At 42.7% G+C, this 141,390-nt stretch overlaps 11 protein-coding genes and 1 non-coding gene across 17 annotated transcripts; 7 read left to right on the top strand and 5 right to left on the bottom strand.

The window, feature by feature from the left end:
• The first annotated feature begins 40,175 nt into the window (after positions 1-40,175).
• Positions 40,176-53,718, top strand: st14a (ST14 transmembrane serine protease matriptase a). Its single transcript, XM_034096784.1, has 19 exons — positions 40,176-40,612; positions 43,462-43,621; positions 45,130-45,260; positions 45,374-45,444; positions 46,311-46,477; positions 46,641-46,676; positions 47,048-47,282; positions 47,907-48,049; positions 48,665-48,768; positions 48,863-48,975; positions 49,060-49,193; positions 49,276-49,380; positions 49,469-49,576; positions 49,676-49,792; positions 50,281-50,403; positions 50,573-50,756; positions 51,700-51,971; positions 52,374-52,510; positions 52,853-53,718. Exons 1-19 carry the CDS (start codon positions 40,571-40,573, stop codon positions 53,009-53,011), a joined length of 2,541 nt encoding a protein of 846 aa, XP_033952675.1. The 5' UTR covers positions 40,176-40,570; the 3' UTR covers positions 53,012-53,718.
• Positions 53,719-54,294: 576 nt separating this feature from the next.
• On the top strand, positions 54,295-68,766 carry dhx34 (DEAH (Asp-Glu-Ala-His) box polypeptide 34). The gene is made up of 16 exons (XM_034098094.1): positions 54,295-55,308; positions 55,881-56,192; positions 56,712-56,966; positions 57,062-57,164; positions 57,749-57,966; positions 58,054-58,228; positions 60,210-60,403; positions 60,724-60,825; positions 60,916-61,173; positions 61,889-62,062; positions 62,144-62,246; positions 63,137-63,243; positions 64,196-64,456; positions 65,945-66,121; positions 68,200-68,344; positions 68,464-68,766. Exons 1-16 carry the CDS (start codon positions 54,625-54,627, stop codon positions 68,613-68,615), a joined length of 3,420 nt encoding a protein of 1,139 aa, XP_033953985.1. The 5' UTR covers positions 54,295-54,624; the 3' UTR covers positions 68,616-68,766.
• Positions 68,767-72,264: 3,498 nt separating this feature from the next.
• Positions 72,265-76,835, bottom strand: spred3 (sprouty related EVH1 domain containing 3). Of its 2 annotated transcripts, none has more exons than XM_034096950.2 (6): positions 76,747-76,835; positions 74,628-74,793; positions 74,333-74,501; positions 74,174-74,235; positions 73,914-74,072; positions 72,265-73,260 (listed from the first exon to the last, which is right to left on the bottom strand). In XM_034096950.2, exons 1-6 carry the CDS (start codon positions 76,755-76,757, stop codon positions 72,265-72,267), a joined length of 1,563 nt encoding a protein of 520 aa, XP_033952841.1. In that variant the 5' UTR covers positions 76,758-76,835. The 2 variants fall into 2 exon arrangements, with proteins under 2 accessions (XP_033952841.1, XP_071061340.1); XM_071205239.1 differs by having other exon boundaries at positions 74,628-74,825; positions 76,747-76,790.
• A 2,381-nt stretch (positions 76,836-79,216) lies between these two features.
• Positions 79,217-79,288, top strand: trnap-agg (transfer RNA proline (anticodon AGG)). Its single transcript has one exon. It is a non-coding gene; the product is annotated as a tRNA-Pro (tRNA).
• A 965-nt stretch (positions 79,289-80,253) lies between these two features.
• Positions 80,254-83,603, top strand: LOC117457080 (uncharacterized). The gene is made up of 4 exons (XM_034096947.2): positions 80,254-80,309; positions 81,566-82,245; positions 82,438-83,370; positions 83,486-83,603. The coding sequence occupies exons 2-4, from the start codon at positions 81,629-81,631 to the stop codon at positions 83,601-83,603; spliced, it is 1,668 nt and encodes a 555-aa protein (XP_033952838.1). The 5' UTR covers positions 80,254-80,309; positions 81,566-81,628.
• An 82-nt stretch (positions 83,604-83,685) lies between these two features.
• Positions 83,686-87,544, bottom strand: psmd8 (proteasome 26S subunit, non-ATPase 8). Its single transcript, XM_034096951.2, has 7 exons — positions 87,365-87,544; positions 86,390-86,462; positions 86,155-86,257; positions 85,892-86,057; positions 85,148-85,248; positions 84,626-84,737; positions 83,686-84,375 (listed from the first exon to the last, which is right to left on the bottom strand). Exons 1-7 carry the CDS (start codon positions 87,542-87,544, stop codon positions 84,238-84,240), a joined length of 873 nt encoding a protein of 290 aa, XP_033952842.1. The 3' UTR covers positions 83,686-84,237.
• On the top strand, positions 87,515-90,150 carry nup88 (nucleoporin 88). The gene has a single exon (XM_034096945.2). The coding sequence runs from the start codon at positions 87,515-87,517 to the stop codon at positions 89,729-89,731; it is 2,217 nt and encodes a 738-aa protein (XP_033952836.1). The 3' UTR covers positions 89,732-90,150.
• Positions 90,151-92,306: 2,156 nt separating this feature from the next.
• ehd2b (EH-domain containing 2b) lies at positions 92,307-99,766 on the bottom strand. 2 transcript variants are annotated; one of them, XM_034096948.2, is made up of 7 exons: positions 99,385-99,766; positions 97,973-98,419; positions 97,702-97,878; positions 96,623-96,738; positions 94,511-94,923; positions 94,258-94,422; positions 92,307-93,647 (listed from the first exon to the last, which is right to left on the bottom strand). In XM_034096948.2, the coding sequence occupies exons 2-7, from the start codon at positions 98,191-98,193 to the stop codon at positions 93,099-93,101; spliced, it is 1,641 nt and encodes a 546-aa protein (XP_033952839.1). In that variant the 5' UTR covers positions 98,194-98,419; positions 99,385-99,766; the 3' UTR covers positions 92,307-93,098. The 2 variants fall into 2 exon arrangements, with proteins under 2 accessions (XP_033952839.1, XP_033952840.1); XM_034096949.2 differs by having other exon boundaries at positions 96,641-96,738.
• A 647-nt stretch (positions 99,767-100,413) lies between these two features.
• bicra (BRD4 interacting chromatin remodeling complex associated protein) lies at positions 100,414-113,526 on the bottom strand. 4 transcript variants are annotated; one of them, XM_034096941.1, is made up of 15 exons: positions 113,444-113,526; positions 111,039-111,084; positions 110,896-110,941; positions 110,310-110,375; positions 108,011-110,062; positions 107,623-107,811; positions 105,912-106,517; positions 105,398-105,584; positions 105,207-105,304; positions 104,296-104,430; positions 104,143-104,192; positions 103,900-104,048; positions 103,716-103,810; positions 103,516-103,621; positions 100,414-103,422 (listed from the first exon to the last, which is right to left on the bottom strand). In XM_034096941.1, exons 2-15 carry the CDS (start codon positions 111,077-111,079, stop codon positions 101,636-101,638), a joined length of 5,607 nt encoding a protein of 1,868 aa, XP_033952832.1. In that variant the 5' UTR covers positions 111,080-111,084; positions 113,444-113,526; the 3' UTR covers positions 100,414-101,635. The 4 variants fall into 4 exon arrangements, with proteins under 4 accessions (XP_033952832.1, XP_033952833.1, XP_033952835.1 ...); XM_034096942.1 differs by having other exon boundaries at positions 103,516-103,618; XM_034096944.1 differs by lacking the exon at positions 107,623-107,811.
• Positions 113,527-114,889: 1,363 nt separating this feature from the next.
• On the top strand, positions 114,890-123,592 carry napab (N-ethylmaleimide-sensitive factor attachment protein, alpha b). Its single transcript, XM_034097485.2, has 11 exons — positions 114,890-115,122; positions 116,497-116,579; positions 116,687-116,803; positions 117,136-117,182; positions 117,289-117,366; positions 118,448-118,503; positions 120,836-120,920; positions 121,017-121,121; positions 121,201-121,269; positions 121,682-121,732; positions 122,412-123,592. Exons 1-11 carry the CDS (start codon positions 115,025-115,027, stop codon positions 122,511-122,513), a joined length of 891 nt encoding a protein of 296 aa, XP_033953376.1. The 5' UTR covers positions 114,890-115,024; the 3' UTR covers positions 122,514-123,592.
• An 88-nt stretch (positions 123,593-123,680) lies between these two features.
• On the top strand, positions 123,681-127,351 carry b3gnt2l (UDP-GlcNAc:betaGal beta-1,3-N-acetylglucosaminyltransferase 2, like). The gene is made up of 2 exons (XM_034097484.2): positions 123,681-123,904; positions 125,789-127,351. The coding sequence occupies exon 2, from the start codon at positions 125,904-125,906 to the stop codon at positions 127,158-127,160; it is 1,257 nt and encodes a 418-aa protein (XP_033953375.1). The 5' UTR covers positions 123,681-123,904; positions 125,789-125,903; the 3' UTR covers positions 127,161-127,351.
• Positions 127,352-127,359: 8 nt separating this feature from the next.
• On the bottom strand, positions 127,360-132,438 carry bckdha (branched chain keto acid dehydrogenase E1 subunit alpha). Its single transcript, XM_034097752.2, has 8 exons — positions 132,140-132,438; positions 130,919-131,095; positions 130,735-130,821; positions 130,555-130,663; positions 130,191-130,352; positions 129,893-130,099; positions 129,659-129,800; positions 127,360-128,610 (listed from the first exon to the last, which is right to left on the bottom strand). Exons 1-8 carry the CDS (start codon positions 132,251-132,253, stop codon positions 128,253-128,255), a joined length of 1,356 nt encoding a protein of 451 aa, XP_033953643.1. The 5' UTR covers positions 132,254-132,438; the 3' UTR covers positions 127,360-128,252.
• Positions 132,439-141,390: the final 8,952 nt, after the last annotated feature.

Below are 141,390 nucleotides of genomic sequence, written 5' to 3'. Positions count from 1 at the left end.
TCTACCCCTTGGTCTCTTCCCAGCTGGACGTGCCTGGAACACCTCCCTAGGGAGGCGCCCAGGTGGCATCCTAACTAGGTGCCCGAACCACCTCAACTGGCTTCTTTCGACGCGAAGGAGGAGCGGCTCAACTCCGAGTCCCTCCCTGATGACCGAACTTCTCACCTTATCTCTAAGGGAGACACCAGCCACCCGGCGGAGGAAACCCATCTCGGCCGCTTGTATCCGCGATCTCGTTCTTTCGGTCATGACCCATCCTTCATGACCATAGGTGAGGGTAGGAACGAAAATGGCCCGGTAGACAGAGAGCTTTGCCTTCCGGCTCAGCTCCCTTTTCGTCACAACGGTGCGGTAAAGCGACTGCAATACCGCTCCCGCTGCTCCGATTCTCCGGCCCATCTCACGCTCCATTGATCCCTCACTCGAGAACAAGACCCCGAGATACTTGAACTCCTTCACTTGGGGTAAGGACTCATTCCCTACTTGGAGTGGACAGTCCATCGGTTTCCTGCTGAGAACCATGGCCTCAGATTTGGAGGTGCTGATCCTCATCCCAGCCGCTTCACACTCGGTTGCGAACCGATCCAGTGAGTGCTGAAGGTCGCAGACCGATGAAGCCATCAGAACCACATCATCTGCAAAAAGCAGTGGTGCAATCCTTAGTCCACCGAACTGCAGACCCCCCCCCCCACGACTACGCCTCGAAATCCGATCCATGTATATTACAAACAGGATTGGTGACAAAGCGCAGCCCTGGCGGAGGCCAACCCTCACCGGAAATGGGTCCGACTTACTGCCGAGGACCCGGACACAGCTCTCGCTTTGGGAGTACAGAGATTGGATGGCCCTGAGTAGAGACCCCCTCACCCCATACTCCCGCAGCACCTCCCACAGTAACTCCCTGGGAACCCGGTCATACGCCTTCTCCAAGTCTACAAAACACATGTAGACCGGATAAGCGTACTCCCAGGCCCCCTCCAGGATCCTTGCGAGAAGCTGATCCGTCGTTCCACGACCAGGACGGAATCCGCATTGTTCCTCCTCAATCTGAGGTTCGACAATCGGCCTGACCCTCCTTTCGAGTACCTTGGAGTAAACTTTCCCGGGGAGGCTGAGTAGTGTGATGCCTCTGTAATTGGCACACACCCTCTGATCCCCCTTTTTGAAAAGGGGGACCACCACCCCGGTCTGCCACTCCTTCGGTACCGTTTCCGACTTCCACGCAACGTTGATGAGACGTGTCAACCATGACAGTCCCTCAACACCCAGAGCCTTCAGCATTTCCGGGCGGATCTCATCCACCCCCGGGGCTTTGCCACTGTGGAGTTGTTTGACGACCTCAGTGACCTCCCCCCGGGAGATTGGCGTTGATCCCCCGTCATACTCCAGCTCTGCCTCTAACATAGAGGGCGGAGTTGTCGGGTTCAGGAGTTCCTCAAAGTGTTCCTTCCAACGTCCCAACACTCCATCAGTTGAGGTCAACAACGTCCCATCCTTACTGTACACAGCTTGGATGGTTCCCTGCTTCCCCCTCCTGAGGTGTCGGACAGTTTTCCAGAACAACTTTGGTGCCGCCCGAAAGTCCTTCTCCATGTCTTCTCCGAACTTCTCCCACACCCGCTGCTTTGCCTCGGCCACGGATGAGGCTGCTGCCCTTCGGGCCTGTCGGTACCTTGCAACTGCTTCGGGAGTCCCCCGGGATAACAAATCCCTGAAGGCCTCCTTCTTCAGTCGGACGGCTTCCCTGACCACCGGTGTCCACCAGGAGGTTCGAGGGTTACCGCCCCTTGAGGCACCTAAGACCTTGAGACCACAGCTCCCCACCGCGGCTTCGGCAATAGAGGCTTTGAACACCGACCACTCTGGTTCAATGTCCCCAACCTCCACAGGAATGCCCGAAAAGCTCCGCCGGAGGTGTGAGTTGAAGGCCTCCTGAACTTGGGCCTCCTCCAGACGTTCCCAGTTCACCCGAACTACACGTTTGGGCTTACCAGGTCTATCCAGAGGCTTCCCCCGCCACTCGACCCAACTCACCACCAGATGGTGATCAGTTGACAACTCCGCCCCTCTCTTTACCCGAGTGTCCAAAACATACGGCCTCAGGTCCGATGATACGATAACGAAATCGATCATGGACCTTCTGCCTAGGGTGCTCTGGTACCACGTACACTTATGAGCATCCTTATGTTCGAACATGGTGTTTGTTATGGCCAATCCATGACTAGCACAGAAGTCCAGTAACAAACCACCACTCCGGTTCAGATCAGGGGGGCCGTTCCTCCCAATCACGCCCCTCCAAGTGTCTCCATCATTGCCCACATGTGCGTTGAAGTCTCCCAGCAAGACTAAGGAGTCCCCTTCAGGAGCCCCATACAGGACTCTTTCCAGGGTCTCCAAGAAGGCCGAATACTCTGAACTGCTGTTGGGTGCATAAGCACACACAACAGTCAGAGTTTTCCCCCCCATAACCCGCAGGCGTAGGGAGGCGACCCTCTCGTCCACTGGGGTAAACTCCAACAACGAAGCACCTAACCGGGGACTTGTGAGTATCCCCACACCCGCCCGGCGCCTCACACCTTGAGCAACTCCGGAGAAGAATAGAGTCCAACCCCTATCCAGAAGTAAGGTTCCAGAGCCGACGCTGTGCGTAGAGGTGAGCCCAACCAGATCCAACTGGTACCGCTCCACCTCCCGCACAAGCTCCGGCTCCTTCCCCCCCAGAGAGGTGACGTTCCACGTCCCCAAAGCCAGCTTCTGCCGCCCGGGTCTGGTCCGTCGAGACCCTCCGCTTTCACTGCCACCCGTCTGGCAGCGCACCCGACCCCATCGATGTTTCCCGTAGGTGGTGGGCCCGCGGGACAGAGAAGCGGAGGTGTTGCCCACGTTGCCTTTTCGGGCTGGGCCCGGCCGGGCTCCGTGGCAAGCCCGGCCACCAGACGCTCGCCGACGAGTCCTCCTTCTGGGCCTGGCTCCAGAAGGGGACCCCGGGCTTCCTCCGGGCCGGGTATCCTCACTTCTTGTTTTTCCTTTCATGAGGTCTTTTGAACCAATCTTAGTCTGGCCCCTTGCCTGAGACCAATTTGCCATGGGAGACCCTACCAGGAACACAAGGTTCCAGACAACACAGCCCCCAGGTTCATCAGGGCACACAAACCTCTCTACCACGGTAAGGTGCTGGTTCTTCAGAGAGGAGACTTTAGTTCCACCTGGAGTAAATCCACCAGCTACCCTGCAGTATACAAAGTCATTCAGACTAGCTGCACCTTCACCAGCTTTGAGAACACTTTCATGATCAATCATTATAAAACATATCAGATATATTATTCTGAAATGGACAAATCTGCACAACGACTACTTGTACTGTCGCTACTTTCACTATATTTTACGGTGGCCCTGAAGTGCAAGACACCACAGCATTTCAGAAAACACCACAGCTTTTCACAAAACGCCACAGCATTTCACAAAACACCACAGCATTTCACAAAACACTACAGCATTTCAGAAAACACCGCAGCATTTCAGAAAACACCACAGCATTTCACAAAACACCACAGCATTTCAGAAAACACCACAGCATTTCACATTGGACGGAAAGGGTATTCCTTTAGGGAGAACACTTCTTGTTTGTGATTGGACAGAGCCAGCCAGAGAAGCACTGCTGTGATTGGTTGTTTTTGCTGCCAGTCAAGAAATGACGCTTCGTGATTGGTCAACACCCGACAGCGAAATATGTCCCAACCATGGTCCCACAACGTATGGTCCCAACACATCAGCCGTTAGCACACACGCAGAGCTCACAGCTCCTCATATCTGTTCAGAAACTGGACAAAAGTTAAACATGTACAAACCACAGACTGTCTGTGTCATGGCGAATACAGTCGCTGCTTTATTTATGTCTGTATGATGTTGTTGTGTGGACGGAGCAGCTACAGGTTAGTTTAGCCTGATGAATCCGATTCAGAAAACACGCATTTTAAAAGCTTTTCGCCTGCCGTCTTGTCTGCAGACTTGTCAAAGCGTTAATTCATGGTTTTTACTAACTGCTATCAGTATGTAGTTACTTCGGCATCACTTTGAAACGTGTATTACAATTAAATCACGGTCAAATATGTTCATTTTGTTGTAGGATTTACATGGAGATACGCCCCGTCCCCTCTCCAGCGCCTCTTGTTTGAATGACAGCATTGACAGGAGCAAACACAGCTGACAGCCGCGGTGAAACTCGAGCGATTAGAGCGATGCGAATATTGGGTGGTCTACCATAGTATTTACATGGAGATAAGCCCCTTAAAAACCATGAGTTAATAAAGCATTAATTCTGTATTTACTCCTGTCATTCAAACAAGACGCTGGAGAGGGGGCGGGCCGTATCTCCATCGGAATCGGATCCATCAGGCTAAACTAACCTGTAGCTGCTCCGTCCACGCTTACAACAACGTCATACAGACATAAATAAAGCAGCGACTGTATTCACCATGACATAGACAGTCTGTGGTTTGTACATGTTTAACTTTTGTCCAGTTTCTGAACAGATATGAGGAGCTGTGAGCTTCTCTGGCTGGCTCTGTCCAATCACAAACAAGAAGTGTTCCCCCTAAAGGAATACCCTTTCCGTCCAATGTGAAATGCTGTGGTGTTTTCTGAAATGCTGTAGTGTTTTCTGAAATGCTGCGGCATTTTCTGAAATGCTGTGGTGTTTTGTGAAATGCTGTAGTGTTTTGTGAAATGCTGTGGTGTTTTCTGAAATGCTGTAGTGTTTTGTGAAATGCTGTGGTGTTTTCTGAAATGCTGTAGTGTTTTGTGAAATGCTGTAGTGTTTTGTGAAATGCTGTAGTGTTTTGTGAAATGCTGTGGCGTTTTCTGTAATGCTGTAGTGTTTTGTGAAATGCTGTGGTGTTTTCTGAAATGCTGTAGTGTTTTGTGAAATGCTGTGGTGTCTTGCACTTCAGGGCCACCGTAATATTTTGATGAGAATACTTTTGTACTTTCACTTGAGGAACGTTTTGAATGCAGTACTTTTACTGTAACAGAGTATTCCTACACTCTGGTGCTTCTAGTACAAGACCAGAGTACTTCTACTTTTACTGTTGCTACTTTAACTATATGTTGATGATAATACTTTTGTACTTTTATTTGAGGAACATTTTGATTGCAGGATTGTTCCTACATTCTGGTACTTCTACTTTAACTCAAGTACAAGACCTGGGTACTTCTACTTTTACTCAAGTACAAGATATATACTTATACCACCTCCGTTTATAGCCTATGAAAAAAACTAATAGAAAACGAAGGCTAAAGCTAACGTTAGCAGATAGTGATGCTAGTTAAGTTTGCTCAACGATAATATTGCGACAGAAAAACGTTTCAGTTCTCAGACCGAAATATGACATAATCTGTGTACACACTACTAACCTGTTGAACAGGAGAAATGAATGAAGCAGAGGGAAAGTTGCTGCCATGTGTCTTCTTCTTCTTCTTCTTCTTTCAGACCATGCGGTTTCTTTAACGCTAAACCGGAAGTGAGGCTAAGAACGGCGAATTTAAAGATAACAATACCATTAGCACTCCTAGTGGTGACTTTTTGAACTGCAAACAAATTCTAACATTATAAAATGCCTTTAAGGCAGCACACTGTTTGAAGCGCTGCACATTATATAAACTAACGTTACACACGGCAACGACATTAACTGCAAACAGTCGTGACTTGTGTGAAGTGTAACATTAAACAATATATTAACATATTAAATACAACATTTATGACACCACTCGTTCCACTCATGCGGCTTTCACACCAGCGCTTTTCAGTTTCTAGCTCCGAGCGGGAGCTTTTCTGGTTCAGCTCCGGCTCCACAAAAGTAAATTGCACAGACAGCAGTTAGTAAGATTGATTTCAGTAGCCACTTGTCTGGAAATACCGAAGACTAGAAACGGTTTTGAAAACTTTTGTCCCGTAGTGATTGTCTTCTCAATAGAACATCTTTGATAATGTCTTCTGGCCAATCAGAATCAAGATAACGGCGTGATGTTGTTGCAGGAAGTCCCGACGGAGAATATGTTTGCTGTAGTACATCTATATATACATCGATACAACATTACGTGTTGATAGAAATCAACACGTAATGAAATAAGACCCCACGGTTTGATGATTGATAGGTGTGTGGGCTGTCTTTCATTTTGACAATGTTACAATAAACATACATACGTATGTTAAATGGATATATCCGCCTTCTTTCATTTATCTTTCCATTCCCACAACAATATACATAAATATACACGTGTCCCCTCTTCTTCATGTCTCTTCTACATCAACATGTGTCCCCTCTTCTTCATGTCTCTTCTACATCAACACGTGTCCCCTCTTCTCCATGTCTCTTCTACATCAACACGTGTCCCCCTCTTCTTCATGTCTCTTCTACATCAACATGTGTCCCCTCTTCTCCATGTCTCTTCTACATCAACATGTGTCCCCTCTTCTTCATGTCTCTTCTACATCAACATGTGTCCCCTCTTCTCCATGTCTCTTCTACATCAACATGTGTCCCCTCTTCTTCATGTCTCTTCTACATCAACATGTGTCCCCTCTTCTTCATGTCTCTTCTACATCAACACGTGTCCCCTCTTCTTCATGTCTCTTCTACATCAACATGTGTCCCCTCTTCTCCATCTCTCTTCTACATCAACATGTGTGCCCTCTTCTTCATGTCTCTTCTTAATCAACATGTGTCCCCTCTTCTCCATGTCTCTTCTACATCAACATGTGTCCCCTCATCTTCATGTCTCTTCTACATCAACATGTGTCCCCTCTTCTTCATGTCTCTTCTACATCAACATGTGTCCCCTCTTCTTCATGTCTCTTCTACATCAACATGTGTCCCCTCTTCTTCATGTCTCTTCTTAATCAACATGTGTCCCCTCTTCTTCATGTCTCTTCTACATCAACACGTGTCCCCTCTTCTCCCTCGTTATCCAATGGGAATGGACGCTCACATTGCTCTCCGTAATACAATAAAGCGGACATGATCAAATCAGAATATAATGTTCTTTTAAAAAACGTTAACTAAAGGGAACAATCTATTTGACACAGCTGAAGCTCTGGCCTTCCTTAAAAACTAACTAATTTAATACAAATCACAGTTGTATTACACACAATGCACTGTTTTTTGAGAACAAAAATTCGTAACTAATGCACCATAATACATTCTGTCGAAAAATAAAAATTATTATGAATACAAATAAAATAAAAGAAGCCTCCCGTGAGTTACTACAAGCTATAAAGTAGATTTTAAAAACGTTGTATAGAATAAAAGCTCACTGCGGGACGTTGTAGAAATGCGTGTGTGCACCACGACAAAGGAGCCTCATTCACTTTACATTGGGGTTGTTTGCGTGGTGCAGACACGTAAATGTAACAAAGTTCGTGACACCACCACGCAATGCGGTGTTAAGGGATCATGGTGGAGTCACGCATTCTGGTGAGATCAGGTTGGTTGTGTCCAGTCCGGGCTTTACACACATATATGGACAGATCAAAGGAGCTTCGTCTTAATGACCAACTCTTCGTGTCCTGGGCTAACCCTTACAAGGGCAAGCCTGTTACTAAGCAACGGCTCTCCCACTGGATTGTGGAGGCAATTGCTTTGGCCTATACGAGTCAGAATTTGCAAGCACCTTCGGGTCTGCGGGCTCACTCGACTCGGGGCCTGGCTACATCCTGGGCTTTGTTCAAGGGTGTTTCCATCCAAGACATCTGTGCAGCGGCGAGCTGGTCCTCGCCGCTCACTTTTGTCCGCTTTTACAGGCTAGACGTCTCCGCTCCAAGCATGGCCCAAGCAGTCCTGTGCACCTTGTTGAGTCGGGACTCCACCTGTTAAATTCTGGTTGATCGGTGATTTTCGAGATAAGCTTGTCTGGCAATACGAGAGCTACAATATCCCATAGTGAGACATCGAACGGAGTGTTATGAATGAGAACTATAGGTTACTTGCGTAACCCCAGTCCTCAGAGTAACATGAAGTGAGATGTCTCACCAGACGGCCCTCCTTGCTATGGTGAAGTGAGAAGAGATGCTTATTTTGAATGATGCATGCGTTGTGGCGCAAGCTACTTATAGGGGGTGATTTCCCCTGACGCTGACGTCAAGATCACCAGCCAATCCGGATTGGCGTAATGAGATTGATGCTTCTGTTTGCTCTGCGATGAGGCGCATCCCATAGTGAGACATCTCACTTCATGTTACTCTGAGGCCTGGGGTTACGTAAGTAACCTATAGTTTTCATTGTAGTGCAGGGCTGCCAGGTACAGTCTTTCATTTCCGCCATGAGAAAGAAAAATGTAAATAATAGCAAAGGATGTACAAATTGTCACTAATTAGTAAGTATGTGAGGTGCTGGCCTGTAAAGAAGAAAACATAGTTGGAACAAAATCATCTCAATTTAGTATTCAGGATGAGAAAATACTATTTGGATAAATATAGTCTGAAATCCCAAAAGATGGGGCTTAAAACTCTATTTAGCAAGGCAAGGCAAGTATATTTATATAGCACTTTTCAACGCAAGGCAATTCAAAGTGCTTTACAAAAAATGAAAGACATTAAGCATTAAAAAAGAAAAGCTAATAAAATAAACATTAAGGAAAAATACATGGATAAAAGTTACAGTGCAGTCTAAAATATGAATAGTTCAATTAAACATTACAAGAAAAAGTACATGGATAAAAGTTACAGTGCAGTTTAAGATATGAATAGTTCAATTAAAAGCAGCGACAAAAAGAAAAGTCTTCAGCCTGGATTTAAAAGTAGTAAGAGTTGCAGCGGACCTGCAGGTTTCTGGGAGTTTGTTCCAGATATTTGGAGCATAATAACTGAACGCTGCTTTACCATGTTTAGTTCTGACTCTGGGGACAGAAAGCTGACCAGTCCCTGAAGACCTGAGAGATCTGGATGGTTCATAGTTTAGCAGGAGGTCAGTAATGTATTTTGGGCCTAAACCATTCAGTGCTTTATAAACCAGCAGCAATATTTTGAAATCTATTCTTTGACACACAGGAAGCCAGTGTAGCAAAGCTCTTTGCTTAGCCTTTTCCAATCTGAGTTAGTTTTGAACCGTAACGTGCATGCTGTGTTTCTGACTCAATACAGATGATATGTTGGAGAGGGGCTGAGCTCAGTAGACTGACTGTAATGAGTGCTAGTCACTAATTAGCCTGTTGCTAGAGGTAAGGCCTCGTCAACAACAACAGACCAACGGGGCTTTAGCTCCGTTTTACTCGTGGTGTGTGTGTCCCCTCACATACATACACACAGTGTTGTATCCTAACACACCCCCATTTATATTCATGTGCGCAAACAAGTAAACACACAAAAGCTTTTACATATAACGCTGCAAAAAACAGCATGTCTCATTAGCGTAGCGTAGCTTACAGATCGATGATATCTGATCGTTCTTACAGACTACAATCACAAAAGCTTTTACATATAACGCTAGAAAAAAACGGCACTTACCTACAGAAGATTACGTTTGTTATTATAACTTACTCAATATGATTTTAGAGGATACAAAATACTAATAAATAGGAGAATAAATACTTGTGTTATCGGCTAGGGCGTGGCTTTACAGCCTTCACACAGATCGCCATTACGGCAGTATGTCTGAACATGTTAGCAAATGCCTGATAATTAAAATAAAAGACAAAGCAAAGACTGCGGAGCGTACAAAATAAAATGTTAAAACACCTAACCGATTACTATTTGGGTTTGAGACATTGATACGACGAAGCTACATGCTACATGCTACAAGCTAGAGATAGCTTTATCAGGAAAAACACCGCTAAATAATAACTTACAGCTTCAAAATTGGATGTGTCCTCACTGGCCTGGTCCCGGATGGTTGGTATTGATCCCGGGTTTAGCATTAGTTTGTCAACAGCACAACGTTTAACTGGCTTAGACATCCTGGCAAGAGCAGGCAAAAACACAGATGTGACTGGGGTTGATTTAGCCTGCCGATAGCCTATATGCGAATGAGAGGTTTGGCAATGCACGTGGCCGTGGCTCATTCCCCTGATAGGTGGAGAGTTGAACAATAAGCGGAGCACCTCTTTGTGACGTGGAAAAGTGTTGAAATCTGGATCCGTTTTTTTCAGATCCGTTGCAGCCCCTTTTTTAGAGATTTGGCTAAGGAGGAAAATAGAGAGGGTTGTGTATTCTGACACTTGGTGAGTTCCCTGGAACACCGGGGACACATATTCATGTATAAAAGACGTACAAAGGTGCATTTTGCATGATAGGTCCCCTTTAAACAAGGTTTTTTTCTTTTCTGATAACCTTACATATTTTAGTTATTTTCTGCTATCAAGATACTTTAAGATACACCTTGATGTATGCAACACTTAACAAAGGGTATAATATGAAGTACTTGGTAAGGAATGGGGTTTTCTTTATGGGGTGCAAAACTATAGAACTGGGTAAAATATTCATTATTTTGTAATGATTTTAGTTTTCTTTCTTTTGATTTTCAACATACTATTTGTACACAATGACTTTTCCATATTTCTGACAAACTATACTTTTTGACTTTTTTCTGTAAAATCTTAACAAACTATTACTTATTCTTAAATTTGACCTATTGCTGCTTGGTTGGAGATGATCAATGAAAAAGCTACAACGCTTAAAGAACTTTTTTTAAAACTCTCAATTCTACATAGATGACTCCCCCATTCAACGCAATAAGTCCCACCCTCCACTCAGCAAATCATCTAAAACGAAGGACCCCACTAAAACGACCGTTGTAAACTAGCCATGGATCTGAGAAAAACCAAGACTCCCCCCGCGAGTTGCAGCCAGGAACAGACTCCTGGACTACCATCATCACCACCATTTTGGACACCCGAATCTTGCAATACTACTGCTGCTGATTTTGCTCCTTGGGCCAAAACGTGTGTTTATGGACACAGTGAAATCGGTGTTGGTTGATATTGTGGAGAGGGTGATACATCGGTACAGAGAAGAAATCTGCAACGGGTGCCGAGTCAGTCACCCCAGCCAGAGGCAACACGATTTTCTGAATGACATGCCCGATTTTTTCTTCAGAAACAATTACAACGCGTTAATGAAAAGACTCTGGCTCACGACTTCATTACTGAGATCGACCAGACTCTTATTGATAAAGACATTTTCACGGATGATTGGAGGATCCAAGGCGCTTCAGAGGCTTTACTTCACAATCTCAAAAATTGCAGACGCCTCAAGGAGAGACTTGAAAAGATCCATGCCGAGTTGGATGGAGAAGAAGAAGACTAATAACCAGCAGTTGACTGAAGCCAGGGATTTGTTTGATACATTGACTTTAAAGTAAAATAAAAATGGGAAACTACTTTGCAAAACGCTCTATATATATTGATCATAATGTAGTCAATACCCTTTTAATAAGTGTGGTGATGAGGACGATTGAAAACAGAACGAGTAGTGACCCCTGTGTAAAAAGAATGGCTGACGTTTGTAAACTGGAAGACATTTTGGATATCGTTCGTTCTGGCAGTACTATTCCGGGTCATTGGGAAACGATTGTAAACGAAACATTTAAAGTGGTCCTGGAATCTTCATTTTCCGAAACATTCTGTAACATTACCACAGAAATGAAACAAACATCAAAAGTGTATCATGTGCTCTCATTGTATGCTCTGTTTGTAGATGTAGCATCGCATACACATGAATATTTTTGTAAGCATGTGCAGTTTTACCTTCTTCTGCTTCTCTTTTTGTTTCATGTTTGTTTGTATCTGTCTGTCTTCCTGGCTGGGCGTGGCTGACCTACTGTCAGTTCCCGTCAATTCACCTCCGCAGCTGCTACTCATCTTCCTGATTATCTACTCACCCACACCTGCTTAAATACCCGGATCCAGTATTCACCAGTTCGTCGTGAAAGATACACTGGTAACACGTAGTGATTTCTAGAAAACTAAACCTAGTTTCCAAGTCAAAGTTTTATACTAAAACCTGTATTTCGCTGCCCAGAATCTGTCAACTACTCTGCCTGCCACGTCCAGCCAACACCACCTTGTCAGCGAACCTCGGATTATTATCACTACCAGCTCCAGCCTGCTCACTCTATTGAACTCTGATTCCCCGGCTCATCTCACCCGTGTTCCGCTGCAAATCTCCGAACCCCGGCTCCAGCCTGCTCTCTCCGACATCCTCCGGATCATCTACTACGGACCTCCACTCTCCCCCCTAGTAATTCCCAGATCCGGATTAATAATTCCCCAGCAGTATGGTGTGAGTTTTGAATTGGAAATAAATCATTTTACTTCCATACTCACGTCTCCTCTCTTCCGTGCTTGTATTGAGGGTTCAGCCTGTAAGGGCTCTTTGAGTTTAACAGTACGAACTGGTCAATATGAACCCCTCAAGCACTGGATCGGATCCCTCCGCTGTTTAGCAGGCTCTGTCTCATCAGGGAAATCTTCTTGGCCAACATGAACGGTTAATCCAAGTTTTGGTGGAAAGCAATCTTTCCATGACTGAAAGCATCACAAACCTTACTGCCCAGATCTCAACCCTGACATCTTCTGCTATAATCCCTGTCACCTCAAATCCTCCTCCTGTATCCACTCCATGCCGGGATTTCCACATCACCGACCCAGAGCCTTTTCATGGAGAAGTGGAGAAATGCAAGGGATTCATTTTTCAATGCAATAAGGTATTTCGTCAGCGTTTCTTGTCCTTTCCTTCAGATGTAACCAAGATTAATTATGTTTTGAATTTGCTTCGTGGCAGAGCATTAGACTGGGCTGAAGCACTGAGTTCATCTGTGGATTATGACACCCTTTCCTTTGGAGTTTTTTCTGAACAGTTGTCCATTGTTTTTGATCACCCTGACTACTCCGGCTCTGCTGAGAATCGCCTGCTAACACTACAACAAGGGAATCGAAGTGTGGCGGATTACTCTATCGAGTTCCGCACACTGGCGGGAGAGGCCCGTTGGGATGAGGCGGCTCTAAGGGCAGTTTTTGTTAAGGGGTTGAAGGATCAACTAAAGGATGAGTTGGCTGCACGAGACGTGCCTGCAGACCTCCAAGCCTTAATTACCCTGGTGTCTCGCCTCGACAGCCGGTTGCGGGAGCGCCGTGCGGAGAAAGCTCAACATTCTCCTTTTGCTTTTCCAAGTAAACCAAGCTACTCCCCCAGATTTGCTCCTTCTGTTTCCACACCCTCTGGATTCACCTCTTCACCTCGCGTGCCTCCTTTGGCTAGGGAGGAACCGATGCAGTTGGGACGTACCGGACTATCTCCAGAGGAACGCCTTCGACGTATGAGGTTGGGTGAGTGCCTGTATTGTGGCAAGTTTGGCCATCTCGTTGCTGGTTGTCCTGTTCGCCCAAACGCAGAAGCTCGTCAGTACGTTTGGGAGTCCTGACGAGCTCACTTTCCCCATCTATTGTTGCCCCAACCCTGCGCCGATTTCTCATTCCTGCCAGACTCTGTACAAACTCTCAGACCTTGTCTCTCTCTGCCCTCATTGACTCAGGCGCTGAAGATAGTTTTGTAGACCTAGAACTTGCCAACCAGTTGGGACTTAAGTTGGAATTATTACAGGATCCTTTGACTGCTTATGCCTTAAACGGTCAACGCATCTCTAGAGTAACTCAGCAGTCACAACCCGTTACTCTGATTATTTCAGGAAATCACAGAGAACAAATCCAGCTTAAGGTTATTTCCTCTCCAACTACTCCTTTGGTACTTGGTTACCCTTGGCTTCGCACCCACAATCCTCATATTGATTGGGCTGGAGGAAGGATCATTGAATGGAATCAGAAGTGTCACCTTAACTGTCTACAGTCAGCTGTGCCTCCAGTTCCTGTTAACCCGTTACCGGCTTCATGTGTCTCTCCAGATGTAGATTTATGCGACGTTCCTAACGTTTACCACAACCTGGGTGAGGTCTTCAGCAAGGATAGGGCTCTCTCTCTCCCTCCTCACCGTCCATATGACTGTCCCATTGTTTTGCTTCCTGGGGCTCCGTTACCCACCAGCAAGCTCTATAATCCGTCCCGGCCTGAGAGAGTCCATGGAGAAATACATCAGTGATTCCCTGGCTTCAGGAATAATTCGTCCTTCTTCCTCCCCTCTGGGTGCGGGGTTTTTCTTTGTGGACAAAAAGGATAAAACTCTTCGACCCTGTATTGACTTCCGTGGGTTAAATAACATAACAGTTAAGAATAAGTACCCACTTCCCCTGATCAACTCTGCTTTTGAGCCACTTCAAGGTGCCACCATCTTCTCAAAGCTTGATCTCAGAAATGCCTATCACTTGGTTCGTATCTGCCAAGGTGATGAGTGGAAGACTGCCTTTAACACCCCCCTTGGCCACTTTGAGTATATCGTCATGCCCTTTGGACTCTCCAATGCCCCAGCAGTTTTTCAGTCCCTGGTAAATGATGTCTTGCGTGATTATCTCAACCAGTTTGTCTTTGTGTACATCGATGATATTCTGATCTTCTCCAAGAGCCTGGAGGAACACCAAAGACACGTCAGTCTGGTTCTTCAGAGGCTGCTTGAGAACAAGCTCTATGTCAAGGCAGAGAAGTGTGAGTTTCACCAGGAACGGATCAGTTTTCTTGGATACATCATCCGGCAAGGCAGGTTGGAGGCGGATCCAGGGAAGATTCTCGCAGTCTCTGAGTGGCCAGTCCCCACTTCTCGGAAGGAGTTGCAAAGGTTCCTGGGGTTTGCCAACTTCTATCGCCGGTTCATCAAGGATTATAGCAAGGTTGCTGCTCCACTCTCCAGTCTCACCTCTATCAAGATTAAGTTCTCCTGGACCCCTGAAGCTAACAATGCTTTTCTTAGACTTAAGTCCCTGTTCACTTCAGCCCCCATTCTCATCCAGCCTGACTCAAGCAGACAATTTGTGGTCGAAGTTGACGCCTCTGACATCGGAGTTGGTGCTGTTCTGTCTCAGACTTCCGGGCCAAGCAACAAGCTTCATCCTTGTGCTTTCTTCTCTCGCCGTCTCTCCCCAGCTGAGAGAAACTATGATGTGGGCAACAGGGAGCTGCTGGCAGTTAAGATGGCATTGGATGAGTGGCGGTACTGGCTCGAGGGCAGCGAGCAGCCATTCCTGGTGTGGACTGACCATAAGAACCTTCAGTACATTCAGTCAGCCAAACGGCTAAATTCTCGACAAGCCAGGTGGGCTCTCTTCTTTGGACGCTTCAACTTCTCTCTCACCTATCGCCCAGGTTCCAAGAATACTAAGCCCGATGCCCTGTCCAGATCATTCACGTTTGAGGGTCCAGTCTCTACTTCGGACTCTATTCTTCCCCAGAGATGTGTTGTGGGAGTCGTCACCTGGGAGACCAGTAACGCTATCCAGGCGGCACTGTTGGAACAACCAGACCCTGGTTGTGGTCCGCCTAACCATCTGTTTGTCCCAAACTCAGTCCGTTCCCAAGTCCTGCAGTGGGTTCACAGCTCCCGTTTCTCCAACCATCCCGGTGCTAACCGCACCCTCTCCCTTCTCAAAAGACATTTCTGGTGGCCAACAGTCGACAAGGATACAAGGGAATTCGTCTCAGCCTGTACAATATGTGCCAGGAGTAAGGCCTCTCATCAGAAACCTGCAGGTTTGCTCCAACCCCTTCCAATCCCTAGTCGACCCTGGTCACATATTGCTCTGGACTTTGTCACCGGTCTGCCCCCCTCTCATGGTAATACGACAATCCTAACTGTTGTTGACCGCTTCTCTAAGTGTGCTCATTTTGTTGCTCTACCCAAGCTCCCCTCAGCCCTGGAAACCTCCCAACTTCTCACCCAGCATGTTGTCCGCCTACATGGAATCCCGGCTGACATCGTCTCCGACCGTGAACCTCAGTTCACCTCCCAAGTTTGGAAGACCTTTTGTCGTTCACTAGGTGCGTCGGTCAGTTTAACTTCCGGGTACCACCCCCAGTCTAATGGTCAAACCGAAAGGGCCAATCAGGACCTGGAATCTGCCCTCCGCTGTGTTGTAAACCGGAATCAGAAGATCTGGAGCTCTCATCTGCCTTGGGTGGAATATTCTCACAATTCCCTCACGTCATCAGCTACAGGACTCTCTCCTTTCGAAGCCTCTCTAGGGTACCAGCCACCCTTGTTTCCCGAAGAGTAGATTGAGTTGGCTGTTCCATCTGTCCAGCATCATGTTCGTCGGTGCCGTAAGATCTGGAGAGACACTCGATCTGCCCTCCTCCGAACTTCCGCCAAGACCCAGCAATCAGCCAACCGTCGCAGACTTGTTGCTCCCCTTTACACCCCTGGACAATCGGTTTGGTTGTCCTCCAAGAATATCCCCCTCCTTACCGAGTCCAAGAAGCTGTCTCCCCGGTTTATTGGCCCCTTCCCCATTGAGCGCATAATCAACCCCTCTGCTGTCCGCCTGAAGCTCCCCAGGATCATCAGGATCCATCCCACTTTTCATGTTTCACACATAAAGCCAGTTTACACCAGTGGCTTGTGCCCTCCGGCCATTCCCCCTCCGGCCATTCCCCCTCCGGCCATTCCCCCTCCGGCCATTCCCCCTCCGGCCATTCCCCCTCCGGCCATTCCCCCTCCTCCCCCCCGAGTCATTGATGATCATGCTGCCTATACCGTGCATCGACTCTTGGATGTTAGACGCCGGGGTAGGGGCTTACAGTACTTGGTGGATTGGGAGGGTTACAACCTGGAGGAGCGTTGCTGGGTTCCTCGATCTCGGATAATGGACCCTGTTATGGTGAGGGATTTCCACAGGGCTCATCCCGAAAAGCCTGGTGGTCGCCAGGAGGCTCCCGTTGAGGGGGGTGTACTGTAAGGATGTGCAGTTTTACCTTCTTCTGCTTCTCTTTTTGTTTCATGTTTGTTTGTATCTGTCTGTCTTCCTGGCTGGGCGTGGCTGACCTACTGTCAGTTCCCGTCAATTCACCTCTGCAGCTGCTACTCATCTTCCTGATTATCTACTCACCCACACCTGCTTAAATACCCGGCTTCCTCATCCAGTATTCACCAGTTCGTCGTGAAAGATACACTGGTAACACGTAGTGATTTCTAGAAAACTAAACCTAGTTTCCAAGTCAAAGTTTTATACTAAAACCTGTATTTCTCTGCCAGAATCCGTCAACTACTCTGCCTGCCACGTCCAGCCAACACCACCTCGTCAGCGAACCTCGGATTATTATCACTACCAGCTCCAGCCTGCTCACTCTATTGAACTCTGATTCCCCGGCTCATCTCACCCGTGTTCCGCTGCAAATCTCCGAACCCCGGCTCCAGCCTGCTCTCTCCAACATCCTCCGGATCTACTACGGACCTCCACTCTCCCCCCTAGTAATTCCCAGATCCGGATTAGTAATTCCCCAGCAGTATGGTGTGAGTTTTGAATTGGAAATAAATCATTTTACTTCCATACTCACGTCTCCTCTCTTCCGTGCTTGTATTGAGGGTTCAGCCTGTAAGCACTCTTTGAGCTTAACAATTTTGACTGAAGAGAAAAAACTCCATCAGGATATCTCCAGTAATATGGGGAATTCTAAGCTGGAGACGGTCCTGGGGATGTTACAATCAGTATAACTATTGATTTTGTGTGTGAAAAAATAAAAATGTAAATAGGACATTTTTTTAAAGAAATTAAAAAAGTGGTTTTTTACATTTAAAAACTGTTGTCTTCATTATAGCAAGGGGAGCGTGTCTGATACATGTGTATTATAGTCCTTCACATGCACTGTTGTCTTCATTATAACAAGGGGAGGATAACAGGGAAGATGTAGGATAAATGTGTATTGAAACGTGCGTATTATACACCCACAGAAACGCAGACACACAGAAAACACTAGTATGTTTTTTTTGTGTTTTCAGTGTTTTCTGTGTGTCTGTACACACAAAGCACAAATCCTTTAAAACAAACCCTGAATCAAATTTAGAGAGGACCATTAAGAGTCAGATGCTTGATGAAATCTACTAAAACAAAGTACTTCATTATCTACTTTTCAGCTTTTATACACAAAAGTGTATCTTTCAGTAACTTTCTCAGAGAATTTAAGCATAAATCTGTCAAATCTTCACAACAGCCTTGTTTCACTGAAATAGCCTCAAAATCACAAACTGCCATTAAGAGTCAGAATCCTAATTAAATCTACTAAAACAAAGTACATGGTAGTGGTCAGCTTTTAAACACAAGTGTATCTTTCAGTAACTTTCTGAGAGAATTAAACATAAATCTGTCAAATGGTCAAAACAGCCTTGTTTCACTGAAATAGCCTCAAAAATCACAAACTGCCATTAAGAGTCAGATGCTTTACGAAATCTAATAAAACAGAGTACTTTCATGATAGTGGTCAGCTTTTAAAAAGAAAAGTGTATCTTTCGGTAACTTTTTGAGAGAATTAAGCATAAATCTGTGAAATGTTCAAAAGAGCCTTGTTTCACTGAAATAGCCTCAAAATTACAAACTGCCATTAAGAGTCAGATGTTTTTAATTTATTTGTAATCCTCACACTCGATTTCGCCGATTTTCTTGTGGCTCTAGCTGGTCGAGACCTCTTTCAGCAGAAACAAAGGCTACGATGTTAATCCATTTGTGTTGTTGTGGAAATAACGGACGTGACGTTGTGTGATCTCTTCGCAACTGAAGTCCGTGAAATATAAACACCACTAAGGTTCAAGGGTCAAGGGTTTTTGTTATCAGCATACAGTCTATGGTTATCAGATGCTAGCTACAGTGTAATTTTGGCATTTCAAATCTTAGATCCCGAGCTCTTCCAACAGTGCAACATAATATAAATAGGACATAATAAGAAAATAAATAAAGATAAATAAAAAATAGTGCAAAATGCACCACTTTTGGTTCAAATTATGAAACCAGTAGATTCATTCATTTATTTATTTATTTGTGTTACCCCAGCTAAATCGATGTTAATCCATTTATGTGGTTGTGGATTTACTGTACGTTACGTTGTGCGGTCGCGTAGTAAGTGAACACCATGCTACCGATTACTGTCCGGTGACCATGAACGCACCGGACATCAGCTACAACCTCCTCTCTGTCTGACTTCGCCAAGCAGGGTAATGTGCTGCACCGCATGCCTCCAATATTTTAATGTTTATTGCAAGTAAATCAGTTGTAGTTACATATCTTTTAAAGCACAATGTTAAAGCTTGTTGATGATATGTGAGATTGTAAATTGTCATGCATTCTAAAGTGTTCACTGTATTTTTTTTCTTCAACAGATACCAAAGAAATATCAAACAGCACTTTTAAGAGCCTTTTTCAATTTCTTCTCTTCTCCCTCCTCAGAGCTATATTCAATACATTTCTTCCTGTCTTCTCCCAATTTTTACCATCTTCATCTCTGTCTCTTTAGTCTTTATCACTTTCTCTTTTGTATTTATACGCACACACACACACACACACACACACACACACACACACACACACACACACACACACACACACACACACACACACCACCACACACCACACACACACACACACACACACACACACACACACACACACACAGGTAGTGTGCCCACAGGTAAGAACTTACACTTTTCACGATTTATATATAGCATTCCAATCGACTAACAGTGTCATATATGTATGTCTTTGTTATGTAAAACTTACAGGGAAATAAAAAATGTCTAATTCGAGCTGGTAACACAGTAGACGACGTTGCAGTGTATTATACTGTAGTACTGCTATAATTCTAGATTATATTATAAAAACAATTTTATATATAGGATTTCAACAAATTAACATTATCATATATTTTTTGTCAAATTCAAGATAGTGCTTTTACAGTGCAATGTCATGGTCAAGCTTGTAAGATAGTAGAAGTGTGTAACCTTACGTTTCGATTACATAATATTTGACCGCTGAATTTTAGCTCTGCTTTGAAATTGTACTAAACTAAGTAAGGGGCCATTATTGCATTGATACTAAATTAATTTACTCAAATTAAATAAAAATGCAAGGTTTTTATTCTATTCTAAACAAGATACAGTTTTTGTTGTAGCTTGGGGAGGGACTTACAGTCACGGACTAGACAAAGGAAAATTTGTCAATATTTGTATTTGATTGCATTCTGAATTTGAAACCCAGTTTTAAATGACCTTGTCTTTTATTTGTCTTTATCTCCAAAAGAATGCCAGGACCAGGTTCAACTTTGAGGCAATGTTCAAGCTGCTGCATGTCACTCAATGTGGCATGCAAAACTTGCATGTTCTGCAAGGCGGTGCAGCCCCGCAAACTGCGCCTTAACAAAAAGATGGAGAAGTTTGATACAAAGGCAAACACCTGGGTCCAGGCCCAAAAAAGAAATAGAAAAGAAGAAGAAAAGAAAGCTAAACCAAGCGAGGAACAGCTAGAAGACGCCCTTTTCCATGCCGATTTACTTTGTAAACAACTGAAGGTACAGTTTTTAATTTCAAATGTATTGGTTTTGTGCCCGATGTACTGATTAGGTTGATTGATTATGTGCTTGTAATTTTGTAATGCTTGTAAGTGAATAGGAATACACTGGGAATGAAAAGCAGCTTGTTGTGGTAATGCATGACTACTTTATTGAAGGAGGAAGAAGACAGGGCCAGAGCAGCATCTAGCTGGAGCAGAATCCGCTGGGTAGGCAAGATGTTCAGGGGCGTCCTCTAAAAAAGGAGGGACAGAAGTGGGGCAACCTGCCGACGTACTAAAGGTTTGTGCATGTATACAGGTATTCATGATTAACATATCATTTTTGTTTTGATTGTTCGCAACATGATTGGTACAGCATGTTTCAGCTTAGAGAGGTATTGAACAAATATCTGTTATTCCGTTGTACGTATAAAAATAGGCCATTGTAATAAATAGTTAGAGTTGGTTAGAACTGTTAGAACTATTTTAATGCATAACATTTGCCTGCGATTGCCTCCTGTTCTCTGTAATTATTATCTGTTATCAATATATCTATTATTATAATTATTATTTTTCAGCCAGAACTGTTGCATTGACAGTCCAGTGACTGTGGAACCAGCTGGAGCAACCTCTGCAGTACCCCCTCAGCTTTTTGGTAGGATGACATTTACTATCATTGAAAGTTAGGAAATGTGTCAACATAACATCAAAACGAATACGTGATGCAATATGAGTACGCTGTTGTGATGCTGAACATTTTCTTTTTTGTTTGTTTCCAGAAGATGAGATTCAGCAATTACAGGAGCTTTTGGTTGATCAACCATCAACCTCTTCCTCATGGTGCCTGCGCCAAAGTGCTGCCCAATTGGAGTGGCAAAAGGCAAGGTCCCATCACTTGGACAGTTTGCTGTCTTCAACTATGGTACCGGAAAGGAGATGCTCACATTGCTCCGCTCCTGCGGTCCTTCGCTGCAGAGAATGCATGCCCCTTGAATGGTTGTGTCATGACTGTGACGTTTCTAAACACAGCATACACACCCTTCATAACAGGGAGTCCTTCAATGAAGGATATTTCAAATGTATTCCCCCAACAATGTCACTAGTCAAGACAAATGACATGTTCACTTTGAGACATCAAGGTATTTCACTTAACACAATTTAGCCCCAAGTGGTTATTTTATAACTTTCCTAATGTGCTGGTAGTTTAAGACATATTTGTAACCTCTCTTCACAGATCGTCTTCTGCCCACTGGTAGGCCTTCACACTCGTGTAACCCTGAAGGTGTTACAGAGTCTATAGGCAGGCCTGTCATTTTCGTCTGCATTAATGGTATGATTTTAAGTGTTCTTTTTGTCACCCTAATACAGGTAATGAATGCGATTGTTTTTACTAAACTGTGTTTGTTATTAGGGCGTTATGAACTCCTGTTGAAAGAGGATATTTCCAGGGTTCCTCAAAGGGAGGAAAATCAGGGGTTTTCATTCCGTTATTTTTCTAATCCCGAAAAAGACTGGGGCAATGAGACATCCCTCGATCTGTCAGTATTCCACATGCTGACGATCAAACAGGTGCTGGAATGTGTTCACCAGGACGACTGGTTCACTTCCACCTGAAGGATGCATACTTCCACGTACCCATCATCCCGAACACAGGAAATTCCTGCGTTTCTCATTTCAGGGAATATCAGACCATACACTCGTCTGCCGTTCAATATTTCCTGGCTCCTCCCATTTTTGTGTAGAGAAGGCTGGAGCCACTACACAGAGGAGGGATGAGAGGGTGGTTTCCTCTGGACGACCTGCTATTTGCTGGCTTGCTCCAGGGAGGAAGTCGCTTTACAGACGGTACATCTCGTATCGCATCTGTCAAAGCCTGGGTTTCATAATAAATTGGAAGAAGAGCTGTCCTCTTCCCTCTCAGACAAATGTTTATCTGGAGTGGAATTAAACTCAGCCAGCAGAGTGCGGCTCTCACGGCAGCGAGTGGAGAAACTGACAGCTCTCCTCCGGCATGTCACAACCCACACAGCCCTCTCCGTGACGGCAGCTGCTCGGCATTGGCGTCAGCTGGTCACGTGGTGATCCCCCTGGGTCTCTTCCAACAGGGGGACACTCCAGAGGTGGTTCATTCGCTGCAGAAGCCTGCTGTTTTAACCTATTGGTTTATAAACTGCAGAGCTCGCGGCATTCCTCTGTCCCAGATATGCCTCCTACACACGGTCATAATAAATCCATGTTATAACGCCTCGTGTGGACAGCATACACACACCTCTCATCCTCTGGGCGTGTACGCGCCTCATGATGAGAGACGGAGTGAAATGCAGCGTGTGGAAACTCCCTCGCAGCCCTTTTGCCTCACGGGCAGCGGTGGCGATGGCGTGGCTCGTCACCATGACGACCATTACGGCACATCGCAGAGAAGCCTCTCCCCCCAGCAGTTCCATGGGATACAAGAAACACTCCCGTTATCCCAGGAACAGTGTCTTGCGAGGTTTACTCCCTCGCAAACAGCTGAAGGAGGAACCTATTGCGGTGAGCACGTTGCACGTTGTAACTTCCGGTTGTTGTTGTTTTCATCTCCGGGTATCCCGTGTGCCTGTTCTGTTGCTGATAGCTTATTAACTTAAACTTAATCGATCGTTTTAAAACTCTTGATCACGGCAACTGCCTGACGTTGTAATCACACGTTACTACAGCTTAAGCACTCACAACTCTCCTTCTCTTAGCGACTGTAACTCCACAGTTGCCTACACTCTTTTCGGGTTTGCTAACGGTAGCTACTTTAGCTTGATAGCTAGCCATGGCTCTTTCCCCACCTTCTGGTGCTATTTCCTGCTCTTCCTGTCTCATGTTTGGTTACTTCCCGGCCTCCCTTACTGGTAAGGATACATGTGTTAAATGTAGTATAGTTGTTAGGTTGGAGGCGGGAATCATAGCCATAGAAGCCCGGCTCCGCATCTTAGAAAGTAACTCAGTTAAAGTAAAGCCCATGTTAGCATGTGCGGACCGGCAAAATGTAGCTCCTCTTAGCCGTCCCCCGGCAACTCCCGAGCAGCAGGGAGGCTGGGTGACTGTTCAGAAGGGGCATAACGCGAAACCCGCAGGTCCCCACCAACCCGTTCACGTATCTAACAGATATTCCCCACTCAGCGAGACACCCGCTGAGAAGCCAACTCTGGTTATTGGTAGCTCTATTATGAGACACGTGAATTTAGAGACCGAAGCCTCCACAGTCACATGCATTCCGGGGGCCAGAGCGGGCGACGTTGAGGCGCATCTTAAACTGCTGGCTAAAGATAAACGTAAATACAGTAGGATTGTTATTCACGTCGGTGGTAATGATGTTCGTTTACGCCAATCAGAATGCACAAAACTTAATGTGGAGTCGGTGTGTAGTTATGCTAAAACAATGTCGGACACCGTAATCTTCTCTGGTCCCCTCCCCAATCTGATCAATGATGACATGTATAGCCGCATGTCATCATTTCAGCGCTGGTTGTCTTGGTGGTGCCCAGCAAACAATGTGGGCTTCGTAAATAATTGGACAGCCTTCTGGGGAAAACCTGGTCTGATTAAGAGAGACGGCATTCACCCTACTTTGAAAGGTGCAGATCTCATTTCGGCAAACATTTCAGGGCTTTGTGGACGTAATCCATGACAAACTGGAGTTGAGACCAGGAGGCAGAGTCGCAGTCTTACACGCTTCTCTGCGCTCTCTCCTAGGCAGTCACCCATAGGAATCCCGAACCCAATAAAATACCCAATATTAGCGGTGTGTGTGTCTGCCCAAGGACAATTTAATGTAAACCTAATAGAGGTGTCATACATAATAACCTAATAAAAGTAAATGTAACAACTACTACAGTGCAACAAAACAGGAAGATTAAATGTGGTCTCTTAAACATAAGATCTCTAGCATCTAAAGCAATATTGGTAAATGATTTAATATCAGATTATAATATTGATATATGCTGTCTCACTGAAACTTGGTTGAGACATGAAGAATATGTCAGCATAAATGAAGCCACTCCACCCAGCCATGTCAACACTCATATTGCTCGAGGCACGGGCCGAGGAGGTGGAGTTGCAGCAATCTTTGACTCAAGTTTACTTATCAATACTAAACCAAAATGTAATTATACCTCTTTTGAAAGCCTCGTTTTTAGTCTTACGCATCCGACCTGGAAAACTTTGCAGCCAATCTTATTGTTACAGTGTATCGTGCACCAGGTCCTTATTCAGAATTCTTATCAGAATTCTCTGAGTTTTTATCAACTTTGGTTCTTAAAACAGACAAAGTAATTATCGTAGGTGACTTTAATATTCATGTTGACGATGATAAAAATAGCCTTACTGTTGCATTTAACTCTATATTAGATTCTGTTGGTTTCTGTCAGAGTGTAAATAAACCAACCCACTGTTATAATCACACTCTCGACCTTGTTCTGATTTATGGTATTGAAATTGAGCAACTATTAGTCGAACCGCATAATCCTGCTTTATCCGACCATTTCTTAGTAACTTTTGAAGTACTGTTACTAGACTACAAAGCATTAGTCAAAAGCTCTTGCAGCAGAAACCTATCTGTTAGTGCTATAGCCACATTTAAGGAAGAGATTCAACCAATACTTAACTCGATAGCATGTCTGCATGTAGGGGAGGAAACTTATACAAAATGTACACCCACCCCAAATTGATCATGTTGTTGATAGTGCTTATAGATGCGCTGCGAATAAAATTAGATTATGTTGCTCCTTTGAAAAAGAAGAAAATAAAACAACATAGATTAGCTCCATGGCATAATGCCGAAACCCGCAAAATAAAGCAAAAGTCTAGACAACTTGAAAGGATATGGCGTTCCACTAAACTTGAAGAATCTCGTTTAATTTGGCATATTACTCTCAATGAATATAAGAAAGCACTGCGTAAAGCGAGAGCAGCCTACTACTCTTCATTAATAGATGAGAATAAGAATAATGCAAGATTTCTTTCAGCACTGTAGCCAGGCTGACAGAGAGCCACAGCTCGATTGAGCCTTCTATTCCCTTAGCACTCAGTAGTAATGATTTTATGTGCTTTTTTAACGATAAAATTGTTACTCTTAGAAACAAAATTAATGACCTCTTGCCTTCGACCAGTATAGTGTTATCAACAGCTCCCGAAATCGTAAGTTCTAATATTACACTAGATAGTAAACTAGAATGCTTTTCAGCCATTAACCTTGAACAATTACATTCAATGATTCTCTCTTCTAAACCATCAACGTGTATGTTAGACCCAATTCCAACTAAGCTGTTGAAGGAAGTTTTTTCCATTAATTAGCACTTCTTTATTAAATATTATGAATATGTCTTTATTATCAGGCTATGTTCCACAATCATTCAAAGTAGCAGTGATAAAACCGCTTCTTAAAAAAGCACAACCTCGATCCAGAGGTTTTAGCCAACTATAGACCTATTTCTAATCTTCCGTTCCTCTCAAAAATTCTTGAGAAAGCGGTTCGCAAAACAGTTGTGTGATTACTTAAAAAACAATGATTTATTTGAAGATTTTCAGTCTGGCTTTAGAACACATCATAGCACAGAGACAGCTCTGGTTAAAGTCACAAATGATATTCTAATAGCCTCAGACAAGGGACTTGTCTCTATTCTTGTTTTGCTCGATCTTAGTGCTGCATTTGATACTATCGACCATGATATCCTATTGCAAAGACTAGAGCACTTAGTTGGCATACAGGGAACTGCTTTAGGCTGGTTTAGGTCCTATCTATCTGAACGCTCTCAGTTTGTACGTGTTAACGATGAATCTTCCACGCAAACCAAAGTTAGCCATGGAGTGCCACAGGGCTCAGTGCTCGGACCTATTTTGTTCACATTATATATGCTTCCGTTAGGCAATATTATAAGGAATCATTCTGTAAACTTTCATTGTTATGCGGATGATACTCAACTATATTTATCAATCAAGCCTGATGAAATTAATCATCTAAATAAAATTCAAGACTGCCTTAAGGACTTAAAAACGTGGATGACCTTAAACTTTTTGATGTTAAACACGACCAAAACTGAAGTTATTGTACTTGGCCCGAAGAATCTACGAAACAAATTATCTAAAGACATACTAACTATGGATGGCATTAATTTGGCCTCCAGTGAGACTGTAAGGAATCTTGGTGTTATATTTGATCAGGATTTATCCTTAACGCCCACATAAAATCAATTTCAAGGACCCGCCTACTTCCATCTACGTAACATTGCAAAAATCAGGCATATCTTGCCTCAAAACGATGCAGAGAAACTAGTCCATGCATTTGTTACTTCTAGGCTGGATTATTGTAACTCTTTATTATCAGGGAGTACCAAGAAGTCAATCAAGTCGCTTCAGCTGATTCAAAATGCTGCGGCTCGTGTACTAACCAGAGTTAGGAAAAGGGACCACATTACTCCTGTTCTGGCTGCCTTACACTGGCTCCCTATAGAACACAGGATAGAATTTAAAATTCTTCTTCTCGCCTACAAAGCCCTTAATGGGCAGGCGCCATCTTACCTTAAAGAACTCATTATACCCTACTGTCCTACTAGGGCATTGCGTTCCAAGAATGCAGGGTTGTTGGTTGTTCCTAGAATCTTTAAAAGTACAATGGGAGCCAGAGCCTTTTCTTATCAAGCTCCACATTTGTGGAATCAGCTCCAGTTTGTGTTCGGGCGGCAGACACCCTATCCGTTTTTAAGAGTGCGCTTAAGACCTTCCTTTTTGATAAAGCTTATAGTTAGGGCTGATTAGATTCAGCCCCTAGTTTTGCTGATATAGGCTTAGTTTGTCGGGGGGACATCTTACTTCTTCCTTCTCTCTGTCTATACCCGTGTACACTCATGTTCCGATTAACCCAGCTTCCCCAAATGTCTTTCTTTTTGGTGTCTATATACGCTGGGATCCGGAGTCATGGATGATCCTGCGGTCCTGTGTCCTGGATCGCGAGCGCTGGATCTTGAGTCGTGGCTGTGGTCCTGGATCATAGGTCCTGGATGGATATCCTCGTGGATTCATCTTCCTATTATACACACATGCATTTCCAAACATTTGGACTACCTATGTTGCAAATGTATTATCTTTTCAATTTACACACGGCATCTATTGCACGTCTGTCCGTCCTGGGAGAGGGATCCCTCCTCTGTTGCTCTCCCTGAGGTTTCTCCCATTTTTCCCTTTAAACTGGGTTTTCTTTGGAAGTTTTTCCTTGTACGATGTGAGGGTCTAAGGACAGAGGGTGTCGTATTGTCATACTGATATTCTGTACACACTGTGAAGACCACTGAGACAAATGTAACATTTGTGATATTGGGCTATATAAATAAACATTGATTGATTGACTCCCGCTATTTTTCTAAATCTCGGAAAAGAACGGGGGAGTCGCCCCGTTGCTGTACAATCAAACATGTGTTGATTCGCACAGACAACAGGCCACGGCTATGGAAGCAGCCTACCTCAATCGCCAGGGAGGTGTACGATCCGCGCAGCTTCTGAACGCAGCCAGGTGGCTGCTGTTCTGGGCGCACACACACGTTGCTCTCCATCAGAGCAATGTATATTCCCGGCGAATTTAACCGAGGGGCTCGCAGAGCGCAGCAGCCGTTGTATGCGAGGAGTATTGAGACTCAGACCGGTGTCACACACACTGGCGCCTCAGTGGGATTTGGCTTTGGTGTTACGCGCACTAAAGCAAAGCCCCATTTGAACCTGATCAGGTTCCCCTTAAACTGTTTTCAGCCAAAGTAGTACTGCTTTTGGCTCTATCAGAGAAAATGGTGAGCGATTTGTCTGCTCTCTCTGTGGCTCCGTCATGCCTCCGGATCCAAGGAGATGGCAGTTCAGCTGTTTTACGCCCTATCCCGGCTTCATGCCTAAGGTCATCACAACTCTTTTAGAGTCGAGAGTGATCACCCTGGCTGGCTTATTCCCCCCTCCTTACAGGTCGGAGGAAGAAGCCACGTCTCATCTCCTCTGTCCTGTGCGCGCGCTGTCCTGCTATGTGGTGCGCACGGCGGCCTCGCGCCGTTCTCAGCGCCTGGTTGTGCACTATAGAGAGCGCTCGATCGGGCAACCTCTGTCTGCACAACGGCTGTCACACTGGCTGTGTGAGGCTGTGTCGCAGGCATATGTCTCCTCTGGGGTGGAGCCCCCGGAGAACATCAATGCGCACTCCACCAGAGGAATTTCCTCCTCCACGGCTTTGCACGGAGGAATGTCAGTGGAAGATATTGCACTGCTGCATCTTGGTCTTCCCCCTGTTCATGTATGCATTTTTATTTGAGGGATGTCTCCCTTTCCTCTCTGACACACCCTGTACTGGGTGTCCTTTCGGAGTGATTGACGTCAGGGAGCCAGCGGTGCGCCTTTCTCTTGCCTCTCGGCACGCGGAGAGCAGCCCTTTTCCCCTCTTATAGGAGGGATGCTCCTTTTTCCTCTGACACACTTCGTACGGAGTGTCTGGTCAGAGTGAGTGACATCAGGGATCCAGCTGGGCGCTCTCCTACCTGTCTGACACGCAGAGAGCGGCTGTTCCCCCTCTATGATCGCAGGATAAGGTGGGACCTTCGTCTCTACTTTCTCACAGCGGCCGGTACGTATTGTTCCCAGCCTTCACCCCGTCGGGAAGATAGGCAGGTTTTGCTATGTGCCAGGGACGGTGATGCGCCATTACGCATGGCACAACAGGCAGGGGGTGTTATTGAGCAGGTGTGTCTGTGCTTCTAGTGCCGGGCGGACCCAGTGGGGCGCAGACTACATCATGCTTCGCCCTTAACCCAATAGCGATAGCCTTAGAGGGCGAAGCCATATATATGAAACAGAACTGAGGTTACCTACTGTAACCCAGCTTCTATGAGTAAATGGCGCAGCCCTCTAAGCGCTGGGCTTCACTGGCTCTACGAATAGCTTAAGAAAAGTTATATTGTATGGGAGCAGATTGCCGGGCCCCCTTCCTACTTATACCGGAAGGAGGCCCGAGGGTGGGGCCCACCTAGCGGGTGGGCGTGGACTACAAGTGTTTCAGTGCTGTGCGGGGGCGCAGAGGGATAACCCAATAGCGATAGCGGCTGCGCATACTCATAGAAGCTGGGTTACAGTAGGTAACCTCAGGCCTAAAGTTTTGCACCCCTTGAAGAAAACCCCATTCCTTACCAAGTACTTCATATTATACCCTTTGTTAAGTGTTGCGTACATCAAGGTGTATCTTAAAGTATCTTGGTAGCAGAAAATAACTAAAATATGTAAGGTTATCAGAAAAGAAAAAACCTTGTTTAAAGGTGGGGTATGTAAGTTTGAGAAACCGGCTCGAGATACACTTTTTGTTATATTCCATGGAATGCTCTTAACATCCCGATAGCAATGAATATCTTAAGTGCTTTGACAAAAAATCCATAAAAAACTTTCATCTGTGGAAGCCGTAATACTGTAAAACGCACGACCAATTATTTTAGCAGGCCCGGCTAAAATAACTGAATAGCCTACCTGCCTGTCAGCCTCCCATCGGGGCACAAACTTATCTCGTGCCCTCATTGGTCATGTGTGCGTTCGTGTGTGTTGGAGGAGGGGCTCTGTAAGGAAGTGGCAGATTTTCTCCGGTTGTGTATTTTCAAATTCTAGCGATCTCGAGCCGGTTTCTCAAACTTACCTACCCCACCTTTAACTGTGTTTTTTTTTTAAAACCTGTCAGTAAAAGAAACAAAATTCCTTACAAAGTCATTCATATTCTACCAGGCATTGATGTTAACAAAAACTGGATTGTTCCACTGAAATAATAAATAAATCATTTCAAAAAGTGCATTTAAAAGAAAATGTATTCAGATAAAGTATTTTGTTAGAATATTAAGTCCAAGATGGTTACCTTTTACCCCCTAAACCAGGGGTGCCCAACCAGTCGATCGCGAGATGTGTCTAAAAATAGAACAACAATATTCTGTTATCGTTAATGTCCTATAACATAATCTTCCTGTGCCAGAATAATGCACTTGAACGCATCAAAGCTTTGTGATTGGCTGGCGTGACCCCATGTGTCGGGGCGTGACTGGTGGGCAGTGGGCACTATTTCGCTGACTTTTGTTATGGAAATCTAGGACCCAAACACGGCTGGAGAGTACAAGTCAAAGTGATCAAAACAAATAAATGGTGAATCGAGAAAAGCTGTCTTTTGGTTATTTATTTGAAGCTTCAAATACACGATACAATAATTAAATATGACACAAGTCGAACAGAGTATAAAATAGTCTGCCCGAGAGTGAGCAGTACAATGAAAAAGCAGAGGTTATATATGAAAAGAGTGGGAATGTTATAACTCTTGTGTTCACACGGCCACATTGTTATTAGACACCTTCTGGCCTTGAGCAGATAGCATAACGGTTCTTGTGTGACTGTGTATGAGTCTCCCAGTAGGCCAAAGCAGCTGTGGCCTTGCAGCGCCTGGGAATAAACCCATAAGAGAATATAATAGAAGGATTAAGCACATCTCAGGAAATAAGAAGCATTTGGTTTAAGCATATAAGGATATAATAAAAATGTCCACTACATTCTCCCCTTTTGATCATACTTGATCAATAAAAAAAACAAATGACAGGATAGACTGATATAACACATCAATGAATACACTCCATCGCTGGTTTAAGTAAACACATCACAAATATATCATAGAAAACTGGCTGTTTTTGTGGAGGACAGACTCCAATATAATGTAAGCATAAGAGAGGAGATACACACATGATTATATTGTAGTGTCGGAATCAGACTCTTCTGATTCTAGCTGGTCTATCTCACTGTGGCGCAAAGGATTGTCGTGTAATGGAATAGTAGTATACTGAACGAAAGCTGAGGATACCATGCTGGAAACGCATTTCTTCAGTAATGGGATAATCAAACAGGTACAACTGATTAATAGGCCAAAAATGATCGCCAGGGGTGTCACTATCCTAGCCAGCCATGCTTCCCACCCGCCTGATGTAAGCCAGTCCCACCAGTCCCAGCCACCTGCGTTGGATATGTTATCAGCTTTCATGTCAGCTAACAGGTTGTTAAGATGCAGCACGGTGTCAGTGATGTTCTTGGTGGCGTCGGGAATGTAAGTGCAACAGGAGTCACCGATCACATGACACAGGCCACCCTTTGAGGCGAACAAAAGGTCAAGAGCAAATTGGTGCTGCATGAGCATGTTCCTAGAGGCTATTATGAATGGGGGCAATGCCTGGAAGCCTTGCGTCGTCTCGTAAGTGAGATTCTCTAGCCGGACGTGTGAGGTATCTATTTTATGGGCATTGTTTACTGTACCCCACCATGGGAACAGGCCACCCATGAATTTAGCTCCAGCGGACGTCAGATCTCTTTTTACCTTGTGGTGGTCGGGGTGTTGGAACTCTGGGTAATGATGTGTCGTGTGTACTAAACCCAGCATCACTGGGCCAGGCCAGTTGGAGGGAAATATGTTTAACATCAGGGAATGCTACGTTAGAAAGGATTCTTTCAGGGGCATATATGCGACAATACGAAATTTTGTAAGCACCGTAACTGCACGTGTTCCGTAGGATGGTGTAAGAGACGTTTTGTGGTACACTCTCTGGATGCATAGGCTGTGTTTCATCCCTCTCAAATGGCTGGGGTGCACATGGCTGACGGGTTGGTACTTTGCGTATGTGGTGTCAAGCGTGGATGCACGCAAAGAGGAGTTAGACCGATTACTGCATGGTGGGGGAAGCTGCCTAGCATAATGCCACTCGGTTACGCTGTCTTCACCCTTGATGGGCCTTGTCAGAGCCATAAACGCGCAGAGGTGTTCAACCTGGGTCAGAGAGCGCGGACGAACTGGCACGGACATTGATGAGTCCTGGGGGAAAAGGGTGCATGCATAACATGACCCATTTTGTCCTGCGGCCTGCAAGAATGATCTCAGAGTGTGCCACCAGATGTTACCGGTGATCCCACTACTGGTCTGACCCACATCAATGTTGCTATGGTCGTTATTGCCTATGTATAGATTAAATGTAGATCTACCTATGGATGTCAACAGTGGCGTCAAAGGTTGCTTACGCTTTTCCGGGGTCTGAGTTTTGGGCGCGATGTCTATGTAAAATGTGCCACACGGGTCGGCGCCGGATACATACATACAGACAACAAAATAACCCTTGTCTGATATCTGGGCAGCCTGTAGTTGCAACAGGATAACGGGGCTCGATGAATTGACCTTGGAGATAGACAATCTCCCTTTGATGTTTGTTTTGTCGTCCCATAAGGTATAACTCCAATCGGTGTGCACGGTGGTCCATAAAACAAAAGTCCAGCCCCCCGAGCAGTGAGTGGCGGTGTGACTGTCACTCTCAACATAGCAAATGTAGGCGTCTGCCCACCCCACTTTCTTAGGGTCGGGGCAATGCATGTAGTTGCACGGGTCTAACTGCTTAGATACCTCGATTTTGGCTAACATGCTGTATGCTGAAATGGATACATAAAATATAGGACTAGTACTAACACAACTATCATGGCAAGTCTGCAGAGGAACCATTCTATGAGTGTCCAGGCTCTCCAGTAGTATTCACATTGCTCACGGTTGCGTTGTCGTCTCTCCAGGCGAGCCCTCATCACGAGGGGGAAATGTTCCATGGTGTGTGTGTGAGTGTATTCTCTCGGTCGATTTCGTGACACGGACAGTCAGACTCCGCACACCGATAACACAAACGAGGAACCAGAGAGCATATGGAACCGCTCAGCTGGCACTCGCTCGTGACACCTTGTGTGTAGTGTGTTTTGGTGTATGTAGTGCAAGTGTGGTGCTGGTGGTGACTAGGACACGTCACTTGTTGTCATCTCTGTTGGTGACTTGGACACGTCACTTGTTGTCATCTCTTTCTATTGGTGACTTGGACACGTCACTTGTCGTCATCTCCTTCTACCGTTTCTCCTTTCCTGTGACTACGACCTTGCAGTGGCTGGCGTGGACCCATGTAGCTCTCTCGGCTACCTTGACCGCTGTCTGGGTGACGAGAAGCACCTGGTAGGGACCTTGCCAACGATTGGATTTCCAGCTCTTTCTCCGGAAATCCTTGATCAGCACGAAGTCGCCGGGTTGAAGGCGGTGAAGCGGACCAGTGGCAGGAGTAGGCAAGGCTGCGGCTACCTGACGTCGGATGTCTGCTAAAGTGGATGATAGGTTAACACAATATGACAACATAGCATCCTCACACAAAGTTGTGGAGGGAAGAGTACATCCTGGAGCCTTGAGTCCAATCTGTGGAGGAGCCCCAAAAAGGATTTCAAATGGGCTGAGTTGACTTCGTGTTCTTTTCCGCATCCTCATGTACATCAGCACAATGGGCAGAGCTTGTGTCCATGACAGACCTGTGTCTGCACAGCATTTTGCTAGTTTGTTTTTGATTGTGCCGTTCTCTCTTTCCACCCCACCCCCACTCTGCGGGTGATAAGCACAATGCTTTCTGATGTCCATGCCCATGTATTCTCCTATCTGCGTAATGGCCTCATTAGCAAAATGTGAACCGTTGTCACTAGAAATTGTGTCTGGTAGTCCCCATCTAGGAATTATTTCCCTCAGTAGTGCCTTTGCCACAGCATTTGCTGTCTGTGCTTTTACTGGGAAAGCTTCAACCCATTTGGACCACATGTCGACCACCACCAGACAGTGCTTCTTACCCTCTGATGGGCTAAGCTCAATGAAATCCAGCATTAGGTGCTCAAATGGCCTGGTGGGAGGTGGATGTGCTCCGGGTCCTGTAACCTTTACTGGTCTACCAGAATTTTGCATAATGCAGATTAGGCATGCTTCACAGTGCTTTTGAGCTGTTACTGTGAACCCCATTGTGAACTACTCCTGATTGATAGACTCTAACATCCCTCCGTTGGATCTCGTGAAGTCAATCGGTTCCACCCCTCGCGCTGGTCCTCCTCTACCTCGACAGAAACCGTACGGGACGAGAGGACCAGCGCGAGGGGTGGAACCGATTGACTTCACGAGATCCAACGAACTAAAAGGGGCTTTCAATACTGGGTGAGATGTACAAAGTCTAAATTGTTTAAAGTTAAACGTAATTAAACTCGACATGACATTTATGAGAGGGACTGCTCGAAAGTAGGATATTTGGGATATCTGGTCATCGACGGATGAAAAATAGTGTTTTGGTAACACGGGGTGTTTTGGTAACACTTTAAATACTTTGTTATGGGAGAAAAGCAGAGTGAGGGGGTTGTACACCCTCCTGAGAGTCCGATTGTGGATGTCATGCGAGCAAAATATGGTGAAGAAAGTCTGTCTAAATTAAATATATGGACGGAAATGTTCGGATTTCCTAAGGGAGGTTCTTTGAGTAAATTAAAAATCAAAAACCTGGGAGATAAATTAAATATGACACAAGTCGAACAGAGTATAAGATAGTCTGCCCGAGAGTGAGCAGTACAATGAAAAAGCAGAGGTTATATATGAAAAGAGTGGGAATGTTATAACTCTTGTGTTCACACGGCCACATTGTTATTAGACACCTTCTGGCCTTGAGCAGATAGCATAACCGTTCTTGTGTGACTGTGTATGAGTCTCCCAGTAGGCCAAAGCAGCTGTGGCCTTGCAGCGCCTGGGAATAAACCCATAAGAGAATATAATAGAAGAATAAAGCACATCTCAGGAAATAAGAAGCATTTGGTTTAAGCATATAAGGATATAATAAAAATGTCCACTACACTTTGTCCGTGTCAACAGGAGTGACAGTCCGCACACACACAAGACGCAATTATGGCAGAAGCAAAAGAGCCCAAAATATATCATTTTCACTCCGAGTGGGAGGATGATTATTTTTATCTATTCCAATTCAAAGTCCATCTGTCTCGTCTGCAATGCGAGCGTGGTTTTATCGAAGAAGGGTAATTTAGGAGCGGCATTTCAAAACAGTGCAAACACGCTACGAGACGGAATTCCCTCCTAATTCTGCCCTACGCTCCCAAAAGGGGAGGGGCCTGAAAGGACAGCTAAATGCACAGCAGTCCATTTTCACCAGGCCCAACAAAAGCACCCCCTGGCGCCGCCCCTGATTCTCTAAAGTACCGCAGTCTCTTCTCCTAAATCCTTTTTAATTCTCCTGTCCACTATCCTTTAACCCCATGACGTTTCACTCAGAGGTAAAGGAATAGACGATAGGGTTAGAATTTAGGAGCTGATTTTTGGACTATTCGACTGCAGCCCTAGGCTGCATACCAACACAATTAGGAACATGCTCACATCTTACTATGTTGGTCTGAAGAGCTGAAGCATTTATTCATACACAATGGATAAAAACTGTGTTGTCTCATTCTATATCCGGTGAGAAAATTATATACATTTAGCATTAAAAACTCAACATACTAGATATGAATAATCAACAGGTTTGAATGGAATCTCTAACATTTCCATGTAGAATAAAGACAAAAGAGTGATTATACAAATTACATTTATTGAAATTTGAACCAGAAGATTTAGTCTCAAAGAATGTTTTAAATAAAAGGGCATAAAACAAAAAGGTGGATAATAATAAAATATATTAAATGCATATGTAAAGACATTTGGACAAATGAAATGACACTGAGCCAGTGATAAGTAACAGCAACGCCCAGCGTGGATGAAGATGGTGCAGGGGCCTCATTTATAAAGGGATATACGCTCAAAAAATGGCGTACGCCAGTTTCTACGCAATGTTTGCGATTTATAAAATACTAACTTGACGGGAAAATGTGCGGTCCTCCACGCAAACTCTAACCCATGCGTACGCACTAAGCACAAAAACGCGAGACGAGAAACTGCGACACCGTGTTGGCAGAAGGAAGAATGGAGAGAAATATGTGGAAATAATACCATAAATAAAATGTTACCTCTCATTTATCATATATGAAGAATTCATTTTCAAACATTGATTAAAGCCAATCTTAAAATGATTAAACAAACGCCTGTTTGAGACTCCTCAGTGCACACAAAAACATAACTTGGATAAATAAATAAACACGGATATGTTATTTAAAACCACCTCGAATATGTTGTGTTAATGTTATGAAATGTTTTCTCATAAATGATGGGGTAAGCAGGAGGACAGAATTGCGTCTAAACTGACGCCGTTTTGCATTTCTATAGGTTGTACGAGCATGGTTTTATATACTAGGCTATCATGTTTAATCGTGTTTTATGCCGTTTGCCAAGACTTGATAAGTCGCTCGTAAAACACAGGAGGTATGGAAACTAAGAACACCATATGTGGTCAATTGTAATATAACACAACACATTGGTTGTATTTCCTTTAACTGGTGGATATAGAGTTGCTGGGGGGAGGGGGGGGGGTTGAAATGCACAGGCTGCAGTGGAGACGCTACGCACAGCTGATCGACAGCTGGGACACAAACCACCAAATACAAAAACATAATTCAGATCCAGTCGTCATAACTCCACTCCGGAGGGATTCCCCGATCATATCTTACAGTTTCTCATCAAGGGGGGGGTCTCCTGTCCCCGGTACAACACACACTGCCTGAGGAAGGCTATGTGTATTCTTTTTGTCATCAACCTTTTTCGGACCACTTATTTATTTATTTTGGTGACGATCCGACCTCCATGCTGCTACTCTGGTTCAAACGGCATCCACCAAACAATATGATTTATCTCGACCTCCCCAAAATAACCAAAATCTGACACGATGTGAGATGTCTTTTTTAGCTGTTCTGTCGTCATTTCCTGCGATCTTCTTCATGCAGTCAGTCAAAATGAATGAATGAATGGGCGTTTCTTTGACTATTTATAGGCAAATATGGGCGTTACGTGAAGCCCGCAGAAGCTGCACCGCGTTTCGAGTCGATTGTGATTTATAAAGGGAAAACCGGCGTAGGAAGTGCTGTACGCACTTTCCTCGCGGGTACGCAATGTTTGGTGAATCGGAAAATGTCGGAACATTTCTGTACCTATTTTTTGGATTACTACTACGTAAGCAACCTTCCCACGTGAATCCTACGCACGGCGTTATAAATGAGGCCCCTGGTGTTTCCAGAAATTAGACAAAATTAGACGTTTTTCCATACATCTGCAGGTAGTCTGTAAAGGCAATCCGACAACCCACACAGCTCTAGTTTACGCTGGTAACGACCTAGAGCACACCCCTCAAGTCCAGAGATGTAATCCGAAGACATGCAGCGATTTCTTCGGTCGTTAATTCAGAAAAAAAACCTAGTGCGCTCTGCCTGCCTACGTTAGCTAGCTGTTTATATTTGCACTTCCAGGATATTTGCACCTCCAGGAAAATGGCGTATTTATATATATATATATATGGCGCGTGTTGCATTGTGGGTAGCTCGTGATGTCACTGTGTGTGAAAGAATAATGACGTTCAAGAACGGCCTCAAGTGTATGATTGCGATTATATTACACAAACTATCATTGTAATCAACAATATCGTAAAATAATTTCATAATGTGGGCTAATTTGCTCCCAAACCTACGCTTTCTGCTTGAGTTCATCTCTGTCAGAAAGTAGTTCCTAGAAAGTAGTTCCCATGGTAACGATAGCTGATCAATCGAACACTCCTGCTACCCCGCTTACAGTTATTGATGTAATTATAGTAAATAATATATTATTAACCAATTTATTGAAAACAATTCTTGAATTAGGCTATTTAAATATCTGAGTAATCACTGTGTGGGATTAGCGGATCAAATCAAATTAGACTGTCCATGGTGCTGAAACATTTTGGGTTCAGAATGAAGGTGGATGTTCATGCTGCCATTAAAAGTGCAATTCTTGAAACAGCTCTCCATGAACTCCATGCCAGACTTTTTTGCAGGTGGTGCTGTGGTGTTCACGGGTAGTACTACGTTATAGGAAGAGCTTTCCTCCAGTGGCCGTTTCATGGCGTGTCCCGGACCGGCAAAAAGCGCGTTGCTCCACATCTTTCTGTCTGTGTCCATGTCCAACCATTCATCAATACTGAGGCCCCCCAACAAATCAAAATTAAATTTAAAATCTGACATTTTGTAGCTACCGATTTCCAACGAGAGACAATGTATAACAGTGTAACGGCTGTGTGTCGCTAAACGTCTCTATGGAAACCACACGATGTAGGCTCATGGAAATAGTTTCGGTAGGCTAGTGGCGTGTGTTGGCCACTGGATACTTTGTGATTAGGCATGTTCTATTTGATCGTTGTTTGATCGTGGAATCAAACACGCCTATTGACCAATCAGAGAGCTTGCTCAAACCTATGTGTTATAGAATACTCCTTATTTCAACCATATATCATTGCAATTCTTTCAAAGAAATTCTACATTTATCAGAATTGTAACTCTTTAAATGTTTGTTTACGTAATGCCATTGCTTGTGGGGTATTTTTTCTTTATGGAATAGATCAATGATTCGCAAAAACAAAATACATTTGTATTTGTAAAGACAAACATGAGAAATTGCTATATATGGTCGAAAATAGTAAAAAGCTACATTTTGAAGTCAATGTCATAATTATTTTATGCTGCAAGATAGATCTAATAAGGGTAATCTTTTGGGTGTGAGTGAATAAATGTATTTAATATAGAGATTCTATGAATTTGCAGTTATTTATGTTCTGTAAATGTATATGAAATATTGGTATGTTTTTGTATTTCATGCCATCTTAATAATAATAGATTTAGATTTTTTTTTCATACCATGTTACAGCATGGACCAGCATGAAGGTCATGGTGGTCCATGTTGGTATAACGGTTTTTGCGCCGGCAGACCAGCATAATGACCAGCAGTCCATGCTGGTGTCCATGCTGGGGTCCATGCTGGGGTCCATGCTGGTCGTTATGCTGGTATACCAGCATGGACCCCAGCATGGACACCAGCATGGACCAGCATGAAGTCTATGCTGGTCCATGCTGGTTTTTCCAGCAGGGCAGCTTTTCTTTACTTCTCACTTAACACAATAAAGAAACAGACCGTATAGTACAGCACAAACAACACAAATGATCAATACTTACATGTATTTTCACTGTAGTATTATAATAATTGAAATGCTGGTTCTTCTGGGGGTGTTCTATCCATGCTCAGCTACCGCACCGCAGCTGCACTGTACAATCGCTGGAGGACTGGGCTGTCACTCAAAAATTGAGTAGCCACGCCTGAAAGTCCCGCCTACCTGGGACGTTTGTGTCATAGTCATAATCGAAAACAAAAAATGAGGGAGCGCAAACGAGAAGAGCTGCAGCGAGAGCAAAAGTCTTCTCATTGAGAAAGAATCAAAGAGAACTGCAAACATGATAAACAAAGAAAAAAGACTTAGTTTACATGATTACACAAATGAGTTGTTTGCAATTTATAGTTTTATTTTTTAAATTAAATTCATTTTGTTTGACTCTGGATTTTGTTTCTCTTAAACTCTTAGTTTTGCTTGATTCTGAGAAAGTGTTGCTTTATCTTTATGAAACAAAACTAATCCCATATATTTCGGGGGTTCCGTTTACTCAACATGAAATGTATGGCTCATCATGAATGGAAAAAAGTATCTGTGATTCAAAAGTGAGTCATCATTGCACAAAAACAGATCACATGACTGATACTAAAAATAGACCGCATGAAAGCTTCCTCATATCAATTTGTTTAAATAGATACAGTGTTTGAATTTAAATGTAAATACAACAACGTATACACATTAGCCCACTTAAGTATAATATATAGTTGCTTTTGAACAATAGAAACAAAAACACACTTGTCCTACCTGTGGCAGGTAAACAGGAAGTCGCTGCAGGTGCGGAGACACGCCCGTAGAAACTCGAAGCTCCCGGAAAAACTTTTTTTGTGTGTCGTCTAGTTTCCCTTCGTCGCAGACCGACATATTCAGACCACAAGGACGTTTGTGAACATCTCCACCCGAGAGGAGCTTTTCTTTTTAAAGAGACCACCTTACATTTCGTCGTGGTAGCCTGTGTCTCTGTTACGTAGTTTATATGTATTCAGTGTTGCTCGCAGCAGGTTGAATTCGTTGAGTCGTCTCTTGGCGACTGGGCCTGCAGGTTCACCTCGGAAACCACCTTCAGTTCAAGAAAGCAACAAGAAAAGGATAATTTAAGGAGATAGTAAATAGTTCAGGAGCTGTAAGGTCGTTTTTTTTCATTTTAGCAGTTAGTCCAGGTGTTCACTCCTAATGGACTACATGGATAGTGGACCGAGATACACCCCAAAGTCGGTAAGAAACACACAGGCATGCAACTTTTTAATGTTTTACCTTATATTGTACATTTTTGTAAACATATTTTGGGTGTAACCTTTAATTACACATTTTGGTGACATTTGGTGCACAACAGCTGCCTTGCACAAATGTAATTTTAAATACTATGAATATACAGCTCTGAAAAAAATTAAGAGAACACTCAACATTATTCTTAAATCTCAATCTCGGCAGCCATTCTGTTGAATTCCAACACAAATGTTGTCAGTAGTTTATTGAATAAAAATAAATAAATAGTAAAACCAAATAAACTGAATCAAGTGGTGTATGTTTCTTCTACTGTAGTTTGTTTATATTTCTGATGCTGTTGTATATTAGTATTTGATAGCACATTCCAATGTATCCAGAATATGTTCTATTGTGTATTCTTGTGATATAACATGTATTTTGTACCCTATGTATATGTATATATTTGCTGTAATACTTTTTTAATTCACCTCTTAAATATTGGAATGCCTGAACACATTACTGCTGTAACAAAAAGAATTTCCTATCTATATATCAATCTTGGGAAGTGATGCAGAGTTCAAGATAAAGTTATTTTGTCACACATGAAGTAGTAGGTAACTTGTGTTTTCATTCAACACATGCATACAACACTTTGAAGGATGTCACTGTATTCAACCCTACCTGTTTGTTTTACCTCAAAGGACTGACCCGCTCTTATCACAAAAACACTGTTGAGCCTAAACACAAATATGTTACCAGATGAAAAAGAAATCCAGCAGTCCTGCTTTAATTCCTTTGAAAACCAGCTTGTTCCCTACTGATTAGAAGTTTTACATGTGTTATTCCCATGTAGAAAAAATTACTAAAAAGCCCACATTTTTCCTCTATTTAGATTTATGATGATAAATAGCTCTACTTGGGCTCTACTCATGCGAGAAGATCTCTGATCTGCATCTGAATAAGAATGAATCTCATTGTGATAAACAGATATAAGATATGTCAGAATTATTCTTTTGTCATTCAATTAAGAGCAGTAGTTCATGAGAAAAACATAGAAATGCTATAATAACGTCTTTGGCACACAAACCTCCTTGAAAAGGTTGCAGGTTTTTTGATGATCCCGCTGACATATTTCCAAGAAGTTGGCACATTGAAAAAACGTATAGAGGCATCTTCTTCCCTGCTGCATACAGTAAATGAAACCGCTTCAAAATGTTGGTTAAAATGATCTTCATCAGCGAAAGTCAGCTAATTATGCCTGAATTCCTCCGGGTTCCTCCGCCCTGTTGTGACTTGTTCACTGCAGTCCTTCTCTTCCGTACACTAACAGCTGGTCTAATATCACTCCTTAACTTCACAGTATGGTGCTAAACACACAGCGTTATGCCCTTCAGTCACAGAAAGAAGTACACAGATATGAGTAGTCTTCAGTAAGCATGTTCTGGTCATTGACAGTGATGCTGGGATACTCATTACATTTCTAACATGTTCTGATTCACATGAATTGAATCATACTTTCACAAGAACATGAGTATATTCCTGTAAAGCAGACAATTCAGGTATTTACATTTTTAAGGAATATATCTGGTCTTTTGTTACTAGACTTACATTAATTGGAACATGAAACTGTTTACAAGCTAAAACAAAATGTATCCCTACACTGTAGGCCTTATTAAAGTGGACAGTTGGGTTATTTTCAAAAAGGAATTGCAGCCTGGAAATCTTTATTAAGTAGCTTGGTGAAATCTTTTTTTTAAGAGACGGGGTGTTCCAACACGTTTTCTCTGTTTCTTAGTTAAGACACATTTTTTATTCTGTAGCTTGTAAGATAATCAAAGAAAACACCTCGGGCAGTAAATGTGTGATCTCTATGTTGTTAACAAACACAACAGAGCCATGCATATCTGTTCAACAGTTTCTGTTTATTATGACATATGTCAAACTTGTTTTTTAGAAATAAACGCTTGCCCTCATAGGTGCAGTACAAATAATCCTACTCATCCGGCCGGAGTATCAAGTTTACACAGGCGTAAACAAATAGTTTGTTGTTTCATAAAAACAGTTAATGGAGTTGTGGTTTGACGCTGCAGCCGATCGTCCAGTGAGCACCTTGTAAATCCGAGTCATGGGTATCTTTTTTTTTTGCTATCTTTAAACAGCACACATGTTTTAAACTGATATTTTGTTTGTTTGTGAAGCTTCCTGTTTTCAGCTACCTTTAAATCATCACTGCAGTACAGTGAGCATGCACAGAAACGTGTTGTGTTCCTCTTCAGGTCTGCGAGTGCCTTGCTCCCAACAGGTTTGACAGGATTCTGCATGGTGAAACCTTTGTACTCCTCCCCCCTCCCCCCACCTCTTTAGGTTAACCATAGGGCCGTGACTCATGCACCAAGTTCTCTTCTAATTCGTTAACAGCAGAAGACTCAGAAACGGTCCTTCCTGTGTTTTATGGGGTTTATTCCAATGAAACATGTCCAGGTGTCTTTACCTTAAAAGACCTCCAGTCAAAGCAAAGCATTAAGTCATATTTCAGAGCATATTTCTGGTTCTATAAGTCACCACATTCCTCAGATAATCAAGTACCCACATGCTGTCTGCTGCTGTCACCTATCTTCAGTTGATTATCTACTTGGGCAAAGAAAACACTGTTACTTCTATTGTGTTCTTAACATTTTACAATGTCACTCGAGGAACATCCTAGGGGAAACACTTTCACAACCGTTCGTCAACAAATGTATTCACACACCTGTGAAATGGTGGTCGTTATCACTATGAGGTTTTTATTTTTTAATAGGCCATTGAGTTCTATCTTTTGACCATTCATTCACCTAAACAATTGTCTGTGTGTCTTGTAGGACACAGAGTGGGACACCTCGGTCCAGTTCCTGCCAGCATCGGATAACAAGAAACTTGAGAAGAAAAAGGGTCCGGGGAAGGTCGGGGCTGTGATCGGTGTGCTGATCTTTGCAGCCGTTCTCGCGCTTATGACCGGACTGCTGGTCTGGCATTTCCACTGTAAGATCTCCTTCCTTAATATTTGATTTGATTGATAAAACACAATAGCAAGCAGTACATAAAAAAGGGTGTAACATTGAAGTAGTAGTATAGTATAGTATAGTAGTAGTATTTGTTTATTTGTCCCCGAGGGAAAAATGGGTTGCAGCACATCACAAAGGCATTTAAAAAGATAAGACCTACTTCACTGACAACAACATAGACACGAGCAGACATAAGAAAACCAGATATCGGCAGACATGACAAGGGGCCTAGGCCCTCATTTGCAAAAGGGGACAGACCCAGACCAGCTGGGTAAACAGTGCGTCCTAGCCATCATTTATTTAGGAGTTTGATGGCTTGTGGGACGAAAGACAGCCTAGATCTGTTATTTCTTAACAGAGGGGCACGATATCTCCGCCCGGATGGCAACAGTTCAAAGTAAGAGGCAAGTGGGTGCCTCAGATCACTCACAATATTGTGTGCCAATTTTAAAACTCTGTCCATGTATAAGCATTCTATATTAGCAAATGAGATTCCCGTGAATTTACTGGACAATGTTATGGCCCTCCTGACTGACTTTGTCTGTGCCTCAGTGGCGTTGCCGAACCAGCATATAATGCCGAAGGAGAGCACACTTTCAACAAAAGCATGATAAAACATCTTCACCATTCTGTTGCCGACATTAAAAGACAATCATTTACGTAAAAAAAACCATTCTTTGTTGAGACTTGGCATTTACTTTCTCAGACCAAACATCCCATCTGAGCTTGTGGTCAAGCACCACACCAAGATACGTGTACTCAGTGACACATTTAATGGGCTCGCTATTTAAAAGAGTAGCGTTGGGCGATTGTGCTATTCTAAAAATCAATTTCCATCTCCTTTGTTTTTGAGGTGTTGAGAAGCAGGTTTGACTTCTCACAGCAGTTAATAAAGAAGTCAAGGAAGTCTCACAACGAATTGGATAATCCTGCTTTTGACGTATGGTGATTTAGTTGTTTTACAGAGCACTTGGATGTGCCGGATTGCTTTCATTTAAGCAAGTTTAGTAAATGGTGAGACAATAGTTCAAAAGTCCTTTTTGCACATTGTTAAGAACATTCTTCAGGGATTATTATACATTAAAGGAATTCTCTCTTTTCCTCCCCTTTATATTCCTCTGTTTTTCATTTAAATCTGCAGTAATTATTGTGATATTTTATAAACAAACAAATACATCCAATACAAATGTTTTTTTGTGGAGATATATTATATTTATATGTATCAAAAGGAAGCGAATGTGTGTATTTGCCGTTATATCCATAAATGCATAAGCATACACATTTTTGATATATAATGAAACGTTCATAGGCAAGTTAGAGCTTAAAGCTGTTCATTCTGAGTGGTGATTGTTTGGAAAATTAGAAGGAGAGATTAAAGCAACGTCACTTGGAACAAATACACCTAAGGAAAGAAGGGGAAACAAAAATATGACGAGCAGAAAAGTGAATGTGTGTAAAATCGTGGGTGTGTGTTTCCTCCCGCAGTCCGTAAAGATGTGCGTCTCAAGAGGATGTACAGTGGCTCCATGCGGATCACCAACCAGGTGTTCGAAGACGCCTACGAGAACTCCAACAGCTCCGAGTTCAAAGCACTGGCGAAACAGGTGACCTCACAGGTGAGACTGCTGCTCGAGCTAACATTTCAATTCATCTGCGTTTCTAAAGTAATTTTCCTGTTGTTTTCAAGCAGCATTTATTAATGTTCCGTTGTCATTTGGGTCTCTTTCAGCTTAAATCCATCTATTCCAAAAGTCCAAAGTTGTCAAAATACTACGTTGGATCCACCATTCAGGCTTTTAGGTACAGACCAGACTTTTTAGCTCTACCAAGAGCCTCATGTTTCCTTTCCCTGTGTCTGTGTGTTGGTTACCAGAGCATCTCACAAACGGATTAAGTTGACATTTGAGAACCAGTGTTTGTTTTTACTGTGCATGCATGCAGATCTAATAGCACCAACATTTAAACACACCAGTCTCTAAGCTTTTTCTGTTATTGAAATGGCCAGTTCAGAGGAATGTACATGATGCAACTGCTTTTGAATGCCAGTCATGTTGCTTTTAAGAAGATTTCCATGGCGAAAATGTTTTCTTATCAATTCAGTTCAAAATTGTTTCAGTCTGCTCCATATTCCCAGAGCGCAGTTTCGCCATAAAGCTGTAGCACCAATAGAAAAAACATAAATCATGTGTTTTTTAAAAATCGTTTAATATGTGTGAAGATATTCCAATTCTTGATTGAAAAGCCCGTATTATGAAGATTTTCTGTTTCATATTTGTATTTTGTTCCTCTACTGTTTCCATGCTTTGTCCAAAAAGCTCTTTATTTTTCTCACTCTGCCTGTGCTGCAGCACCTCTTTTCACCCTCTGTCCGAAACCAGAGCCCAGTCTGCTCTGACCATTTCTGTTGTGATTGTTCAACTTCTTAGAGATGTCTCGCCCCTTAGCTTATAACGTACAATGTGTTGGAGCGCTAGCCAAAAGAAAGTGTTACATAGTGTTGTCGTGTCACCATATTGTCACCATGTCAAATAAGTACACAAAGGAGTCCAATGGAGGCGCTTCAGGCAGGGGGGAGTGTTTCACTGTCAATGACCAAAAAGCATAATAGGACCCCCTTAACTTTACTCCACCCCCACACTGTCTAATTGTTGCCTCTTTGCTCTCAGTGAAGGCAGTGTTATTGCCTACTACCTGTCAGAGTTCAAAGTCCCTGCAGGCCAGGAGGCGTCTGTGGACCAAGCCATGGCCACGATGGATAAGCTGGTGGAGAACGTTCAGCGCTCCGGGAAAGGATCCAGCAGCGCTCTGGTGGTGGCGGACGTGGTGTCTTCAGGTAGACAGTCAAAGCAGCTACATGCCACACGTGACTCACTCCATCCTCCATCATGCTGTTGTGTTTGTGTTAGAAGGCCAAGTTCTCTCTGGGTGTGCACCTACTCTCTGTTTTGCTGTCAATATCCCCCTCTAAGTGATCGGTCTTGTGTTTCCTCTCACAGCCCTCGATGATCGTCTGTTATCAACGTCATTCAGCAGTAAGTGCTCAATTTTCATTCATCATTTATTTTAGTACAGTTATCTTTGACAACTCATCTGTCTAAATAGGAATAAACTATCTATCTATCTTTTAAAAATATATGTTAACATGTTATACCATTTTGTGACAGTCATGCACTCTAGCCATATTTATATGTGCACGTTTGTTGTTGTTTTCCTTAATGATTCTTAATAAAGGCAATGTGTAGTCTTTATGTTTGCAAATGAATCATTGTGACTCATTTACTTTCTGTGTTTCATCATATCCAGAACATCTAATGTACTTTAGTGCAGATCAACACAGTTATAGTTGAACTGCTGTGCTGTGAAAGTTAAATGTGAACACTAAAAGTCATTGTTTCGCTCTCAGGATTTTTAAAGTATGCAGAACACACAAAGTCCAATGAAGTGGGGCAGATCCAGTCCCCTGGCTTCCCTAACAGTCCGTACCCCCCCAACACCTTCATCCAGTGGCAGCTGAGAGCAGACCCCAACTACGTCATCAAGCTTGAATTCGATACGATGAATCTGGAAGAGAACTGCAAGAATGACTTTATCAAGATCTACGACTCCCTGGTGGCCATTGAGAGCCGCGTTATGGAAGAGTGAGTTATTTAAATACCGATTCAAGCTGAGAAAGAACTTGAATGCCTTCTGCACTTATTTTCATGCAGAGCCAGATTGTTCATACTTTGGATAAAGAGAACTGTAAGTTAGCCCTCTGCTGGCCAGTCTCTGTAACTCTGCTCCACTCTTATACTGCACAATGCCTGTGTTAAGTTACATGCCAGACAAATAGCACTAGCAATGGTAGTCTACATCTGGGACCAATTCAGATACAACAATTTGAGAGATGCACTTTCCTAACCAGTCAGAAAGCCAGCAGGAGCTCTGCAGGCAAAATGTTCATGTGTGCATAGTCAAATCGAACAAAACCAAGTGCCATTATTGCACGCAAGAGATAAAATGCCTCTTGATTTATAAAAAAAAGGAATCAGCATTGTAGGAGTGTATTATGATGTGCTGTGTTTCGGTCAAAGGTTAAATCCATGCTCAATGAGAATTGTAGTTCTTTACTTGCAGTAAAAACCTAATGGGTGGTGGATCAAATGACAGTACGTTGTTGTGGAATTAGTTGAGGTATAATCAACAGGCTATTTGAAAAAAATTAGATTGTAACCATCACATCGGTGAGCAGTGCATTTAATAATGTTGTTTTTCTCCTACAGGATGTGCGGGTACTACTCTCCCAGTGAACCATTGACCTTTCTGTCTTCTGGAAATGTCATGCTGGTGACGATGGCCTCCAACGACAAGAAGAACTACCCTGGATTCAGAGCAAAAGTCTCACAAGTCAAACGTGGAAGTAAAGGTAGGAACTACATGTTCTATCAATTTATTCATATTTAGTCTCATTAACCCACACATATACCGTCTTTTAGTTAACTATATACCTTCAGCTTTAATGTTTATCTTCAGTGAACTTTCACTATGGGGCCATGTAATACATTTCCAAATTATATTCTGTGTTGTTCAGGATCCGTTTTGGGCATCACTTGTTGCATAAACTCTGTCCTTTTTAAACTGGAGATGTTTTGATTCTGTTATACTCTCTTTTGATTTATTTTTTCTCTCGACATTCATGGACATATTCCATTTATGGAATGGTTTAGCCTTTTTGCAAATGTTTACAATAACATGTGCATTTTTTAATGATCAAATGTGTGATTTACTCATTTAGGCATAAACCCAGAACAGTATGGTATGATAAACTGATGCAACACAAGAAAAGAACATGCATGCAGCTCCCTTACAAAACAAACAACAAACAGAAACATCAAAAGACAAAAAACGCAGACTAAAGCGTAGAAGTGTCATTCGGCAGCGGAGTTGATATGTTTGCAGGCACTGTCACCGACTCTAGCACCGTTAGCTCTGAGCCAACACTGCCAGAAATGTATTAACATACTTTTTAACATGTTTAAAGGTACAACATGCGGTGGGCATCTGACGGGTGAAAAAGGCACCTTTTCTTCTCCCAACTTCCCAAATTACTATCCTACTCAGACCTCATGTCAGTGGTCCATCGCGGTGAGCCATCTGTTACACAGTCGGGTCACACAGGTTTTTGGGTCACATGTCAACATTTTAAATTTGTTTCTACTCGTCTCTGTCAATTGTGAAGGTCCCTGCTGGTACGGCGGTGAAGCTGACGTTCAAAAAGTTCCTCTTGTCTGAGCCGGGGCAGGAAAAAAGTAAAGACTGTCGCAAAGACTACGTGGAGGTCGACGGGAAAAAGTGAGTCAGTGCGTGTATGTCTTAAAATCACATTGTATTACACAACAGATCAGACATGTCACTACGTGTGCGTCTCTTCCTCAGGCTCTGCGGAGAACAACCGGAAGCAACGACAGAAACCAGCACCACCAACATCATGAACGTGGTGTTCTTCTCCGACAACTCGTATGTGGACCGAGGTTTCGAAGCCACCTATGAGGCCATCGACGTCAAAGACCGTAAGGGACTCCGTTTCTCCCAGATAACGATTAATTATTGACAAAATGCGAGTGTAGCTCATGTTTACCCTGCCGTCCACAGCTTGTCCAAAGCAGTTCATGTGCAGAAACCAGCGCTGCATCAAAACAGAGCTCCGGTGTGACGGCTGGAATGACTGCGGGGACATGAGTGATGAACTGAATTGCAGTAAGTACTATTTACTCAGATTATACTCCAAAAGAGTAGTGAAAAGTAGAAGTCGAATTACACTCTACATCAATGTGTTTTTCTCCAGAGTGCAATGCAAAGGATATCCAATGTAAAAATGGCCTGTGTAAGCCCATGTTCTGGAAATGTGACGGCGTGAATGACTGTGGAGACGGAACCGATGAGCTGGGCTGTGGTGAGTCCTGCTGACGCTGGTGGAGGATTATTTTGACACATGCACTGAAAGGCTTTCAGTCGGCTTTCTAATGCCGTTCTGTTTCTTCTGTTTTCCAAGGCGGGTGCACATCTGGACAAGTAACATGTAGGAACAAAAAATGTGTTTCTGAGAAGAACCGCTGTGACAGCAGGGACGACTGCGGAGACGGGTCCGACGAGCTCGACTGTGGCAGAAGTAAGACTTTCACCAGCCATACGTCACTGAATTTAATGTTTTCTCATGTATTTGAAATCTTGTTTTTCTCCAAATTAGAGGAATTAAATGCAACTGGACTTGAGCACTGCCACATATTTAATGTATTTTATGTCCTCTTGGAATCTTTACATACTACTTTGGTTCTCCAGCACATTTACTAATGACTTAAAGGGGCCTTATTACGATCATTTTCAGGTTGATATTTGTATTGTGTGCCTCTACTGTGACATGTCTCCATGCTTTAATGTTCAAAAAGCTCTTTATTTTCCTCATACTGCCTGTGCTGCAGCACCTCTTTTCACCCTCTGTCTGAAACCAGAGCCCAGTCTGGTCCGATTGGTTATTGTGATTTTTCAACTGCTTAGAAATGCCCCGCCCCTAATTAGTTATTGTGTGAGTTTAAAATGTTTGCACGTTAAGAAGTTTAATAATTTGAACTGGATTTTTCTTTCCTTCTCTCTCTGCAGGCACTGACAGTCGCTGCACTGAACTCACATATAAATGTAAAAACAATAAATGCATCAGTAAAGTGAACCCAGAATGTGACGGGACAGCAGACTGCGAAGACGGATCGGACGAGGAGAACTGCGGTATGTCTCAATCAAAACCTCAGTTTGGTTGGTCTGATTAAATGACTTGTTGTTATCAAAACCTGCATTGATTAGTTTGCATGACAAAACAGATGTAAACTTCCGCTTCAGGGCACTACAACAACGAGTTGCCACGTGTCAGCCCGGTGACTGATTGTTTACTTTGCAGACTGCGGGAGGAGTAAGTTCAAGATGTCGCGTATCGTGGGCGGTCAGGACACAGAGGAAGGGGAGTATCCCTGGCAGGTCAGCCTGCACATCAAGAATTACGGTCACGTGTGCGGAGCGACCATCATCAGTCCACGCTGGCTGGTCACTGCGGCCCACTGCGTGAAGGATGACGGCACGACAAGGTAGCATTTTGCTTCTAGTTCTCACTCCTAACTAGAAACCTTTTCTGAAAACGTGACAATTATTTTAGCTTTTAAATAGGTAAGGTGGAGAGATTGATTTGCAGCTCTCCACCTTTAGATGACTGGTGATGATTACATTTTTGAATAGCAGATATTTAGCACATGCACTTAGACAAAATAAATAAGTGCAAATACAGAATGCCATTAAAGTCAATGTCAACTTCATTATCAATATCTTTAAGTGTTGTATAAACAGGGAGACCGAAATGCCGTTTCTCACTGCCCCAAAGATAAACAAAATATAAAAAATATATACATATGTGTGTATATATACACACATAAACACGATTTTTTTTTTTTTAAAGGGCAAAACAATAAATATATATAAATAGCACTCTTTAGAATTCTTTAAAGTCTTCTATCATTTTATTATATCACTGGTAACATCGTTTTGAAGACATTGCAGAATACAACAAATACAAGTTTGTTGTTCCCAAATATTTTATCGTTATTCATGACCTTTTAATAGATTCAAAAACAGTTCAATAGAGTGTTTACACAAAAAAATGGGTGTGATACTCCATAGCTCTTTGAAATGCCTCAACCGCTTTTAAATTATTTGAATTGAGAACAAAATATCTTACGCAATTCAGTGTTTTGACTATTAAATACACTGTAAACAGTTTGTCACATGCAAAGCGGAACTAAGAGCTCTGTGTTATTACTCACAACGTAATGCTTGGGTGTGTGTGTGAATCATTTACTGGCATGAAACCTTTACCGGCCCTCAGTGTTTTAGACGTTTTAGTGTTACCCCTAACGCAGTAAAACATGTTGCAAACATATTTTCTAAGAGAGATGCTTTTGCCACATGATGTGCTTGATTAATAATGATCCGACAATGAGAATGACCTTATCGATCTGTCCTTGTGTGTTTCCTCAGATACTCCCAGCCCGGCACTTGGGAGCTGTACCTCGGCCTTCACACCCAGCGGAAGATTGGCAGTTCTGTGGTGAAGAAGAACCTGAAGCAGATCATACCCCACCCCAACTACAACGAATACACCTTCGACAACGACATCGCCCTGATGGAGCTGGACAGTCCTGTCACCTTTTCCGATTACATCCAGCCCATCTGCCTGCCGTCTTCCACACACAATTTTCCAACGGGTAACACTGTGTGGATCACCGGGTGGGGCGCCACTCGAGAAGGAGGTGAGTTTTCACTTTTTCAGAGATAACCCTTTCATTGTTATTTAGGTAAAGACTGAAACATTATTTTGCTAAGGACGCAACTTTTTGAACCTTAATTTTCCAAACTATTTACCCATATGTTTGTCTACGTCACTAATTGGGACAGCACTTTTTAGCAATTGGTCCAGTATTTCATTATATGCTAATATGTTTTAATTATAGTAGTTACATATTTGCCTACAGATCATCATGTAGTTGCGAATACACACAATACACATTTTACTGAGGTCCTTTCAATAGAAAAATAGCTTTTTTCTCTGATGAGGGTCTACCTAATTACTTTTAGAGCTTCGAGCTGATGAAATGACAGTTGGAGATAAACATAAACGTAATGGTGTCCTCTTGTGTGCGTTTGTGCTTCAGGATCCGCTGCAACAATTCTCCAAAAAGCCCAGGTCCGCATCATCAACCACTCGGTGTGTAACGACCTGATGGCAGGGCAGATCACGTCTCGGATGTTTTGTGCCGGAGTGCTGACCGGAGGAGTCGATGCTTGTCAGGTAATAAAAGGCACTTCAACCCCGAGCTGCCCTGCTTTCTTTCTCTCTGCAAAACAGCCATCTCACACAATTTCCTTAAAACAAGGGACACAAATATTTTATTGATACGCAAATGTAGCTAGAAATGAGCTAGTTATACTGTGCTGATTAAGGATATTGGTAAGAGTGTTGGTAAAAGCATTTGCATTGTCTTGTCTGAAAAAAGAAAATGAAGAAGTTAAAGATAAGGTGTAGGAGGAAAAATTGGGGGAATAAAGCAGAGACAAGAAAAGATGTGAAAAATAAAATATACATGATGCCCGGTTTACTTTCCTAACACATGTACCCATTTGTCTCTGTTAGGGCGACTCTGGCGGCCCTCTGACCAGTCCGTCCGGCAATCGCAATTTCCTGGCGGGGGTGGTGAGCTGGGGGGACGGCTGTGCCCGCAGGAACAAACCTGGCATCTACACAACAGTCACCAAATTCCGTGGCTGGATCAAAGAAAAGACAGGAGTATAGAGTATAGATGCATTCAAAATGGTGAAACAAGGCCATATTGACATGAACACGGACTGATGACAGGGGGCACAGTGTGGATCTTTGCTTCACCACTCTGGTGTAGTGGCCTTGACTCCCTGTAGCAGCTGCAGTGGAAAAAGCACTGTTTGCTTGAAGAGCAATTGCAACACCATTTTATGTCCACTGTGATTTTATGAGGTTGGGGTTGATGAAATGTTTTAAAATGTAAATATAGGTTTTATTTTTGTGTTTTGTTTATGCTGTGGTTTTAGCGTGTTTTGATGGAGAACATTATGTGCTGCACAAGAAACAGATTTTAAGCGTGATTTTTACACATGAGTTGTGCCTCCTTGTGCACTGTCTGGTGTTTTATCGGTAGAATTTCCCACCTTTTTCCTTGTTGTCTTTGTTCTGAATTTTATAAATTAAAAACAAAATAACAGCAAGCTCATTCCATTTTACCTCCTATGGCTTGGTATATTACACATTTTGTTATAGACTTTTAGGAAATCCCCGAAGGTTAGAGATGTGATTGTTCCCTTCTCATGTTGAATAGCATTTCATTGTTTCATTGTGAATTGCTTTTCTATCTGCATAAAACAAATCAACATAACAGAAGGAGTTTATTCTTTCATGTTTGATATTATGTGTATATCTATTTCATAAACCACAATGTTGCCGATTTATAATGTTTCTAATCTTTTAAATGTGAGTTTTATTGCAAATATTTAATAAAATATTTCTGATACAATCTGACATTCTTTGTATATTTTATTTTCATGGTCTGACATGCATTTCATCTATAATTTTTGAATGACATTTAATTTCAAATGTTTGTTATTTCCTTTCACCTTTTTATAGAAAATGTTTTATATATATAATGTTGTTGTTTTAGTATATGGCTTATCCAAAATAGATATTTGGGATGTCATAAGGTAATGCAAATTCTGGTCCAGATCTAGTGCTATTTATATGTCTGCATTTCATACGTTTCCCCATGTTCATCTTTGAAAAGTTTCTTATAGGGCATTTCACGTATGAAAAACATAACTGGTAAACCAGGATGTGCAATCTGAGAAGAACATATGTATATATTTTATAATTATATTTGTATTCCGATTTTTCGCAGTACAATATTAAAATACTGTATGAGTAATTTCTCTTTTAAATGTTTAGCTTTTTTCTTTTTAATGCCGGAACAAAAAAACGGAACAGAACGGACCTAACCATCCCCGGAAGATATTTAACAGCGAGCAAACCGGAAACGGTCCCACCGTGTTATTGTTCCCCTGGTGCTCTCTTTATACACGCATTGGTGTTCGCAGCAGGGAAAGCTCTATTTATTCGGTTTTAATGAATTTCTCAATTTGTTAACAGTCGTAATGCATTATTTCATCAATAATCTCAGATGTAACAGTTAAAAACAATGTGTGAGCTCGTCTTTAAACCATTGAAAATGCACTGGTACTTCTTAGATAGTCTGTAGTTTATCCAATTTAAATGTAACATGTTTATGAAACTGGAAAGCCTCAAACTGGTTAATTTAATGTATTAGTAGTGATGCATTTTGGTTTTTGTGGAGGCGTAAAAACGTAAAACAGCTTCCAGTAAACATGGCCTCAGACCGGCGGAGGGACAGCCGGAGCTGGGACTGGGACAGCCCGCAGTGCAGAGCCCAGCTGGACGAGGTCTTTTTCCGCCGGCATGACTACATCCAGGCCGGCAGCACGGAGCACAGAGAGTTCTGGGCTTTCTTTGACCGTTTCCAGAGGTTTAAAACAAGGAAGGAAATGTCTGGGCCAGGAGCCAAAGAGGACAGGAGTAAGCCTGGCTCTGGAAAGGTAGACCTCGGACTCCCTAAAGAGTATGATGCCCGGTACAGGATTAATGTGTCTGTGTGCACCCTGGATGTGGAGGAGCGCATGGGGAAGTCAGAGCACCGAGGCAGCCAGAGATCCTCAGGACCAGGCAGTCAGGAGATCTCAGACTGCCGCCTGGCTCTGCTGCACTTCCTGGACTTCAGTCAGAGACAGAGTTTTGGAAAGCTGGCCAAGCTCCGCCGGGAGCAGAAGAACCTTCCCATCTTCCAGTACCGGGACCGGATCGTGGAGCTGGTGCGAAAGAGCCCTGTGTTGGTGGTGGCAGGGGACACAGGCTGTGGGAAATCCACCCAAGTCCCTCAGTATCTTCTTGCAGCTGGCTTCAACCACATTGCCTGCACTCAGCCTCGGCGGATTGCCTGTATATCCCTCGCCAAGAGGGTCAGCTTTGAAAGTCTCAATCAGTACGGCTCTAAGGTTTGTCATCACAAGTACCTTCAGCTGAAGCACCAGCTAGAACAAAGACTAGTCAAGCATGTTCAAAACACAGTATTACTTGTCTATGCACATGTATCGAACACTCAACAGTAACACACAGTTTAGAATAGAATAGAAGTACTTTACCTAAGATAGATTTAAGATTCAATTCAAGATTCAAAGATGTATTGTCATTTCATATACATAACTACAGTGTAGTTATGCAATGAATGAAAAGCTTAGGTCACAGGTTCCGCAACAGTGCAATTACATAAAACACATACATTTTTATAAGAATAAAATAGTCAGTAAAAATAAAAATAGCGCAAGCTCAGGTGCACTTTTATGGCCTGTGGGATAACTGTCTCTGAATCTGGCGATCTTTGTCCTGATGCCATTCCTCCAAGAGTCTTCACCAGCTCTACACATTGTTGGGAAGGCCAAAGAATCATAACTGTTGTTATTAAAGCAGATTTTGCACATGCAAACTCAAGGCAACTGTCTGCAAAAGAGTGTTTCTTTAATTGGATCCTGTATATAAAAAGCTGACAAAATGCTGTCATGTTCTGCAGGTGGGGTACCAGATCCGCTTCGAGACCACGAAGACCCCGTCCACCAAACTGCTGTTCCTGACAGAGGGGCTGCTGCTCCGGCAGATCCAGCAGGACCGGTCCCTCTCTCAGTACCAGGTGTTGATCGTGGACGAGGTCCATGAGAGACACCTCCACTGCGACTTCCTCCTGGGGGTCCTGCGCTCTCTGCTGGCAGAAACCCCAGAACTGCGTCTCATCCTCATGTCCGCCACCATCAACATCAAACTGTTCTCCGACTACTTCAGCGGCGCTCCTGTGCTGCAGGTACCAGGCCGGCTGTTTCCTATACAGGTGAGCAGAGAACACAGATGTACAAATATAGATTACATTTGTGTCCTAGGCCTTGATGTTTGAACGCATAATTGCACTTGAGACTTATCTGTACTTGAAGTAACTGGTTTGAACTAGGCTTCATTTTAAATGCATCCACAAAGAACCAAAAGTAATGTACTATCAGTACATTTGAGAGCTCTGGACACTTACAAAAACACTTTTTAAAATAGTATAAATATATATACTCTTGCAAATATAAATATGTTACCTTCATATTTGTAATGGCCTGGTGGTTGCTGTCTTATAACAATACAACACTATCCAATGGGTTTATTGGCATGACCACATGTTAAACATAGTATTGCCAAAGCATTCCACACAAGGCCTTATTATAACAATTTCTGCCTGCAATACATATAAGAAACAATTTATTAGGAAATGATGTCCCAAAAGTAATATTTCTACCGTAGTCAGGGTTTGTAAAGTTTTTAGTTATTTTCTTTAACACATAGTTTTTTGTTTTGTTTATGTATCAAGGTGTTATACCAGCCCATTCCCCCTGACGAGCTGCCCTCTCGTTCGGAGAAACTGGATCCCAGACCTTACCTGCGCATCCTGCAGGGCATCGATCAGCGCTACCCCCCCGAGGAGCGCGGCGACCTGCTCATCTTCCTGAGCGGGGTCCAGGAGATCTCCACCGTCCAGGAGGCCTGTCAGGTTCTGGCCACACACACACGCCGCTGGATCGTCCTGCCGCTGCACAGCACGCTCTCTCTGGCCCAGCAGGACAAGGCACGTCACCTTCCTTTGGATTACAGTGGATACAATACGTTTGAATGTGATATGTTAGCTTATCAGTTCTAATTCTTTGTCGTGTAATTCTTCAGGTGTTTGACATTTCTCCTCCTGGGGTGAGAAAGTGCATCATCTCCACCAATATTGCTGAGACGTCCGTTACCATAGATGGAGTTCGCTTCGTTGTAGACTCAGGTATGGCACTGGGAGTACCCTCATAGATTGGGATTCACTTTTTAAATACTTACAAACCTTATTTGGTGCAGCCAAGTTTGTTCAAAATGTCTCTCTCTCTTTTGTATTTGTATTCATGTATTTAAGAAGGGGCTATGCGCATTAATTAACACAAACACTGGAGTCCATCATGTAAATGTGCCAGATTTAGACAGAGGATCATTTCATTTAAGATTAAAATTAAGATATTCTTAATCCCTCTTGTAAAACAACGTATTGCACACAATTAGAAAGGTTTTTTTTTTTTTTTTTTAAACAAGTATAAAATATAAACATCTCAAAATAGAAGATACGAAGGTCGACCGTGAAGATAAAAATCTGTAAATAAATAATCCCAGGCAAAAGCACATGAGCAGACGTAAACACATAGGGACAATTGACGCACAATTAAAAGCCCTTAACCCATTAACACATACAAGTCACAAAGCACATATATAGTCTCTTGGAGGATCCGAAAGATTCGAAAATCTGTCTATGTTTTCTAACTTTGAGGAGTACAAAGAACAAACATATCAATGATTGTTTTGTTGTTCATTCTTTTACAGGGAAGGTTAAGGAAATGAGTTTTGACCCTAAGGCCAAGATGCAGCGTCTGCAGGAGTTCTGGATCAGCAGAGCCAGCTCTGAGCAGAGGAAAGGTCGAGCCGGGCGCACAGGTCCAGGAGTTTGCTACCGCCTGTACGCAGAGTCTGACTACGACGCATTCGCTCCTTATCCTGTGCCTGAAATCCACAGAGTGGCTCTGGACTCGCTCATCCTTCAGGTAACGACATCCTGGAGAAAGCAGGAGAGCACATCCTCTTTTTAATTCCAATTCTAGCTTTATTTATGCTGTTTTGTGTTCCCTTAGATGAAGAGCATGAGTCTTGGAGATCCACTTTCTTTTGTCTTCATTGATCCTCCCCCTGCTGCTAGTATCCAGACTGCAGTTACTTATCTGAAAGAGCAGGGGGCACTGGACAGCCGGTCTGACCTGACCTCTATCGGTACCCTGCTGGCACAACTGCCCGTGGATGTAGTCATAGGTAAGATTGTCCAAACCATGTTGGAGTTTTATTGTTTCTTATATTTTGAAAAGTTTGAAGGTGCTGCACATTCAGTAGCAGCTAGATCAGATCAGATCAGATAAACACTTTATTGATCCCAATTTGGGAAATGTTTGGGAAAGGCATTGTACAATAAAAATTAAAAGACTAGAAATAAACATTCCAAAATGTAAACATCTCAATAGTAATAAAATAGCATTAAAAAAAGTAGAAAATATACATGTTGAAAAGATGAGGTCTATAATTTTCATCCTAGGTATACCTCAACTATGAGAGACAAAATGAGAAAGAAAATCACTGTCTGATTTTTAAAGAATTGATTTGCAAATTATGGTGGAAAATAAGTATTTGGTCAATAACAAAAGTTCATCTCAATACTTTGTTATATACCCTTTGTTGGCAATGACAGAGGTCAAACGTTTTCTGAAAGTCTTCACAAGGTTTTCACACACTGTTGCTGGTATGTTGGCCCATTCCTCCATGCAGATCTCCTCTACAGCAGTGATGTTCTGGGGCTGTCGCTGGGCAACACAGACTTTCAACTCCCTCCAAAGATTTTCTATGGGGTTGAGATCTGGAGACTGGCTAGGCCACTCCAGGACCTTGAAATGCTTCTTACGAAGCCACTCCTTCGTTGCCCGGGCGGTGTGTTTGGGATCATTGTCATGCTGAAAAACCCAGCCACGTTTCATCTTCAATGCCCTTGCTGATGGAAGGAGGTTGTCACTCAAAATCTCACGATACATGGCCCCATTCATTCTTTCCTTTACACGGATCAGTCGTCCTGGTCCCTTTGCAGAAAAACAGCCCCAAAGCATGATGTTTCCACCCCCATGTTTCACAGTAGGTGTTCTTTGGATGCAGCTCAGCATTCTTTCTCCTCCAAACACGTCTAGTTGAGTTTTTACCAAAAAGTTCTATTTTGGTTTCATCTGACCATATGACATTCTCCCAATCCTCTTCTGGATCATCTAAATGCTCTCTAGCAAACTTCAGACGGGCCTGGACATGTACTGGCTTAAGCAGGGGGACACGTCTGGCACTGCAGGATTTGAGTCCCTGGCGGCGTAGTGTGTTACTGATGGTAGCCTTTGTTACTTTGGTCCCAGCTCTCTGCAGGTCATTGACTAGATCCCCCCGTGTGGTTCTGGGATTTTTGCTCACCGTTCTTGTGATCATTTTGACCCCACGGGGTGAGATCTTGCGTGGAGCCCCAGATCGAGGGAGATTATCAGTGGTCTTGTATGTCTTCCGTTTTCCAATAATTGCTCCCACAGTTGATTTCTTCACACCAAGCTGCTTACCTATTGCAGATGCAGTCTTCCCAGCCTGGTGCAGGTCTACAATTGTGTTTCTGGTGTCCTTTGACAGCTCTTTGTTCTTGGCCATAGTGGAGTTTGGAGTGTGACTGTTTGAGGTTGTGGACAGGTGTCTTTTATACTGATAACGAGTTCAAACAGGTGCCATTAATACAGTTAACGAGTGGAGGACAGAGGAGGCTCTTAAAGAAGAAGTTACAGGTCTGTGAGAGCCAGAAATGTGTTTGTTTGTAGGTGACCACATTTTTACCGGGGAATTTACCAATTAATTCATTACAAATCCTACAATGTGATTTCCTGGATTCTTTCCCCCCATTCTGTCTCTCATAGTTGAAGTGTACCTAGGATGAAAATTACAGGCCTCTCATCTTTTTAAGTGGGAGAACTTGCACAACTGGTGGCTGACTACACGTGTGTGTGTGTGTGTGTGTGTGTGTGTGTGTGTGTGTGTGTGTGTGTGTGTGTGTGTGTGTGTGTGTGTGTGTGTGTGTGTGTGTGTGTGTGTGTGTGTGTGTGTGTGTGTGTGTGTGTGTGTGTGTGTGTGTGTGTGTGTGTGTGTGTGTGTGTGTGTGTGTGTGTGTGTGTGTGTGTGTGTGTGTGTGTGTGTGTGTGTGTGTGTGTGTGTGTGTGTGTGTGTGTAGGGAAGATGCTGGTGCTGGGCTCTCTGTTTAACCTGGTGGACCCCGTGTTGACGGTGGCGGCGGCCCTCAGCGTTCAGTCGCCCTTCCTGCGCAGCGCCCAGCACAACCCAGACTGCACCACCGCCCGCCAGCCCCTGCACAGCAACCACGGAGACCCCTTCACCCTGCTCAACACCTTCAACGCCTGGGTGGAGGTCAGTAGTGGAAATATTATGACTCTACCTATTTAATATGTTCGCATTGGATATAAGACGGTCTCCATTATACATACGTTTGTGGTCAAAAGTTTACATACACTTGTAAAGAACATGTATTTCACGAGAGTCTGAAATTGACTTTTCAATCATTTATACAACTCTTGTTTTTCTGTGATAGATTGATTGGAGCACAAACTACTTTGTCACAAAACAAAAATCATGAAGTTTGGTTCTTTTATGAATTTATAATGAGTCTTCTGAAAATGTGATCAAATCTGCTACATGTATGTCAACTTTTGACCACAACTGTCCAACAGGTGAAAGGAGAAAGAGGTGGAGGCTCCAGGAAGTGGTGCAGGAGGAGAGGCATGGAGGAGCAGAGGCTCTATGAGATGGTCAACTTACGGAGACAGTTCAAGGCAGGCTATACGCAGAAGCTCAAACATTTAAAAGACGCTTCTGATGTGTGAAAACAGTTCTACAATATGATCTTCTTCTATGGTTACCAGGAGCTGCTGAGGAGCCACGGCCTGCTGGAGATTCAGAGCAGCGCTCCCTCTGGTGGAGACCGCGTGCAGCGCAGGCAGAGGCTCACTGAGAGGAAGAAGCTGCATCAGATGAAGAGAGACCACGAGCAGCAGGAGAGCGGCCGGCGCAAAGTCCTGAGGCTGGAGGAGGGGCAGGAGGAGTTCAGCTCGGGGTCCGACGCAGAGGGGGCCGGCAGGGGCAAGAAGGACGACCAGGCAGGACAGAACGTGGACATACAGGTAGGCCTGTCAAAGAAAAAGCATGTTTGAACTTATTTAGCCACAATGATGCCAGAATAAACATATACATTCTGTATATAAAATATACCACTATAAGACTTAACGTTGGGCAGACATTGCACTTTTCGTGGACATAATTGAAAAGTCTATTTTATTCTTTGCTGTCATTATTTAATTTATGTTGACATTAGAATATTGAAAAACTCTCATTCTATTTCCAATTTCTGAATATTCTTAAGAATGAAAGTTTAAAAATACTCTTTAAACGGGGCTACTTGCGTTATTATGCTTTAATATAACATTTCCTTGTATCAGTAACATAACAAAGTTTATATATATAATTTATCGCAACTATTTCTGGGAATATATATATATAAATGTCATCACGACATGCCTTCATACAGGTGAAGTCAAAGTACAATTTAATATTTTCTTTAATTGAGTCTCCTTTTTACTGCAATACTTAAAAGTTATAACTTCAACATTTCTTTTTATTGAAGGAAGTGTGTCAGATATTTTGGCTGACTGCAGCCATTTACAGGGAAAGTGTTTTAGTTTGTGGCAGCAATGAACTTGGTAATCAACAAGAATGATATGTTTGTATACTGAGAAAAAGGGCAGCACATATTGCATCACGCTATTTCTCTTCACAGAGACGGGTGTGTCTGTGCGTTTCACTCCCTCCCTGATCTCTCCCTGTGTGCTGCTGTAACAGGAGGTGAAGTTCAAGTTGCGTCACAACGTGTCGGAGCTGCAGGAGGCGGCGAGCGTCAGTCAGGACATGTCCTCCCGTCAGCAAGCTCTCCTCAAGCTGCTGCTCTGCCGCGGCCTCTACCCTCAGCTCGCTCTGCCCGATGAACACAACTCCACCCGCAAGGACTCGGAGCAGGTGGGCTGCACCCCAGCTCAAACATTTTAACAACACGATAGAGGGGAATCACTACTGACTTCCACATTTGGATTTGTTTAGGTGTTCCACACAAGGAATAAGCAGGGAGTGGTGATCCACCCGACCAGTGTGTTCGCCACCGACCCCGAGGTGTTACAAGTGCCTGAGGGGGACGGAGACATGGGTAAACAAATAACTCATTTTAAAGGTCTCCTCTCATGCAAAATGCACTTTTTAATGTCTTGTATACATGAATATGTGTCCCCGGTGTGTCAGGAGACTCACAGTGTGTCAGAAAACAAAACCCTCTCTCTTTTCCTCCGTACCCAAATCTCTAAAAACGGGGGTACAACGGAGCTGATCCAGATGTGCGTCCGATATGACGTAATATCGGAAATGTGGATCCACGGCACTATCAGAAACGTTGCTATCAGAGACAATGCCCGACGTGTTTTGGACGTAATATGGTATAGCAAGCATCGCTAACACTCAGAGCTAAGCTGTACTGGAGAGAGTATGTGTGAAGAAGCAGGAAATACAAAGGTATTGTGAGCTCAGAAATAAACAAATAATCCATGATGTGGTTTGGCATTTAATCACATCAGCATTTAGCTGTGTCTCGCAGGATTCTGAGCAGGCACAAGCTCCCCCTCCTCTTTTTTTCAAGCTGAGGACCCCGAACCTGCAGTTCTCTAACAGGGCTGAAATAGAGGGATATGAGGGATGTCTAAAATGCATGATCTGTTTGGTATTTTGAGAAAAACACATCATAGACATGTTTTTTATATATTTGTATATATCTGAGAACCATAATATATGCCTAAAAATAGCAAGATAAGAGATTGAAAGTACATAAAGAGAAACAAAGAAAACAATCATGATAAAAGTGTCTTTCTGGAACTGACTTTTAAATCTAGAAAAGATGGCATCTGTTATTTGTGATAATGTTCCTCAAAGCTCCGCCTGTTCCCCCAAAGAACGTGTTGTTGCCCTCATCTTGTCCTCGTGTCTCTTCTTTTCTCTCTTTTTGTTGTGCATGTCTCTCACCATGTCTCACGTGTCTCCTCCCTTAAGGGCCTGAGCGGAGGGACAGCAGCAGACACCAGCTGCTAGCCTTCGTCACTCTGTTGGAGACCAACAAGCCGTATTTGTCCAACTGTGTGCGGGTACCAGCGCTGCAGGTGAGTACCACCTGTGGGAGGCCCCTGAGAAAACCTCTCTGGATTAGTTTAAACCGTTGTTTTGTTAATAAAGCTACCAGAGTCATGGTTGACCTATAAACCCATTTATTACATGGCTTAGTTGAATACTCGATTCTGATTGGTCAATTCTGACATTTCAGAGATGAATATGACGGTAGTACAGATCGCTGTTAAGCACTATAATGACCGTTGCTAAGGAGGATCAAGAGAGAGAAAGGAAAAGAGGTTAAAAGACGGAGCGCTGGGCGTCAGATAAATCACCAGACACAGGCGGACAGGAAGTGAACACACAGGATCACAGTGTGGGCTCTGCAGTGTTTAAGGACGTTTCAGTGGGAGAAAGACTGCGAACACACAGAAAACATCCATCAGAGTGGTCTTCATTTTAAATGAAGTTGTTGTCGGAGTTCCAGCCATTGGTGCGTGGTGGAACAGGGTTTTATGTTCTTAGCGGAAACAATACGATCATATTCAAGTAAAACAAAAAACATTTCCATCAATGTTGGGAGTCAAGTGATGAGTTAGTTTAGGACGTGGCCGTGTAATCAGCAGGATGATGTGCATCGGGAAAAGAACACGGTTCAGAATGATCAAGAACCCTCCTCTTCGCGTCGGGCTCCATGATGATCCAGTTTACGGGTGGACGTGATTCCTAAATCCTAACTTAGTTGTAGAATTGGAAAATATTGAAATAGTGGTTCCTCTTAGAAATAGTTTTCCCATGAAACGGGTACTTTACACAGATACATGCAATTAAGGCATACTTTTTGTATGAAATTAGTTGTAAAAACATTTGACACAAATTCACATATTTCTATATTATGAAAAGTCCCACCTGTTTATTGTGGCCAACATTTGTATTCTACCCAGCTGGGGTCCCTTTACCCATCATGCATCACTGGTACCTCTGTGTGTGTGCACGTGCTCCCAGGCTCTGCTGCTGGTGGCCAACAGTGTGGACAGTAACGCTGACTGCACGCGGCTGGTGGTGGACGGCTGGCTGGAGCTGGAGCTGAGGGAGGCGGGGGAGGCCCTGAAGGTGCTGTCCACCGCCCTCACCCTCCGGGGGGAGTGGGAGCGCCTCCTGCTGGCCCAGCTGGCGCAGAGCACCATGGGGCCAGAGCAGGGGGTCTCCCGCAAAGTCCTGGAGAAGCTGAGCGAGGGCCTGGTCCGCTTCCTGCTCTACACTGAGGTAGGATGCTCCCAACACATTAAGTATCTCAAACACATACTCTTGATGCAAATTATAATTTATTGTTTTGTTTATTTTTACTTTCCAGATGGTCAAACAGGGGGTCCGCGGGGTCTTAAAAAGTATTACAAGTTGATAAAGAAATTTAGAGAAAATGAAGGCTATTAAAAAGTATTAAAGGGCATTTTCCAAGGTATTACATTTTGTAGCTTGTTTTCAATAAGCATATAAATTGTCCAAAGAGGTTGTGTTCTACAGTCTGCCTGAATGTAATCACTGCGTAGGTGTGTAGTGAGATTCTGTGGAGTTTATTTATGGCATCCCGTTGGATTTGACGTCATCTGAGCAGGACATCGCACGCTCACGGCTTGATAGCGCACGGAGGCCCGTTTACGCCGGTTGCTAAACAACATCGTTATGGGGAAATGCAAGTCTGCGTCCAAATGGTTGGAAGATAAGGAGGAAGGACAATCAATACTGTATATAGTCAATGTGAGGTCAAGTGTGTCGCCAAGGTAACCGGTTAAAACTCAAAGTGGCGATGAGGTCTTAAAATGTATGGAAAGGGTCTTAAAAAAGGTCTTAAAAGGTTTTCAATATTACTTCAGGATTCCTGCATGTTCCTGTTGAATCATATTTTCCAATTTCCACTCTAAAAATACCCTTCTTCTTAAAATAGTATCAGTTGAACATTTCTATAATATCACCTCTATAATTGTATAACATTTTAAAGGTCCCCTATTATACTATTTTTCAACAATATATTATAGGTCTCAGATATATACAAAACATGTCTCTGAAGTGTTTGGCTCCAAATACCAAACAGATCAGACATTGTAGCATCGCACAAACCAGTGTTTCTCAAAGTGTGGGGTGCGCCGCACTGGTGGGGCGCAGAGATGTGATAGGTGGGTCGCGAATGGACGCGACGAACGGGAGATTATTTTATTTTTTTATATACATTTTTGTGCGGCCGGAGACTCGCAGCGGCCGGTGGACTTTCACAGCGCCGGAGCCTCGCAGCGGCGGGTGTTTGCGGCGGCGGGTGCGGTACTGGCGCAGCAACGCTGTGACAGACCACTGCCCACCTACGCCAGATTCAGCGGGAAAAGTCCCGAATCTCCAGATGGCCAATCCGAGCCTGCTCACACACACACACACACAACTGAAACCAAAATCATTTACAGACACATGTTGGTTGTGATCATATTCTAAAGATGTTTGGATTATTGAAAAGTATACAGCTCCCTTTCATAGAGTGCTCATAGATTTGCTTGAAAAGCCCCCCCTGTTCCTCAAAGTGGGGAATGACTGAAAAGTTTGAGAACCACTCCCATAAACCCCTCTGTTTCAGCCCTGTTTCAAAAGTGCTGATTCTCTGTCTGTAGCTTTAAAGGCTAATGAGCTGCTGAGCACCACTTCAATAACAAGATGGTTCATCTCAAAGGCTTATTGCTAAAACACTTCCGCCCCCCCCCCCCCCCCCAGATCACGTACAGCCTGCGGCGCCTCACAGCCTTCCAGACCCAGAACCTGTACGTGGGCCCCCGGCCTCAGGAGCCGGCCCCAGAGGGGAACCCTCTGTTCCCAGGGGTGGAGGCCAAGCCGGACCCCATCAAAGGAGGCCTGCGCGTCACCAGCTTCTTCACCTACAACTGCCTCACTGTGAGTCTGAAAGAGTGGCCGTCGATGACCAGCATTCTGTTAGCGTCACAAATGGATGAAAATAACTGCTGGTAAAACCATCCCATGTTGGTTAAATATATGTATGTTCATTTATCAGACATTTGAAAAGGTCACTTTAGGTGAACTTTACCGGGAACCAAATGTTTTCACCTTTTTATTAGATTTTTTAAAACGTTATTTATTATGAATTTGTTTGTTTTTTCACGTTGTACTACAATTCGTGTTTGAGTTTTTGATGAAGTAACATACATAACATTTAATGTAGTATGCATTTGAATGGGATACTATACTATGCCTTCTTATGGCATTTTAACAACTGTATTCTTTTATTTATGGTATGCTTTACTTTTCGGAAATTCTTTTCCTTAAATATTTTATGATAAACCACACTAGGAGTTTTTTTGATGGAATACTATTCTATTAGAATTTTTTAATTTTGATCACATATTATACTTTTATATATATTCAATTTAGTTTTCATTGAGTCAGGCACATTGAGTTTACATTTATCCAGTCATTATCTTTCCCTTCCTGCCTGGAACAGGACGTGCTATTGTTCACTCTCGCTAATGCGCCATCCCAGACCTCATCATCTATTGCTTGGACTAGTTCCTCTTCCCAATCTTGTTTGATTTGACCAAGAGATGTTTCTGTGAGACGGGAGACGGAATTGTACATTCTTGAAACCATACCTTGTTCGGTTGTTAGAGTCCAGAATTGAGTCAATTATTGAATCCGGAGGGATATTGGGGAAGGAAGGGTTGTTTAGTTTAACCCAGTTACGGACCTGGAAGTAGCGAAATAGATGAGAGCCTGGGAGGCAACATGTGTCAGAGAGTTGGCTAAAGCTACCGAAAACATTGTTAATGTAAAGGTCCCTTACTCTGATAAGACCTAATCTCTGCCACGTAGAGAAGGCCCCATCAATGTGAGGGGGGAGAAAGAGATGGTTGTTGCGAATGGGACTATGAATAGAGGATCCATGAAGTCCATTTCTACATTGGGAACATATTCTTAGGGTGGAAACAACAATCGGGTTACTTGAATATTGAGTCGGCCGGCTGGGTAATGTAGATGTAAGCAAAGCCAAAAGTGAGGTATTGGGACAGGATTTGGCTTCAAGCTCACCAACTCAATGTTGGTTCCTTAGTCCATAAAAGACTGGCAGACATTGAAAGAGGTACAGGAAGCGAGGGAGCATGTTCATTTTGATACAGGATACCCTCCCAGCGATAGTTAAAGGTTAATTATTCCACCTTTCCAAATTAAATTTGAGCTTTTCAATTAGTGGTGGGACGTTGTTTTTGTAAAGGTCTGAGAGTTTTCCACTTATATTCACGCCTAAGTACTTTGAATTACTCCTAGACATCTTGAGGGTGATGAGTCTATCGGGATCTGAAGGGTCATTTACAGGGAAGCACTCGCTCTTGGGAAAGTTTAGCTTGTACCCTGAGAAGGTTCCGAATCGAGTTAACGGATCTATTATCTGAGGAATGGTAGATATAGGGTTGGAAATGAACAATAGTAAATCGTCAGCGTATAACGAGATTATGTGTTCTGAACCATATCTGGTCATTCCTTGTGTAAAGCTGACAGATTGAAGCGCGATTGATAGGGGTTCGATCGCCATGGCGAATAGTAACAGGCTTAGAGGGCAACCCTGGCGAGTACCTCTACCTAGTGTCAAATATTGAGAAGCCATCCCGTTAGTACTCACTGAAGCCTTGGGTGAAGAAAAGTATAACAATGCTATCCAGGACACACATTTGGATCCGAGGCTGAACCTCTTAAGGACCTCAAATAGAAAGCCCCCACTCCACCACATTTTATACTTTTACATTGACTTTTAATTGCACACTACTCTAATATTTTATTACTTTTTTTTAATAAAATGTAGAAAACTAACTATACTATGACATTCTTTATAGGGACATTTTTCAAGATTGTAACTAAATCTTGTTAAACTCCTCTTCCATGAAATACACTGCTCACCACTCCTTTACAGAACTCAGATGTACGTGTCTTTGAGCCGTGTGTTTCTGTGATGTGATTTTCAGGACTCGAAGGACCTGTACAGCGAGTGTTTACGCACCTTCTGGAGCTGTCCTAACTGTGACCTCTACATGCCTCTCACTCCGCTGGAGCGCATGCAGCACGAGGCCTCCTGCAGGCCGGCAGGGGAACAGCAGCAGTCAGAGGAAGGTCAGCGACTGCCTGTGTTCATATTTATGTTTGTGTATCTGTAGATGACTTCAATACATGCATTACCTGTCTTGTTAGGACATGAATCATTTGAGCCTAACTGAGGGTTTTGTTTTCAGAGCCAGAAGGGGCAAAGGCAGTCTCCTCCTCTTCCTCCTCCATGTCCAGTCTCACCAGAGTGTATCACTGTGACGTCTGCGATGAAGATCTGACCCTCACCTCCACTGAGATCCTCAAACATAAAAGGCAGCACATGTATTCTACCAAGTAGCAGCTTCCTAAGGACAACAACTAATCACAACGGGTCTGTTCTGTCAAGGACATACTTGAGTTTATAGAATGAAGTCGTTATGTTTGTGTCACTATTTTTCTTCCCTTTTTTACTCGAGGAATTTCATTAAACTGCTGTTCCTTCCCTTGAACAGCCTCTGTGTGTGTGTTCTGTAGCCCTACCAGATATCATCTAGACTGCACACAATGACTGAAATGTAAAATAACAGTTATAGGGTTGATGCTTCTGCAAATTCCTTAGATAACTTCCAAGGGCCCTATTATGCAAATGCCCAGGTACAGATTTGTATCTTGTTCCTCTTCTGGGACATGTCTCCATGCTTTAATGTTCAAAAAGGTATTTATTGTTCTCATACTGCCTGTGCTGCAGCACCTCTTTTCACCCTCTGTCTGAAACCAGAGCCCAGTCTGCTCTGATAGGTTAGCTCTGTTTTGATTGGTCAACCGCTAAAAGATGTCCCATCCCTGGCTTAGCCTATTACGTCAAATGTGTTGGAGCGTTAGCCAATACAAGTGTTACGTAATGATGTCACTAAGTTAAACAAAGGAGTCCAATGGAGGAGTTTCAGGCAGGGGGGGGGGGGGAAACCCCCTATGGAGGGAACACAGGCCTTTGAGACCATTATGCACACACACCTATATAACACTACAGGAAATGTAAAACCCCCAAACAATAATAAGGATACTTGTGTTAACATAACTTCCCTCCGATGTGTCTGAGAAGTCCCCGAGTTAAGGACACGTGATGAGAGAGAGAGAAGTAGACAGTGATTTTAAAATATAGACTGAGGGTTTAATAATGATACAAACCCACGATATGTAACACCTCAAAGCAGCACATTGGCACAAAGTCAGAAGTAAGACAGCACGGAAGATAAAAACCTGTCTCAAAAAAATAAAGAATCAGAATAAATATCTCAATAAATAAATAAACAGGTAATATCTCATTAATTACTTTGAAACTAATAAATACGTACATTTGAAAATATGCACATTGGCAGAAATCAATAACCCAAAAAAGTAAAATAGTACTTAACACAGAGTTACTTAGAAATCATAAGTTATTGATTACTCAAATCAAAAGGCACATTTATTAAGATGTAAGAATGGGGCCTGGAAATAGTGACCGCATGTCTGTCAGTACTCTAACACCATTTCTGAACCAGAAGTAGCAAACTGTGTGCAATGGCTTCACTAGTTCTGTGTGTCTGCACCATCGAGTGAACGTGTGTGTGCGGGTCTATGCGTCGCACATCTGTGGGGATAGTGTGTGAGGGGGGGACAAAGGGGGTTAGGATCCAAATGGCGGTCTCGTGTTAGGGTTGCATGTATTTTTGGAACAATGACCGTACCATAGCCGAGAGGTCAGGGTTCACGTTCATCAGCAGGTGTGTGTCCTGTCTCTGAACCCTCTTTACTGCCGGTTCACTCACTTTAAGTCACCTTGGATCAAAGTTCTTGGCTAAACCTAAACATGTAAATTATCTGGTGAAGCTTCTGAAAGGTTCATTCTGCCATCATTCATGATCCCCTCACGCTGTCATCCTTCTGGATGCGCAGTGCATTTTGGGATTTATTTTGAGAGCATTTGTTGTAATCTATATGTCAGTGGTCCCTATTTTTACACAACCTTCGAATCAACATCTAGCCTTCAAGAAAACTTTCCAAAACTCTGACAATAAGTTAGTTCCTGATTTTGGTGAGGAGACCAATTTGAACAGTTCAAGGTATAATAGTGCCTCAGTTTTTCAGTTCTACAAAATAATGTTATCTTTGCAATTGGGTTGCGAGAGGCTCACTTCTGTAGGGTAACAAGTGTCTCTTATAATATATATTTCCTTACAACACTAGTGAGTTCATTGATTCGTTGACATATTGAGATTTCTGCTTTTAAACTAACATGGCCAGCAAAACACTGTAAGTATAAAAATATACAGCCAATCAGCAGAATAGACACAGAAATGCAAGATTCATCCCCGATAGCGTTTCTATTTTAAATGTCTTGAGTTTAATTTATCTTTAAACCTAACTATGAACTCAAACACGTACACTATGTCACTTCCTCAGCACCTTGAGTGGGATAAGAACGTTGATAAGGATTGTTGTACTCTGCCGCCACACCTCATCGATTGTTAAGAGACGGCGGGAAATTTAAATAGGATTAGGACAGGAATTATAATAGCAGCTTTTTCTATCTTCGTAATTAAAGCAACATTCAGCAAACACATCTCCCGCTGTGCGCGAACGAAGACCGACCGCCATTCTTCTTTTTTCATAATGCGCCTCTTTTCTCATCACAGGGTCGACAGTCTGCAAAACACCTGTGAGCTACGTGCTGCAGTTTTATCATTTCTGCTCCATGTGGAACAATAACACACTACAGTTTTCAGTTACAACACTTTTTAGATTTTCCTAACGTGAGCGACGGGTACAAAAATACTCTTTCAATACATTGTTCATTGCACTTAATGTTTTTGGTGGCGTCTCATTCGAAGGCCTAGACACGTCTGCGGATCGGTTAGCGTGGGGTCCTGTCTTCCTTTCTCTTTGGGACTGTACGTGTACATTAGGTAGAATAGACTCGCGCAGAGGCCTCGGTTGTAAGCACCTTGACTGATTCAACAAGTACAGTGGTTGGGATGTGATGTCCTCGATGGGTAATATTGGAAAATACACGGAAAGATGAAAAAAGATGTGTAAAGTGTGTGTTTTTAACGTTCGACACACGTTTTCTACTTTTTTTATAAAACAAAAATAACCTTGTGTTTGGTTACAAAGGACCATTATGACTTTGAAGTCTTTGTGGTTGTCATTGCAACTTCCCTTAACATTAATTGTCCCTTTGTATTTAATAACCTTTCCTCCACTGTGGTCTATACGTTAACCAACACCAGTGGTCCCAGATGTTCACACTTTCGTTTTGAAGACTGCACTTTTGCTCACCCCCCTCCCATTCTCTTTGCATTCCTTAACAAGGGCTGAGTAACATCTGAGGTAAAATTAGAGGTAACGGGTGACATCTGCTCATCTGACTGATAAACAGGCCAACATGAAACAAATAACGTCCCCAAGAAGATCTCGTGTCTGTGAATACGTGATAGTGTGTGCCATCGGGGGATTCTGTCAATATGTTTTACATTTAATAAAATATACCAATTCAAATGATAACAATCATATATATAAACATCTTTCGTTTTTTGTGTTTTTCCTTTCTAAATAAAAAAAAACAGACATTTGAAACAGTGTACACATCATCTTAGCCTATGCCACTCTCTTCCTGTGATAAAGTCTCCGACGCTGATTCGAGATCAGCCGACCCTCAGTAAATCCACTACGAAGGCTCCAGATGACTCCCACAGAGCCTGGTCTGAGTGCGGTGTGCCCCCAATAGGCAGGGGCCAGTGAGGAAGGCCTCGGGTTGAGAAAGAGAAAGAGCGGAATGCAGTGGAAGGCCGCGGGGCTTTGGGGGGTCACGTCAGAGGTCTGGGTCTCCTGAGAGAGCTGTACCACCTGCTTAACTCCACCTGCTTTACTCTACCTCCTCCGTCCCCACAGATGCTCTCTCCTCCGAACACCCAAACCTCCTTGGTCCAGGGAACCCCCCCCCCCCCCCACCCCCTAGCCTGGCCTCATCGGACCGCCTTGTGCTTTCCCCCACAGCAGCCACACCTCTCCCCACACCGCAGGCAGGCGTGCAAAGGCAGGTAGCAGCACATGCAGGGCACGAAGAGGGACAGGGCCACGAGGGCCAACCAGCGGGCACAGCACAGGGGGTGTGGGTGGCCCCCCAGCGAGTCTTCACACGAGCAGGGCTCCCAGAACTCCCCCTCAGAGTCCGACATGCAGTGGTAGAGCAGACTCTCCGCGCACCACACACAGGTCCACTGGCGCAGGCAGTGCAGGGCGGGGTCCGGGGCGTCTCTGCAGCGGCCCCGCCCGTTCTCCGAAGTGCTGAAAACAGAGCGGCAGTACACACAACGTGATGAGCATGGAGATGAACCCTGAGGACACGTGCTGTCGTCGTCGGGGGAGATCACCCCTGGGTCACCACCACCACTGGCCCCTTCTCCTCCTCTCTTACGTGTCCGCGACCGGGGCGTGCCAAGTGAGGTGTGGATGCAGCAGGGGGAGGCTTTGCAGGTCTCCTGGGGGGACCCGGCGGGTGAGGACACGCCTGACACGGCGTTGGGCATGGACATGCAGGTGGGCGACGACGAGGACAGCCTCTGGGCAGCTTTACTGTCCAGAGACACCGTCACGTCGCAGCCCGCCGTCCCCACCCCTGCCAGATCCTTCTCAAAGCGAACAACGCACAGCTCCGACTTGTCCTGGACACTCACTCCTCCACCGACAACCACACCCCCGGTCAGCCCCCCGACCATAGTCCTAGTGGCCCCCGCCCGCCGGTAGTCCTCGTAACCTCGAGAACCCCACAGGTCTTTGCAAGGGTCCACACTGTGCAGGTCTCCCTCCTCCAGCAGAGAGATGGTGGGTGAGAGGGGGGACAGAGGAGATGAGGCCGTGGGACCCGTAGGAGGAGTAGGCGGAGCAGGAGGCGGGGGCGGAGGCGATGGCGGATTCAACACAGTCGTCATTTGTGAGAGCTGTCCCGGCCTGGTGTGGATCTGTGGAGAGGGGGTGGAGTTACAGAGGGAGTCAGGAACAGGGGGCAATCATCCTGAGGGCATCTCAAACAGGAGTACAGATGATCAAGACCCTTCAGTCAGTCGAGGGGGGTTTTCATTTCACCTATCCATGTATGTCTGCAGATGTGGACTTAAGTATGGAGAAACAAGGGGGGAATCAACCAGTCCACCTTCTGTGCTTTTTAGCTCTAATATTGGATTTAAAGAGGACATATTGCGTCACTTTTTAGGTCCATACTTGCATTTCTAGTGTCTACGAGAACATGTTTACATGCGTTAATGTTTAAGAAACACATTCTTTTTCTCATACCGTCTGTCTGAGTGTACCTATATGCATCCTGTGCCTGAAACGCTCTGTTTAGGCGCCCGTCTCTTTAAGATGCACTTTCGAAAAAGTCTGCTCTGATTGGCTTATGAGAAAGATTCAGATAGGCCGGTTTTTTCTAATGAGCCTATAGGTGTGACATAAGAAAGGGAGCCAAATCTATATGGCTTGTTTTTCGTGATATGTCCCTTTCAAATGACCTCTAATTTGGATCTAAGTAAGAGCATTCTTTAAGCTCTTTTGCCCCCAAGTGTGACCAGAACACATACAGAGACACATGTGATGGACTTTGAGCAGACGATGTTACCTGAGCAGGCGTCTGAGTGGTGACTGCATGGCTGGATCCAAAACTAAACTCTTCCGACAGAACGAAGCAGGTAGACGACGACTCGCTCGTCACTATGGTGAGGGGTTTGGGAAGCATCTCCTTTCTGCTGTTGGACGACGAATCACTTCCTGTATGAGACTGGCAGAGGCTACATGTCAGACACACCAATAACGGCATAAGGTGCCCAATGGTAACGACAATAACTTAGAGCTCAACTGATCAAATGCTCAGATACTCACAGCTTGTCCATCATCCTCGGTGTCGGCCTCTTCTGGTGTGGAGGACGAGGGCGAGTCAGAGCCTTGATGACATGGATAGAGAGGATTTAGTCCTGTTAGATACTTTCTAAAGCCTCTTCGAGCACAGCTGATGAGAGCTTTAACATATGACTCATGTACCTCTGTCCAGCTTGTCTATGACAGTCTGGAGCCCTTTCTCGAAGGAGATGGCGTCGGCAGGACTCTGGAACGTAAGGCCAAACTTTCGATCTTCTACTCGCCAGTGATGGAAGATGGGGTTCACCTTGTTGTACACTAACCCCCTTTGCACTGCACACTCCAACACCGGCTAAAGACACAAACGGCAAACCCAGGAAGTTAGTTCCCTCACCAGGATGCATGGTTTCCTGCTCCTACATAACATGATGTACAGTCTTCGGGTGGTTACAGTCTTTACACACACGCACACACTCACTGCTCGATCTCGCAGCCGCTCTCCACGTATGATGTATTCTCTCCGCCCCCTGCCGTCTTGACTCCGCCCTTTACATATGACCACATGACTGAGGCCGCCACCTCCAAGGGGCACCCAACCGCCACTGGAGTCATCACGTGTCATCACCACTGCACGAACACGCACACTGTCAGGGAAGCCAAGAGAGTGAGCAGAGGCCTAGGCTGATTAAACAACGCAAGATTCGAGATTTAGATTCAAGATTGAAGATTGTCATATGTACAGTAGCTACAGCGTAGGTGTGGCAATGGACACCTTAAGTCCCAGGCTCCTTCAACAATGCAACATAAATGTATATATAAGATATAAACAATACAAAATTGTGCAGGAAGAATATAACAGAAATAAAAAAAAGAGAATGTTGCCAGTGACCAATGTGCAGGTAAATGCACGCCATCTTAATTCATGAATGATATACACATGTCAATGATCAATGTTCTACACAGACTCACACCAACACCTGCAAACATGCAAGCAAAGATGAGCACATTCATTCAATTGAATAAAAAAATAAAAATAGGGCAATATGATGCTAAGGCAACTGTTTCCAACTCCGGTGAACTGAGATTTCATGATGAAGACAGAATTGCCAGCTGGTGTTCAAATCACACAGTTGTATCACCAGGGTAGTGTTTTTTATCAATCCATGATCACGGGATTGAGGTAAATCGGATTTAATTAGCATGTGGTGAAGGTAAACCAAAGTAAAACATTACGAACTATGTGTGGTTTTGCCTTAATTTAAACATATCTGGAGGATACTGAGAAATAAAACTGGGCCTGCTGACTAGCTGGCTACATGCACTGAGAATAGAGGAAGTGTGGAGAGAGAGAAAGCCAGCGTTGAGGAGGAGAGACATGGCCAAATGGGAGGAGGGAGGAGGAAGAATGAGTGTTTCCCAGATAGATGTATCAATGAACGCACCCATTCGCCATCAGAGGCCCCGGCATTCTTGCAAACATAAGCTCAGCCCTCGCCAGTCGGCTGAATAATTCAGCGCCGCAGCTCGAAATGTGAATGTAATGCTTTCTCAGCCGCTGTTTCTTTTGGTCATTCTCAAATCACACCAAAGTACAAGTGTTGAAATGGGTTTCACACACGCTCCTTTCCTCCATTCCGCCCTGCTGCCCGCACTCATTAACACACCCCGATATAAGGTTTTATTTATTTTTATGAATGGGATAGAGCCAGTCTGGCTTCACGGTGCCTCGGATATTTCGCCCGGAAGATGCACAAGGCCTAAAATACAATGCGATCGCGTGTGAAAAAAGGGAAGGCAAAAGGAACGAGTGGGTGAGAGGATGGAGAGGAAACGAGAAATGGGGGGAGGGGGGCGATTCGAAAAAAGGGAAGGAGGAGAGGAGGGGTGAGGAAGAGTGAGAGCGAGCGAGGGAGAGAAAAAAAAATCACATTTCATTCATAAAGTTTGGCTTTAAAAAATCATAATGAAACCCCGAGACACGTTGATAAAAATCACAACGCCTCCATCCCTCCCTCGTTTCAATGTAGCCATGTCTTGAATGACGCGATGCTGGCCCCAAACTCGCCATATTTCGCCTCCCCCCCATACATATTACACATTTCGTGACTGTTTTTACCAACCGCGAAACCACGCATTTAATTCAGAATTGTTGCACAGCTATTTGTTTAATATGCTTTACATTATTATTCCAGTGTCATGTTGTAGGTTGTGTGCCAGCCGTTTTAAAAGCACAGGTCCACATGTAGGTGGCTTCACATGTATCACACATTGGCACATCGGAAACGGGGTGTATGCTGTTGATTCAAGACTACGTAATGGTGTTTTTATTCTAGCCTGCTAAATTGTAGAGCACCGATTGTGATAAGAGTGCATGATGCTGGCTTGGTGTAACATTGATGGCGGTGGCATTTTCTCTCTATCATCTATATTTCTGGCGGATGGCTGTATATATATATATAATATATATATATATATATATATATATATATATATATGTGTGTGTGTGTGTGTGTGTGTGTGTGTGTGTGTGTGTGTGTGTGTGTGTGTGTGTGTGTGTGTGTGTGTGCAATGTTAAAAATGAAAATGTAAGGACTTACTCGCCCTCCATGGCTCGGTGTTGCCCGCCGCTTGCAGCAGCCCACCCCAGGGTCTCTCCTCTCTCTCTCTCTTTTTATCCTCCTTTCAGGAAACACTCTCAGGCTCGCTCACATCCTCTCTCTATCTGCTCTCATTTTCCTAATCTTCCTCTCTCTTCCTCCCCTCTCTCTTCCTCTCGCACTCTCTCTCTCCACCTTGATGTCGTTTCGGTGTATTAGGATAGGCTTGAGGTTGCAGCAGCCATTTTCCGCTGGCAGCATCCTCCCTCTCTCTCTCTCCCTCCCTCCCTCCTCTCTCTCTCGCTCCAAATCTCTCTCTCGCTCCAAATCTCTCTCCAAATCTCTCTCTCTCTCTCTCTCTCTCTCTCTCTCTCTCTCTCTCTCTCTCTCTCTCTCTCTCTCTCTCTACCTGCCCTGTGCCAACACATCCGCACTAATCATTGACAGCATCCTGGCTTTAGGTGGCCCATAGGGTTTGACCAGTAGTGTAAAGTAAGTAACCAAGTCAATTTACTCAAGTACACTGTACTTAAGTAACATTTTGAGAGACTTGTACTTTACTTGAGTATTTCAATGGGTTGTACTTCTATCACACTACAAATCAGATGTAGGCCTATACTTGTAATCCACTTTACACTGAAACAATTAAACAGTGACTTTAATTAAATGTATTCTGTCTACAGGTTCCTTATTATTATTATTATTATTATTATTATTATTATTATTATTATTATTATTATTATTATTATTATCATTATTATTATTATTATTATTATTATTATTATTATTATTATTATTATTATTATTATTATTATATTAGGTTAGTTGAAAACAATAGTATTAAGTTGAAGCTATTGTTTTTTATTTAAAGTTAATATTATTGCTTTCAACTAACCTCATACAAGTGTGTGTAATCTGTTGACAGAATATATTTATTTTAGTTCAGGTTTAAATTGTGTTGGAGTGTATTTATTTGGTACCTTTAGTTACTTTGAAAATGTGGATGAATTATATGAAATATAACCAACCTTTAAATAAGACTTACACCTGGAGTAAATCCACAAACCCATACAAAGTTATTAAAACTAGCTGCACCGTTACCAGCTGTAATAAACACAGTATTGCATCAATAATTATAATCAAAACATCTTATATAAATAATTCTGGAATGGCCTAATCGGGTACTTTTACTTTGGGTACTTTAAGTATATTTTGATGCTAATACTTTTGTGCCTTTACGTAAGTAATCGCCACTCACTCTGGTATTACTTTGACTTAAGTACACATTCTGAGTACTTCTTCCACCTCTGGGTCTACAATGTGACTTGAAATGATTGAAATTGAGCACTGAGATGCTGGTATATGCAGTGCAGTGGGTGGTAAATGAAAAGCTGGGTAAACCATGAATGACCCCCGCCTGATCCCTTAATTATCATGGGCAAAAGCACTCCATATATCGCAAAGTTAACATATTTAAAAAATGATTTGCCCTTCATAGCATTTTTGCCAGCATTCCTCTTTTTCAAGCCACATATACTGGATAATTGTGTTGTTGCTATGCTTAGAAGATTCTTAAAAAGTAGCCTAAATAAGTATATTAAGGTCAGAGGTGGAAGAATTACTGATATCTTATACTCAAGTAAAAGTCCTGCATTACAATTCTTACTAAAGTGAAAGTACAAAAGTATTAGCATCTAAATATACTTTATGTAGGCTACCGAAAGTATTCATTATGCAGAATGGCCCATTTTCTGATATTATATATATGTTACTATTATAATTATTGCTGTTAATCACAGCTGGTAAAGGTGCAGCTAATTTTACAATTGTAATGCTGTATGATAGCTTGTGGATGTTACTCCATGTGTAACTACAATATTATTTAAGTGTTGATTATTTCATATCATTAATCCAAATCTGCAAAGTAATTAAAGTATTATATAAATGTACTGGAGTTAAAATGCACTATTTAACTTTTGAATTGTATCGATGTAGAAGTACAAAGTAGCAAACAATTAAAATACTCAAGTAAAGTACTCAAGTAGTATCTCAAAATTGTAGTTAAGTAAAGTATTTAGTTTACACCACTATTAGGATCGTTGCGTTGGCAGCTTTTAGACGTTAGCACCATGGACAGCAACACCCTGCTTATAAGAAACGACATCTGACGTTTCATTTATATAATTAAGGCTTGTACACAATAAAACAGTTGACTAACTTATCATATGTTACTTTGTGGTCACTTAATTAAAAAAAATACCGACCCTGATCTTTCATATTTGAGACATTACACATATCTGTAGCAGAATACAGTGTACACGTAGACATAGTTACACAGGCTACAACACAGAATGATATTTTATGTTTCACAATGGGTTAAAATAAAAGTCGTACAAAGTAAATGCTCAAACTTCAGCTTTACTTAGTTATTCATTGTGCTAAAGACTTGCAGCCTGTGGCACATTCATATGGTTCGTTGGTCTAGGGGTATGATTCTCGCTTAGGGTGCGAGAGGTCCCGGGTTCAAATCCCGGACGAGCCCAGATTTTGAAACAAGGGCCAACGTAACATTCCAAGAAGTGTATTGCACCGACACTTTGCACAGAGTGCTCCTGTCAATTATCAAATGAGATAGTTGCCACGTACCGGAAAACTCCCGCTGCTCCCAGGCTTGGACCCTGGGCGAAACAAATCACAGAAAAGATCCCTTTATTCAACCCGTTGTGAAAGTAAGGTAATTACGTTGTTAAACTTATAAATATCATAAGGCCACCAAGGACAGCGTTTGGCAAATTCACTGACAAAAAGCCTACTTTTAGATTGTTGACAGAAAGTATATCAACATTATGATATTTTGTTACATGGTAGCACATACTAATATTCCAACATGCATACGAAAAGTATCGTCAATTAATAATAATATACACTACTTTATATATTAAAGCTATTTTACAAAATGATCTTCGAGGGTGCGACCCATTAGAATTGTTGAAACTAACGAATTATCAATGAAAACAACTAATGACCACATTGACCAAACATTTGTTATTGTAGCCCTTATATCAGAATACACACGTTTAGCCTCTCACCTACAATTTCCCATCAACGCAGCACACAGTAGAATAACCATGGCAGTTCGATTTAATGTATAGGTACATTTACAAAAGTAGTGGATTATCACCTGACTTTATGACTTTGAAGCAATCTGGTAACATTTAATTTGGCATTATGCAAATCATTAACTAAATAAATAATTTGGGTCTTAAAAATTGATTTTAGTCCCTCATGGGGTAGTGTGGAGCACATTTTAGCTAACAATGTAGGCATAAAATCAACTGGCAAGCATCAGACTTGTGAGGCGTTTGGGGACTGTGGGAAAGTTGCCTACTTTGCTATACAGTTCATTGATGGAACCAATTAAACTACATAACTTATCGACCGTTTGTACTGGTCGTTTCTTTAGAACTGACGACCGAACATTTGAACTTTTCAAATGAAAATATGTTTGTGAATGTGTCCTTCCCTCTGATAACCATCCCTGCAGACCGGCAGCCCAGCCGCAGGTTAGTTTTCTTTATCCGCCTTTTCTCACGGAAGTGATTACGCTACTTTAACTATTGAATGGCTGTTTCGTGTATCTGAAATATTTACACTTACAACGTCTAACAAAATCAAAGTGGTTTTCTAAGCGAGCAACTGAACACAACTTATGTTAGTGCTGGCATTTAGTCATTAAAATTAATTGAAAACCTTTGTTAGATAAGCTACACACTTATTGATACACGCTAACTGTTGATAGGCAGCACTTTTTTGTGATGTAGGATACATTTAAAACCTTTTTTGCCTTATATAACCATCATGAGCTTAGTCATTAAGAGTGTTCAAATAAGTACTCAGATTCTTTATTTTGAGTAAAAGTACAAATACTATCATATTAAAACACTCCACTACAAGTAAAATATGTAAATGTTACTTAAATTAAAGTACAAAAGTATTAGCAACTAAATATACTTACTTACGTACTCATTCTGCACAACCGTTTCAGACAAATATAAAGTACAGCAGTAATATAAGCTAAATGTACTTCAAGTATCAAAAGTAAAAGTACTTCTGCAGAATGGATATTTTCACAGGATTATAGTATTATTGTTATTATGTTATCCTCTTTTCATACATGTAAGAGTATTTAAGAACTAGAAGGAGATTAGAAGTACAGTACTGCATTGTACCATATAAGCATATCATGTGTTTTTATATGTAAAACACTAGTCACTGTAGTAAGTAAAAAGTACAATGTTCCCCTTTAAAATGTAGTGGAGTAGAAGTATGAAGTAATAAATGGAAATACTCAAGTAAAGTACAAATATGTCCAAAAAGTACTCAAGTACTTGAGTAAATGTACTTTACTACTTTACTTTCCACAACAGGATTTATGGTAAATACATTTTTATTACATTTAAAGTAAATCCAAAATCAAGACAGTATTGTTTTTCTATTAAAAAAAAACAACAGAAACATATGGAATTATTTTTGTATTAAACAGCTGGACACTGTAGTTTAAAACTAGTACTACTTTAACCAAAATAAGCAGCAGTGGCTGTAGTATGTTGCAATACATGACATGTGGCTGATATGTATACAAAAATACTAAATGGAGATCTGTGGCAGACAAATATCAAGCTTTTGACCGACCGCACTTGGTAGTAGGATCAGTTCAAATGTGTTTTCTAGTTTTCGTAAACTTTGCGGACAATAAAAGTGAATATCTCCAGACGTGACTTTTGAGTATTCTGATAAAATCACTTCTTCTTTTTTGCAGCAAGGTCAAATCAAACCTTTATTTTGTTTGAATATATTTGTTCTATATTTTTTTCATATATAAATGAACAGTATGGGTATTTTTAAGTCAAAAGAGATGAGACAAAGTGAAAAACATCCATACAATAAGGACATACAAAAGGAGACCTCAAAAGAAGAAGCTGCCAAAGAGGAGAATGATTTATCTGGAGACCTCAGCAGCTCTGCCAACAGCAGTCAAGTCCCTTCTCAACTTCATCAGATGGATCCCAGCCGTGGAGCTGAAGCAATGCTCTCATGGATGCAACAATTTCCTGCTTATGCTCTTCCACACGGAGAACAAAGCACCCACAAGGCTAAGAACATTTCACAGGATGCTGACCCAGTCAAATATATCCCATTTATTTCCAAAGCTGACCCAGTGACTCAACAACACACATCGCTTGCAGAACCTAAGGATAGTAAGACCAATGCTCTGAATTGGATAGAGGCTTTGAATAAAGGCCTAGCACTGCGACTTGGTCTCCTCGGTACATTATGCCCGCAGCAGTCACGACCTTCAGAATCACAAGTGAAACAGACAAAACCTGTGCAGCACCGGGGAAACAGACCGGTGGTGTTTGGAGAAACTCACCATAATGAATGTACAGCGGTTCCACTACACACAGCACCGGCCTCATCCCAAGTGACTATGGAATGGAGGTGAGTTGACTTCATGCTATGCATTAATACATGGTATATTATAAACATTACACACTAATGTTGTATACAAAACAATAACATGATGACATTGGCTAAGTGAACCTGACATATTCAGTGTAGTCCAGGCTCCACGTCTTTAGAACTATTTGCACTGCTATTAGTAACTTATGAACTTGTATCTCCCCTTACCAGCTTTGGGAGTACAGAGCCAACAGATATACCGCTTCAAGTTCCGGACGCTAAAAAGCCAGAACCTATGCAGCGTGTATACAAGAGGGTGGTCAGACGTTTACTTACAGCTGACCTACAAAGCAAAAAAGTAGTGGCACAAACCGAAACAGAGATCAGCCAATCAGCAGCTCAGAAGTCCAGTTTATTTGGCTCTCGTGTGAACACAGGAAGCTCCGAGTTACAATGCCCTGCAACAGGACAAAAGCAAGCAGAAGCTCAGGTCCACACAAAGGAAAAAGAAGCAAACTCCAAAAGTGTTACCGAAGAAGAAGAAGAGGACCTCAAGTATCGCTTAGGTGTGAATTCAGAAAGGAGTCGTGCCGCTGCTGTCAAAATGCGGCTAAGAAGGAAGCTAGTTAAGAAAAAAGAGCTAGATGGTGTTGGATGCAACCAGAAAGCAGCTGGGCCGGCTGTCAATCCGCTGCAGGAGAGTTCACAGCAGCAGGCCGTGGAAGGAAACACAACCAAGACACACAATAAAAAACCAAACCCCAACAGAAACACTTCAATACAAAATAAAAAAACGAACGCACAAGCGTTGAAGGTCCCAGGAGTTGAAGGGACAGCTGCCACTCATAACCCCACAAGTGCAGCTCCAGAGACAAGCACCGGACTCCAGCAGGAACCTCAAGATCCTGCTGTTAAGCCAAAGACAAGAAGCAAAGCAGTAAAAAACATTAAACGCAATCACACAGGAAAGGTCCGTGAGAAAGAAAAGCACGGGGATACAAAAGGAGATGTGAATGGGGAGAATGAACGGGTTCAAACCGAAGAACAGAAAGCAGCTCGTACTGGAGGTCGATGGCCCCCGTTTACAGTGAATCAGTCCTGCTCCCACAAGGCGCGCCGTCATCATAACAAGGGGATCGGTTTGCCATCAAATGTCCAGAAGTGGTGAGCTACAATTTAAGCTAGTTTGTCAGCGTCAATTTGAAATCTCATTAACTTCCTTTTTGATGTTAATCACAATTTCAAGAACAGAAAATAACCTCAAACTATACTTCCACAGGTCTTATGAATGCCCAAAGCGCCTGTGTGAGCCTCCTTGGATCACCACGGTGAGACTCGCAGCGTGCATACCACTGAGACAAAGAGCACTGAGTAGGATGAAGATTCCTGACATTTAAAATATGTCACCTTAACCAGCATTTTAATAAGAAAGACTTGCAGTGTAAAAAATATAAATAAAACACGCAGTATTTCAGAAAGTTTATTTTCGGAATCGTTTATTGCAGAGAAAGATTTGCATTGTAATATCAACTGGATTACAAACCATGTAGGGAGGAACGGGCTTTACTATTTAGAAAACACTCAAACTGCAATGGCGATTCTGTTAGTTGCCAGGATACAAGGCAAGGGCAACACATATCCGTGAGCGCTACTAAGGAAAAACTTTGTATACCAAAAAAAAGTTGGCTTAAATTTATGGGAACATTTGTTCTGTAATAGAGTCCCAGAGGTGACCAGTTTGGAATAACCCAATAAAAGCTCTGTTTTAATGTAACGGAAGATGTGTAGCAATACACCTGTGATCCTTTCTGTTTCCCCATATTTAAAATAGAACCTCAAGACAGGATGAGCTGCTGATAACTCAAATACAACAAAAATATTTTTTTAAGGAGTATGGGCAACAAATCAACCCCCCCATGAAGTCTTATCCCTCAGGGAAACTGCGTTTGAGCATTTGACTGGGTGTACTGGATCAGCGGCTCGTGTTTCTGAGTGTGTTTGTACATGTCTGAGTGTGTTCCTGGGGGCGGATTACACAATCATTTCCAGCTGTCGTGCGTATTCGATGACCTGTTGTGCCAGCTCTGTGGAGGGGATGGTCACCTCCTCTGTCCGCTGCTGCTGGCCGCTGAACGAGTAGTAGCCGTCTGCGCTCAAACTCCATCCCCTCTGAAAAGACAAGGAACAATCAGTTTGGGCTGTTTGGTCCTTTCATTCGTTGGAAGCAAGACTCCAGGAGGGAATTTCAATTTGAGGAATTAAATGACCAAGAAATCTACTTTTTACATGATGTGTGTCTTGGTGTGTTTAAGGTGCCAGCCCACGACTAGCCTCTTTATTAAGTCATCTTGTCCTTTTTGTATACAACCTTAAATCCGACATATGGTTTAAGTTAATTCCCAAATGAAATGTTACACACCTTCTTGGCATAGTCTGTCATCTTTTTCGGGGAGCTGAAGAAAAGCACACGCGTGGCTTCGTTGAACTGGATCTGCTCGTATGCTTTCTCTATGCAACCTGCGATCTCATCACTGGAATAAATAAATAGATCAGCGTTTTAGTTGAACACACATTTAAAAGACATTGTCATGCATTTCAATTGTCACACAATTGAAATATGTTTTGTGTTGAGTAACCTAGTAAGATAGCATACATGATAGCTCTTTGATGTTGGTGTGTTCACCTACAGCTTAACATATCACAAATGTAGATGTTTTTGCTGACCCTCACTATGCTAAACCTTTTTAATGATAACGTATGCCACTTTTTTCACAGCCATGGTAACATTTCTAAACCAATACATCATTTGGACCTGAACCGAAATATACAACTTCATTTTACAGCAAAACCAACAGATATGGTCCTAAATCAAGTGTTTCGGACTACATCATTGAAAAGGTGTAGAAAGTATGACAGGCTGGATTACCATATTGATGCTTACCGAATTGTGTCGAGCAAAATGTCTATAAAAAAGGTGTAGCTCTCTGCAGGGATATTGCCTTTGGCTAGAAAGACCTTGTTGTAGCTTCCTTCCATCAAGTACTGAGAAGGTCAGAGGAGGATAACAGAAGGGTTAACATGCAGGTTATTATTGAGACAAGCTTCATATTATATGTGATTAGTTTGAGTTCATAATGTGTGAGTGCAACAATCACAGTTATCAAATCAATGTGCCTCAAAATTAAACTGTAAGAAATCTATGTCTACGATAAGTTTTGGCCAATCATTTTTGAAAAGCACGAAGTAAGCATGTCTGCAGGTAGCAGTCAAACCTAGCCAGCCAAAAATAAACATGGCGTAATTTTGGTCTAATGTAATATGACAATGTTGTATTTCCTACTATAACAGACTGACAGTGTTGAGTAGACAATAATAATAATAATAATAATACATTACATTTATAAAGCGCTTTTCCTGGTGCTCAAAGCGCTTATGCAACAATGACTACAGGAGTGAATAAACTTAATTTGAGGGTACAACTGAACCAAAACACAGCTGTTATCCTGTCAATTAACCTACATGTGTGTTCCTTCCTAATTGAATGGACAACCCACAAACAATAATGTAAAAAATATTGATTTGAGGGTACAATATTACTGATTGTAGCAGAAATGATAAAATGTCAGCCTGAACACAGAGTCAGGGCAGATCAACAAAGCGATGTCCTAGGAGTAAATTGCAGCACCTGCTCGAGGGACACCGGGTGTCTGATGTATACGTTGGTCTGAATGTCGCGAGCGCTCAGTCTCTCAAGTTCTGTGTGAAACTCAGACACGCGGTTCTGTGAGAGCAGGAAGAGCAGGTTCAGTCCCAGTAACTGGTGCATGTAGGCAGCCTCGGGCAGTTCCTCCCTTCATGAAAAAAGTTGAAGAAGAGAACATTTAGAGAAAAAACACCATTTGTACAATGTAGCAACATACCAATTAAAAAAAGGAAAAGTGACATTACTTGTAATCAAAGTAGTAACATTTGAGCTGGGCCATGTATCTCTCGAAGGAAGGGATATCCTTCTTGAGGATGCTCCACAAGGCTCCGATTTCAAGGACATCACCTGAAAGACACACACAAATATTCCTCTATTATTAGGTAGATCTCCTCATGAACTGGTTTAGTACTATGACAAAAAGTCATTCTTGAGTAATATCAAATGTTGTCTGTCCGCTTGTTTGCCATCAATACTCACGAGCTAAAATAAGCTGCTGCTTGGTGAGCGCAGACCCAGTGGTAGGTAAGAAGTTCAGCTCCAGTAATGAAACCTGTAAAAAAAGAAGTTTGGTGTCATTTTGTACTCAAGGTCAAACATATCATGGACTCGGTCTTAATCAAATTGTTTATAATAGTTTCGGATCATGTCATTAACCTTTCATTATTGGCAACTAAATATAATTATTAAGATATAATATTAGAAAATAGGCTACCCAGCAGTATGTATAAATTGTTAGAATTAGCCCCAACATAAGGGCATCACTAATTATAATCGAGGAAAATAATCCATATGATTCTGAAATAAACCATTCTTTATAATGAGTCATTTTACTTTTGACACACAAGGTATATTTGGACGCTTATAGTTGTGTACTTCTACGTAAGTGTTTAAAGCAGGACCTTTACTTTTAATACACTTGAAATAAATAGCTTTTAACCAAAATATCAATAATTTCTATATGTGTTTTCCCGACAGCTAACTTACACATCTAAATTAATACAATTTCAACCGAGGAGTTGCAACTTTACTTTTAACAAGAAAAAGCAACCGATAAAATAAACAATGCGTAATGTCGTCCTAAATGTATTTTTGTTCAAATGTTTATTTTGGATGGAACTACTTTGACAATGAATCAGCCAACACTAGGTTTGCGTTAGCAACACACAACGTTTCCTGACTCTGGAAACCGAATAATATTGTATTGCCTTATAAGCCAAACACTAACATATAGTTACGAAATAGAAACGCAGTGTGTTTACCACACAGACAATATAACTATGTGTGTTTAAAGCTAACATAATAGAAAACTCAAAAACAACGTCAGCCTAGCTAGCCCAGGTTAGCAAACTTAGCTATATATGCTAACAACGCCGACGCTTCAAAATAAGCTGTGTTCCTCATTTGACTCATAGATACAGGCTTAAAAACAGACAAACATATGTGCGACTTTACCTTGAGTTTGGTCAGAAGATCTCCACATTTACTCAGGCTGGGGTTCTTCTTATTCCACTCTGCTTTTAGATGATCATATAGCCCTGCAGTCTCTTTCAGCGCCATGGTGATTCTGCAAAATGTACGACACCGGCCGCCGTAATACGTTAAATGACTGTCGTGAATCACTCTTGTTGCCATGGACTTTTTTTCCGTTACAGACGGCAGATCAAGATGGCGGCTTTCGGCACTGAGCGGTGGTTGAGTGAGCTACCAAACCATGCTATTTTCCAAAAAATAAGGGGGAAGTTGGATTCAGATCCTTTCTCAAATGAAAGAGGGATAGCTAAAAACCTGACATTTTGTTTGGGTGGGGACTTGTTCGTGTGGGACGACATAGACCGCGTGTTTTACACCACCAACTTGCGACAGCTGAACACGGATGAGGGACGCGGCAGCGGGAACCACCAGACCCTGCTGTGCATCAACCCTCCTCTCTTTGACCTGTGCCAGGTGCTAGTCAGTCCTACCCAGCACCACGTGGCGCTCATTGGGCAGCGAGGGGTCTCGGTGCTGGAGCTCCCTCAGCGGTGGGGCAAGAGGTCCGAGTTTGAGGGGGGGCGGAGCGAAGTTAACTGCAAAACCATCCCGGTGGCGGAGCGCTTCTTCACCAGCTCCGCGTCGGTGAGTCTGCGGCAGGCGGCGTGGTACCCTAGCGAGGCCGACGAGCCCCACCTGGTGCTGCTCACATCCGACAACGCCATCCGGTTTTACGGCTTGAAGTCGCCCCAGACTCCAACCAAAGTCCTGTCAGTGTCGCAGTCTGAAGATGACAGCGCCAGCCACCGTCCCGTCCGCTCATACGCAGCATCTCTCGGCGAGATAGCGGTGGCGTTTGACTTCGGGCCGATTTCATCTCCCCTTCGGCATTCACATGGCTCAAAAGACCAGCTGGTCTACCCTCTCTACATCCTCTATGAAAATGGGGAGACATATGTGAGCTACACGAGCCAGGTAAACGGTTTGAGTCTAACTAAACCTGCTGGACCCCTCCCCATGTACCCCGCAGCAGAGGATAACTATGGCTATGATGCGTGTGCCATCCTCTGCCTGCCATGTGTTCCCAGCATCCTGGTCATTGCCACAGAAACGGGCACGCTGTACCACTGTGTGGTGCTGGAGTCTGAAGAAGAGGAGGAGGCGGGGGCGGTGGAGAAGTGGATCCGAGGCCCGGGTGCTGTCCCGGCTCTCTACGTTTTTGAGTGTGTTGAGTTGGAGCTCACCCTCAAAGTAGCCACAGCAGAAGATGAGGAGCCCCAGGAGTTGGATTTCACCTGTCCTATCAGACTGCACAGAGACCCCCTATGCCAGCACAGGTACCACTGCACCCATGAAGCAGGAGTGCACAGTGTGGGGCTAATCTGGGTCAACAAGCTGCAGAACTTCCTTCGTTCGGGCGAGGAGGATAAGGATAGTCTGCAGGAGCTGGCTGCTGAGAAGCGCTGTATTGTGGAGCACATTCTTTGTACCAGACCCCTCCAGACCAGTCAGTCGTCTCCAGTTCTCGGCTTTTTGATTGTGTCCGACCTCTCCTTGGGCGCCACCATGATCTGCATCACCAGCACCTACGAGTGCATCCTGTTGCCCCTGTTGAGCTCCATTCGCCCCCCCTCCCCCCCCCTGCTCTGTTCACACCCAGGCCCAGGCTCTGGTAGCTCCCCTCTGCGCGGGCTGGCCAACGACTCCTTCGAGCAGCACATCCGCAACATCCTGGCTCGTAGCTCCACCAATCCTCTCGTTCTCAAGGCCGGGGACAAGGAGACATCACCGCCGCCTCCAGAGTGCCTGCAGCTTCTCAGCAGGGCCACGCAGGTCTTCCGCGAGGAGTACATTCTCAAGCAGGACATGGCCCGGGAAGAGCTGCAGAGGAGGGTGAAACTCCTGACAAGCCAGAAGAACAAGCAGCTGGATGAGATGACTCTGTGCAGGGAGGAGAGGAAGAGTCTGAGGGAGGCGGCGGAGAGGTTGGCGGACAAGTACGAGGACGCCAAGTATCGACAGGAGACCATCATGAACAGGGTTAAGAAAGTGCTGGGCAGCCTGCAAAGCCAGCTGCCCATACTGTCAAACAGCGAGAAGGAAATGAAGAAGGAGCTAAGGACCATCGGCGATCAACTGAAGCACCTGGACAACTGCATCAAACAGGTGAACATGAAGATGGAGTACCAGAAGAGACAGGTGGACAAAGACGTGCCGGCGGACAGGACGACAGTCTCGCTCAACGCCCAGCAGAAGAAGGTGGTTCAGGACGTCCTCAGAGAACAGGGACAGCAAATTGGTGACATGATGAAACAAATGAAAGACATCAAAAGCCATTTTAGTTTCTAAGCACTACAGAAAAATATGTATTGCTAACGAATGGGGAAAATAAGTCAAATGCTTGTTCATCTACTAAAAATGTAATTGGCTTTTTTGTGACATTAGAAGCTGCTTTTGTCATGATTGAATGTGCCATGTGTGGAATGGGTATTTGAATTGAAATATATTTTATATACGCTCATATAACTTTACCTTTGATACTACATGTTGTTTGTCTCTTATTAGGGATGTGATAAGTTTGCCTTAATGTCTTAAATAAGATAGTCATATTTCTAACGTCAATGTTTCATAACGTTAAGGTTCAAGTCAGTTGTTTAGAGCAGAAAATGTCATTCAGACAAGAAAATGGGAAATATTTTTTGAACTATTGAGCATATTTTGATTCCTTTTTGGATTAATAATAAAAAATAAAAGTTGTCTGTACCATCTTTAGTCATTTGTAACACATTATATCAGTTAAATGAAATTGTACAAGTTAAAGACATGATTCTAAAAAGATGGTTAAAATATAGGTTCACATTCTACAATTCTCACTATGTAAATTGGAAGTAATTTGTTGCTGTAATGAATCCTCAGACATAAATCCCTTTTTAAATGCAACTCTTTGTCCAGTTGTGGGTATTATAAATGAGTTCCTAAATTTCAGTTCAAACCAAATCTTTAAGTTGAAAGAAACAAAACTCAACAATAAAATAAATGGCACAATTTGGTCAACAATCCACAGCATTGATCTCTTTACAGGCTGCATGGACAAGAGGAACAGTTAACAGTGATTCATAAAGCAAACTTGGGGAGAAAATGTGAAAGTAAATATAATTTAGTGCCAATCTGGGGGTAGTCAAGGCCTTATGGGGGTTGCGAGGCCTTCTTGATTTTACTGTTAGAAAAACTGTAAGACAACCAAAACCAATGTAAATATTATTTTAAAAGTTTTGTCCATTAAGATGTAAGATGGTGCAGACCTGAACGTTATCTATATTCCCTCTCTGATAAACATCTCTGTCTGGCATTGTGAAAGTAATCATATACCACATAAGAGAGGGAATAACACAACAGCCAGTAAGAAGCATACAAATAAGTATGTCTGACAATTTAACTAAATATAAAAAAACATTTTGTATTCATTAAAGGAAAATCATGAAATAATCTGATAAAAAATCCTCCACATGGTTTCTTTTACATGCAGATATTATTGGCACAATTTGGTTTAACTACACAGATTATCATTTTTCTCCACTATTAAGTTCTGCCTTGAATACAATATGAAACGTTGCTTCTCCTAAAAATATGTAACATCAAGTCAGTGGTCAGTCAGTTTACTCATTGATAAAAAAGGGGGCCGTGATCCAGTGCACTTCAGTCTGCCCTCTACAGTTGTTCATGGCTGTGCACAGTTCCAGTGTACGGCTGTCAGGAATCCACCAGGTGTCAGCCCTCTCCAGAGCTGGTGACCTTATTTTTTTAACAGACCGGTTTGCCAGTGAGGAATTCCCCACGTAAACACTGTGACGTATAGAGGAGACCCCGGTTTCGTTGAGCAAGCTCCATTGTTGGGGACGCCTGATGTTGGTGGGGGCTCTGAGCTGCAGCTGCAAGCCTCACCCCATTGCTGTGGCAGCTTCATTTGAGTAAACAAGTTCGATATGGTTTATGACTCAGCACAAGCACATTTTCTAACAGGCAGACATAGTTTGAACTGCTATGAGGATTTTCTGACTCTTGAAAATACACAAGAAGCAATCCCAAGTTCTTATCCAGTCAAACATCGACGTCGATAAGAACATCTCTGTTGAATTGTGTCACCTCACTTGACTTATTTCCACCCATCACCTCCCTCTGCCTCTCTCACACACCCCCAAACACACAGGAGAGGGTGTGGTGCGCCGCAGGTCTATCTGAGGAATTCTCCTAATAGGGGGATGTTGTTAAAGTCTTTCATAAAGGTACAGTGTCTAGATCCTGTGTATGAGCCTGAGGAAACTTAGCGGACCCTAGGAAAGGAGATATTAATAACTCTGGCCAACCCACCACATTCTTCACATGTGAGTCACTGTGAGCCAGAGAGCAGCGAGGCAAGGGCTGCCTCTGGTTCTCATTTGTGTTTCTTTCCATGGAGGAGTAGAACAGGGAGGCAGGGAGTCCTCCCCTTCTTCTTCTTTGAACCTTGAAAGCCTCATGTGAAACACATATTTGTGCTTATACCGCATAGTGCACTAAATCTGAAGACATTCACAGGGAGGCTACTGAGGGAGTGAATGTGGTATTCAACAAGGATGGTGTATTTAAACATGTGTGTTTTAAAGAGAGAAAAAAGCTTCAGATGGAGGGAATACGAGAGGGGGAGAGCCTCGGAAAATGGTGGTATGAGGACTTGGCAGTGGAGTGTGACTCACTGTTTATCTGGCCCGTCACTGAGAGACCAAATAGAAAGGAAATCTTGTTGAAAGAGTGCAAAACATAACCACTAACTCTGTATCGCATAGTTGTGCTTAATTGTAGGCATTTGTAATGACTCATTTTCTACTAACTCTTTCAAGCTTGGTCTATTTCTTTGATGCACAAAAGGGTCGCCATAGAGACAAAACACAGTCAAGGTTTTTTTTATTCGGTTACAATAACGTTAACATAAGAACCGTTGGTGGAGCTGTGTACAGTAGTCAGAAAATATATCAATAATCCAAAGTTTATCTCAGCGTGTCATGTTCTTTTATCAAAACCGAGGTCTGCACATACAAAACAGCAACAATTACAAAAATAATATATAAAGTTTATGCACAAAATGGTGGCATGTAAAGCAGGAAAAGTGAAAAGCATTCAGGTTATTCATAGACGTGTTTGAGTTAAAAATGCTATGAACAAATCATAGGAGCAATATAAGTCTTAAACAGTTCCCCTCGTCAGATATACCAGGCATGAAGAATAAATGGCATAATCTTAGGAATTATTACCAAGACAACACTGAGCCACTGAAATCTAGTCGACGCAGGAATGTTAAATTTAAAGGATACTTTACAGAACATTTGAGCTCTGAATGCTGCCAAATATATGCTCAACACAGCTCACTTAGAGGCCGACCTCTGCTCTGTAAACAGAAGTAGATATATTTTAAAAGCTTATGATAAAAAGGCAACTTAAGGGAAGAAGAAGCACCCAGACCCGTGTGACTTCTTAATACACAATCTTCTGCAGTTAGCCCTCAGTCTCAAAGGATTGACTCACACTTGAATACAGTATGTTCCATTGTGCAAGACCCAAATCAGAGGAAAAGTTGAACAACTTACATACAAACATTTTTGACTTGGGTCTGGGGGGGAAATAAGAGCAAAAACAAACAGTTGCACAGCGAATAGAGAAGAGTCTCTCTCAGCTCCGGGTTCTATATATCAGAACCCTTCTGCCTGCGTTTGGAAGGGGGGATGAGGCGTTGGGGCAGCTCGGGGGGCAGACCGTGGCCCTCCAGCTTGACCTCAATCAGGTGGCTGGCCAGGGCGAACTCTTCATCATCCAGCATGCCGTCGTGGTCCACGTCCGACAGCTTCCAGATGCGACCCAGCACCGAGTTGGGCAGGCGGGAGCTCTCCATCCAGTCCTTGGCCTTGTTGCCGCTCAGTTTCCCCTCGTTGGGAGCGAGGTTGTAGAAGATTTCATCATATTTGGGCTTATCTTTGGTCACCACCCAGTCTTCCTCCTCGTCGCCGCCCTCTCCGTTCTCCATGGCGAAGGGGTCGCCCTCTCCGAAGGGTCCAGCGCGGTTCCCGATGAAGGCTCCACCCTGAACACCGAGCTGGTCGCCTGCTTCCAGCTCCTCCTGCCGCAGGAGGGGCATCAGTTTGGCTATGTCGGAGGAGAGAAGCTCATCCAAGGCTGTCATCAGGTTGGGCTTCAAGGATTTGAACTTGTTGAAATCATGGACCATCAGTTGCTCCTTCAAAAGGGGAATGATAAAGATGTAAGGCAAGGGATTTCAAATTGGATTAAAAGCAACTAAGTAGTTAAAGGTCACCTATTATGCAAAATCAACTTTTCATGTCTTTTACACATAAACATGTGTCCCCTCTGCGTTAAGAGATTCTGAACGTTTCAGGAAAAAAGATTTGCTCTCTTTCTGTCCTGATCCATTTATATAAAAACCTGTCTGAAATTGAGCGGATCAGATTTTGGCCACTTTGTGATTCTTATCAGAATCACCAACCAAGCTAACACCCCCCCACCTTATCACCTAAATCTCCTCCTAGAGCAACATTGTGTTTTGTTTTTTTTAACAAAATGTCTCTCAGAGGGGCGTGGGGAGTGGCTCCTTATTTTCATCTAAAGTAACAGGCAGAGAATCAGCAATTTTGAAACAGTGCTGAAACAGAGGGGATTATGGGTAATGCTGCAATGGGTGATCTGTTCGGTATTTCGAGCCAAACACTCCAGAGACATGTTTTGTATATATCTGAGATCTATAATATATTGATGAAAAACAGTATCATAGAGGACCTTTAAAGCAAAGTCTTCATTTGGTCGTACAGATGTGCCCAGTAGAGACTAACCTGCATTTTAGTACAATCTGGAAAGTCTCCCGCAGAAATGTTGTGCTGCAGCTGGATCTTGGAGAAAATCACTGGCAGCTGGTAGATCAGATTTTTCTTCTTATTGTCCTTCCTGAAGACGGAGGGCATCTCCTGCTTCAGGTAGCTGATGATGTGGGCATGGACCTGGGATTAAGAAAAAACACAAGATTGGAACACCCCTAACAAGTCAGTAATCATGTAGCAAACACGTTGACAAGCCAACAAAACTCACCCGGACCAGACGGGCCCTCTTCACCAGGTCATTGAGCTTGCGTAAGGCTGCGTTGCGAGGAAGGTTCTGGATGTCGTTGAACAGATCCTCCTCCTCCAGCTCAAACAGCTTCCTGTTGTCCGTCACCATCAGCGGCTCTGACCAGAAGGAGCCAATGTAGACTCGCAGAACCTCAGGGGTCCCGAACACCTTCCCCAGGGACCACATGAGAGCACCGTACACTCTCATCAGCTGCTGGGTGCCCACCATGTCGGCTTTGTTGAGAACCACGCGCAGCTTGTCCTCGTTGCCCTTCAGGGCCCCGATGGCCTCGGAGAACTCGTCAGAGATCTCCAGTTTATGGGCGTCAAAGAGCAGGATGATGCGGTCGACGCGCTCCGCGAACCAGCGCAGCACGGCTGGGAAGTCATAGCCTGTTCAGATAGACAATTGTTTAATAACCTAGATATTTGGGAACCTAAGTGGTATGAGCTGAACAAAAAAAGAACAGGAGAGGGAAGAAGGTCCACTCAGACACCAACCCTTCACACCTCCTGTCTGTATGTGCAGACACCAGGGCGTCAGTGTATGCAACATACCACGATTTAAAAATAATGATTTGGCTTTTAACATGGAGAAATCTTTAAAAGTCCAGTGGTGGCAAGTTACTAAGAACTTTACTCAAGCAAGTATAATTTTTAGAGCTACCCGTACTTTACTTGTTGTTCCATTTATTTGCAGCTACTAATTAACTTACATATTCAGATTTTGAAAACAAAAGTAATCTGAATTCTGAAATGGCTCATTCTGGATATGTACCTCTGAATTGTTCCTATATTTTAATGCTTTTGGTCTTTTATATTAGTAAGGTTTTGAATACAGGACTTTCACTTGTAATGGTGTTTACCTTAACATTGGTTTTGCTACTTTTGCTAAATTAAAATGCATCATTCTATAACCACTCTAAAAGTGTATCGCAACCAATTTTCATATTTTTTAGTTATCAACACAATCAAACTAAAAGGGTCAGTTCACCCAAATTACAAAAATGCATATTTTCTCACTTACCTCCTATGGTATAGCCATTTTTGGGTTTTATGGTGTTAAGTTATCCATCTCTGAGTTTTCCTTCAATGTGACTACTGTTTGTGGTGCTCCTCATCTTTGTCCCAGTGACCCTGAATACCCCACAATCTTCACTGTGATAAGTTATTGTTGGAACTCCTCCTGCTTACCAAACAAATAGTTTGGATTATTCAGAGAAACTCCAACTGATTTTTTTATTTTGCAGAGCTGTGAGCACCACAAGCAACATTCCATTCACCTCCATTGTCCTTAAAGGGGCCCTCTGATGCTCATTTTCACGTTTCCATGCTTTATCCTTATTATTTGTTTCACACTGTCTGTGCTGCAGTACCTCTTTTCACCCTCTGTCTGAAACCAGAGCCAAGTCTGCTCTGATTGGTTAGCTGGCCGGCTCTGTTGACTGGTCAACCCTAAGTGATGTCCAGCCCCTTCGCCTATCACGTACATTGTGTTGGAGCGCTAGCCAATAGAAGAGCCAGTGTTACGCAGGGTTGTCACTATGTTACGGAAGTAGAAAGGACTACAATTGAGGCGTTTCAGGCAGTGTAGGAGAGACATTCTTTTACTTTCTTTTTTTTTAAAAAGCATAAAAGGGCCCCTTTAAGGTGGAAGCAGAAATCCCATAGATGTTCCTCAGCAGATCAAACAAAACACCAACAGTTAAAAGTAAGGAAATGTGTTTTTCACAATTTGGATGCACTGATCGTTGAAACTTGTTAGTTGCTCATGCAGATTGACTTGATATAAGTGGTTACTTAAAGCGTGGATGACTAGATGATGATGATGATGAGGATGATGATGATTTCTCAACGGTACATTCCTGCAGATGTGCTGACAGAATATGTGTCTGTACCATCTCTGTTCCTGATTATGTTGTGTTGGCTGCTCGGCGTACTGCTAACATGTTTCCTCGCCCTGCAGTCAAGAGTTATTGTGACAGAGTAAACTGGTCCCATGAGTTAGGTGAGGCGTGCCAAGGAGATGAGTTTATGAGCTGACGTTCAGGGAAGTGCGTCTCTGCAGGACCCCCATATCCCCTCTCCTCACCTTTGTAAAGCCCCTCACCTCGGCTCACTCTCTGCTTAGCACCGGACAGGATCCCTGGTGTGTCAATAATGCTGATACTCTCCAGGACCTGGTTGGGCATCTGCGCGCACTGGAACCTGTGTTACATTTTATCAGCAGACATAAACAACCAGAAGTTCAGAGGTCGGTTTTGTTTAGAGCAGAAGGATAGAATCTAAATCATGTGAAAAATGGTTAACTCTTATCAAAGAAGCCAACGTGATCTAAGTTGCAGATTGGAAGCAGCCCCCCCCCCCCTCACCCCTCCCTGCGCAGACCATTGTGTTCAAGCAGGCCTCTCATTGCTGTGGGCTTCCTGAAGGAAAATGACCACCACTGCCAGAATCAAACAATAAGGCCCGCTAACGATGTTAGGCTTAGAACAACAACACCACTTCCTGCGGGTCATGGAACTAACGAGCCCACCGGTCCCAGAACGGGAAGTTAAAGCACAAGTGGAGACGCAAATACGTTCACAAACACACCCTGCAGAGGGAGAGGGGGACTCCGGAAAACTGGCATCAGAGCTTTCACGTAAAAGAACCATCAATAGTACGTCTGTATGCGTTTCATACAGCACTTAATTGTGAAACATGTGACTTCAATCTTGGAAAAAGACACACAAATCTGGCAGCCCAGACGGTAAACAGAGTATTGGAAAGAACGTAAGCTTGCTCCTATAGGTTCCCTGGGCCTCACACAAACTGTTACTTCATTTATTTATCTTTGCCCCGAGGGGCTATGGAGCCCTCTGACCTCGACTCTGAACTTGCGTACATATCAGTTCCTGTCTGAGTACATTAGCTTTCATCACCCTCTCCAGTGATGTCGCTCCATTTCTCCATTTTTCCACAAATAAAGAAAGTGCCCCCCCGCTCTAAAATTTGGCACGAGGGCTTGAAATTCCATAAAGCCTAAAATCTTTCTGTTATCTTTCCTTCCGCGGGTTCTCTCACAGTCTATCCATTTCGTGCTGATATCTATCTGGCTGCCTCAGTGGAAACATTACACAACACTGTGTGGAATAGACCAACAGTGTGAACAAACCCCCCCACTCTCACCTGTTGAGGAAGGTGTTTCCAAAAGGGTTGAGTTTGCGGAAAGGCTTGTTGGGGTCTACGATAAGGGCGTTCCCGGGGATGACGCCCTCCACCTCCCCGTGCATGACCGCAGTGAAGCAGTCGGTGGTGGGTTCAGGTCCCACCCTGCTCCCTGGGATATCCTGCTCCAGAAGATACCTGTCAATCACACATGTAACTTGTCATTATCAGTACTGGAAAACGAACGCACACACAATCTAAAAGTGTTTGATGCAGAGCCGTAACGTCTTACTTGATGAAGGTTGTCTTTCCAGTGGAGTACTGCCCCACCACCAGCACCATGGGCTTATTATCGAAATCTGCATCCTCCAGACTGAGAGAGTGGAAGTCATGGAAACCATAGTACTCCTCCAGAGGCAGCAGCTTCTTACGATACAAGGACTTGAGGCCTTCTGTCACCGTGCGGATCACCTCAGGAGCCTTTTTCACATTTTTCCTCCCCCAGCGTGACATGTCGTTTATTGACTAACTAGATGATTCGTACAAAAATATGCGCAACTGTGTCCGTTGTCGTCTTTCCTGAACCTTGGAAAGAACTTCAGGTGCTTCCTGTATTTATACGAACAGTGCTCACTTGGCCTTGAAACCTCCTCTGCACACGTCCAGAGGAACGATAGGGCTGATCTGTCGTTTGAAGTCAGTATCTTCCCCTGTGGCCCACACCGATAACTTTGAGTGCCTGTAATGTGGACAGAAGAAAAGATGAATCCAGTCTTCTTTGCACCTGGTGATGTAAGTGTGCCACCGCCTGGAGCGAGGATCTGGAGGGAGCTTCAGCCCAACAGGAGTCTGCCAAGCATTGTCAGTGCATGCCTGGAAAAAGTTAGTGTTCAGGCTGGAAAACGTGGACACCCAGCCCTGCGTCAGGATGTGCACAGGCCCATCATTTTCTTCACAGTGAAATGAGAAAGACATTCCTTTTATCTCCCTGCGCATGGCTATGTTAAGGAAAAGAATCTCACAGGGAGGTCTATATAAGGAAACATTTAGGTCACTTTTTTTCCTTTTAGTCTATATAAACAGAGACACTGTGTTAGAAGCTGAAGGCACTACTTATTATCAGAAGCAAAGATAAGACACGTGTCAGCAGACGTTCACTCATCTGTGGAGATCTTCTCCCTAATCCTATTCAAACTAGGACGAAAAAAAGTAAGTGCCCAGAGGAGAATACAGTCCTGACATGTCACAAGACCAGTGTGGAAAAAACTTCTTGTCAAAATGGCGAACCCTGGAGATCATCAGGAGAGACATTGAAATGTGATTTGACCGCCATTACACACAAAATAACTGAGTAAAAGTTGCTTTACAGAATTAAAGGCTTGGTTTAAGGGTCTGGGATTTCTGAAGTTTAGGGATGGTGGAAAATGCCTTGTGGGTTTGGGCACCACAATTGCAACACAGTTTTGGAAATGTAACATGCAGCAGCAACAAGTATCAGGGGAGTCGTTCTTCAACATCCTAATGGAGCAATGGAAAAAGTTGTTCAAAAGGATTCCTATGTTACCAATTACGCAGCTAAGTTGTGACATTGCACTCAAATGCCACCACGACTACGTTTCCACTACTGTACCACAATCTGGATGTATTGGAGTTTAAATAAAAGTGAATCATTAAAGTCATGTTATAAGAAAAAAAAGTATTTACCAAGTTTTTATGGAAACTTCTTCCAGCGTCTTGATCTCCCTCTGCAGTCTTGTCCTCTGGAGATTGGGAAATATTTAAGGAGACAAAAACAGTCTTTTGCTGAGGAGCTGCTGCTACATGTATGGGTGTAGCTCTGACAGCGAATAGGAGCCCTCGGTGGAGCGTCAACGCAGCTAGATTACAGAGAAATCATTCTTCTCCTGGCTTTAATGTATTTCAGATGAGCTCCTGATCTGGCAAAGGTTCCTCACTCTGCGTGCTGTAGGAGCACAAGTCAGACAGTGAGACACACAATTTTCCTCTCTCCCCCTGCTTTGCTTCCACAAGTTTGAGTGCACCTCCTCTTGCAGGGATGCCTGGCAACACTGTGGGCAACACTAGGCTCGGGGCAGGGATGAGCGGAGCTGTGGTCAGAGGGGGTGGACCTGGAGGAGGGGGCTGTGAATACATTATTTGGGTGGAGTCTTTTTTTCTTACAAAACATGACATAGCCTCGGTGTCCATATGCATACTTTGCCTGATAATCACAACCTGGTGCTGCACCTCTCTTAACTCCTTCATTCCCTTTTCCTAGTCGATCAACTGTAACATGTCATCAGCCTAACCCCTCTCGCTCCTCCCAAATTCTTTGAACCCTTTTCTTTTTGTCTCTGCTTTTAATTGCACTATTCATATCTTAGACTGCACTGTAACTTTTATCCATGTATTTTTTCTTTTAATGTTTATTTTATTAGCTTTTCTTTTTAATGACTGATTTTAAATGCCATTTTCTTCATGTCTTTCGTTTTTTGTAAAGCACTTTGAATTGCCTTGTTTTGAAAAGTGCTATATAAATAAACTTGCCTTGCGGCGATGAAGCACACACACCAGTGCTACTTTTCCACTTCTGTGCACCGCCTGCTGACTGCCTGATAGATAACACCACCATCTCCATCATACAACACTGCTCAGTCATCATTAGTCATCAAAGCACCCTGATAGCTGGACAAATGACTGGAGAAGTTGCAATGTTTCATAAAAGAAGCAAGGTTTAATTTACAGTTTTACTAAATGTACATTTCTTTTTAAAAAGTGTCATTATACACAATAAATACAATACAAAATTAATCTGTAATACTATACTTCAAATTCTCTTACGGTCTTTTTGTACATTATTATTGTTCCTTTTTTTCCGTTTCAATGCTTGTGCTGTGTTTGCGTTGGAATTGTCCACCAGGCTTAAAGAAAAAGAAAAGAAGACAAACAGATGGGAGGCAGGGATACAGTGGCAGAGAGATGAGACAGACTGGCTGAGAAGACAGAAAAACAACATTTAAAACTGGCCCGCCCCCTGCTGACTGAAATGCATAACGTCTGAACCCCAGCCACAGGGAGGAAGGTGTGTGTGTGTGTGTGTGTGTGTGTGTGTGTGTGTGTGTGTTCTAACAACAAGAACCCAAAAAATCATCTGGCATCAGAAACAGAAAAAAAGTTTCCTTACAACATTTCCTAAACATCTTCATATGTTATTATTTGGACTCCCCTTAGGTACAGTAAGACACTGTACCTAAGGGGAGTCCAAATAATAACACATGTTATAACATTGACTTTAAATGGCGGCCAGAAGGCCAATTGATTTTTCCAGATAAGAGTAGTTGCCTTGTGTATAAGGAAATGTATTTTGAATAGAGGTGGTCTGTATCAATTCACCATGTGCTGTTTGCATCTGCAGGGCAACATTATCTTTCTGACAAGGAGTCCAATTTGGTTAGTAATTGAACATACTGCACGTATTTTGAAGATTTTTTAAGTATGTACTCAATTTTCAAGGTGAAAAGAGTTGATGACTTTCTAACCGTTTCAATGAGCTGCTTGAGACACCTTTCAAACCAGGAGATGAACTGTGTGAATCAGAGACTGGTGCTCAGGCCATATGAAAGGAATGTATGAATACTGAATGAGAAAAAAGAAAAGATCTGAAGTGTAAAAGGAGAGGGAGAAATAGAGAACATCATCCTGTTACTCAGGCTCCAGAGCTGAGATAACACGTACAAAATACCAGGCGCCTTCAGTTCACAGAGAGCAGTTTTACCTTTGACCACACGCTACACCGGGCAGTAAATGACAAAGAAATGTCTGGACAATTCAGATGGGCGAACAAAGCAAACACAGCATGGCAGAGTAGAACAGTGCCCCGCTTCCACTGCCTCCAAATCTTTCTCTCAGTCCCGCCCCCCATCCCCCGTCAGCCTGGCCTGGGGCTGAGGGGCTGTTATCTGCTGTGAGTCTGCGGCACCAGGCTGCCATTGTGACCGCGGCCACCGACCTGAGGGTGCTGGGCCAAGGAGGAGGACGAGGAGGCGGAGGAGGAGGGTGGTACTGAGGGTCTGTGGGACGAGGCTGCCGAGCCCCCCGGGCGCTGGCTTTGATGTGACCTGCTGCCCCCCCCTTTAATGCGGGCAGTGGGCTCCTGCTGCAGGTTGAGGATGCTGTCGATGGCACACTGCAGGTGCTCGTTCAGAGAGTCGTCCGGGGGGCTGCCGCTGGAGAAACTGGCGTTGTCCATGTCGGGGGAGTCCGACTTGCAGCGCTTGGCAGGGAGCAAAGAGTCCCGTGTAAAGGAGGACTCTGGGGAGGGAGGCCCAGGGGCATGCTGGTCCATTCTGAACGTCCCGCCTGCCCTATGTCTATTTTTCCCGCTCGCCCTCTTGTATTTACTTACATCAGTCTCTTGGTCTGTGTGCTCATCCCCTCTCTCCTTCGCCCCCTCTCTGTCCGGGGGCGGCTGGAGGTGATGGGGCTGCGTTTTGATACCGCGGTTAAACACCTCGTCCATTTCCTCCAGCCCCTGCATTGCACTACCTAAACGGCCTGTGTCGTGGCTCGACTCTGTGTGAGGGTGCGAGGCCTCCCTGCCTCTTTTCTCTACCTTCACACTGGCTATTACTGTCCGCTCTGAGGGGGGGGATGAGGCCTCGTGCCTCGGGGGTGAAGGCGTGGGTTTGGGGTAGGACAAGTTCTCGTCTCCTCCCCCTGGGACGCCGGGTCGGACTCGGGGACTAATGTTTTCCCGGTATGTTTTTCGAAGGGGAAGACGGCATGTTGTCTGAGAGGGAGTGGCAGTGGAGGCCGAATTGTGTTTGACCCGCCCCTGGTCGTGGTTATCCAATGTCCCGTTCATTTGAGGGGCCGAGGAGGAGGAGGAGGTTGACGACGACCAAGTATGAGAGGAAGACGTAGAGGAAAATGAGGCTGCGTTGGGGGGAACGTTACCTCTCAGGGGGTTGCACTGAGTGGCTGATGGGGTGACCGATGAGGCAGTTGAAGCAGTGCATACGGGAGGCTGAGTTTTGATGACTGAAGTAGGGGGAGTAGCTACAGGATTGGGCTTTGGGTGGGGAACAACAGCCTCGACTTGGGGCTTAGTCTGCGGCTGGGATGTGGACTGGCTGCTCTGCTTGGGTGGAGGTGTGTGCACGGGGTCTAAGGCGGTGTTGTGGACCACCTTACTGAACCCCGTCTGATCTTGCTTGATCTTCAGCTTCAAGCCGATCTTCCTGCGAGCCTCATAGGTCTTCATCGGCGGCTTGCTGGTTCTCTGCGGGAGGGCGTCGTCGTCGTCATCGGCGGCGGCCACTTTAGCGTTGGAGGACGAAGAGGAAAAAGAGGATGATGCTGTGTGGGCGCGGCTGAAGGAGGAGCTGTGGCCGATGGGTTCAGACAGCCTGCTTTTTGCAGCTTGGGGTGCGGGACAGCTGCTGGACCAGGACACGGAAGCTCCCCCTCCACCATGCTTTATAACTAATTTGGTAGGGGGGAAAGGGCTGGCAGACGGGGTGGGAAGGGGTGCCGGAATTGGAGCAGGAACTGGAGCTGAAGCAGGAGCTAGGATGGGTGCAGGCGGGGGGTTCGGGGTGATGTTTGGCAGAAGGGCAGGAGCTGGAGCCGGGACAGCTGCTGCTACACCCCCACTTGCTGACGTGGTCTGAGCCGAAGATGATGATTTCTGTTGGGATGAAACTACACTCTCCAACATGCGCGCGTTTGCCACAAACTCCTCTGCAATGAAGTAAAAAAAGTATGATATCATTAGAAAACACTTCAGTTACATCAATGCAACCATGATGTTTGACCATGACAGTGGGAGGGTACCTGGTCGCTCCTTGGCCAAAATCCTGTCCTGACTCAGCGCGATCTTCTCCTCCTGGATGAACATCCGGTCAATCATGACCATCTCTGCCGAGGGGCCCAGTCTCTGCTCGGGTTGAAATGCCAGAAATCAGTTCAGCATCAATCCATGACAAAGAGGCGGCAAGAGGGCATATGGTGAGGATAATGGTTTATAAACTTACTTTTGACTCCGCGAAGAGCAGGCTGCGATACTTATCCAGCATAGCCTGGGTCCTCTTCAGGAGAGTGCTGGAGACCGTCTCAAACTCATCATCCACTGTGCAGGAGAAGCAACACGCGTGTGAAGTTCATGAAATTGAGATAAAGGTACAAAACTGTACACTGCATCTATTACGAGTGTGGTACCTTTCTGATAGTCTTGAGACGAATTGGCGGTTCCCTGGTAGAGATGGTAAGGCAGCAGGCTGTGCAGTGTGTCCTCAAAGGAGTGGAAAGCAGCACTGTAGTTTGGGTGAAGCACTGAACCCTGCTGTTTCCTCAGCTGTTCTAGCATCCTGCAGACAGGTGTGTATAAAAGAAACAATATTTAAAAATAAATTGCATTATGAGACAGTGACAATAAGTCGTTAAAACGCATGCGGCACACACCTTGCTTCTTTGCTGGGCTCTGCACTGAAAGGCATATTCATTGTTGGTGTCTGCAATGTGAATAAACATTTAGAAAAAACAGATTAGCCTCCAAGCTGAAGCTGAAATATTCAGTTTGGACTCCACTAACATGCAGTGACTCTTGACCTGTACCTGAGTTTGTAACGGAGCTAAGTGCTGTGGAGCAGTCATTTGAGTCAGACTAGTTCCTAACACCTGGATCTGCATCCCACCTTTCCCAAGAGTCATCCCTCCAACTGAGCTGATCACCCCCGGCTTTGGCTGAACCTAAGGGGGAAACCAGAAGGAGGGTTAGACACAGAGAGAGTACACATTTTTCAATTCAATATTTATTGCTGGGAAGTTGCGAAAGGGCAAGCACATGATGCAAAATGATATGGATAACTTTGACATGATTAATTGCTGCCTGTGCTGTAACACCTCTTTTCACCCTCTGTCTGAAACCAGAGCCCAGTCTGCTCTGATTGGTTAGCTGGCTGGCTCTGTTGTGATTGGCCTATAACGTTCCATGTGTTTGAGCGCTAGCCAATAAAAAACTCCCCCTGGAGGGAACTTTGAGATTGTAGCCTTTGCAGACCATTTACACCAGGGGTGTCAAACTCAATTTCATCGCGGGCCACATTTGCATTATGGTTGCACTCAAAGGGACGGTTGTAACTTTAAGACGATATAAATATATAAAATAATGTATTATATGACATTATTGCCTCTGCATTGGATTATTATCGGACAGGGTAATAACTTCATAATTAACTACGTCTGAAGGCGAATATCCAGGGCAAATAATTGCAAGTCTCTTCAGTGCGCATGTCACAAAATGAGATGCATTGTGGGACATGTTGTTTATTGGCAATGTGCTTCTGGAAAGTGGCAAGTAACCATATAATAAACATATTATATTCTTTGAAAGCTCTTGCGGGCCACATAAAATGAAGTCGCGGGCCGGATTTGGCCCCCGGGCCTTGAGTTTGACACCCCTGATTTACATGCACAAAAACCTATATAACACACTATATGAAAGAGAAGAAGATGGACGGTTGTACCTGTGCAGGCTGGGTAAGGCTGGCAGGAGTGACAGTCTGATTCACCATTGCTCCAGCTGGCCCTTGGGCTCCTGAGAATACCTGTAAGTCACTTGATGCTAAAAGAAGAAAAAAACAACATTGTTACAAAAGGGAAAAAACTCGGTGTTGTGTTCTGGGTCCTGCGTGTCACTCGTGTCAATTGTTCTAACCTGTAACAGGAGTTTTGACAAGAACCGATGTCGACTGCAGCACTGATAGCAGCTGAGCCGGGGAACCGGTGCCGGCTGGTGGCGCAATCACCACTTTGTCGACAGGCACATCTTGCTGGGAGCTGAACTGACTGCTGGCTTGGGACTGAGCAGCCTGCTTGGCCTGCAGCAGGATGTTCTGCTGCACCTGAAATCACATCAGGACAATTATCTTCCACGTGTCTAGATAAACCTGTTTGGTTCCCAAAGTGGACTCGGACAAACAGTGTACTCACCTAGTAAGCAGCAACTTATTGGACGTTTTATCCCTCTTTCAATAAATTAAATTGTATAACATTCTACTATAAAAACATTACAAAGTAAATGTTATAAATTCTGCAAACAAGCTTATATTTTTTATGGTGCATATTTTCTACATGAGGGTAAGAAAAAGTGGCAAAAATGCACAATTTAACATGCAAATTCCATTACATCCTTTGATAAGCAGAAGGTGGACGAGGAACTGGGAACATACCTGGTGTAGTTTGTCCAGCAGCTGTTTCTGCTGAGGTGAGGGCTGGGCGATGCCTGACAGAGTCTGAATCTGCGCTCCGACTAATTGCAGATGGTGCTGCTGCTCCGCTGTCAGGCCCTGGATAGGAACCTGGGCTTTAACTACAGCAGGGGCAGAAGTGCTGACAGGAAGAGCCGTAAACTGGTGCTGTGCAGGTGGTGCGGGAGGAGGCGGCTTGGGTGACTGTGACAGGGGAGGCATATCTTGTTGATAGGGGGTGGGCTGAGAGGCAGGTCGGGGCTGAGGCTGGAGCTGAATTTGAATGTGTGTCTGCTGCTGAGCCGGTTGGGGGGACTCTGCCATTTGGTTGTGGACGATAAAGAGCTGAGGGTGAGCTGAGGGTGTGCACGAGCGGGAGGGTGTTAGAGACTGGGGGTGAGGCTGGGAGGGAGGGCGTGACTGCTGCTGTTGGTGGTGTGGTGACTGGATCTGCTGGCTCAGAGTGAGAGGAGAGTGGGAAGGCTGGGGGCTGACTGCCATGGGGGGCGCTGTGACATGAGTGGTCAAAGTCGGTGAGGGGCACATGCTCTGTATCTTCAGGGACTGCTGGTGTCCACTGGACGGTACCTGAAGAAGTGGGATCAAAACATTTGGATATGCTTATTTAAATCAATAAGGCACTTACACAGAAGGAAACCAGGAAATCAAGCACAAACATCACACACACAACGTTCTGCATGCACACAGAATACAGCAAATGTCACTCTAGTGCTATTCCATTTAAAATGTACAAAAAGATAAATGTTTCGCCCAACCCCGATAGAACATTTTACAAACATGGGTAAAACAACACCAAACGATACAAAAGCAAAGAGCTGGATATAAAAATCTAGTAATCGGTGTAGTAAAAGTAGTAAAAGCCTACAGGTTTTTTCTAGCGCTTAAGGAAAATTAAACATAAAAAAGGAGCAATGATCATTTGGCGAGGCAAAAAGGAAACAGTTGACAAGAAGCAAGGAGTCTAGATTTGCGGGCCTGTGATGGAGGAGTAGGAGGTGATCTGAACACTTCAGGGACTGGGGTCTGGGGAGCATGAGTTATCGTGTGGGTGTCATTACACTGGTCAGACTGCGGGTAACAAGGGGTAGTGACACTGGAAGCACATGAGGGTCTAAGGATAAGTGCAGGGTGGAGAGGTGAGGTTTAATTGGTCAGTAATGCAGCAGATGAAGGTGAGTTTGTTGATTCTAGTCAAGTGTTAGTAAAGAGGTGAACAAGGGCACCTGGCACCTTGGTCTTCTGATAAAAACATGAGCATGGATTGTGTATTCTGTGGCAAAATACACAAGGGACAATGGATGAGAAACATACCAAATGAGTTGAACAAATGTAGATAGGAAGAAACATGTCTCTTTTGTCAGTCCCACTATCTTTAGGGGTGCATAATGCATTCATGTTAAAAAAGCACAGTGGCCGACACACAATACAAATGGACAAATGGAATGATCATGCCTTTACATTAAATGATGAAGCGATTGTTAGAAACACAGAGGCGGCAAGCAAGTCATTTGTGGAGCTTAGTAATTGCATTGCAACTGTGAGAGCCATGGAAGCGATGAGTGATGCAAAAGAGGAACACAGAGCAGTGACGGGGAAAGGGAAGAGACCCTAACACTGTGGCGGCAGCAGCAGCAACAAGTGGGTGGGGCTTAACATATAGGGGCATTTCTACCTGCTTTACCACTGCTGTCATGTGGGAGGGGCCGGGGGAAGGGCTGTGGCTCTGACCCACCCATGAGTCAGTTAATTGGCTGTCATGGACAGCGGGGGCCGGAGCAGTGACGCTGTTGCTGCTGACGATAACGGACGCTGGTACGCCCACAGAGGGGGTTGACTCATTTTCAGTTTGGAGGTGCTGCTCCTGATAGGAGTACATTTACCATTTCAGTACGAAGGAGGGGGAGGGAGGGAGGGAGGGAGGGAGGGAGGGGATTGGAGGGAAGGGGGGGTAAAATAGTAAACCAAAGAGGTCACACCAGGATTTCACGCCGTGCATGTTATTTATTCTTTAACACAATGTTAACTTTCGAAGAGCAACGTGTAAAGAGTGGAACACTGACCTGTTGCAGGAACATCTGCAGGGACTCCTGGCTCAGGATCATACTGGAGCCCTGGTTGGTGAACAGTAACCTCCCTGGACTGTGCTGAGCCTGATGGGGGACCAGCCCCATAGCTGTGACGGGGGAAGAGGTGGACATGGACGGAGAAGAGGGTACTGTGGTTACCGTGGACACGGAGGAAACCGGTTGCATGGCGAGGATGGAGGATTGCGTTGCATGCTGCTGAGTGGGGTGAGCCGCCTGGTCTGTGGAGCTACCAAGCAGAGTAACACACTCTCCAGGCTGGCCCTGAGCCATGGTTGCTGCTCCGGCGCTGCTGGGGACCCCCCCCGGCTGAGGCTGCAGGGCCGGCTGAAGGCTGACCGCGGGGCTCAGCCCCTCCACCTGACTGAGCATGGTCAGGGAGTTCTGGATTGGCATGCCCTGTATGACTGTTTGGCCATGACCAGAGACAGTGTGGGTCTGCGTATGGCCACTCTGAGCCAATGAGACAGGCATCTGAAAGAGGGTGGGGGTGCCCATCTGGCCCGACTGGAGCTGAATGGATCCAGAGAGGATGTGGGCCCCAGGATGGCCCTGTGAAGTCAACATCTGACCCAAGTTTATGTTCTGGTTTGAAGTTAAAATCTGGTTTGCAATAAGCTGTCCACCGGGGCCCTGGCTGGTTATGATGTGCCCCCCAGGGTGCTGAGTCAGGATCTGCCCGCCTGCCTGTAGTTGTGGCAGGAGAAACTGGTGGTTCTGACCTTGCAGAACAGTCTGAGAGGGAATAACGATGCTGCCTTGTTGGTTTAATAAGTGTAAGCTAAGGGGCTTGCCAGATTGTTGTGCTGCCTGTTGCTTGAATAGGGTTTGTTGAAACTGAGAAGCTTGTGTTGTGGTTTGAGAACTAAGGACAACATTCGAGCCATGCTTCCCCGTCAGAAAGGCAACATTCTGAGCAGAAGTAACTGGAATTTGCTGAAGCCCGAGAGCCTTGTGAGCATCATTTTGCAGGGATTGGGGAAGTGGCTGCTGCTGCTGCTGCTGTTTGAAAGGTTTCGGTTGGATGGCTCCCCCCTGAGGGGGTTTAGGCTGAATGGGTGTCGGTGTGCGCTGGATGATCACGTTCTGCATGATTGGGCCTTGATTTTGCATATGGGGACCAATTCCTGAACTAAGAGTGGTGCTGCCGAAGCCCAGAAGCCCAGCAGGAGCCGTCATAGCACCGCCACTGCTGCTGTTTGTGGTGCTGACACAAACAGCAGGTCCATTTAAAGCTGAAGATCCCAAAGCAGCTTTGTTGCCGTGGATCAGAAGTCCACCCCCAGAGCCTCCAAGCCCGGGCTGAGAACCAGCACCTGAAACCTCTTGCCCAGACTGGTGCAGCTGGTAACCACCCATGGCTTTAGCCAGGATAGGCTGCCCAGACTGATTGATAGTCATGACTGTGGGCTGACCCACAACCTGAATCTGTCCGATACCCAAATGTCCAGGCTGGCTCCCATTCGGAAGAGTTTGGAGACTTGAAATGGGTTGAAGCGTCACATTTCCCAGGCCAACAGGCTGCATAAATGGCTGAACACTAATGGCCTTGTTCATGACCTGGGATTGGAGTTGAAGGCCCTGCTGGGCAAGCACTGACCCCAGCATGTCAGCTGTAGCATTGGGAGGTGTAGCAGTGGTGCTCGGGGCTGACCCAGCAAAAATCGCTGCTGCTCCCCCAACACCTATGCCTACACCAACAGCAGCCCCTCCGGCCCCGGAGAGGCCGGCATCAGGTAGTGTCTGCACCACCTGCGTAAGGCCTGGAATCCCAAAGGAGCCCAGGTCCAGCTCACCCTCTGCCTCCTGTAAGCTTTGCTCTGTGATGTTGGCTTCAGCCAAGCTCTGCTGCAGGATGTCACATGGCTCGTGATTTGTCCCAATGCCATTGCTGCCCCCGTCACCACCTGGAGATCCTCCCAAGATGTCATCATCCTCCAGGAAGTCCAGGTCAACACTGACTCTGGGTAGGCCTGTCGGCTCATTGGCCGACAGCGGGACTGCAGGCTGGACCTCTGGAATATGGCCCTTGAACGAAATCAGGAAAGAAGTGAAACCAGGCGATAGATACAATCCATGTGATCCATGTGATGGCGAGGACTTTAACTGACTTGACACAGAAATGCTGAATTGAAAACCCCACAGGAACATGTTGTTGCAGCAAATCAAAGCTTGAAGAGTGTAGATATGTTAGTGGAAAGGGAGGGTATTTGGAGATGCATGCTACATAGATGGATAGGAAACAGAAGGAGGAGGATTGGGGGGTTTTACTCACCCCAGTGGCAGAGAAGAACGAGCTGGAGGGGTCACTCGAACCATCCAATAGGTCGTCAGTGTCCAACTACAGACACACCCACCCAGGATAGGACAGACAGAAACCAAAGGCACCCAAACCAGCAGGCAAAAGCCACCAGGACAGAGAAACATACAGACCATCAAACAGAGGAGGAGGGCAAGGAAAGGACAGTCCAGAAAAACCCAGATTGAAAAGAACCAGCGAAAAGATAAGTGACAGAGGGCAAAATGATAGGGATAACACAGAGTTGGGAAGCGTTAGTATTAGCATTTCTCAATTTGTGAATAAGCCTTATAAAAAGGGAAGGCAGGCTGAAACCATAAATGGTGCAATCAAAAAGCAAGGGCATCCATTAAGCAGAGGAAGCCATTAAAGGGATAAATGAAAGCAGTGAGGGACCAGGGTTTCAGGGTGCATAGATGTGTAATCAGAAAGTGACTTGCCTACACAGTCATGAGAGCGCCAACTAAAATGCACACAACTAAGACTCCTCATCTCATCAACTGCAAACCCCTTTTTCTTGATCTTTATCACCATCCAAAATATGTGGGTTTCTCATACTCACATGGGTCTCAGATCCATGAAGAAAGTCATTGAGAGCTTCTGGGTCACTGCAGGAGAAAACAATGTTATTCACAACAGTTCAAGACTAAATGTAAGACGTATGACTGCTAAAACTGATCTTGCAATGTGTCAGTGATGACTTACCAGATTACATCTAGAAGGCACCTGCCATCTTCATCATCCATGACAACTGTTAAAGATGAAAAAGGTTTTAAAGTCCAGTAAAGTCGAAATACTTGACAATATATATTATATTACATTAATACATGTTACTTATTAGACGCTTTTATCCAAAGCGACTTACATACTGAATACTGTGGGCAATCCCCACAGGAGCAATTTGGGGTGAAGTGTCTCAGGGACACAACGACATGCTGACTGCAGTGGGGTTTGAACCTGTGACCCCCTGATCCCAACACCAAGGCTCTATCCACTGCGCCACACTTAAAAATATTATTAGTTTTTTAAGAAGTCAATAAAAAGAACCCTTTTACGAAAATGCAATAATATTTTTTAACTATGTGTTAAGAGATACATTTCTATTATATTGTTATTTGTATACAATATTCTGTCTCCCTATTTAGTTATTTGGTTGTTATGGGTGAAGTATTTTGACAGGAGTTCGCCAGGTCAGATGATGATGATCCACAATAAAACTGCATGACCTTTTTCAAATGCTCCTCTTATTCAGTGTGTCAAGAACTATTTTACTGTGGTTAAACATGATCAATTGTCATTTTAAAAAGTCAAAAATCTAAATGACATTTGATGGAATATTTCAGCACAGTTCAGTTCTGCACATTATTATTATTATTATTATTATTACAACAGATTTTTATCATGTATAATTTCTGGTAATAAAATACATTTTTATCGGAACTTCTTAATTATTCTTTGAATTATATTAGATGTACATGCGTCATGAGCCATGGCAAAAAACGTGCTAGATAAATCTTTCTAAATCAAGGTTGCATTTGCTATGAAATAGGTTTTTTAGTTGAAATAATAATTGTTCAAACAAACTCAACCAGGGTCCCAATATAGAAACATGTCGTTCTTCTAGCTTATCCTACCTAGGGCTTAAGTGCACCACCCAAGCGTTTTTGTGCACCATCTAAGCCAAATGGATGTGGAGCATAACTTTAAGATTGAGCTTGAGCTTTATGTACACAGATATGGTTATAATAATGGTCCAAAATGATGTGCAATATGATTATCTCTTTACTTGCGCTATCAACATTTCTGACTGAAAAGTGTGCACAACAATAAAGTTAAATAAATAAAGTTGTATGTTATCCTATAAATGTCTGTTTAAAAAATCATTGCCAAGGTTGAATACTTTTTGTTTTATCTCACAATGTCTGCGGTTTGTTTTACACATTTAAATGGCGAGTGATGACTCAAAATATATCACGTATTGCTGTCATGGAGCTTGTAGTGTGTCTTTTGGGGATAAGGCAAGGAAAGAAAACATATTTTTATATTAAGAAATATTGTTTACTTTAAAAAGAAAACAAAAGTTTTGATTGTTAACATAAACCCATCTTCATCATCAGTTGTAACAAGTCATGTTTTCATATTTTCACTCAACAAGAAACATTCTAAACAAACCTGTTGTTGTGAACTCATGAGATCAAGCCGCAATTGTGTTTGCAACACAGCGAAAAGGATTGCAATAGACAACAAACTGAAAACGCGCGGTTTTCACCTGGAAAGATTAGGAGTGCGGGCTATCGCTTAAATTAACAACAAGTCTAAACAACTGTGCATAGCACTTGTAGTAACACCATAACAACAAGTCAACAAAAAGTCCATTTAACCGTGGCTATGAGAGCAACACATCCCCAGTTGCCGCTCTAAAGGCAGCGGATCGTAGCCATTGCTCGGTCAGAGCAGCCAGTGCGCAGGATATGAATGGAGACACTGCAAGCGGCTTGCTACATGCTAGCTGCTGTTTTCAAAGAGCTTTTGCATGCATAATTTGTCGATTCGTAACATTGCACAGCATTTAACAGCAACGCGACTTACTTGACACTCTAATTAAATAAAACGTATGATTTCAAAACCTCCTTCCGACTACATTTCCAGCATTTTGATGCATCTGGGTTGAATTTCGTTAGCCTAGCTAGCTAGCTTGGTAAGCCAACCCAGCTATCAACAATATTCAGACGCACAGCTAGCTTGAGCCTTTGACATTCAAAACAAACCACCGAGTGACATTATTTTAACACTAACATTGCACAGCGGCAGGTCAACTCGACCGAGACCTTAAAGTACTGTTTGCTCAGAAGTGTGGACGCAATTGCGTAACGAGCTATCTATCTCTGCTTCCAAGCAAAATATGAGTAAATGTTGGAATACTCTGGGATGAAGGGGGTATGCTTGGGAATTCGGTGGAAAATGACCATGTTTGCCGGGCCGTGCAGCCATGTGGCGTTTGGGTTGCGATAGCTGTGCAGTTAGCGGATTCGCTGTAGAACCCGAATATTGCAGCGTTGATACGGTTATTGGGATAAATAGAGAAATCTCTACATTTGTAACAAACTCACCCGAGACGATAGAGGTGCAGGCAGCGCGGGGTCTCCAGGACAGCCTCGCACGGGCTGCTGTACAGGACCCAACTAGAGACAGGAAACAGGAGACTTCCCTTTTGCCTGAATGAAATCCGTGCCTCGTCTGAGTTCCTCATCGACATGTACCCCTACTTTTTTCAGTGTTGCTGAGATAAATCACCTACTTATCATACAAATACCACACCTTACTTAAGTAAACGTATTTAGGCTAAATATGTATAGGCTACTTCTACTTCGTCAAAAGTAAAAGTGTTCAGTATGCAGCCAAATGTTCCCTTTCAGTTTTTTACTTTTATTCATGAAGTCTCAAGATAATTATTATTTCTGCATTGATGTGTTAAATTGTTACTGCTGTATAAGTAGATAAACACTTACCTACAGTACATTGGACAAAAGGCTTGCACAGTTTTTAAGAGTATGTGTATTCCCTGTCAAATTGGACACATTTTGGGACGTTGGAAATCTGGGGACTTTTCTTCATAATGACTGTCAAGCTATATAGTCTATGATGTCAAGCTAATGTTTAAAATCATCTAAAAACGAAGAGACTGTCTTTTATCTGGTAGAAACCATTTCTATGATCAGGAAATCTCGATCCAGAGTTTATACTGGGTAATATAAAGTTGCCTATTACAATTGTAGTTGTATACTTCCAAACATCTCAGAGGCAAATATTTCACTTAGTAGTCCATAATTTTTTTTGTTAGCCTTACTAGTTACTGCAGATTTTGATATTAAATACAAAATAGAAAAATCATCGAATGATCTCATTATACATTAGCTACCCAGCAGTATATTGAGTATTTAAAAAGAACTCCATCTTAACCAGCTACATTATTAATCTCTTTTAATTTTTTTCTTAAACTGGTAACTACAGATGAACACATGCTCATATTGTTTATTCAATGCTATATTATCAGTAGTCGAAAGTAAGTACTTATACAATGTTAACACTCCACTTTCCTACTTTACCTAAATATTTCCACTTTACGCCGTTGTATATTTCTTATCAACAATATTCAGAGGCAAATTTAGATTTTTACACTATGGTTATTTCCTAACTATATTTACAGGTTGCTTTTCAGATTCAGATTAATAATATGTAATATTTCCAACAATAAATAATTATGTATGTCAACAAGCTACCTAGCAGTAGATAAAGTATTTAAAACCAGGCCCTTTTTTACCAATTTGAATTTGTGTACACAACAATGCATTACTTATGATAATGCAATAATATAAAAGGCTATACATTATTCTGAAATGGGACGTTATGCACGGACTTTTTTGCACACTTTATCACCATACTCGTACTTATTCTGAGTTCATCTAAGAATATCTCAGTACTTTTTCCACGACTATGAATCTGAGATAGATGGACGCCAGATTTCTTTTTAGAGCACCTGAACGCAGCAGCTCACATGTCCTCTGACAGGGTTTACTTTGCGGCAGGTGACGTGACAGAGGCTAACCCGTTGCTCTTAGCTCTCATAGCAAGTTTGTTGACTTTCGCAATTCCTTGCTCTTCCACCAGCACACAGAGCAGTGACACGAAAAATGGACAATAGCGGGAAAGAAAAAGAAGCCACGGCTTTGATGGCCGAGGCTGAGAAGAAGATGAAATCCTCGCAGTCGTTTTTCGGAGCGATCTTTGGGTGAGTTTTTCAGCTAGCTTCTGCTAACCTGTCAAAGCTAAAGGCCAGCTAAGCGGAAGAAGGCTGTAGAAGGCTGGACTTAAACAAATCAACACCACTGCAACACTTGGGCTGGTTATATCTCAAAATAAGCTGTTGTGGTCAATGTGATTCAAGTGGTGTTAACGCTGCAGTCAAGCTTAATATGTAGCCTTATCTTCGTTCAGATCACTGTTAAACAAAGAAGAAGTGAGGCTAACATGTAGCTGTGTACAGCAGTGGATGACACTTAGTTACACAATGACACGTTTGTACTACATCAGGCGCTTTGATCAAAGTCATCCGGTTAGCATTTTAGTAATTCACATTTTACACTCATTATTATTGTAATATTGCTGCTATAGCGTCATCTACAGGGAACATCTTGCAATGCCACTCAGTCTGTAGGTGCAGATCACATGTTCACCACGTTTGTTTACAATAACAGATTGGGACGGAGTTGTGAGTGCATCTCAAACAAATGAAACCCTTACCCACTATCATATTAGAGGATGGATGTAACAATCCAAATCAGCTTAAAATATTAAAGTGAGGCTCTGTTTACTCAGAAACTTACATGCATTCAGGTAGAAAAAAGAACGAGCCCCCCAGAGGGGAAATGCAGGTCTTGCAGACAGAAATGAGTGCAGGTACATAAAAAGTAAGTATTGTAAAACAGAATAATATATAATGTGATTTGATAATGATACTTATTGCTGTCTGTATTTGCTGTTTCAATATAGCAACATATTAGAAATATAACATAGTAAGAAAGTATTATAACATTTTAATATAAAATAGTATGGTACAGTGCAGATATAGCTTAAAATAATAATACAAATAATATCAAAAACAATGTTTAGTAAAGTGTGTGTGTTGTGATCAAATGGATATTTCTGTACATGCATAGTTCGATTTCAATGGATATCAAGGTATTGATCATGCATTTTTTTCTTATTCCAATATGTTTATAACAATTTTTTAATGATAAAGAATTGCTCCGAATTAATAATTTCAACAGCGTCTTTTTGAAAACAAATAACATGATTAAGTTTAATTTGAATACTTTCAGTAGGACTTTTCTGAACGTCTTATGACCGTTTTTAACTGAATTAACAGTGAGTGGTTATCTCACACTTACTTTCATAATGAAGTCACAACTGTTTGTTTATAACGCTTTTACAACAATCTTGAACACGGCTTAGCCAATCATAATCAAGGAACGAAACTATACGTTTAATAAGTATCTTTGTTATCAATATCTAGTAATAAACTATTACAGCACTTGATATTGTCAATGTCACCCAGTCATACTCAGTGTGAGTGTTGCCTAACTGAACATGTGTTGACCCACAGGGGGGGATCCTCCAAGCTGGAAGAGGCCTGTGACATGTTCGTGAGGGCAGCCAACATGTACAAAATGGCCAAGAATTGGTGTGGTAAGAATAATTATTTCAGATTGAATGAGAATGTATTGATTGCTTCTCTCCGTGTTTAGGTCTGTCACGTCTTTCAATCCTACCAACATGTAATATTTTCTTTTCAGCTGCAGGAAATGCGTTCTCCCAAGCCGCTAACCTCCACCTCCAGATGCAGAGCAAACACGACGCAGCGACTAACTTCATAGATGCTGGAAACGCCTTCAAAAAAGCAGATCCTCAAGGTAATCATTATTCATCCTCACCACCCTCAGGAGTATATGAGTGCTCAGCTCACATAAAGGCTGCTGTACCAGTTCCAGTTTACCATGTCCATGAAGTCAGCTGATGTCATTAAGGTCTTCAAGGCGAAGAGCTTCAACAGCAAAATTCACGCCGCTTCCCACTGTGAGAAAATGGGATTGTGGAAGGATGAAAGCAATTGACTGTAGCCTTGAACCTTGCATATCGTACAGCTGGTGGCTAATAATTTTGTTAATTTAATAAAAAGTAGTTTTTTATTGATGTAAATTCACTAAATATTTGTGTTTTTAAATATTATTATTTTTCTCAACAGAGGCAATAAACTGCCTAAACAGAGCTATTGAGATTTACACTGACATGGTGAGTGTGCAAACTCTTCTTTGTTTATTAATTAAACATTCCTAATATTTACTTAACATGACCCTTCGTTCTCTTCTTTGTTGTGTTTTTTTATCCGGGGCTTTAGGGCCGCTTCACCATCGCAGCCAAGCATCACATCACCATAGCTGAAATATATGAGACTGAGATGGTGGACATAGACAAGGTCAGATATCAGTCTTCACTAGGGCTGCAACAAACGACTAATTTGATAATCTATTAATCTATCGATTAATAAAACGATTAATCGACTATTCGGACTATTACTGTATGCCTTACACAATTTCTCAAACGCTCTTATTTAGCCATCAACTTTTAGATTTAGCTTGAGGTTGTTTTAGACATGTGGAAACTAACAATGAAGACAATAAAGATGAATACTTGATTCAAAAATACATATATTATTAAATTAACTAAACACATTTTGAACAAAATTAACATTGCTTTTTATTTAAAATAAATAATATTTCACATCAAAAGAAACAACAATGTTTTAACACATCGTATTAAATAATCTGATGACAGAACTTTAAACAGAATAGCTGAAACTTTAACAAAATAAAGAGTAACTCAGTTACCTCTAATCATTAACCCATGTTTGTATAATGTAGTTAACTCCGTGTGTTGCTGCTAGCATACAGAACACCTGAAGTGGAGACGTTACTCGTGGACGGGGCTACAGAGCTGCTAGAAAGACAGTCGAACCCGGTGCATTCCTCCATCTGAATGTGGTGCACTTTTGCTAAATGTTTAGACAAATTGCTCGTGTTACCGCCCTTACATGCTAAATTCTTATTGCACTTTTGGCAACGAGGATTGTCCACATCGAGACGGGTAAAGTTGAACCACACCTCGGAGAGCGTTCTCTCCGCCATCTCCGCAGAGTGTTGCATATTAGAAACGAGTTGGCGACACTAAGACTGCAATATAATGTTTTTGTAGCAACAATACATGACATATCTTTTTTAAATGTCTCCGGTACCGATAAAAAGACCAATAACGTTGGAGCTTAACGGCGCGTAAAACACACGTGATGACGTCACCAACGAATCGACGACTGAATTAGTTGGCAACTAATTTGGTAATCGATTTTAATCGATTAACTCGATTAGTTGTTGCACCCCTGGTCTTCACCTTTATTACCTTTATTGTATTCATTCCTGGGTAGATTCTTACTTCTTATTTTCATAACAACTAATAGCTGTTCTTTTATAGTCTCTCTCTCTTATGTCCATTTTCTATTCCAGGCCATTGCTCATTACGAACAGGCGGCAGATTATTACAAGGGGGAAGAATCCACCAGGTTAGTGTCAGATCAGCACTATTTCAGATGTTTTCTCTTGGCTCATTTTAGGGTGTAACGGTTAAAGTTATTTCCCCCGAATGAAAGCATTACATTTGAATTTTGCATCTATGTAAATGGGTGTATGTATATGTGTACATATGTATGTGTATATATAGAATTTTGTTTATTTGTGTGCTTATTTAATTACGGATTGAATAGGCGCATTCACACCGCAGTACTTTTCCCACAAAGGTTCATCAGAACTCTTTAGTTCTCATGAACTAAGTATAGATCGCGTTCACACCGGAATAAGTCCCTGGGGGAGGATTAGGCAAATGAAGCCGCTGACGTCACTTCGTCTTTTTCTGCTTTGGGTTTACTGGCAGGCTGCAAACCACTTCACGGCGTATACTGCCGCCCAAAGTCCCCGGCCGGAAGTCCCCGGAGTTGGGGACTGGCTTCAATAGAAGCTGCAGGGACTCCCAGCAGCTTCTACTGAAGCCTTCCGAGTAAATCGCCAGAACGCCGACACCTCCTCATCTCCACCGCTCCCATGTTTTCTTTTGTGTTGCCATAAGTTAGTCTCTCTGCGTTTCTGCGCTGGACGAATGCTAATAATGCTAATGCGAGGATAATAAAATGGCGGCTTCAAAAAACTTTTTGGGAGTTTTACGGGGCGTGGTTTGCAATCCGCCCAGCCAATCAGAAATAGCAACCTTTTTCTCCCACGAAAGTCCCTGCTCTCTAGCAGGGACGGAAAAGGGGGTGAAAAGGTTCTGATTAACTAATTTTAGGGTGTGTTCACACCTAATAGTCCGCTCTCTGGTGCGCACCAGACCACAGTTTGTTACATTGTTTCATTTTTCAGAAGGTTCTGTTTGCGTTCACACTGGCAAAAACTCAAAGGGACTATAAACTTTAAACACAAGTCATGTGCTCGGAAATGCTGTTCAACCATTGGTCAGACATTAAGGGGGTACAAACGCAAATCCCGGCAATTTCTAGTGGAGCCTCCGCCATGGAGCATCGGTCCGTTCGATTTAACTGTATACAGTTTGGCTGAAACTAACTGACAAGACAAGAGCGACAAGAAAACAGCGGAGAAGTAACGGGTAAAAACCCTCCTTTTTACGCAGCGGTCCAGACATAGGTCAGACGGCGACACATATTCAGTTGCCAGTTACTTTGGCATCAGGGCAGGGATATCTAGATACTTCCCAAGGTTTGACATAATGAATTGTGCTACTTTTAAAGCAAGCAACGATTTTCAAATCTGTAATCAAAAAGCTCCTCAAAAACGCTATCGAAGCAGTTCCTGCCGTTGCTACGTTAGTTCAAACAGTAACAACGGACTATTTTTCTTAGCGGATGCATGTACATTTAAATACATAGGCTACAACTATTTTTTAAATCAATAAAATAATTTTCTAAATCCACAAAAGCATTTCAATTAATATTGTGAGTCATGTCTTTACTTTGTTGAGAATGTGGCCATGTAATAAGCGGGATAATGTGCAGCAGCGCGGTCATTATGGGGAAAAGAACACCTTCATGCCGATCTAGATCCCTCCGCTTCACGTCGGGCTCCTGATCAGCCTGTCGGTGTTCTTTTCCTGTTTATCCATGAGAGACGTTCTGCAGAGGAGGGGCGTTTCACCGACGACAAGTGTTCTTACTTTTATGTAGCTGACGGAGAATGTTTACTTTACACGACACTGTTCAACACTTAATTCTGCTTTACTCTTTAACTAAACAACCGCGGATGTCTTGAAAGACTCTTTCGCTAAAGATTTTGAAGATATCCGCGTTCTTGTGACACGTAAATACTGCGCTTCCTATGTTTTGGTGCGGACTGCGTTCACACCAGCAATGAACCGCTCCAGAGTTCGCAAGCAAGCGCTCCGAGACCACCTATTTTAGCGGACCAGAGTCCGTTTGTTTAGTTCACTTAAGAGGTCTCGGACTGCGTTCACACCGACCCAAATGAACCGCACCAAGCGGCTAAACGCACCAGGGTTCGATTCAACCGGACTATACAAGGCAGGTGTGAACGCACCCTTAGTCACGGCTTTTTTTGGTGTGAACGCGACATTTCAGAACTATCGCGGAACTAAAGTGGGAAAAGTACTGCGGTGTGAACGCGGCTTATCTTTTTTCTTTATCCTGCAACTGGATGAATAACGGGAGGGCTATTTTCTGTATAAGCTATTCTTTCTGCCCTCCCGCTTCTACACATTTTGTTTGTTTGTCAGATTCATAAATTGTCAGTAAAATTCAGTAAAATGGTGGTCTTTGAGTTGTGATGTCCGCAAATACACTAGGCCTAAATACATACATTTCCCTTTTTCAGCTCAGCAAACAAGTGCCTTCTGAAAGTAGCAACGTACGCAGCTCAGCTGGAGCAGTATCCGAAAGCCATCGAGATCTATGAACAGGTGAGAAAACACTCAGCACCAGAACCATTATCTTAACATGATTTTACTCGCTTTTATTGACAACAACAAACATGAGTTGTGCTGTTGTGATTTCAGGTCGGAACCCACGCGATGGACAGTACGCTCCTGAAATACAGTGCCAAGGATCACTTCTTCAAGGCAGCGCTCTGTCACTTCTGTGTAGACATGCTGAATGCAAAAGTAAGCAGAAGCACTAGAACCTGTTTACATCAATACCTGGTGTAACACAAGCTTAATAGTGATGCTCTTTGTCACCCAGCTCGCCGTGCAGAAGTATGAAGAGATGTTCCCGGCTTTCTCAGACGCTAGAGAATGCAAACTGTTGAAGGTAGGCTTTGATGTTATTAAGTCTTTAAAACTCACAAACAAAAACATCTAGATATACAGAGGCAAGGGGGATTAAGAGCTGAGATAAACCTTACAACTATACGAAGAAGATGATTTACTAAGTTCTATGGTATTAGATATCCAAAACAAAAGTTGGATTGTAATGGTCCTCATTCTAAATCTGCCTCAAAAACGTTTTACGCCCCTAGCATGGTAAAACAAAAGCACCAGCCTGCCCTGCAAACGTTTCTGGGGAAATAAAGGCTATTTGGCGCATGAGTCATACATCTATTGTGTAATGCAGACAGTGAATTGTAGCCTGTTTCTTCGCATCTCAGTTTCTTTTACCCCCAGTGTGTATTTCTGTATTCAAGCAGCCTTCCTGATGTTCATTATTGTTTTTATCCAACCAGAAACTTCTAGATGCCTATGAAGAACAGAACCTGGAAGCCTATACTGATTCGGTGAGTGCAAGTGAATTTAATTCCTTTGGGTTCCTGCTCATTTAAAAAGGAAATAACAAGGTAGACGCACTGATTAAGTAAATCAGTAAAACAACATTTAACTGACATACAAATAGTGTTAGGTGTTATAACGATCATAAAGGACTATATACGCAAAACTTTGCAAGAATACTGTGGCCTGAAGGACATATGAAAGCATCTATACAATATTCAGAAATACGCACGTGGAAGAGAAATAAAGATAAAGTCACTAAATCAAACACAATTTAAATTTAAGAGCAACTCTAAAATCTTTGAGAATCTCGTTTTTTCTGCCAAGCTACTGCTCCACATCAGTCCAGTAGGTGGCGGTAATGCAATTCCTTCCTAAACGTTACACTTTTAATCAGTCTAAAATTCATTAAGCTGTAACATTTTCATGGCATGTTTTACACCCCCTATGCTACTGTAAATGCGGGCATCGACTCACTCCGACTTCAAGCTGCAGCACATCGACAACTTTTTCCTGTGATTAAGAGATGATACTTAGTGTTGTTTGTATAGCAACTCAATAGAAGTATAATATAGTATATGTGATATTGTTAGACAGTATAACAATAACAACAAATATATGATAGAGTGCATGCATGGGATGCAAAAGGTATAATTAAATAAGTATATTTCCTGCTCATGTTCTCAGGTGAAGGAATTCGACACCATTTCCCGGCTGGACCAGTGGCTCACCACCATGCTTCTGCGCATCAAGAAGACCATACAGGACGATGAGAGCGACCTCCGCTGACTCCCCTCCCCACTCGGGACGTCGAGCCTTCAGCAGCCGACTTGCATCCTCCTTTTTGCCTTGAGCCTCTCACTTCCATTCTAGCAGCAATCTTAATTGTTTTACCTCCAGACCCTTATATCCCCTCGCAGATTCTGTGCTCTTTCCGACAGATCTGCAGTATTTGTTCTTGCCTTTTACCGCTCAAGTCAATGCTTTAAAAATGATGCTCTTCATAGCTATGAAGACTATTTTCCCGGTGTGCGCTATGCACACTTTATGTTGCTTGTATACCGTTGTTGTTTTGGTATTGGCCTAATATTAGTTTAAATAATCATAATGGGCTTCAATGCTAAGAACTCATACCAGCACACTTATATAATAAAGGTTTTCTTTTTGTTTCTTTTGTTATGAAATGGATGAGAGGATACCAATTTATTAACTTTGATCTACAAATGATATTTTCCAGAAAATGCTTTGGAATAAACTTAGTTGACCAAAAAGCCAAGAAGTACACACATTGGTTTTTGGTATTTTTGAGTGCTCGAGTATAGGTCATATCAGGGCACCTCTAATTAAACAGCACTAAATCTCAGCTGCAGAGCTCCTCTCCGAGCAGAGAGGCCAAGTGTTTCTGAGGTTGAGCCACAGCAAATACCCACTTTGCCTTATATCGCAAAGTACTCAGGACGACAACAAAAATCATGCTTTGGAAGCTTTATCCATTAATTTGCTGATTGTTTTTTTCATTTCCATGTAAAGTGCTTTTATCTGAAAAACAAAGCTCATCACATTTGCATGGTTTGGTTAGGATGAGAAAAAAATAACAGGCCTTTTCCATTGTATAGGAGTTATTTGTCTTTTTTTTCTATTTTCTGTGATTGTCTGATTTGTGTTTATTATTATTTTTTCTGTCATAACTAACCTGGCTAGGGAAAAAAGCCTGCACGAGATGCAATACATTAAAGAAACAGGAGCTTTACTGATCTGAACACTGTGCTCATGTACCCTCCTGGTGATATTGTCAAGAGACAATTGGTCTTAAATCATTTGTACATCGTGTTTCCTGTCAAACGTTGAATAAACCTGTCTCAGACGCACTGGGCGTGGCCTCCTAATGCATGCTGTGGACCGTGAAGTGATCACCTGACCTATGAACAGAGCTTTTCCCACAGTCTGGTAGAGAGCTGCACCTGCATGCGCGTGCATCGCTGGCCCAGTTCCCCAAGCTTCGGACACGCCCACCGCCAAGCGTCAACGCACGTGTAAGCTCCTTTAGTGAAAAGATGCGGCGGGAAGCTAAATGATGTTTGGCTGTACCTGTCGGTAGGACCTCACGGCTCCTGGATAATATTTGTTCTTCTGCCGCTTCAGACTCAGCTTCTGCTCGGTGTCCTTTCATCTTGGATTAAGTAAGTATTTTACAAACAATGTTGAAAAATCACTTGCTGTTTTATCTGCAGTTCAAAGGTCTCCCCTATTTATCAAACCGTTGTCACTTTGTGCTTTTTCCATTGATTGGAGTCTTACGCCTCAAACAAAGCGGTTAAAACGATTAAATAAGTTATCCTTATGCATTTTATGTCTTAAATTACAGGTCAGTTTTATAATGTACTGTGATGCTGTTTAAAGAAAGAAGCCCACTAAGGATTTAACCGAGGTGTTGTTTGTTCAAGGCTGGTCTGCTCCTAATTAGACACTGGGGACACAGGTGTATTCAGGTGGGAGAACTGGAATACTCTGGTACAAGTCAAAGTCCTGCATTCAAAGTGTTACTCAAGTAAAAGTATTGGCATGAAATATACTTACAGTACCAAAAGTATACTCTATGCCGATTGTCCCATTTCAGAATAATATCATGTTTTGAATATAATTATTTATATCAAAGCTGGTAAAGGTGCAGCTAGTTTGAGTTACTTTGTATACCTCAGGGTAGCTTGTGGATTTACTCGAGGTAAAGTCTGATCTAAGTGTTGATTTCACATCAATAATCCAAATCTGCAAAGTAACTAAAGGTATTAAATAAATGTGGTGAAAACAGTAAACACGTTGTCTCTGAATTGTAGTGGAGTAGAAGTACAAAGTAGCATACAATGGAAATACTCAAGTGTTCGGGCTCCCTTTCTGCCAGACCTTTAAACAAACTGCACACATCGGTAGCGAAGGCATGTCATTTTATTGAAAAAGTGTTCGAAGCTTTATTTATCCTCTCACATCAGCTCACTTAAATAATAATAATAATGAATTACTAATTGATACCCTGGGGAAATTGTGTTGCTTTACAATTACTTAATTTAAGAATGAATATAGTACATTTATTTGTTGTACTTTAAGTTCATTTTGATGCTAATACTTTTACTTGTAACAGAGTATTCCTACACTCTGGTACTTCTACTTTTACTTAATTACAAGATCTGAGTACTTCTCCCACCTCTGCATATAAATATAGACTTATTGGAAATAGTAATGCAAAAAATATGTACATTGTACTACAATCTGGGAATATACAATTAGTATAACATTGTCAATAATTAATTCTGGAAATAGTTTAAATATACAATTAAATGCCAGTTATTGCACAGTTAAGGCAGTCTTGCAACCAATGCAATCCCAAATAATTGGATCAATCTTTTTAGGCATGTTACTTGATTATGGAGGTTTTTTAAAATTATTTTCTCAGCATTTAAAATGGAGGTAAGTCAAGGGTAATGGACTCTAAAACATTCTCTTAACAATTGTTATAATTTGCCAACAGTGATTTATTCATTATATCAGATCTTTAAAGGTGGGGTATGTCATTTATTTCAGAAACACTTTTTGTTATATTCCATGGAATGCTCTTAACATCCCGATAGCAAAGAATATATTAAATGCTTTGACAACAAATCCATAAAAAGATGTCCTCTGTGGAAACCGTAGCGCTGTAAAAAGACCAATCATCTGAGCCGGCCCGGCTAAAATAACTGGATGGCCTACCTGCCTGCCAGCCTTCAAACTGCACAAACTTATCTCGTGCCCTCATTGGTCATGTGCGAGTTCGTGTGTGTTGGAGGAGGGGCTCTGTAAGGAAGTGGCAGATTTTTTCCGGTTGTGTTTTTTCAAATTCTAGCGATCTCGAGCTGGTTTCTCCAAAATTACATACCCCACCTTTAAGTGTGATGTTTACCAATTGGAACATCCAGAAGTAATTTCCTTAATACCATACTTATTGAAGTTACTTGTGAATTTCTACTGAGGCTGTAATCTTTGATGTGTACATTAACATTATGTTGTTGTCTGGTGTGTTCTGTTGGCAGGTGGCGCCTGCTGTGTAACCTGAACACAATAACACCCCAAGCCCGGAAACATCTCCCTTGAAAGATGATCCAATTCTAGGAACAAAACACCATTAAGCTTTGTTTACTCACGTCAATGAGACGCATTCAAACCTTCAGTGCTATGGTCCTCCTCGTCTCTTTATTTCTGATCTTTTTCTACTCGACGCTAAACCTGGAGACGACCTACAGTCGCATGGCTGGACCAGAGGAACTCCTCACGCATCCCGGCCTCCATGTCCATGAAAGGGATGTGAAAACACAACACTCCAACACACCTCAACCAAATGCCTATAATGTATCCATCTGTAAAGACTTCAGAAAAAGCGTCCCTCAGAACGCAGCGTACTGGAACCGCCTGCTGTGGTCAGCCCTGAGGAATCTGGACAAGCGAGAAACCCTCCTCAGCCATGACCTCGATTGGTCTCGCTGCAGGGAGACAAATCAAGAGCTTCTGCAAACCAATGTGCATGACTTCACCTCCTACCCCGTCTTATTCCAGGACTTTTTGCAGGCCATGAACTGCAGGACACCCCCTGTCCTTCTCAATCAACCCAACAAGTGCCCCTCTGGTGAGGGCAACCAGACCTTCCTGCTTTTTGCTATTAAATCGAATCTGGGAAACTTTGAGCAGAGGCAGGCGGTGCGGGAGACCTGGGGGCGAGAGGGGAAGCTCAAGGGTGGACCGAGGGTGCGCACTGTGTTTCTGCTGGGCAGCTCCCCTCTGGATGACCCTGACCTCAGCCAACTGCTGTCGTTTGAAGCAAGGCACTTTGGGGACGTTGTGCAGTGGGACTTCCATGAATCCCTCTTGAACCTGACGCTCAAATTGAACCTGCTTTTCCAATGGACACTAAAATACTGTCCTAATGCCTCCTTCGTCTTCAGCGGGGATGACGATGTATTCGTCAACACGCCAAGGTTAATCGGCTACATGCAGTCACTGGAGCCGTCCAAGGCCTCTCGGTTGTATGTTGGACATGTTATAAGCACAGCAAATCCCCTCAGGGACCCCAGAAGCAAATACTACATTCCTCTGAGCTTCTATGGCGGCCCATACCCTGCTTACGCTGGCGGAGGCGGTTTTCTTATCTCTGGAGCATTGATGAGACCCCTACATTCAGTTTCACGCATCATCCCTTTTTTCCCCATCGACGACGTCTACGCTGGGATGTGCTTTAAAGCTTTGGGGGTTTCTCCAGAGGCAAACGAGCGCTTTCAGACATTCGACATCAAGGAGCAGGATCGCGAGAATCTGTGTGTTCATAAAGATCTGTTTCTCATTCACCAGCGCTCCCCACAGCAGATAAAGAAGCTGTGGAAGGGCATTCACAGCCCGTTGTTGACTTGTTGAACAGGAATGATGAGCAACAGGAAAATAGGCCCAAAGAGAGGAAACATTGACTGTAGCGACAGTTTGGAGTCACGGCTGATCTGCTTCCAGCATCCCTTCAAGATTTTTCACTGCCAATTCAAAATGAACACTTTCTAATTGTGTCTTTAACTAAATGTCCCTATTGTGCCATTGAAGTTAAATAAAACAAATCAAAGACTTTTGAAAGTTCCTTAGTTTATTTTGCGCATAACACCAAACATGAGTTTACAGTTCTAGGATTTAGTATATCAATCAATCAATCAATGTTTATTTATATAGCCCAATATCACAAATGTTACATTTGTCTCAGTGGTCTTCACAGTGTGTACAGAATATCAGTATGACAATACGACACCCTCTGTCCTTAGACCCTCACATCGCACAAGGAAAAACTTCCAAAGAAAACCCAGTTTAAAGGGAAAAATGGGAGAAACCTCAGGGAGAGCAACAGAGGAGGGATCCCTCTCCCAGGACGGACAGACGTGCAATAGATGCCGTGTGTAAATTGAAAAGATAATACATTTGCAACATAGGTAGTCCAAATGTTTGGAAATGCATGTGTATAGTGTATAGTATAGTGTGTAACAGCATTCAAACCCATCTAAAACTTGGGTGTCACAAAAGAAAACAACACATAGGAATTGTTTAACACAAGTTAGTCAAGTCACCACAATAATACAGAAGAAAACATGGTAAATACATTGATCACTGGAAAAAACTGTAACAGGGGTTAAACTTTATTGCTCGATTTGAATGTTTTTTAGCATTCAAACTGCACCAGGTGTTTTTGCTGCACTTTTATTTATTTAAATAGTACATAGGTGACCGAAGAATAACTGAAACAAAAGTGTGATTAGCATTTGTCGAAGAGCTTTACTACCGGCAGTAAATCTATTAACTTAAGGCACCAAACCCAGAGGCATGAAGTACAATTTAGTTTTAAAACACAATCTTTTTCCTTATTTGTGCAGATAGAAATTACACCTCAAATCTATAATTTCATGAATACAGTAGAAGGTGTGCATTGGTTTATCCCAGTCCTCACCCACTCAACAATATATCACACCATCCTTACTGTGAAATTGGTTCTTTATCAAACAGCTCAATGGGGTAGTGCTCTTTGTACTGCTTCATGTGCCTCCACATGGCATCTCTCTGCTTGTTCAGATTGGGCGTCATCTCCTGGTACACGTCGGTGAACATCAGCTCAATGTTCGGCTTCAGGCGTTTCTCGGCCCTCTCGAAGGCCTCCATCACCGTCTTGCGGGACTGCTTCCTCCAGCTCTTCTCGTCGTCCTCGCTCCACCAGTTTCTGGCCGTCATGTAATGCCTCAGCCTGGAGATGGGATGGTCCTGCTTGTCCCAGTAGTTCACCTCGTCCACAGAGCGGTAAGCTGAGCTGTCGTCGCTGGTGCTGTGGTGGCCGATTCTGAGGGGGCAAACAAGATTATATTATATAATTATAGTTCAGCTTTTATTGGCATTTAATGGGTGTGTATGTTTTATATATTGAAGCCCTACAGAAAAAATGTAAGGTTTTAAAATGTTTCTCTTTATACATATTTAAACACTGGTTTATAGAACATTACTTTTCATTATGTTTTGGTATTGTGGAAATTAATGAAACTCAAATATAATATAATCAGTAAGCTAAAGATTAAGAAATCATGGCAGAAAGTTACTGCTGTAATGCAGAAAAAACCAACAACCTGTTTTTAAATATTATATCTACACCGATTGTCAATGTATTTCCATAACTGCAATTTTGTTTTCCCTATTCTATAAAGTCATGTATTTGGTTGGGGTGAGGATTCAACAGGTTACTGTGTTTCCTTGTTTTGTCTCAATTTGAAAAATAAATAATGTCTTTGAACAGTTGTAAAGATATGTCTACTTGCCTATGATTCCTCAACTTCTGTAAGTTTGTATTCACTGGCAGCTCAACACATTGTGCTGTGTGTTAACAGGTATTAGAGGGTAAAAAAACTGCATATGTGAAATGCACTTTATAAAGCCTTTTGTGGCTCCAGAGGGAGCTAAGAAGTATGTTTTCCAAACATCTGTAACCTCATTTCTCCTTCAAGCTAGCATAAGGCTACAGAAATTGTCACTGAACACACCCAAAACTCCAATCAAACGGCAGTAGTGTATTGTGGGTAATGCAGGCACCGGGTTATTTACATGGATAAAGAATGCATGGAATAAAGAGACAAATGTGATTTCTGTTTTTGTAAAAAAAAAAGAAAGAAGCCAACTTAAATACATATATATTTTAGAAATATTGTACATCTTTTGTAAAAATTTGTAAATTCAGCATTACCTACATATTAAAGTAGCAAAAATAAAACATTTCTAATAACCACATGACAAACCTCAAAATCATAACTCAGTCAGAATCATGAGCTGTCGGCTTAAGTCACTTCATGAGACAGTCTAGAAATACAGAGTGGTTTCAGATAGTTCCAACAATAACTAACCTGTAGGTCATTGCCTCGATGAGGAAGGGCTGGTTCTCAGCCACAGCCCTACGGCGTGCCTCTTTTGTAGCATTGTACACAGCAAACACATCGTTACCATCGACACGGATGGAAAGCATGCCATAACCCGGACCACGGGCAGCTGGACAAACAGAAAGAATAAAACGTATTTACATGAGAGGCCCCCAGTAATTCCAATCGGATGACTCAGTTAACCACATCAAGGCTTCGTACCGATGCCATCTCCCCTGTACTGCTCGTTGGTGGGGGTAGAGATTGCGTAGCCGTTGTTGCGACAGAAGAATATTATTGGGCACTCTAGGGTGGCGGAGAAATTGAAGCCTGCATGTGCGTCCCCTTCGCTGGCCGCTCCCTCACCAAAATAACAGATGACAGCACGGTTCATGTTTTCCCTCTTTAGAGCGTATGCAGCTCCGGCCGCTGAAACGGAAACGTCCAGCATTAATAAACATTTACAGGTGTATGTATGCACTAACAGATAAGAGAGGTTGAACAAGTGTAGAGAGCTCACCCTGTGGAATCTGAGTGGCCAGAGGAGAGGAGATGGTGACGAAGTTCAGGTCTTTAGAGCCGTAGTGGACAGGCATCTGACGGCCCTTGCCAAGGTCATCAACATTGGCATAGCACTGAGCCATGAACATATCCAGAGGGAAACCACGGTACATCAGCACTCCTGCAGGGCAGAAAAGGAGTTATAACACTGTTACTCGCAAGACCAGGAAAACACATAACTTTAGTATTACTAGCATAAGAACATGCAAAAGGTGAATTCAGGTAGGTTGATTGCTATGATCTCTCTCAAATCTTTTAAAAAAGTTAACCTTTATCTTAAAAATACTATTATATATCTTTTTTAAATGATGTCTGATTCTTACCAGCTTCTCTGTATTGACCAAAGACTATGTCCTCTGGGTCAAGTGCAGCAGCACTACCAATATGTGTCCCCTCCTCTCCATAGTTGGTCATGTAGAAAGAAATCCTACCCTGTAAGAGAATTTAAATCAACAAAAATGTCTTCCGCTGTTCCATGAGGAAATGTAAGAGGAAACACTTACCTGTCTCTGGGACTCATAAAGAATGCGGTCCATCGTGTTCAGCAGAGTCATCTTCTGATAAAAGTTCAGAACTTGCTCTTTGGAGAGCTGAGTTGGGAAGAAGTACACAAAGAACCAACAGTTAACGAAGTGGAGGTCACAGTGCCATTTTTATTAACCAGGATTGCAGGCAGGCTGACTGTACCTGAGGGTCTTGAGAGGGGTCGATGATGTTGCCCTGCCTGTCCATCACCCGGTACACTGGGATCCCGGAGATGACATTGGGCTGGATGAACTCAAGATGATCCACAAACTCTGCTGAGGCCCCAGGGAACTGTGGTTTTTCCAGTGATGAGTCAAAGGGCTGCTGTCGTTGCACGGCCTGAAAGCAAGCCATATTTATTAAAAAACATCACTAAGTATGTGGCAAAGCAAGGCCCTCTTTAAAATAGAAACCACAAAAGGGGATTTATATTTATCTTAATAATGTCATCCAGCTGGAAAAAGGAGCTGCTTTGTTGTCACTTCAGAGGAAACTGACTTTGTGCATGATGTGAAGATGATGCAAAGTGACTTCATTGTAAATAGCTAAATGTCCTGTTTTAATCTAGTATAGTAGTGGTACCCAGGTTTGATTTGAATACTTAAGTAACTGTTGACAAGATAAAATGTTTTTGTTAATAAATCAGATCGTCAGAAATCAAAAATTAAAAAGTTATTGACATGCGTATGGGCATAGAGAGAGCAGATTCAGCACACTTAAGACCAGCAAATGTTTTTTTTGTATTCCATGGGAGCTGACAATACCAGTTGTAATAACATATTTCTACTTCCAGTTGATCTTGATGACGGAAGCTCTCTCCGCACTCCCCTTTGCTCCACCAATAAGAATGCAGCTAGCCCAAGCTATCCAGCTAGGTATCTGGCTAGCAGCTTTAAAGTCACAACAACAAACAACATCCCAGTCAAGCTGCGGATTACATTTTAACCCAGATAAATGCGGACACCCTTTAGTTTGACCTTGTAAGACTGCGTTGAAGACACAGTAACGTTATATAACACTGCGTATAATTAACGCACTGTTAGTTCCTGCAAGGTTGTCAGCTAAACTAAAGTAAGCTGCCACACAACGTCTCGCGATAACTGAAGAAGTCACGCTGGTTGTACGTTTGGTGAATCCTTGATGCATTCCCCAACTCTAGTCAACAGCTCAAATCCTAACCCAAACATAACAACTTCCAGACGTTTTACTTACATTTAGATATTTCGTGGGTGATATGTTAACTTAGCATCGTCTGTTTGACCTTTTTAGCTAAAATGAGATCCCTTCTTCCGACAATCCTGTGGTTGCTAAAGCGACCTTTCCTGTTATTAAGCTAACGCCCGCTCCCTTACACGACAATAAAGCATTGTTGTGTATACTTACACCGACTCTGAAGGCTCTGTGTTGAAGCAGACGGGATGCCTTCAGTCCTGCCGTCCGACGAGCAGCATGAACATAGACTCCATACAGTTTGTTCATACTCTTCACAGCCGCCATTAGTCCACAGCTGTTAGCTTGTGCGCTAGTTTTTCAGGAATGCTAAACTCTACAGTAAATATATGAGAGCAGTGCAACAAAACTAGACAGGTTTGACCCCTTTTTAGTCTGCTGCGCTGCTATTCACATCCACGACCACACTAGCCAGGTCAAATTGTTACACGGTCGTTTCGAGTCAACCTTGACTTCCGGTCTCACCTTCAAATTAAAAGTTAACGGGACCAAAAAAAACAACACCAAAATGCTTTTAACAGGGGAACCGACTTTGGTGGAAAGGCACTCAGATAATTGAAACAACCAAAGTTTAGAAATACTCTGTACAAGTAAGATATTATTGAAGTAAAAGTACTTAATATAAGCATCAAAATATTATAAAAGCCCTAAATAAAAGTACTCATGCAGAATGACCCATTCAGTATTAATGTATATTGTGTTTTTTTATTATAATAAGTGATGTAGTCATATAAACACCACAAGGTTTTAGTGTAAGAAGTAACAAATATCTAAAGTTGTGAACAAAATGTAATGTAGTAATAATTTACTATAAAGAACATGATATGATAATACTCGAGAAAAGCACAATTATGTCAAAACTACTGCACTAGGTACAGTGCATCATTTATGTTCTTAGTTACATTCCACTCTTTTTCTTTGTAATGGTTAGTACTGAAAAGAGCTTAATTAATAAGCGTTTTTTTCTGGGTCATGCTTTGCCAGTATAGAGGCCTAATGTATAACCACATTGGCTTACATGCACACCAAATTAGTTGAAGTTGCCTTTACAGTTTTATCTCTGAGAAGGAAAGGCAGATATATTTTGGTGTTAATCCTACTTGTTTTATCAATGAATTGCTTGTTTCCTGAAGCAGTCAAACATGTTTGTTGAGGTATTTATACCTGATCATCTTTTCCGCATTACTTTGTCTGTTAAGAAGACAGCTCATCTTTGGACCTAACAGTCATGCATTCAAAAATGTTTTTAAAATACAAAATTGACAGTTCTCAGTCTGCAAAATGGCATATGATATATTTGAATTAGAATAATGTATGCATCAGTAATGAACTGATTATAGTACCAATAATTATACTACTCGTGAACAATGTTGCTAAACCAGCAACTGTATGTTACTTCGACACCCTATCATTTAAGATATATTGCAGTGAAAACTACTGATTACTTCATGAAGAGTATGAGCAACAGGTAATTGGCTATCACTATGGTTTAACGTGTTTGAGTCCATTTGAACATTTTAATTATTCTATTAAGTACTTACATTATTCCTGACAAATTTCTAATGCAAATATTGTCATTTACATAATTCCTTGGGGAGATACACTGATTTACAATCACAGCTTTATTTGTCTCATTGCTGTTGGGTGACTTTACGTCACTCCTGGTGAAAAAAATATAGTTGTCCTAATGTTTGATGACTTCATTCATCCCTCTTTATATTTATCACATAGTAGAGGTTTTCATGTCACTCAACAACTCAAGTCATAATAGCAGCTTGGGTTGAGGGAGCGAGGGCGGGTTGAACATGCTCCAATTGCTGCAATGTGATCAGAATAAAGAAAATACTAGCTGAGGTCTATCTTTGCACAACTTCAGCTCTGCCCTATGTACTTCACCTATAGTAGTGAGTTAACTTTATGCCATCCTACAGTTGTTGATTAAATGGATTATGGACAATTAAAAACCTCTGCAATGTCCTCAACAAAAAGAGGGATGACAATAAGCCCCCAATCAAAGCTGAGCTGCTTACATTTTCACACCAGGAATATAAGAAGAGCAGATATAGAAGACTGCAAATAAAGTCTGTGGGAATCAATTAAACCTTTGATCTCTGACTTCCTCTCCAGTAGCCCCTAAGTTCTGTAATAATACAATATGTGTGGTTGCATGAAAAGCCAGTTTACACACACATCACCATCACCTCTTTCATTGAAAGACCCAGCTTTTCTTTCTGGTGGTCATCTGATAATATCCACTGCAAGATATGAGTGCCCTGTAACAGTCATAACATTGCGGCTGACGGGCTGCTCTGTGATTTAGTGGTTCCGCAATAGTCATAGCCGGGAAGACCAACCCATTACACGTTTTTTTGTGAGACTGGGTTGGGAAGACTGATCTCAGGCCGATGCACGGATAATCTAAAAAACAAAACGAAAGACAGAAGTTGAGGAGGAGAAAAAACACTGGACCCGGGTTTTGATCCCATGGAGGGACAGAACCATAATCTGATGATTTATGGTGCGAAGTAACCACTGAGCTATAACCAGTGCAAGTATCAAGGATCACGATTATGATAGCTCGTCTTGTCTGCTTTGTAGGCTACTAAACACGGCTTGTATCGAAGAACCACTGTAATATGCTGCAACAGTGGTTTCATCCAAGTAGTGATACAAATGCCATATCAATCTCATTAGTATGCAGAAAAAGTGACAGGTCGCCCCGCCCCTTTTTGGCCGGAAGTCCCGCCTTATTTGACCGGAAGTCCCGCCTTTTTATTTTGAAAACCGGAAGTCCCGCCTCGTTCGACCGGATGTCCCGCCTCGTTCGACCGGATGTCCCGCCCCCGCTTCCGGCGGATGTCCCGCCCCCGCTTCCGGTTTACAAAATTAAATTAAAATTAAAAAAATGAGAAAAATAAAATGCCGTTGTTTTCAATCAATTAATATGTCTAGGATATATATATCCCGCCTCCTAACCACTTCCTGTGTGGTTAATCCTGTATATAGTATCGAATGTAACTTACAAATACTTGCAAAATAACATGAAATTAATCAAAAGTAAAGCATCTAAAAAAACATATATTTAAACCTCTCTGTTTTTGCAAACAGGACATGACAGGACATGAGGGGAGAGAACATATGGTGGAGGAGGGGGGAACACACACACACACACACACACACACACACACACACACACACACACACACACACACACTTTCCCCGCCCCTCTCCCTCTGTCTAAATAAAAAGCCAGCGTCACTCTTAAATATTTTTCAAGTCGAGAGAAAATGGCCAAGAGACGTCTTGATATGAATTTAATCAGCGAGACACCGGTGACAACTTACAGCCATCCGTTGGGTGCTCCAAATCAAAGTAAAGCATATAAAAAACAGATATTTTAAAAAGTCAGCCTTTTTGCTAAAGGATAAGGGAGGGGGGAAAACCCCAAACCCCCTATGGAGAAGCCATAAACCCCCTATGGAGACAAACATGTTGTAAACAGAGGGAGGTAGGTAATATACTTAAATATATAGAAAGTCAGTAGTTTTCAGCGTACGGTTAAATCTTTCTACCATACATGCCTTTATGTCAATGGCGGTTATATAATGTTGTATACCGTTTTTTCTTCAACAAGTTTTGAAAAACTTTATTAAAGAATTAGTTGTTCCGTTGGGTGCTCCAGTCCAGAAACGAATGCAGTTTGTATGCCGGGTTCAGACACCTACAGCCGAAGATATGCTTCAGTCTCCTCTGTCTTGAAGGCATTCTTAAGCACATAAATGTAACATTAGGCTATGCTTAAAATAACCAAACGATTATTACATTAACTAATTTGAACAGTAATTCACATCATCATCATCTCATAACAAAATAAGCTAAGGCAACTACTTGCATTCAGTGACTTGATTTTTTAAATGAAAACCAGGGATATCTTTTGTTTTGCGGTCCATATCTCATTAAAAATATCTAATGTTAGTAACTATTAAAGAAAGAATGGGGACAATTCTGTGTTAATGTAGTTTGACCATTGTAACTGCTGTGCAGACATACTGATAAAATAGGGCTTCTAACTAATTACCTTAAATAAAATCACTAATTAATTAAACCAGTTCAATACGCATTATTCTTATTCTTATCATTCTTTATGAGCGCAGTAACGGTAAGGTATCTAATTACTTATTTATCTAGTATTCCATCACATAATAACAGAGATGGTTAAACTGAAGTAGAGACATGGCAGAAATCCTACAATGAAGCAGGACAGTGAAGGGGAAGTCTCTTTTGAAGAGGGTTTTAATAGTTTAAAGATCTTAATGCCCCCTTGATCATATCTTTTTTTTAAAAGACTGTTTCTCTAAAAGGCAGGTTTTGTGATTTTTAAGACTTTTTACAGACACTCGGCAGATTTGTGTGTAATTCTCTCACAAAGGAACAGTAAGTCTCTTACTTTTTTGATAGCGTTTTTTATGTATGACAACTTTACAACTGGTAGAAAGTTAAGTACTTTTTTCTGAGCAGATTTTCTTTAAGACTGTGACTCTTAACACACCAACCCCCCCCGAGAGACAGACATACTCATCCCCTTTTCAACGTATTTTGTTTTTGTCTTTCTCGCTTTTTTTTCCATTATATTTTTGAAAAAAACTACATAGTGATTGCTAGCAAAAATACAACATGCAACTAATACATTATACAATATTACGACTTTTTGCGATATTTTCAACACAATATACTTTTTTGTAGGACTTCAAGATATTTTGCATGTCATACATAAACACGGTGTCATCTTCCTTCAGCCATCACAACAACAATCAAGGTGGATCTGTGAAATGAAACACCTCTTCCCAAAGCGTGACTACCCTATTGAGGGCATGCAGTAGGGGCAGTAGGGCAGTAGGGTCTAAATCGATGGGCCAGATATACTAACATGCAGAACGTATGGTATGTTTGAAAAAGACTAACCATTTATCCAGTTCAAGCTGTCTTTAAGATGTGACATCGCGCTCTGACTATTTCCCGTAAAATCGTGACAAACTATTACTTGTTCTTACATTTGACCTCTTGCTGCTTGGTTGAAAATGATAGATGAAAAAGAACTTTTTTAAAAAGAGTCAAACCACAAATGTTTTAAGATTGTTACAAAATGTAAAAAATAAAAAAGGTCTGGAGACAAAATTAATTCAGGTGACTCTGGCTTTATTAGGACAACAAACATATAATACAAATGGGTTAGGGGTTAAATATAACCATCGTGGACTTAATAGTCTAACAAAATACTTTTATCTGAATACATTTGTTCTTTTTAAGAGCACTTTTTGAAATTATTTATTTATTATTTCAGTGGAACAATCCAGTGTTTGTTAACATTAACGCTTTCTTCTCTTTTTCTTGTGTTACTAAGATACTTTTAAACACACTTTGGTGTATGCAACACTTGTTCAGATAAACAAGGTTTTTTCTTTTCTGATAAACTTACATATTTTAGTTATTTTATGTTACCAAGATACTTTGAGATACACCCTGATGTACGCAACACTTAACAAAGGGTATAATATGAAGTAGCTGGTAAGGAAGGGGTTTTTCTTTAAGGGTGCAAAACTTTTAGAACAGGGTAAAATATTCATTAATTTGTATTGAATTGAGTTTTCTTTTTTTGATTTTCAACATACTATATGACTTTTACATATTTCTGACGTACTATACTTTTTTGACTTTTTTCTGTAGAATCTTGACAAAACTATTACTTGTTCTTAAATGATGACCTATTGCTGGAGATGAGATGAAAAAGCTACAACGCTTAAAGAACTTTTTTCTAAAAACTCTCAATTCTACACTGACTCCCCCCACTCAACGCAATAAGTCCCACCCCACTCAGCAAATCATCTAAAACGAAGGACCCCACCAAGACGACCGTTGAAAACTAGCCATGGATCTGAGAAAAACCAAGTCTGATGTAGCCTACCCTTATTATCACCAGGATAATGGATATGGGCTTAATGACTGGATGGTACAAAGTAGGGGAGAGGATGTTCCCGAAGAAGAACTCTCCTCTATATGTAATAGTATTGTAAACGAAACATTTAAAGTGGTCCTGGAATCTTCATTTTTCAGAAACATTCTGTAACATTACCGAATAAATTACACTTACTCTTTTTCTTGTGTTACCAAGATACTTTTAGATACAGTTTGGTGTCTGAAAACTGAAACTGGTTGAATATGAAGTACTTTATAAGGAATTCGGATTCTTTTAAAGGCAGATTTTGGCTTTTTTTCTCTTGCCAAGATACTTTTAGACACACTTTGAGGGATGCAAAACCTTAAAACTAGAAAATGAAGTACAGTCTGTTTAGATTTTTTCTTAAAGACTGTTTCTCTAAAAGGTAAGTTTGTGATTTTAACAATTTTCCCTGACACTTGGCAGATTTGTGTGTAATTCTCTCACAAAGGAACTTGAAACATACACTTTTTATGTATGCAAAACCTTAAACTTTTTTTTTTTTTTGAAAATAAAATACTTTTGTCTGAATACATTTTCTTTAAAGGCACTTTTTTTTATTTTAACTCTATTTCAGTGGAAAAATACAGTTTTGTTGACATCAAGGCTTTTTTCTCTTTTCTTGTGTTACTAAGATACTTTTAGACACACTTCAAGGAGAGACTTGAAAATATCCTTACCGAGTTGTATGGAGAAGAAGAAGACTAATCCGGGGGATTTTTTTTTTTCGATACTTTGACTTGTCTTTAAAGTAAAATAAAAATGGGAAACTACTATGCAAAACGCTCTGTATATATTGATCATAATGTAGTCAATACCCTTTTAATAAGTGTGGTGATGGGGACGATTGAAAACAGAACGAGTAGTGACCCCCGTGTAAGCAGAATGGCTGAAGTTTGTAAACTAGAAGACATTTTGGATATCGTTCGTTCTGGCAGTACTATTCCGGGTCATTGGGAAACCATTGTAAACGAAACATTTAAAGTGGTCCTGGAATCTTCATTTTCCGAAACATTCTGTAACATTATCTCAGAAATGAAACAAACATCAAAAGTGTATCATGTGCTCTCATTGTATGCTCTGTTTGTAGATGTAATGCATCTGTGTGTTGAAAACAGCATACACGTGAATATTTTGACTGAAGTGAAACACTTCCATCACGATATATCCAGTAATATGGGGAATTCTATGCTGGAGACTGTCCTGGGGATGCTACAATCAGTATAACTATTGATTTTGTGTGTGAAAAAAATAAAAAAAGTGTTTTTTTTTTACATCTAAAAACTGTTGTCATCATTATAGCAAGGGGGGCGTGTCTGATACATGTGTATTACAGTCCTTCTTGTTGTGTTTTTCAGTGTTTTCTGTGTGTCTGTACACACAAAGCACACTTCATTATCTACTTTTCAGCTTTTTTAAAAAGAAAAGTGTGTCTTTCGGTAACTTTCTCAGAGAATTTAAGCATAAATCTGTCAAATGTTCAAAACAGCCTTGTTTTACTAAAATACCCTCAAAATGACAAACTGCCATTAAGAGTCAGATTCTTAACCAAATCTACTGACACAAAGTACTTCATTATCTACTTTTCAGCTTTTAAATACAAAAGTGTATCTTTCGGTAACCTTCTTGAGAGAATTAAGCATACATCTGTCAAAGATTCTTAACGAAATCTACTGACACAAAGTACTTCATTATCTACTTTTCAGCTTTTATACACAAAGTGTATCTTTCAGTAACTTTCCCAGAGAATTTAAGCATAAATCTGTCAAATGTTCAAAACAGCCTTGTTTCACTGAAATACCCTCAAAATGACAAACTGCCATTATTACGAAATCTCCTCAAACAGAGTACTTTCTACAGATGAAGCCTCCCACTCAACGCAATATGTCCCACCCACTCAGCAAATCATATAAAACTAAGGACGACCGTTAAAAACTAGCCATGGATCTGAGAAAAACCAAGTCTGATGTAGCCTGCCCTTATTATCACCAGGATAACGGATATGGGCTTAATGACTGGATGTTACAAAGTAGGGGAGAGGATGTTCCCGAAGAAGAGCTCTCCTCTATAACATATCCATGTAAGGTCTTTAGGACAAAAGAGGACCATGATAACATGACATATGAAGAATATCTTTCTATAAAAGTATAGTACGTCAGAAATATGTAAAAGTCATATAGTATGTTGAAAATCAAAAAAAGAAAACTCAATTCAATACAAATTAATGAATATTTTACCCTGTTCTAAAAGTTTTGCACCCTTAAAGAAAAAACCCTTCCTTACCAGCTACTTCATATTATACCCTTTGTTAAGTGTTGCGTACATCAGGGTGTATCTCAAAGTATCTTGGTAACATAAAATAACTAAAATATGTAAGTTTATCAGAAAAGAAAAAACCTTGTTTATCTGAACAAGTGTTGCATACACCAAAGTGTGTTTAAAAGTATCTTAGTAACACAAGAAAAAGAGAAGAAAGCGTTAATGTTAACAAACACTGGATTGTTCCACTGAAATAATAAATAAATAATTTCAAAAAGTGCTCTTAAAAAGAACAAATGTATTCAGATAAAAGTATTTTGTTAGACTATTAAGTCCACGATGGTTATATTTAACCCCTAACCCATTTGTATTATATGTTTGTTGTCCTAATAAGCCAGAGTCACCTGAATTAATTTTGTCTCCAGACCTTTTTATTTTTTACATTTTGTAACAATCTTAAAACATTTGTGGTTTGACTCTTTTTAAAAAAGTTCTTTTTCATCTATCATTTTCAACCAAGCAGCAACAGGTCAAATGTAAGAACAAGTAATAGTTTGTCACGATTTTACGGGAAATAGTCAGAGCGCGATGTCACATCTTAAAGACAGCTTGAACTGGATAAATGGTTAGTCTTTTTCAAACATACCGTACGTTCTGCATGTTAGTATATCTGGCCCATCGATTTAGACCCTACTGCCCTACTGCCCCTACTGCATGCCCTCAATAGGGTAGTCACGCTTTGGGAAGAGGTGTTTCATTTCACAGATCCACCTTGATTGTTGTTGTGAAGAGGGACGGGGGAGGAACATTCAGAGGATGAAGAAGCATAAACATAACTTGTTTGTAAAACGGACAGCACGTCAGTTTCAAGAAAGATGACACCGTGTTTATGTATGACATGCAAAATATCTTGAAGTCCTACAAAAAAGTATATTGTGTTGAAAATATCGCAAAAAGTCGTAATATTGTATAATGTATTAGTTGCATGTTGTATTTTTGCTAGCAATCACTATGTAGTTTTTTTCAAAAATATAATGGAAAAAAAAAGCGAGAAAGACAAAAACAAAATACGTTGAAAAGGGGATGAGTATGTCTGTCTCTCGGGGGGGTTGGTGTGTTAAGAGTCACAGTCTTAAAGAAAATCTGCTCA

The sequence above is a fragment of the Pseudochaenichthys georgianus genome, chromosome 13, assembly GCF_902827115.2.
Source record: "Pseudochaenichthys georgianus chromosome 13, fPseGeo1.2, whole genome shotgun sequence".
NCBI lineage: Eukaryota > Metazoa > Chordata > Actinopteri > Perciformes > Channichthyidae > Pseudochaenichthys > Pseudochaenichthys georgianus.
The sequence above is the reverse complement of the archived record's forward strand: the minus strand, read 5'-3'. Positions and strand labels throughout refer to the sequence as shown.

Bases quoted from the DNA above. Each gene is read 5' to 3' on its own strand.
- spred3 (XM_034096950.2), bottom strand. The intron at 74,236-74,332 runs GTACATGAGTCA...CATGTCATCAAG, and splicing joins CATAGACAAGCTGGACAGAG to GCTCTGACTCGCCCTCGTCC. The intron at 73,261-73,913 runs GTAACATCGTCT...CCCTCTCCACAG, and splicing joins CCACTCAGACGCCTGCTCAG to ATCCACACCAGGCCGGGACA.
- napab (XM_034097485.2), top strand. From the start codon at position 115,025: ATGGACAATAGCGGGAAAGAAAAAGAAGCCACGGCTTTGATGGCCGAG. The intron at 117,183-117,288 runs GTGAGTGTGCAA...CCGGGGCTTTAG, and splicing joins TTGAGATTTACACTGACATG to GGCCGCTTCACCATCGCAGC. The intron at 121,122-121,200 runs GTAAGCAGAAGC...TTTGTCACCCAG, and splicing joins TAGACATGCTGAATGCAAAA to CTCGCCGTGCAGAAGTATGA.
- psmd8 (XM_034096951.2), bottom strand. From the start codon at position 87,544: ATGGCAACAAGAGTGATTCACGACAGTCATTTAACGTATTACGGCGGC. The intron at 86,058-86,154 runs GTAATGTCACTT...TTTTTCATGAAG, and splicing joins TGTTACTACTTTGATTACAA to GGAGGAACTGCCCGAGGCTG. The intron at 84,738-85,147 runs GTAAGCATCAAT...TATTTATTCCAG, and splicing joins ATTTTGCTCGACACAATTCG to TGATGAGATCGCAGGTTGCA.
- ehd2b (XM_034096948.2), bottom strand. From the start codon at position 98,193: ATGTCACGCTGGGGGAGGAAAAATGTGAAAAAGGCTCCTGAGGTGATC. The intron at 97,879-97,972 runs GTAAGACGTTAC...TGTGATTGACAG, and splicing joins GGAAAGACAACCTTCATCAA to GTATCTTCTGGAGCAGGATA. The intron at 94,423-94,510 runs GTGAGTTTTGTT...TCTTAATCCCAG, and splicing joins AGAGGGCCCGTCTGGTCCGG to GTCCATGCCCACATCATCAG.
- nup88 (XM_034096945.2), top strand. From the start codon at position 87,515: ATGACTGTCGTGAATCACTCTTGTTGCCATGGACTTTTTTTCCGTTAC.
- b3gnt2l (XM_034097484.2), top strand. From the start codon at position 125,904: ATGAGACGCATTCAAACCTTCAGTGCTATGGTCCTCCTCGTCTCTTTA.
- bckdha (XM_034097752.2), bottom strand. From the start codon at position 132,253: ATGGCGGCTGTGAAGAGTATGAACAAACTGTATGGAGTCTATGTTCAT. The intron at 130,822-130,918 runs GTACAGTCAGCC...TTCCCAACTCAG, and splicing joins ACCCCTCTCAAGACCCTCAG to CTCTCCAAAGAGCAAGTTCT. The intron at 128,611-129,658 runs GTTAGTTATTGT...TTGCCCCCTCAG, and splicing joins ATCGAGGCAATGACCTACAG to AATCGGCCACCACAGCACCA.
- st14a (XM_034096784.1), top strand. From the start codon at position 40,571: ATGGACTACATGGATAGTGGACCGAGATACACCCCAAAGTCG. The intron at 46,677-47,047 runs GTAAGTGCTCAA...TTTCGCTCTCAG, and splicing joins GTTATCAACGTCATTCAGCA to GATTTTTAAAGTATGCAGAA. The intron at 50,404-50,572 runs GTATGTCTCAAT...TTTACTTTGCAG, and splicing joins ATCGGACGAGGAGAACTGCG to ACTGCGGGAGGAGTAAGTTC.
- bicra (XM_034096941.1), bottom strand. From the start codon at position 111,079: ATGGATGATGAAGATGGCAGGTGCCTTCTAGATGTAATCTG. The intron at 103,811-103,899 runs GTACCACACTCG...TCTCCTGCACAG, and splicing joins GTCTCAAGACTATCAGAAAG to TGGATGATGAGTTTGAGACG. The intron at 103,622-103,715 runs GTAAGTTTATAA...TTTCAACCCGAG, and splicing joins TGCTCTTCGCGGAGTCAAAA to CAGAGACTGGGCCCCTCGGC.
- LOC117457080 (XM_034096947.2), top strand. From the start codon at position 81,629: ATGAACAGTATGGGTATTTTTAAGTCAAAAGAGATGAGACAAAGTGAA. The intron at 82,246-82,437 runs GTGAGTTGACTT...TCCCCTTACCAG, and splicing joins CAAGTGACTATGGAATGGAG to CTTTGGGAGTACAGAGCCAA. The intron at 83,371-83,485 runs GTGAGCTACAAT...ATACTTCCACAG, and splicing joins CCATCAAATGTCCAGAAGTG to GTCTTATGAATGCCCAAAGC.
- dhx34 (XM_034098094.1), top strand. From the start codon at position 54,625: ATGGCCTCAGACCGGCGGAGGGACAGCCGGAGCTGGGACTGGGACAGC. The intron at 57,165-57,748 runs GTATGGCACTGG...ATTCTTTTACAG, and splicing joins TCGCTTCGTTGTAGACTCAG to GGAAGGTTAAGGAAATGAGT. The intron at 57,967-58,053 runs GTAACGACATCC...GTGTTCCCTTAG, and splicing joins TGGACTCGCTCATCCTTCAG to ATGAAGAGCATGAGTCTTGG.